Source organism: Manacus candei, unplaced genomic scaffold (genome assembly GCF_025592945.1).
Source record: "Manacus candei isolate 608988 ecotype Guabito, Panama unplaced genomic scaffold, ASM2559294v1 h1tg000182l, whole genome shotgun sequence".
NCBI classification, from domain to species: Eukaryota; Metazoa; Chordata; class Aves; order Passeriformes; family Pipridae; genus Manacus; species Manacus candei.
This window is the reverse complement of record NW_026138230.1, coordinates 30,399-142,816: the sequence shown is the minus strand read 5'-3', so window position 1 is coordinate 142,816 and position 112,418 is coordinate 30,399. Positions and strand designations below refer to the sequence as shown.

Sequence of the window (112,418 nt, the reverse complement as noted above, 5' to 3'; positions counted from 1 at the left end):
AGAGCTTTTTGGGTTTCTTTGTAGATTCAGGAAATGGAATGTTAAATACCTAAATACAGAATATTTTTCCAGTGGTCAGATCATGCTCTATGTATTTTAAAAATTTTCTTCCCAATATCCCATCTAACCCTGACATTATTACACCCTGACATTAGTAAAACCCCCCAATCCTCTAGATGTTAGAAAAATATGAAAATTAATAGTATCACCTGAGGATTGGGACTGTGATATTTGGGAAAGCCCAGATGAAAATGCTGGTGAGGCAGAATGGGACTCGGATGAAACAACTGAACCCCCACCTCCTAGAGAGGAAGAGGTTCCAGACTTAAAAACAAGACCCATAATTAAGACCAAAGTGCCCGAAGGACCCCAAGGAGGTCAGAAGAGGAACATGGTCAGAACCCCTCCCTGGGACTCCCCTGCAACTGGCAAATCTACAGGAAAAGTATGGACAAACCCAGGGCAGTCAGGGGAAATGAGAAGAACAAAAAGCCTCCACAGGAATGACACCCCCCAGCCCTTGGAAACACGAAAGGGGAAAACCCACCAAGCGCTGGGCGACCCTTGGGCCTTCTCACCAGGCACATCATGACTTATCAGTGGGCAGGCCCTGTGATGGTTTCAGTCTAGGCCTTCCTGGAAACCAGCTTGTAACCAGGAAGGAACTGGGAAGGTGACCAAGGAAGTATTCCATGCTATTCCTTTACGTAACCTAGGGTATAAATAAGGCTTTGATAAGAGAGTTCGCTCTCTTCTCTTCCGGCGAGGTTGGAGAACGGTGGTCCCTGTCTGGGCCTGGCTTATCTGGAGCTGAGGCCTACAGTAACTGCTGTTATCGGCCACGCGTGAGGGGGGAGTGCTGGGCCGTGTCCAGACGTACTGCTTTCTTTCAAGGGAAGTGGTGAGCTCTTGCCAATCCTTCAGCTTTGCTGGGTTTTTAGATTGTGTAGATCTGTTTTATTATTTGTCCCTTTTCACCCTATTTTATCCTTTTCCCTTCTCCCTTCCCCCCTCTTCCCTTCGACTTCGGGAAGCTATTTGGGGTCATAGATTCATATATATAATTCTCATTGTATATCTCTGTTTTATACATAATATATATATATATATTGGCTAGAACTTTGGCTGCCTGGTTTTTCGGGTTTTTTTCCTTCCCTCTCTGGGAAGGAGACCCTGTTGTCGAGTTTCGGAGATTTGGCAGGAAGCCAACTCCAAACTTGCACAGGCCCCTTAACTATTTACCAGTAGGACCTAGAAACAACCTGTCCTAGTTAGGACAGCTGAGATCAGTTCATCATGGTGGGTGTAACCCAAAACTGTATTCTATAGCCTTCCATGTCATTTCCCAGAAACTAGACTATTGTTGTCAATAGACTATTCGCACCTTCTGCCCATAGAGCATGGTGGGTGTAACCCAAAACTGTATTCTATAGCCTTCCATGTCATTTCCCAGAAACTAGACTATTGTTGTCAATAGACTATTCGCACCCTCTGCCCATAGAGCCTGACTCCTCAGGCTATAAACTAGGTGTTAAGAGGCCTGTGAGATAGGAGGATGTTTCTGTCCTCACACCCTTTGTGGAACTCCCTGCCCTGAGGGGAGCACTGAACATTCCTGCCTGAACTGGAGGATATATAATCTTGGAGTTTTGGAACATTTTTCAACCCACTCGTGGGATCCAGAGGACGGCTGCATCTCATCGCTCTTAACCAGACTTAGACCACCACTGGACTGCGATCACCAGTTCTGGCCAGACTGCAGCAGCTCTCCCACCAGCAGGTTCTTCCCCTCTCCCTTTACTTTGGACTCAAACGGGGCCCAAGGAACACCACTTTGTTCAGGCCCCAGGGCACTGGGTTATACATTTGGGTTTTTGTGGGTTGAGACCAATTGTTTGTTTGTATTATTGTACTTACTGTATTATTTTAATAAATTGTTATTCTGACTTATAATCTCTCCTTTGAGTTGAGTTCATTCCCCCTGCTGGTTAACTTTTAAACCAGCACACAACCTTTGAATTTTCTGATTTATACAGGAGCTCAAATACCTCTGATCATCTAGAAAATTAAACTTAATTTTTCAAAGAACAAGGATGTGTTTAATGGGATTCAACAGGTAGAGTATTAAATGTTATACTGCCAGGGTCTGTTTATGGTTACCTGGGGGGAAATGGATGTCCTCACACACATTTGCAATCACAGATCATTTTTGGACATGATATCCTTAAAGGAAAATTTTGGCAATTGCCCAACGGGAATGTTTGTCATTCGGGTCCACAAAAAAACCTCCATATAGTAGATTTTCTGGAAAAAATAGAAAAATTAATCTATTAAAAATGGCTCCAGTTTTACCTGCTTTGGCTGTGACTAATATCAAACAGTGCCCTATTCATCCTGCAGTCAAACAAGGGATAAATAAAGTAATTAAAAATTTAGAACGAAGGGATATTATATTTAGGATGCACTCCTCATACAACTCTCCTGTTTGGCCAGTGAGGAAACTGGGTGGGAGTGGTGTTTGACAACTGACTGTCAGGGGCTGACACAGGACCACCCAGTGCAGTGTCCCAAGCACTGGCAGTCTCACAGCAGCTGAACATGCAGGGTGGCAGTTCTGGGTGTAAAAGGTCTGTTCTTCATGGGGCCACTTCGGGAGGGAGATAAACCCGAATTTGCATTTCCCTGGGAGGGAACCCAGTACACCTTTAATCATCTGCCCCGAGGGTGTAAACACTCACCTGCAGCTGCTCACAGTGCTTCAGCTGAACTCTTCAACAAACAGAAATCCTGAAAGGAGTACAAATCCATCACTAAAATGATGGTGTGTTGACAGGAGGTGAAGAGGAAAGTGCAGTAAGAACAACAGCACAAGATATATAGAATAAATTAAATGAGGAGGTGACAGAAGTGCCCTCTGCCAAATGCCAAGACCCCTCTGAAGAGGTGACATTCCTGGGAACCTGGTGGATTGCAGGTCAGGCTGTAATCCTGCATGAAACCATTACAAAATTGGATGCCATAGGCACTCCTACTACTAGAAAGGAACTTCAAGAAATCTTGGGTACCTTAGGATACTGCAGAAATCATGTTCCTGGGTTTTCTATGACCCTTGTATGCATTAATGAGGCAAAAAACAGACCTGGAAGTGGCTTGATAGTAACAAACAGGCTTTGCAAACACTGATAGAAGAGCTAAATACATATCAGTCACTTGGGCCAGTTCACTCCAGTTATCCTATAACAGCTGAATTGGGTTTTGCTGAAGAGGGGACTTGCTGTAATATGTTCCAGAAAGGCACAAATGGACACAAATGGCCCTTAGGGTTCTGTTCCATAGCATTAAAATACACTGAAAAAAGATACTGGGAAAGGGGATTATTATCTCTGACCCGAGCTCTTAAATAGAAAAAATTAACCAGCATCAGCCTTGCAAGTCCAAGGACCTTTCAGCCTGTCAGCCAGTGTTAGGAAGGGTGGTGCTCCACCAGGTGGGACTGCACAGAGACCAGCAGCACACAGATGGTGTGCCTGTGTCTCATGAGTCACAGATCAAGTGGATATAACTGAAGGGCTGACAGAACCTTCCAAATTACAATGCCTGTGCCCCCAGACATGCTGGCTCTGCACCAGCCACATAAAGAGTCCTGTACTTGGTGCTCCTGCACTTACATCAGACTCTGAAGTTAAAGGTGTCTGGTCTACTGAGGCCTCAGCCAAGCACACTGGTGGGAAATGGAAGTACAGAGCAGCTGCTCTTGATGTTCAGACAGGAAGGGAAGCAGCAGCAGGAATGGGAAGTGCACAGGTGGGAGAGCTGAAAGCTGCACTGCTGGCAGTGAAAGAGAAGGCAAGGACAGTGTGTGTTGACTCCTGTGCAGTCTGGGCCAGTGCCACACAGTGGTTGTGTCAGTGGGAAGCTTTAGCCTGGTGAGTGAATGGAAAAGAGGTTTGGAAGAAGGAAGGTTGGAAGTGGTGGTTGTTACAGGCTCAATGCCCACCAGTCCACAGAGATGGGTAAAAGCTCGTGCCAGGGATCAAACCTTACAGACTTACTGGAACAACCAGCTGGATCAGATGACAAAAATTAAAGAGATAAGAACTGATCTGTTGGAAGATCCTCAGCACTGGTACCAGCTGGGCAAGCAGCTACACTGTAAATTGGGGCAAACTGGCCAGGGAGCTTTAGTTTTTGCAGCACAAAGTAGAGGGTGGCCATCCAGAATGATTTGTAAAGACATTCTCACACAATGTCCCCAGTGCCAGTTGAGACTTGGACAAAATCACCCAGCCCAGGCACTGCCTTTACATATCAAAAGCAACGAAACACTCTGCTCCACTTGGCGAATTGATTATATTGGCCCTCTGGGGACATCCAGTGGCTGCGGGGACACACCGACAGCTGTGGGAGGGGTCTCTGCGCTGTCACTGCCACTTAAAGCAGACGTGCTGATGCCAAAGCTACTATTTTGGGACTCAGTAGCTGGTTTTCCAGTCTCCCTGTCCCAGACTGTACAAAGTGACAATGGATCACAATTCAGCAGTGTGATGGGACAAGACTGGGCCATAAGGGAAGGTATCAAACAAGTTTTCCACACACCTTGTTATCCCCAAGCAAATGGGATTGTGGAGCTGGAAATGGTTTGCTGAAAGGCTCCCTTAGGCCACGTGAATCTGAATGGGATAAAAGATTACCAGATAAATATATATATAAATATATATATATCAGATAAATAACTAATATGGACCAATGGGTAGAAAAAATACACTGTATCCTCGAGCAAGTGAAAAGGGGTGGAGAACATCACCAGTGGGATGACTTGTTTGGATGGTCCCCAAGCACAGCAGACTTTCTGAATTTAATGTTGCTGTAATATTGTTATTAATCAGAATGTCTTTTTATTAGTAGTCATTGTATATATGTGTCATACCTATTCCAACAAATGAGGATACTGACCATTCCAGAAGTGCATAAAATTGAAAAAACAGAATCAATAGCTAGTTCTATATTATACTCAGTTCAATAGTGCCAACTCCAACTGATTTTTCTAAGAATTTTGTATGTAAAAGTGTAATGTGTGATGATAATATAGCTAACACTCTTTTAAACTTACATGAGTTAAGATAAAATAGTAAAACTCAGGAGCTTGATGTGTCTCAACATGGTTGACAATAATGTACACATATGCAGTGGGTGCTTTTATAGGACAAGGCAGGAGGTACCTGCATTCCAGGCACCAGCCTGGCTCATCACCCCGAATCAACGTCCTGGTAGTGAGGCAGAGATTTGGCAGATAAGCTGCTAAACTGACCTGGAGACACGGGACTGACAGTCAGTCACTTTATACTATAAAAGGCCAGTCCACTTTCATGTGATCAGATTCTTCTAACATACTCTTCTTGCAGTATGTGTGGAGTCTTCTCCCTTGTAATGGGGACAACCCTTCAAGGATTCTCCTCAAGGTTGAGAGAAAGAGATCTGCCCACAAGCACTGGTGTGGTGAGTTACACTGATCTCTAATGACTGTTTCTTTTTGCTAGCTTTAATATAATTGCCTTGACATAGTGCACTATACTACGCACTACCAGTAGTTTTAGTTTTTATATTGTGTAGTAAATAATTGTTATTAATATCTTTTGTATATCTGTCATAATAAATAATTCCTTTTATATAAATATACCCAGTTTGCCATCTTTAGTCCTGTGGGACAAAGTTGTACTTACATTGCTGACAAAGTCTGGGGCTAAGATGGGATCCAGCCACCCCCAGGCTCCTCTCTGAGGAGTTTAGAAAGCCAGGGGGTCCTTTCTTCAACTCAAGAGGAGGGCTTCTCCAACAAACTTTGTCTAAAGCCCCACTCCTACCTGTGACAGTCACTCCACCACCTCCCTGGGCAGCCCATTCCAATACCTAACCCTCCTTTCTGTGCAGAAATTACTCCTCATGTCCAGCACCCCCAGGTCCTTCTCTGCCAGGCCACTTTCCAGCCCCTCTGCCCCAGCCTGGAGCTGCAGGGGGTTGTTGTGGCCAAAGTGCAGGACCCAGCACTTGTTCTTGTTGACCTTCAGCCCGCTGGTCTCAGCCCGTGGATCCAGCCTGTCCAGGTGTCTCTGCAGAGCCCTCCTGCCCTCCAGCAGATCCACATCCCCCCAGCTCGGTGTTGTGCAGTTTGCTAATGGTGGACTGCATATCCTCATCCAGACCACCAGTAAAGAAATTAAACAGGGCTGGGCCCAGCGCTGATCCCTGGGGGACACCACTAATGCCCGGATGCCAAGTGGATGCAGCACCACTCCCCCATCCCTGGGCCCTTAACCCAGCACAGTGTCCCTGTCCAAGCCGTGGCTGCAGCTTTTCCAGGAGTGTGCCATGGGAGACAGTGCCCAAGGCTCTGCTGAAGTCCAGGCAGACACATCCACAGCCTTCCCTCACCCACTGGGTGGGTCAGCTGGTCCCAGAAGATCAGGTTGGTCAGGCAGGACCTGCCCTTCCTGAGCCCGTGCTGGCCGGGTGTGCTGGCAGGGGTTAATTTTGCAGCAGGCAGGAGGGGCACAGCCAGGGCCCCTGTGCTGGCAGGGGTTAATTTTGCAGCAGGTAGGAGGGGCACAGCCAGGGCCCCGGGGTCGTTCTGTACCACTCAGGGGGGTCTTGTCTGGTCTTTAACAGCTGGCACAGGGTGTGGCTGGGTGGGACCAGTTTGACCAGAACAACGACCTGTGAATTGCTTCCTGTCTTGTACACTGTTATTGGATTGTTGTTACTGTTCCTTTTCTTATCTCATCGCTGCTTCCAGTCACCTGTGTGTGACACCTGTATGTGACACGTGTGTGTGACACGTGTGTGTGACACCTGTGTGACACCTGTGTGTGTGACACGTGTGTGTGTGACACCTGTGTGTGTGACACGTGTGTGTGTGACACCTGTGTGACACCTGTGTGTGACACCTGTGTGTGACCCCTGTGTGTGACACCTGTGTGTGACCCCTGTGTGTGTGACACGTGTGTGTGACACCTGTGTGTGTGACACCTGTGTGTGTGACACATGTGTGTGACACCTGTGTGTGTGACACATGTGTGTGACACCCGTGTGTGACCCCTGTGTGTGACACCTGTGTGTGACACCCGTGTGTGACACCCGTGTGTGACCCCTGTGTGTGACCCCTGTGTGTGTGACACCCGTGTGTGACACCTGTGTGTGTGACACCTGTGTGTGACACCCGTGTGTGTGACACCTGTGTGTGTGACACATGTGTGTGTGACACCTGTGTGTGTGACACCCGTGTGTGACACCTGTGTGTGTGACACATGTGTGTGACACCTGTGTGTGTGACACCCGTGTGTGTGACACCTGTGTGTGTGACACCTGTGTGTGACACCTGTGTGTGTGACACATGTGTGTGACACCCGTGTGTGACCCCTGTGTGTGACCCCTGTGTGTGTGACCCCTGTGTGTGTGACACCTGTGTGTGTGACACCTGTGTGTGTGACACGTGTGTGTGACACCTGTGTGTGTGACACCTGTGTGTGTGACCCCTGTGTGTGTGACACCTGTGTGTGACACCTGTGTGTGACACCTGTGTGTGACACCTGTGTGTGTGACACCTGTGTGTGTGACACGTGTGTGTGACCCCTGTGTGTGTGACACCTGTGTGTGACACCTGTGTGTGTGACACCTGTGTGTGTGACACGTGTGTGTGACACCTGTGTGTGTGACACCTGTGTGTGACACCCGTGTGTGACACCTGTGTGTGACACCCGTGTGTGTGACCCGTGTGTGTGTGACACATGTGTGTGACACCTGTGTGTGTGACACCTGTGTGTGACACCTGTGTGTGACACCCGTGTGTGACACCCGTGTGTGACACCTGTGTGTGTGACCCCTGTGTGTGACACCCGTGTGTGTGACACCTGTGTGTGTGACACGTGTGTGTGACACCTGTGTGTGTGACACCTGTGTGTGACACCTGTGTGTGTGACCCGTGTGTGTGTGACACCTGTGTGTGTGACACCTGTGTGTGTGACCCCTGTGTGTGACACCTGTGTGTGTGACACATGTGTGTGACACCTGTGTGTGACACCTGTGTGTGTGACACCTGTGTGTGACCCCTCTGTGTGTGACACCTGTGTGTGTGACCCCTGTGTGTGTGACACATGTGTGTGTGACCCCTGTGTGTGTGACACATGTGTGTGACACCTGTGTGTGACACCTGTGTGTGTGACCCCTGTGTGTGTGACACATGTGTGTGACACCTGTGTGTGTGTGACACCTGTGTGTGACCCCTCTGTGTGTGACACCTGTGTGTGTGACACCTGTGTGTGACACCTGTGTGTGTGACCCCTGTGTGTGTGACACCTGTGTGTGTGACCCCTGTGTGTGTGACACCTGTGTGTGTGACACCTGTGTGTGACACCTGTGTGTGTGACCCCTGTGTGTGTGACACCTGTGTGTGTGACACATGTGTGTGTGACCCCTGTGTGTGTGACACCCGTGTGTGACACCTGTGTGTGTGACATGTGTGTGTGACACCTGTGTGTGTGACCCGTGTGTGTGTGACACCTGTGTGTGACACCTGTGTGTGTGACCCCTGTGTGTGTGACATGTGTGTGTGACACCTGTGTGTGTGACCCGTGTGTGTGTGACACCTGTGTGTGACACCTGTGTGTGTGACCCCTGTGTGTGTGACACATGTGTGTGACACCTGTGTGTGACCCCTGTGTGTGTGACACCTGTGTGTGTGTGACACCTGTGTGTGACCCCTCTGTGTGTGACACCTGTGTGTGTGACCCCTCTGTGTGTGACACCTGTGTGTGTGACCCCTGTGTGTGTGACACCTGTGTGTGACACCTGTGTGTGTGACCCCTCTGTGTGTGACACCTGTGTGTGTGACCCCTGTGTGTGTGACACCTGTGTGTGACACCTGTGTGTGACACCCGTGTGTGACACCTGTGTGTGTGACACCTGTGTGTGTGACACGTGTGTGTGACACCTGTGTGTGTGACACCCGTGTGTGTGACCCCTGTGTGTGTGACACCTGTGTGTGACACCTGTGTGTGACACCCGTGTGTGACACCCGTGTGTGACACCTGTGTGTGACCCCTCTGTGTGTGACACCTGTGTGTGTGACATGTGTGTGTGACACCTGTGTGTGTGACACCTGTGTGTGACACCCGTGTGTGTGACCCGTGTGTGTGTGACACATGTGTGTGACACCTGTGTGTGTGACACCTGTGTGTGACACCCGTGTGTGACACCTGTGTGTGTGACACATGTGTGTGTGACACCTGTGTGTGACACCTGTGTGTGTGACCCGTGTGTGTGTGACACCTGTGTGTGACACCTGTGTGTGTGACACCTGTGTGTGACACCCGTGTGTGACACCCGTGTGTGACACCTGTGTGTGACACCTGTGTGTGTGACACGTGTGTGTGACACCTGTGTGTGTGACACCTGTGTGTGACACCCGTGTGTGTGACCCGTGTGTGTGTGACACCTGTGTGTGACACATGTGTGTGTGACCCCTGTGTGTGTGACACATGTGTGTGACACCTGTGTGTGTGTGACACCTGTGTGTGACCCCTCTGTGTGTGACACCTGTGTGTGTGACACCTGTGTGTGACACCTGTGTGTGTGACCCCTGTGTGTGTGACACCTGTGTGTGTGACCCCTGTGTGTGTGACACCTGTGTGTGACACCTGTGTGTGACACCTGTGTGTGTGACCCCTGTGTGTGTGACACCTGTGTGTGACACCTGTGTGTGTGACCCCTGTGTGTGTGACACATGTGTGTGACCCCTGTGTGTGTGACCCCTGTGTGTGTGACACATGTGTGTGACCCCTGTGTGTGTGACACATGTGTGTGTGACACCTGTGTGTGACCCCTGTGTGTGTGACACATGTGTGTGACACCTGTGTGTGTGACACCTGTGTGTGACCCCTCTGTGTGTGACACCTGTGTGTGACCCCTCTGTGTGTGACACCTGTGTGTGTGACACGTGTGTGTGACACCTGTGTGTGACACCTGTGTGTGTGACCCCTGTGTGTGTGACACCTGTGTGTGTGACCCCTGTGTGTGTGATACCCGTGTCCGTGCCCACCCAGCTGTGTGTCCCCCAGCACTGCCCCCTCAGGCCTCCCTGTGATCTGGGTCACCCCCCAGGTGCCACTCCCATCCCAGGGGCACAGGCTGTGGGGGCAGGCAGGAAGGTGGGGGCCGGGGGTCTCCATGGGGCACAGGGGTTCGTCCCTGCTGTTCCCCCCGGGTTAGGGGTCTTGGGGGGAGTCAGGGTGCCCCTGTGCCCGTGGGTCTGGGACCCCCAGATGTGGTGTCCCTGTTCCTTCCCCGTGGCCCACAGCATGTCCCTCCTCCATCCCTGTCCCTGTGCCACATACCCATGCCCCTCCTGCTCCTGTCCCCCCCGTGCCCCACTGTGTGTCCCTGTGCCCCACAGCGTGTCCCTACCGTGTCACTGTCACCCCCTGTGCCCCACTGTGTGTCCCTGTGCCCCACAGTGTGTCCCTACAGTGTCACTGTCACCCCCCGTGCCCCACAGCGTGTCACTGTCCCACCCGTGCTCCAGAGCATGCCCTTGTACCACACCCCCGTGCATCCCCCCGCCCCTTCCTGTCCCCCTCCATGCCTCACAGTGTGTGTCCCCCCCCCGGTCCCTGTCCCCTGTGTGTCCCCCCCACGTCCCCCAGTGCCCCACAGAGCAGAGCCGATGACAAGTGGTGTCAGTACATGTTGGGGGCGCGGGGAGGACACACAAGGGGGGATACAAATGTCACTGGGAGGGCAATAAATACCAGACCCCCCCGCGGGGCTCTGCCAGGGCACAGGGGGCTGAGGAAGGGCTGGTGACAAGGGATTGTGACAAGGTCACGGTGACAACTCCCGGTGTCCTTGGGGTGTCCCTGCCCCCCCTCCCCGCTCTCCCTCCCTGCCCGCGGGCGGGATCCAGCAGGATCCGGTGGTGGCACTTCCCCATCACGGGACACGGCTGAGACACCGTCACAGGGCACCCACGGGGCCCCCCGGCCCCCTCAGAGACACACTAGGGTCCCTCTTGTCGCCCCCAGACCCGTGGGACACCCTCAGGGACCCTCTGTCACCCCCAAGGAGCCCCCAAGCAGCAGCCTGGGGTGGGCTGGGGACCCCGTGGGGTGGGGACCAGCAGACATGGGGCACAGGCCCCCAGGAACCCCCAGGTGGGTTTCCCTGTCGTGGAGACCCCGTGGGATGCCAGGGGCTGTTTTGGGGCACCAGGTGGGGTCTGTTGCAGCTCATCGGGAGTGAAGAGGTCAGGGGGGGCTGGGGAGGTGCCAGGGGCTGTGTGGGGGTGCTGAAGGGGTCCTGGGGGTGCCCATCACAGGTGGTCGGGCACGAGGAGGCCACAAGCGCAGCACAGAGGGGCAGTTTGGGGGGCTGAGGGGGTTTGAGGATACTGGGGGGGTACCAGGGGTACTGTTTGTGGTTTGGCGGTCCAGAGGATGTTCAGGAGGGGTCCTGTGGCATTTGGAGGTACCAGGGAGGGGTTTGGGGGTCCCGGGGAGGCTGGAGGTACCGAGGGGGGCCGGGGGGCTTTGGAGGTATGGGGGGGCTGGGGGGTCCTGGGGCTCTATCGCAGCTCGTCAGGAGCAAAGAGCCCGCGGGCGCGGCGCAGCACCGAGTCCCGGGCCGGGTCGTACGGGTGGTCCTTGGAGGGGATCTCGAGCACCGCGGGCAGCGCCCGGGCGTGGGCTGCGACCGCCGGCCGGATCTGCTCCGCCAGCGCCTGCGAGATCAGGATCATCCCCACGTCCTCCCGCGCCAGGAAACCCCTGGAACAGGGAAACGGAGGGTCGGGGGGGCACAGAGAACCTCACCCACGGATGGGGACCCCAGCGCGGTGGTGGGACAGGGGATTCCGGGATTCCTTGTATCCCCTGATCCCCCCAAGCACCCCTGGGACCCCCCCCCGACACTCCTGATATCCCTCTGACACCCCCCGAGGGGCTCCTGGGACCTTCCAGACCCCAAATCCCTCCCATACCCTCCTGAGACCCCCAACCCCTCACCCGAGACTCCTGGGTCCCCTCTCCAACTGCTCCAGACCCCCCCGAACTTCTGGGATCCCCTAGACTCCAAAATCCGCCCAGACCCTCCTCAAGGACCACTGAGACCCCCTCCAGGAACCACCCCAGGGACCCCTCGGACCCCCCAGCCCCTCCTGAGCCCACTCAGAGCCCACCCAGAGCCCCCCGGGACGCCCTCGTGCCCCCCACCGAAAGGTCTCCTCGATCTCGGCCAGGCTCGTCTCCTTCTCCACCACCAGGAAGTTGGGCCGCCGGTGCTTGTCCAGCTCGCCGATGCCGCCCAGCAGGAACCCGGTCACGGTGTCCTCATCGCCCATCACGGCGATCAGCTTCCCGCGGCCCGCCATGCCCGGGCCGCGCCACGACCGGGGCCCGCCGGGGTCGGGACCCTCCGAGAGCCGCCGCCGGGACCCGCCGGGATCGGGACCCTCCGGCAGCCGCCGCCGGGACCGAGATCGGGATCGGGACCGACCGGGAGCGACCGGAACCCGCCGGGAGCCGCCGCCGCCGCTTCCGGGTCCCGCCGCCGCCGTGCTGGACACGCCCCCCAGCTCGCCCCGCCCACCACCGCCCCGGGAACTCGACACTCCGCCCCCCCGCCGGTGAGCTCCGCCCCCCCTCCGCCGGTGAGTTCCGCCCCCTCCGCCGGTGAGCTCCGCCCCCTCCGCCGGTGAGCTCCGCCCCTGCCGCTCCGGCCCTGCCCCTCCGGTAACGCCCCCGGTAACGCCCCCCGGCCCTGCCGGCCCCGCCCCGCCCGCGCTGGCCCCGCCCCTCGCGGCCGAGGCCGCGCGCACGCGCAGTGCGCCGTGCCCTTGAGGGGACGCGGGGACTCCGCGGGCACAGCGCCCCCTGCCGGACAGCACGGGCACCGCGGGGCGCCCCCGACACCTGTCCCGGATCCCCCGGGACCCCCCAGGACCCCCCGGCTCCCGCCGTCCTGCCAGGGCCCCCGCCGGGACCCCCTCGGGACCCGGTCATTCTGCCCCAGACCCCCCGCACCTCAGTGTCCTGCTCCGGACCACCCCGTCCCGTCCCCCCCACATCATGGCCCCGCCATCACTCAGACCGCTCTTTCTCTCCCAGTGCTTTATTGACGGGCCCGGGCCCCCCGGCGGCTCGGGGGCCGTGGGGGGTCTCAGGCGGCGGTGACGCGGAAGGGGCTCCCCGGCACGTCGCGGTCGCCCCAGCGCAGCAGCAGCACGTACTCGCCCCGCTCGCGCACGCTGTAGGTCACCGTGTACACCCGGTTCCCCTCGTGCTTCACGTGCACCTCCTCGCACGGGGCCTTGGGGCCGTGCACCCCCACCAGCAGCATGTTTGTGCCTGGGGGGACAACAGGGGGTGACATCCCGGCCTGAGACCCCCCCACTGCATCCCATACCTTCCATTGCATCCCACAGCCCCCATTGCATCCCACACCTTCCACTGCATCCCACAGCCCCCATTGCATCCCATACCTCCCACTGCATCCCACAGCCCCCATTGCATCCCATACCTCCCACTGCATCCCACAGCCCCCATTGCATCCCACAGCCCCATTGCATCCCAGACCCCCCACTGCATCCCACAGCCCCCACTGCATCCCACACCTTCCACTGCATCCCACAGCCCCCATTGCATCCCAGACCCCCCACTGCATCCCACACCTTCCACTGCATCCCACAGCCCCCATTGCATCCCAGACCCCCCACTGCATCCCATACCCCCCACTGCATCCCACAGCCCCCATTGCATCCCATACCTCCCACTGCATCCCACAGCCCCCATTGCATCCCAGACCCCCCATTGCATCCCACAGCCCCCATTGCATCCCAGACCCCCCACTGCATCCCAGACCCCCCACTGCATCCCACAGCCCCCACTGCATCCCACAGCCCCCATTGCATCCCAGACCTTCCACTGCATCCCACAGCCCCCATTGCATCCCAGACCTCCCACTGCATCCCACAGCCCCCATTGCATCCCAGACCCCCCACTGCACCCCACACCTCCCACTGCATCCCACAGCCCCCATTGCATCCCAGACCCCCCCACTGCATCCCACAGCCCCCATTGCATCCCAGACCCCCCACTGCATTCCACAGCCCCCATTGCATCCCAGACCCCCCACTGCATCCCACAGCCCCCATTGCATCCCAGACCCCCCCACTGCATCCCACAGCCCCCATTGCATCCCAGACCCCCCTCTGCATCCCACAGCCCCCATTGCATCCCATACCTCCCACTGCATCCCAGACCCCCCACTGCATCCCATACCTCCCACTGCATCCCACAGCCCCCATTGCATCCCAGACCCCCCCACTGCATCCCATACCTCCCACTGCATCCCACAGCCCCCATTGCATCCCAGACCCCCCCACTGCATCCCATACCTCCCACTGCATCCCACACCCCCCACTGCACCCCAAACCCTGCCACTGCACCCCAATCCCCCCCCACACCCCCACCAGCAGCATGTTTGTGCCTGGGGGGGCACAGGAGGGGTCACCCTGAGCTTGAGACCCAAGAGCCCCCCACTGCACCCCAAACCCCAACACTGCACCCAAGTTCCCCCCCTAGGAGCCCCCGGACCCCCCTACTGACCCCCATCTCCCCCCCAGGCCCCCCGCCCCCTCACCGGCCTTGCTGCAGTCCACTGTGAAGTGGTTCTTGTGGCCCAGGCGGGCGGTCGCCAGCCCCGGCCCTCGGGCCACCACTTGCCCTGCGTCCGACGGGGCCTTGGTGACCCCCCCAAAGGCGGGGGGGCCCCGCGAGCCCGCCCGTGCCACCGGCTCCACCAGCACCGTCGAGGTCTCATGCAGGCTGTGCCCCCCCGACAGCCGTGGGCCTGGGGAGCACAGGGGGGACACCGTCAGCCCCCGCCATGGGGACACCCCCCCGCCACACCGTGCTGGGGGGTCACAGCGACACCTTCCAGGGACAACCCATCATGTCACCCTGGGGCTCTTTCACCATGTCACCCAACCCCAGGACCCCCTACACCACCGCCCTGGGGACCCCCCATCGTGTCCTGCGGGGACTGCCTGTCACACCACCCTGGGAACACCCTCGTTCATGTCACTCTGGGGATCCTGCCACCTCCCTGCCACCCCCGTCATGCCCATCATTGACCCTTGTCACTCCACACTGGGGACCCCCGAATTCCCCCCCAGATCCCCTTCATCCATCCCCCATCCCCATGTCCCCCCTGGCCGTACCGGTGACCTTGGCCTTGAAGGGGCTGCCCACGATGTGGTGGGGGCCCCCATACTTGATGGAGATGAGGTAGTTGCCAGGGGCCATGGGGGTGTAGGTGACGCGGTGGCCCTCGGGGACCTCAGTGCAGTCCAGCTCCACCTTGGAGGGGCCGTCGATGGTGACAGCCAGTGCCCCTGCCCCTGCATTGGCCGTCTGCACCAGGAACTCCGAGGGCACCCCTGGGACACAGGAGACACGAGGATGGCACCATGGGGGGGACACCGTGACCCCATTGTGGCCACCACCCATGGCCACATCCCCATCATGGCAATTCCTGTGGCCACATTTCCACTACCGCCGACATGGCCACATCTCCAGCATGGCCATCATCACAGCCACGGTGTTGACCATGGCCTGTCTCCATCACCACTCCATGGCCATGTCCCCATCCCCAGCCCCCTCCCACGGCCGTGTCCCTGTCCCCACAGCAGTGTCACCTGTGCGGCCGCCCTCGAGGCCAGGCCCGAAGGCAGTGACGAGCCCGGGGTCCCCGGCCTGGCTCTGCTCGCCCACGCGGATGTTGAAGGGGCTGCCGGGCACGTGGCGCCCGTTGAAGCGCAGGTCGATGGAGTGCACCCCGTTCTCACGCGGCAGGAACCCCAGCGCGTACCGGTCTGGGGGACACACACATGGCACCGTGACCTCGAGTCCCCATGTTCTGTATCCCCACACCCCGTGCCCCCACACCCAGTTTTCGCACAGCAGGAACCCCAGTGTGTGCTGGTCTGGGGGAACATCGTGTCACAGCAGCGTCCCCATGTCCCATATCCCTATGTCCTATGTCCCCGTGTCCCCATGTCCCTGTGTGTCCCCGTGCCCACACCCCCAGCATGTACCAGTCTGGGGGGACAGACTGGTGTGTCCTGTGTCCCCATGTCCCTCTGTCCCCATATACCTCATGTCCCCAAGCCCCACGTACCCACATCCCATGTCCCCTGTGTCCATCCCCCCCATCCCCAAGCCCAGTGTCCCCGCAGTGTCCCCGCAGTGTCCCCGCAGTGTCCCCTCACCGCTGTCCAGCTCAGACACGTAACACTCCTCCACCACCCCCGCGGGCGTGTGCACTTTGGCGTCGATGACACCGCGCGCCCCGTTCAGCTGCACCGCGAACGACGCCGGCTGGTTCACGGCCACCGTCTCCTGCGGGGACACCACGGTGCCATCAGAGACACAGGCAGGATGGGGGGCACCAGGGCAGAGGGGACACCGTGGGGCCCAGGGGTGACACAGGGGTGCCAGGTGGCCAGGAGTGACAGCAGGGAGGGTTCCAAGGGTGACGCGGGGGAGAGAGAGGTGGCCCCAGAGGGTCCCAAGGGTGCCACAGGAGACCCAAAGGAATGGGAGTCCCAAGGGTGCCACAGGGGCTCAGAGTGGCCCAGGGGTGACCTGGGGACCCAGGGAGTGTCTAGGAGCCCAGGGTGCCCCAGGGTGACACAGTGGGTGTCCCCAGTACCTGCAGGCTGGTGACAGTGAGGCGCCGGGCGTCGTCGGAGTGGGAGGCGACGGGGACGACAAAGGGGCTGTCGGGGATGTGCTCCTCGTTGAACTTGATGGACACTTCATAGTCACCTGGGGGACACGGGGACAGTCAGGCGGGGACCCCACACACCAGGGCCTCACACAAGGGGACCCCACACATAGGGACTGTGTCCCCTGCACCCTCCCTTGGGGACACCTGTGCACAGAGACATCTTTATGTGGGGACACCCTCACCTGGGGACACCTTCATACTTGGGGATACCTTTGCATGGGGGTCCCCCCTTGTACGAGGGTCCCACAGTCCTGGCCCCAGGCTGAGCACCCTTGGGGGGGGGCAGGTGCTTGGTGTGTTGGGGGTGTTGGGAGGCAGCCCCCTCTCACCTGGCTCCTGCACCAGGTAGGAGACACCACAGGAGCCGTCCTTGCGGTCCTCGAAGGAGATCTCTGCCTTGCTGGGCCCCTCGACGGCGATGGAGAGACCCCCCGCGCCCGCCTCGCGTGTCCAGATGCTGAACTCGGCTGAGGGGGGGGCACCAGGTCACCCCGGCCCCCAGTGGCACTCCAGGACAGTGACACCCGTCACAGACCTGCACCCACCCCCCCTGGCACCCAGATCCCCCATAGCACCCCCACATTGCCCCCACACCCAACTGTACCCAAATCCCCAAACACAGCACCCAGAGCCCCCCAATTTCACCAACATCCCCTCTACCCATAGTACACACCCCCCATCACCCAACAGCACCCAGACCCCCCACTGTCCCCACAACCCCAGCCCCACAATAGCACCAACCTCCCCATTGGCCTCCACACCTCCCTCATTGCCCCCCATCCCCATCACACCCAGACCCTCCCTATCTCCCCAGTTGCCCCAATGCCCCCCATGCCCCCATGCCTTCCCCATACCTGGCTGACCCCCCCGTACCTGGCAGACCCCCCATGCCAGGCAGAGCCCCCCCGTTCCTGGCAGACCCCCGTACCTGGCGTGCCAGCCACGGCGCGCTGAAGGCCGGTGCCCCCCGCGCGCACCTTGTGGGCACCGCCCTCTCCCAGGGGCCCCACGGTGAACTGGAAGGGGCTCCCGGGCACGTGCTGGCCCCGGAACTTGACGCTGACGGTGTGGGCGCCCGTCTCCTGGGGCACGAAGCGCACGCTGTAGACCCCCGCGGCCCCCGGCACCACCTCGGCCTCGCGCCGCTGCCCCGACGGGCTCAGCACCTGCGCCGTCAGCTCCTGCACCGACGCCTCGCCTGCGGGCACACATCTCATCACCCCGGGCACCTGGGCACCCCGGCACTACCTCAACATCACCCCATTACTGTGCCAATATGGCACCCCATCACTGGGGCATGTTGTCACCTGTCACCAGGGCACCTTGTCACCACATCACTCTATCCTTCTGTAAATCTGGCACCCGAACACTAGGGCACCCCAGCACCTCAGCACCATTGTCACCCTGTCACCGCATCACCCCACCACCCCATCACCAGGGCACCCTGGCACCCCAGCACTCAGTCACACTGTCACTGTCACCTCACCATCCTGGCCCCAGGGTGCCCTGACATCCAGACACCCACTAGAGCCCATGGGCACCCCCTGTGCCCTTTACACACAGGACACACATGCGCTTGCCAGCGTGCACATGCTCACACAAGCACATTCACATGTGAGTTTGCACACTCATGCCAAGGGCACACACAACCCTCTCAGCACGTGGGGACCTGCCATAAGCACACACACCTCGTGTGAGCACACACCCCGTGAGTACACACACCCTGTGAGTACACACACCCCGTGAGCAGCTGTGCACCCCCTGTGAGCACACACACATCCTTGTGAGCACACAAACCCCCTGTGAGCACACACACATCCCTGTGAGCACACACACATCCCTGTGAGCACACACACCCCCTGTGAGCACACACACATCCTTTTGAGCACACAAACCCCAAGAGCACACGCACTCCATGAGCACACACCACCCCAAGAGCAGCTGTGCACCCCCTGTGAGCACACACACATCCCTGTGAGCACACACACAGCCCCTGTGAGCACACACACAGCCCCTGTGAGCACACACACACCCCCTGTGAGCACACACACATCCCTGTGAGCACACACACAGCCCCTGTGAGCACACACACATCCCTGTGAGCACACACACACACCCTGTGAGCACACACACATCCCTGTGAGCGCACACACATCCCTGTGAGCACACACACATCCCTGTGAGCACACACACCGCTGTGCAAGGGCACTCCCACATGCAAGTGAGCTCAGCCCTCATGCAAGCCCACTGCCGTGCACAGCCAGCCCTCGTGCAAACCCAGTCCTGTGCAAACCCAGCCCTATGCAAACATACTGGTGCTCCCCTACACCCAGTCCTTGTGCAAACACTCTCCTGCACTCACACGCCCCTCTCACACACCCAGCCCTCGTGCAAGCCCAGTGTCCTGCCCCAGAGCACGTGGTCCTCGTGCAAACGCACCCGCGTGTGCCAGTGCAGCTGCCCCCCGTGCAGGCAGTGCACCCTGCTTACCCAGCCCCGTGCAGGCAGTGCCCTGCTCACCCAGTGCCCTGCTCACCCAGTGCCCTGCTCACCCAGTGCCCTGCTCACCCAGCCCCATGCAGGCAGTGCCCTGCTCACCCAGTGCCCTGCTCACCCAGTGCCCTGCTCACCCCCCCCCGTGCACCCCCAGCCCTGCAGCCACCCCGCTGCCCTCACAGCCCCCGTAGGACGCACCCTCGTGTGTGCGCGCAGGGGCCCCGAAGGCGCCGATGCCCTCGCGGGGCCCGAAGGCCCCGAAGGTGCCGAAGGGCTCCGGGGGGGCCCGGGGGAAGGCGCCGCCCACGCGGGTCGACTCCTCCACGTGCACCTCGCGCGTGGTCTCCCCGCCGCGCGTCTTGCTGATCTCGGTGCGCTCCGTGCGCGTGTACGTGTGGCTGCTGCGCGTGAACGTGCGCGTCAGCCGCTCCTGCGCCGACACCATCTGGAACCAGTTCCCTGGGGAACGCCCCGCGGGGACACGGGCGGACAGCGGGGACACACAGGGACAGCGGGGGCACGGGGGGACCACGTGGACACGGAGGGGACCACAGGACGTGGGCACAGGGAGGGAGGACAGAAAGGTGCCCAGAGGAGTGGTGGGGACATGGGGATGTGGATGGACACAGGGTTGGATGAACGCGGGGATGGATGTAGGGATGGGTGGAGACATGAACAGGTGGAGATAGGGATGGTCACAGGGATGGAGACAAGGATGGACACAGGGATGATGGAATCATGGTGGGTGCAGACACGGGTGGCACAGGGATGGAAGTAGGGGTTGGTGCAGGGAGGGATGGACACGGGGATGGATGTAGGGATGGTTGCAGTGATGTACGGAGCCATGGGTGGATGAAGCCAGGGATGGACAAAGGATGTGGATGGAGGTACCGGTGAGTGGTGGCACACCCGGAGGGACGCACGGACACAGGCGCAGGCGCACGGAAGGACACGGACACAGACACACAGCGGGAAGAGAAGGAAGAAAGAGGGAGAAGTCAGAGCTGGAATGGCTGAGAGGCATCTCAGCCCACGGAGGAGGAGGAGGATGGAGGATGAAGGAGAAGAGGAGGAGGAGGAGGAGGAGGAGGAGGAAGGCCAAGCCTACCTGGGATTTTGAGGTTGAGGTCACAGGTGCTGCCCACGGTGGCGATGGAAGGTGCCTGCCGCCGGCGCGTGATGCTCTCCTTCATCCGGCCCTCACCCGTCACCTTCACTGTGAAGGGGCTCCCTGCAGGAGAAGGTCACCTCAGGAAGCTGTCACCCCTCCGGGGGTCCCAGTGCCCTGCACTGCACCCCTGTGCCCCCCCTCGTCCCCCTGGCCCCACCTGGAACATGTTTGTCGGCAAACTTAATGTTGATGATGTAGTTGCCGGGCTCAGTGGGGCAGTAGGTGACCTTGCAGGTGCCATCCTCCACATCCTCACAGTTGATGTCCACCTTGCTGGGGCCCTCGATGGACAGGCCCAGCCCGCCATAGCCTGGGCGACCACAGGGACACACTCAGAGGTGTCCCATGGTGGCTCTCCCTGTCCTGGAAATGGCCACGCCATGGACACCACCCCAACCCAGCCATCAAAGCCACCACCCCATCCTTGGGTGGCTAAAACCAACACGTGGTCATGGCCACCATTTCACCCTGGTCATAACCACAGCCACCACCCCATCCCGGCCCTGGCCATGGCCAACTCCCCCCGTGGCCTCACCAGCGCTGCGCGTGTCCACGATGAACTCAGCCACCTCGAAGGTGTGGCCCTCCAGCAGCCCTTGGCCCCACACCTTGACCCGGCCTGCGTCGCCAATCTCCGACTGCCCCACCAGGATCTTGAAGGGGCTGTTGGTGACGTGCTGCCCACTCTTCCGCACGCTCACCACGTGCTCGCCCACCTCCTTGGGCGTGAATGAGATGCCTGGGGGGACACCATGGTCACATCCCACCCTCAACCCACGGCCACCACCACCAGCCCTGCCCATCACCAACCCACGGCCACCACCACCAGCCCTGCCCATCACCAACCCATGGCCACCACCACCAGCCCTGCCCATCACCAACCCACGGCCACCACCACCAGCCCTGCCCATCACCAACCCACGGCCACCACCACCAGCCCCTGGCCAGACACCCAGCCCTGGCCATCTCCTCCAGCCCTTGGCCACCACAACCAACCTCTGGGCAGTTCTACCAACCCATGGCCACCATAACCAGCCGCTGACCATCTCCATCAGTCCCTCATCACCACCCACATCCCCTGATTATGGCCACCAATCCCTGGCGACCCAACGCCACGGGGCCACCCATTCCTGCGACTTCTCAACCCTTCTGTCCCCTGTCCCGCTAAGTGCCCAAGTCCCACATCCCCCTTTCATGGGCCCACGTCCCAGTTCTACTGCACCCATGTCCCTGTGCCTGCACAGTGTCCCCACGGTGTCCCCGTGTCCCCACAGTGTCCCCACGGTGTCCCCGTGTCCCCACAGTGTCCCCACAGTGTCCCCGTGTCCCCACAGTGTCCCCACGGTGTCCCCGTGTCCCCACACACCGATGTGGCGGTTGGGCAGCCTCTTGAGCAGGCAGGGCTCCTCGTTGCCCGAGGGTGCGCGGATGGTGGCCGCCAGCAGGCTCAGGTCTGTCTCTGCGATCTTCAGCGACACGTCGGTCGAGGTGCCCACGTTGAGCTGGGACGTGCGCATGGAATCATCCCCTGCAGAGACATCATCGGAGGGGACATCAGCTCAGGGTGGGGGCCGGGATGGATGGGGTCCCAAAGGCCATGGGATGGTGTGCCCAAGGCCCCACAAGGTCCCCATGATCACACAGAGAGGACCCTCAGGGCCGGAGGTTGCCCAAAGACATGTGAATAGGGTCCTCAAGTTCATGGATAGGGACCCCACAAGGTCCACATGTGATATGGTCCCCAAAGCTATGTGAGGTCCCCGTGGCCATGAATTGGGGTCTCCAAAGCTCCATGAGGTCCCCAAGGCCATGGGATGGGGAGCCCTGGTGGCCAGGGTTGGACAAGGGACATCACAGTTGTTTGATGGGGTCCCAGTGGCCATGAGGAAGGTGTCCCCGTGACCCCACGGGTGTCCCCATGACCACGCCATAGGCCCTATGACCACACAGGTGCCCCCATGGCCACGTGGAGACTCCAAGGACCCCCAGGACCCCCAGCCCCTGCTGTCCCTCCCCATCTCACCAGTGATCTTGGCAGTGAAGGGGCTGCCCGGGATGTGTTTGTCGTCGAAGCGCACAATGATGCTGTAGTCACCGGGGGCTGTGGGCAGATAGGACACGGTGCACGTCCCGTCCTTGTTGTCCTGGCAGGTGATCTCTGCCTTGGAGGGACCTTCCACTGCCAGCGACAGCCCACCTGGGGGTACAGGAGGTGTCAGGATGTGTCAGGAGGCACCAGGGATTTCCAGCCCCTCCTGGTAGCACTGAGGGGTCCCCATGACCGTCCCAGCTCCTCTTGGCCACCACTGACCCTCGCCGGCGTCCTTGGTGACGATGGTGAAGGTGCAGGGCTTGTTGACCATCCCGTGGCTCAGGCCCGGCCCGTAGGCACTGACATGGCGTGGGTTGATGGCATCCACGTAGAACTGGAGGGGACTCCCTGGGGACATGGACAACGACAGTCAGGGGCCCCACAGGGACACCCTAAACCAAGGGGTGACCAACCGGGGACCCAACAGGGACACCCCAACACCAACCAGGGCATGGTGGTATCGACCTTCCTCAGCCACCTCCCCGTGCCCGGGTGGCTCACCAGGGATGTGGTTGCCATCGTAGCGGATGTCCATCTCGTGCAGCCCCTTCTCGGAGGGGGCGTAGTGCACCGTCACCGTCCCGTCCTTGTTGTCGGTGATGTTGGGCCGCGCTGTCTTCCCCGAGGGCATCCGCACCTCGCCTGGGGGCACCGTGTCAGCAGGGGCACCAAGGGGGACTGGTGCCTCACAGGGTGCTCCCTGTCCCCCTGACCCCGCCCTGTACCTGTGATCTCACCCTTCTGCACCGTGAAGGGGATGACGAGGTTGAAGGGCCGGAGGTTCTCAGCGGTGGCCGGGGGCTCATCCGTGGCCTGATTGTATGGCAGAGAGGAGGGTGAGAACCCCGTGGTGGGCTCCCAGCCCTGGGGTGGCTGTAGTGGGGGGTGAGAACCCCAGGTTCCCAGCCCCAGAGTGACCCTCGCAGCCTCCAAACCCCACAGTGCCCACCTTGACCCTGGCCCCACGGCGCTCACCATGGTCACCCAACCCCATGGCACTCACCATGGTCTAACCCTAACCCTAACCCACCATGGTCTCCCAACTCTCTTAGCTCCATGGTGGCCACCATGGTCCTGACACTGTCCCAGGGTGCCCACCAGGGTCTTGCAATTCCATGACTCCCATCATGGTCACCCAACCCCATGGAGCCCATTGTGCTCTCATTACTTCTCACTGACCAGCTCTCTGTCCCTTGGTGCCCACCATGATGTTCAACCCCACCACAGTCTCCCTGCTCCATGGTGTCACCCTGGTCTCCAAAATCTCTGCCCCGTGGTGCCCACCACAACCCCCCAGACTCACAGAGCCCCCGGTCCCCCACCCACCAGGACGTGGAAGGGGCTGTTGGGGACGTGCTCCCCGCCGAAGCGGATGGTGATGACGTATTTGCCGGGCTCGGGCGCGGTGTAGAAGATGTCGAAGGTGCCGTCGTGGTTCTCCACCACGTCCACATCCAGCTCGGCGCCGTCGGGAGTCGACACCTTGCAGGTGACCTTTCCCTGTCCCGCTGCCTTCGCGTCCACCGTGATCACCGTCTCCTCCCCGATCTGGATCGTGGGGCCCAGGCAGGCGCCTGCAGGGGAGGGCGGGGTCAGGGCCATGGGGGGACCCCAAAACTACCCCCCAACTGCCCCCCCCAGCCCCCCAACTGCCCCCCCGGCGCCACTTACCCAGTCCATGGCCCCCAATGGATACTGCAAGAGAGACCAGGGAGAGCGGTGAGAAGGGGTTGGGGGCTGGCTGGGGGGCCGGGGGGGCCGAGGGGGCCGGGGGCTTCCGGGGGGGGCCGGCACATCCTGTCCTGGGGGCACCCTCTCATCCCCACTGCGCCATGGGGCAGGGCTGGGGGGTGCTGGGGGGTGCTGGGGACAGCAGTGGGGCAGGTAGGGGTGCTGGGGGGCAGTGAGAGGTGCTGGGGGCAGCAGTGGGGCAGGTGGGGGTGCTGGGGGGCAGTGAGGGGTGCTGGGGGCAGCAGTGGGGCAGGTGGGGGTGCTGGGGGGCAGTGGGGGTGCTGGGGGGCAGTGGGGGTGCTGTGAGGCAGCAGTGGGGCAGGTGGGGGTGCTGGGGGCAGCAGTGGGGTGCCAGGGGGCAAGGCAGGGGTGTCTGGGGTGGGCTGGGTGCTGTGGGGCAGCAAGGGGACACTGTCGGTCAGCATGTGGATGCCGTGAGGTAGGAGGGGATGCCATGGGGCAGCACGGGGACATGGTGGGTCAGCGAGGGATGCGGTGGGCCAGCAAAAGGACACCACAGGGCAGTGAGGGGATGCCACGGGGCAGCGAGGGGACACCACGGGTCAGTGAGGGGACGTTGTGGGTCAGTGAGGGAACGCTGTGGATCAGCGAGGGGATGCTGTGGATCAGCGAGGGAACGCCATGGGGCAGCAAGGGATAGCATGGATCAGCATGAGGACACTGTGGGGCAGCCCCACCTGTGACGAGGCACTTGCTGGCATCGCCGGCGGGCACGGCGAGGACGCGGAAGGGCGACGCGGGGATCTCGTCCCCCCCGTACTTGACGGTGCTGGTGTAGCGCCCCGGCACGTCGGGCACGTAGGATACCGTGTAGGTGCCATCCCCGTTGTCCCGGATCGACGCCTTCTTGGGCTGCCCCTCGGGGTCCTGCAGGCAACCCCCATCGGTGCCCCGTGCTCAGCACCCCGGTATGTGAGGGAAGGGGCACCCCGTGTCTCCCCCTGGCACTGACCAGGATCTGCACCATGAGCAGCCCCTCGCCCACTCCCCAGGTCCCCACATGTTCCCCCCTACGCTGACCAGGATCTGCACAGTGAGAAGCCCCTCACCCACCCCCCATCTGTCCCCTCACACCTCCCATGCCCCCCACGTTCCCCCCCTACACTGACCAGGATCTGCACGGTGAGGAGCCCCTCGCCTGCGTCGCGGGCGTCGATGGTGAACTCGACGGGGAGGCTGGCGGGGATGCCCCCCGCGCTCAGCCCGGGGCCGCTCGCCCGCACCTTGCTGGCATCGTGGGCTGGCAGCGCCATCACCTTGAAGGGGCTGTGGAGGTAGGGGATAAGGGGAGTGCCGGGACCCTCAGGCTGTGGGGGGTCCTGTGTCCCCACCCATCCACCCCAGGTGGGGTCTCACCTGCGCGGCACCTCCTGCCCTCCGTACTTGACGGCCACGGTGTAGGGTCCGTCGGTGGCCGGGGTGTAGGTGACCTTATGGGTGCCGTCACCGTTGTCTCGGACCTCCAGCGGCTCCGGCAGCCCTGTGGGGCAGCAGGACATGTGGGGTGGTGATATGTGAGGCAGGGGGACATATGGAGCAGGGGAACATGGAGGGTATAGAGTAGCATGTGGGGCAGGACATCCCTGAGCAGGGAACTCCATGGGGCAGGACGTCCTAGGGAGAAGGGCATCCATGGGGCTGGACATTCTGTGGAGCAGGATATCCATGGGTAGGACACCCTATAGAGCAGGGCATGTCACAGGGCAGGACACCCTATGGAACATGGCATCCATGGGTTGGACAAGCCATGATGCAGGACATCTATGGGTCAGGACATCCCAAGGAGCAGGACACCCTGTGGACCATGGGATCCACTGGGCAGGGTTAGGACACCCCACAAGACAGGGCCTCCACCCCCCACGTCCCCACGTACCGGCGGGCCCCAGCAGCGTCACCTCGAGGGCCGCGCGCCCCGCGGCGCTGACGTCCACGGTGAAGGTCTGGGGCAGCCGCGCACGGACAGTGGGGCCCAGCCCCGGCCCCGAGCACGTCACCTTCGAGGGGTCCACGGCATCCCGCACCCGCACCCGGAACGGGCTCCCTGCAGGGGGAAGGGGTCAGTGCATGGAGTGGGCACTGCGGGGGCAGGGTAGGGTGGGGATGGGGGTGGCATGGCCATTGGGTCAATGTGGGCATGGGGTCAGCATGGGCATGGGGTCAGCATGAGGGTGAGGTCGGCGTGGCCCTGAGGCCAACATATCCTTAGGATCATAATGGGCACGGGGACAGTATGGCTGTAGGGTCAGTGTGTCCACAGTGGGCATGGGCACAGTGTGGGGCCAACGTGTTCATGAGGTTGACATGCCCATGGGGTCAACACAGCTGTAGGGTCCACATGGCCATGGGTTCAAAATGGGCATGGGGACAGTGTGACCAGAGGGTCAACGTGGCCATGGGGTCAATGGGAGCCATGAGTTCAACATGCCCGTGAGGTCAGTTTGGCCACGGGGACAACCTAACCATGGGGTCAATGTGGGCACAATGACTGCATGGCCATGGGATCAGCATGGGGAAGGGCTCAGCATGGGCATGGGCACAGTGTGGCTGTAGGGTCACTGTGGCCATGGGGATATCAAAGCCATGGCCACGGGGATAGCAGAGGCAGAGGACGGCTTGGGCATGGGGCCACCATGGTATCACCACAGCGTGGCCCTGTGGCCAACAGACGCCCACCGGGACACCTCCCCCCCGCCCATCCCCGTGTCCCCCCGCACCGGGAATGGGGTGGCCGCCGAAGGTGATGTTGACGTCGTAGTCACCGGGCGTGAAGGGCACGTACTCCACCGCGCAGCTCCCGTCCTTGTTGTCCTTGCAGGACATCTTGGCCTCTGAGGGACCCTCGATGGCCAGACCCAGCCCCCCGGTGCCCGCGCCCCTGGAGAAACACCACTGGTCAGGGGGGGATGTGGGCACGGTGGGACCGTGCGGGAGAATGGCCGTGGTGGGGAGATGGAGGTGACACGGTGGCAGTGGGATGGAGGTGCCACCTCTGTGGCAAGGGGGGGAGGTGCCACCACCAAGGCAGTGAGGTGGGGGTGCCGTGCTAGTGGCAGGGAGATGGAGTGGCATGTTGGGGGCCATGCCATGTAGGTGCCACACCGGTGGCAGGGGTTGGAGGTGGCACACTGATGGCAGAGGGTGGAGATGGCCGGCTGGTGACAAGAGATGAAGGTGGCACCTCCATGGCAAAGGGGATGGAGATGCAGGTTTGGTGACCTGGGATGGAGGTGGCACATCCAAGGGAGGGGACACAGGCGGTACATCCAATGCAAGAGGATGGACATGGCTCCTCCATGGCAGGGGATGGAGATGGTGGGTTGGTGGCCTGGGACAGAGGTGACACCTCTGGGGGGAGGTCTGCGGGTATGGGGTGGGAGTTGAGGGTGGGAGTTGAGGGGCTCGGGGTCAGTGCCCACCTGGTCTCCACGGTGAAGTGGTTGGCTGTGCCCACCAAGCCGCCCTCCAGGCCGGGGCCATGCGCCCGCACGCGTGTGGGGTCACAGCCCTCGGCCACCCCCACGCGGAAGGGGCTCTTGGGGACCGCCACGTCGTCATATGTCACCTCCACCCGGTGCAGCCCTGTGACAGGGACAGTCACACACTGCCCATGGCAGGGAGGGGTCTCAGGGAGGGGCTGGGGGCTCTCGAGGTATTTGGGGGTCCCTGGGTGGGGTTTGGGTGGAGGTTGGGGATCCTTTGGTGGGGTGGGATGTGGTTCTTTGGCGGTTTTGTGGGGGTTTCAGGGGATTTGGGGTCCCTGGGTGGGGTTTGGAGGGTCTCAGGGACTTTGGGAATCCCTTGGGGGGGGGTTTAAGGGGGTTTGGGGGTTCTTGAATGAGGTTTTGGGGAGTGGCTGGGGGTCCCTGAGTGGAGTTTGGGGCTGTCTCAGGGGGTTTGGGGGTCTGTGGTTCTGGGGGGACAGGGGGAATTGAGAGGGTTGCCCACTTGGATGTGGTTTGGGAAGGTCCCTCTCTGGGGGTACCCCATGGGGAACGGAGGATGCCTGGCCAGGACTTGGGGTCCCATGGGAGTGTTGGGGTCCTGGGGAGGTGCAGAGAGAGTCCCTGTTGGGGCTCAGGGTCCCTGGGGGTCCTCAGGGGGTGTTGGGGTTCCCGGGGGGCTGTGGGGGTCCCTCACCCTCCTCGAAGGGCGTGTACTCCACGCGGTAGGTGCCGTCGCCGAGGTCGGTGACGAAGGTGTCGATGGGGGTCCCCGAGGGGTTCAGCACCCGTGCCCGGACGTGGGGCCCCCCCGCAGGGGCCAGAGCCCGCGCGTCCACCGTGAACTCAGTGCCCACCTCCCGCAGCACCCCTGCGGGGCACAGGAGGGTCAGGGGGGGCCTGGAGCTCACCTGGGGGTCTCTCCCTGCGCCCCCTGAGCACCCATGGCCCTCTCAGCACACACAGGGGGCTCAGGGGTGTCCTGGCACACCCCCACGGCCCCATCCCACACTCTGAAACTCCAGAGTCCACCCTCCCCCCATGAGAGAGGCGAGTGGGGGGGAAGCCACAGAGACCCCTGAGTAGTGGTGGGATTAGGGTTAGGGGGACAGGGGAGGAGGTGCCTGTGGGGAGAAGGTGCCTATGGGGTGCCCAGGAGACCCTCTGTGAGAGGGGGTGCCCATGGGGAGGGGGTGTCCATGGGGTGCCCAATGGGGAGGACATGTCAGTGCCCATGGGGGTGTTCGTGGCCACGGGGGTGTCTGTGAAAGGAAGAGGTGTCCACGCAGAGGACATGTCCATGGGGTGCAGATGACCACCCCCAAGAGGGGATACCCATGGAGTGCCCATGGGGACGAGGTGACTGTGGGGTTGGGATGCCCATGAGTGGAGGTGTCCACAGTGAAGGGGTACCCACAGGGATGGGGTGTCCATGGAGATGCCCATGGAGGGGAGATGCCCATGGTGGTATCCAAGGGGAAGACATGCCCACGGGGATGGAACGCCCTCGGGGAGAAGGTCCTCATGGGGAAGAAGTGGCTGTGGGGGATGTCCATGGGGAGGAGGTGCCCACATGGATGGGACGCCCGTGGGGAGGAGATGCCCGTGGGAAGGAGATCCCCACGGGGAGGACGTGCCCGTGGTGAGCAGCCCCTGCGTGGCCGCCCCCTCACCTCTCGGCTCCACGCCTTTGCCGTAGACCTTGACGCTGCTGGTGTCGATGGCCGGGTCGACGGTGACGCGCACGGGGCAGTTGGGGACCGGGAGGCCGCCGTAGTTGATGGTGATGGTGTAGGCGCCGGCGCAGGCCGGGGTGTAGGTGATGGCGTAGGTGCCGTCGCGGTTGTTCTGCACCAGCACCTCGGCCTTGACGCCGGCCTCGGAGCGGATCTCGATGGTGAGCTCGGCCTCGCCGGCCTGCGAGCAGTCCACGGAGAAGGCGGCCGCCTCGCCTGCCCGGCCGCGCTCCAGCCCCGGCCCCGACGCCGTCACCTTGGCCGGGTCGAAGGGCGCCGTGACCGCGGCCGTGAAGGGGCTGCCCGGGATGTGGCGCCCGGCAAAGAGGATGTTGATGTGGTACTCGCCGGGCACCGTGGGCAGGTAGGACACGGCACAGGAGCCGTCCCCGTTGTCCTGGCACTCGATCTTGGCCTCGCAGGGCCCCTCCACCGTCAGCCCCAGCCCCCCGCTGCCAGCGCCCTGCGTGGCGATGGAGAAGGGCGCCGGGACCCCCACACGGCCGCCCTGCAGCCCCGGCCCTGAGGCCACCACCTGTGGGCACAAGGACACAGGGGGTCAGGGGAGAGACAGGGGAGAGACAGGGGAGAGACAGGGGAGAGACAGGGGAGAGACAGAGACAGGTCAGGGGGGACAGAGTCACGTGGGGGTCAGGGGGGCCAGAGACATGTGGGCGTCAGGGGGGACACAGGTACACGTGGTGGCCAGAGACATGTGGGGGACCCCCATGCTGCAGCTATGGCCCTGAAGCCACCACCCAGAGGCAGAGAGACACGTGGGATTCAGGGAGGACATGCAGGGGTCATGGGGGGCACACGCACCCCCCCGTTGCACACACGTGTGCCAGCTCACCTTGGAGGGGTCGGGGGGCAGCAGTGCCTCCACGGGGAAGGGGCTGCCCGGCACCGGGTGTCCATCGTAGGTGATCTCGACGCGGTGGGGCCCCTCCTCGGAGGGGGTGAAGCTCACGGGATGGGGGCCCCCGAGGGGCGCAGGTCCCACCGTGCAGGGCACGGGGCGGCGTGAGGGGCCCGTCACCTTCACCTCCAGGTGCCCCTGGCCCCCCGCGCCCTGAGCCTCCACGTGGAACTCCTGCACCTGCCCCACCTCCGCCTCTGTGGGGGAATGGGGGTCAGGGGGGTACCCTGCGCTCAGGGGAGGCACACACATGCCCCTGGAGTGCCCCCAGACCCATGGAGAACCCCACACCCAGATATGTCCCCCAGACCCAGGGGTGTGTCCACATGTGCGTCCCAGGGGACGCACCCCTACCCAAAGGTGTTTCCCATCACGTTCGGGGTGTTGTGTCACCCACAGGGTGTGTCAACCCCCTGCCATACCCCCACCCATGAGTGTCCCCCACATCCAGGGTGCCCCCCACATCCAGGGGGTCCTCCCCTCAGGCTGCCCCCCATACCCAATGTCCCTGCCATCGCGTGCCCCAACTCCATGATGAATCCCACAGCCAAGGGTGCCCCCCACCAGAGTGCTCCTCATATCCAAGGTGCCCTCCCAGGCTGACCCCCTCACTCAGGTTCCCCTTCCACCAGAACGTGTCCCCTTAGGGTGCCCCCATGCCCAAGTGTTCCCACCAGGGTCCCTTTCCATGCCGTACCCCAGATTCAGAGGGCTCCCCCCCCCAGTGCCCTCCCCAGTGCCCCCCCAGTGCCCCCACTCACTGCTGTTGAGCCCCTGCACCTTGACCTTGCCCAGCTGCAGGGGGGGGGCCACAGTGACGGGGAAGGGGCTCTTGGGAATGGGGTCTCCTCCGTAGGTGACCACCACGGACAGGGGGCCCTGTGGGGACACCACCAACTCAGGGTGCTGCTGGGGGACACCAGCACCCAGCGGGGGGCAGGGGATGGGCACCCACAGAGGGGTGCTGGGGGTCACCCATGAGTGCTGGGGGGGTGAAGTTCCAGGGATGGGGGCCATTCATTGGTCTGGGGGTGCCCTGGGGTGATTGGTGCCTATGTGGGGGTGTAGCTGCCCCATGGGAGTACCCACAGGGGTGGGGTATCCATGTGAGGGGGGGTGTTCATGGGGGTAGGGTGCCAAGGGGATGGGATGCTCATAGGGGTGCCCAGAGGTGTCATATACCCCCCCTATACACTGGGTTGTCTGGGGGGCTGTCCTTGGGGGTGCCCAGGGGATGGGCTGTCAATGAGCAGGCCCCAGTGGGTGACACTATGGGTTGGGGAGCACAGATGGGTTGGGGTGCCTCCATGGGGTGACCTCGTGGGTCAGGGTGCCCCCCCAGGCTCACGGTGACCCCCACACCCAACTGCTGCAGCGGGGTGCACTTGGCAGTGGGTGCCCGGAGGGTTACGGTGTCCCCCACGGGTCAAGGTCCCTCCCCCAGGTCAGGGTGCCCCCTCCCGTGTGTCGGGGTGCCCCAGCACCCACCTGCTGTAGCGGGGTGTACTTGACGGTGTAGGAGTAGTCGTGGTTGTCGATGACCTCGAAGTCGGCGACAGCCGGGCCGGGCCCGGTCCCCGCGAACCGAACGTCCAGGGGGGCCTTCCCCGCCCCCCGCGTCTGCACGCGGAAGTGGGTGGGGGTCCCCACCTCCACCCCTGCACACATCATCAGTCACTGCGGGACCCACAGGACTCACAGCACCCAGAACTGGGTGGGGGTCCCCACCTCCACCCCTGCACACATCATCAGGGACCCACAGCATCACGGTCCCTGCCCCACAGCACCCCCTGCCCCACACCCCCCATCCCCACCCCTGCCCCACATCTCCCTCACCCGTGCGGCTGAGCCCGGGTCCCTCAGCCTTGACCTTGCTGGCGTCGTGGGACGGGTCCACCTTGATGCGGAAGGGGCTGGAGGGGATCTCCTGGGGACAGACACCAGGGCACAGTGACACGGGGGCACCACAGGGACAGAGCTCCAGCCCCACCGGCCCCCAGGGGCGGGGGGCACCCCCGGCACCCTAACCTGGTTGGCAAAGAGCACCATGATGGTGTAGAGCCCCGCGCCCGGCGCCGTGTACTTGACCGTGAAGGTATCGTTGTCGTTCTTGATGATGTCAAAGTCGATGTCGGCCTCGAGCGGCCCCACCACCCCCGGGGCACACTTGATCCCAATGCTGACGTCACCTGTGGGGGCAGGGTCAGTGGCACCCGCTGTCCCGGGGGGCACTGAGGGGTGGAACCGGGTACACGAGGTGGGGAGCTGGACCAGGACTGGGGATGATGGACCAGGGATGCAGGTGCAGGAGCAGGGATGCAGGCCCTGGAATCCTGGACCAGGACCAGGGACAATGGACCGGGAACAGAGATGCAGAATCAGGGATGCAGGACCAGGACTGGGGCAGATGGACCCAGGACGAAGGAGCCCAGGACCAGGGATGCACATGCAGGACCAGGGAAGCAGGACCAGGAATGCAGAATGAGGACCAGGAGTGCAGGACCAGGGACACAGGACACGAGTCTCATGCCCACAGAGGGATCCCCAGGGTGCCCCCCATCACCCACCCTGCCCAGCCTCGCTGCAGTCCACGGTGAAGTAGGTGGGCTCGTTGGCCTTCAGCCCCGTCTTCTCCACGCCTGGCCCGTGCACCTTCACCCTGCTGGGGTGGCTGCCCTCGCCCACGCTCACCTGTGGGCCCACAGTGTCACCTGCAGGGCAGGGGCACAGACCCCTCCCTGCCAGGCACCCCATAGGGCTGAGACTCCCAACTCCACCATTGTCCCATGGGACCCCCATCCCCATTCTGGCACCCTCCTCCATCCCCACCACACCATCCACACCACTCCAGGAGACCCCCAACCCCACCCCAGCACCCTTAATGGTCTGGGACCCCCATCCCCACATCCAGCACTCCATGGGACCCCCATCCCCATCCACATCACCCCATGGGCCCCCAGCCCTACCCTGGCCCCCCATTCCTATGGGACATCCATGCCCAGTGCCCCATGGGACCCCCACACCCCACATCTGACACCTCAACACCCTCCATGACTGGCACCCCCTCTCTGCACCCCCTTGGACCCCCACAGTCATGCCAGCACCCCACAGGCCCCCCGTGACACCCACGCGGAAGGGGCTGTTGGGAGTGTTGACACCCCCCCAGGCGACGATGACGGTGTGCTTGATGGCCTTGGTGGGGATGTAGACGCAGTGGAAGGTGCCGTCACCGTTGTCCTTCACCTTGATGTCGATGGGGAAGCCCTCGGCGTCCTGTGGGCACCGGGGTGGAGATGAGGGGACGCAGCGGTGCCCAACGGCACTGAAGGTGCACGGGGCGCCCACTGGCACCCAACAGCACCCAGCAGTGCTCAAGGGCACCCAACAACGTCCAGCGTCATTCAACGGAACCCAGCAGTGCCCAGCTGGACTCAAAGGTGCTCAGCATCACCCAGTGTCACCCAGTGGTGCCCACTGGCACCCACCTGTGCGTAGAGCTTGAGGGGCCCCTTGCCGGCACCGCGGGCGTCGATGGTGAACTCGGCCGGGCGGTCCACGATGCAGCCCGTGGGCTCCAGCCCCGGCCCGAAGGCCTTCACCTGCACGGGGGGATTCAGGTGAGGTCAGGGGGGCACCGGCACCCCCAGCACCCACGGTGAGGTGCAGTGGGGTGCGATGGGGCCCAGCAGGGCACTCTGGGGCCTGGCGGGGAGCTGTGGGTCGCAGCACCTTGTCGGGCCAGGAGTCGGGGGGCGCGGGGCGGATGTCGGCCATGAAGGGGCTGTCCCGGATGTCCTCGTCGTCGCACACCACGTGCACGGCGTAGGGCCCCGGCTCCGTGGGCCAGTACCGCACGTCGCACGAGCCGTCGCCCTTGTCGTCGCACTCGATGCGCGCCTGCGACGGGCCCTCGATGGAGAACCCTGGGGGCACCGCGGCCACCGTCACCCTGTGCCCCCACCGGGACCCCCGCACCTCGTCCTTGTCCCCACTCCATGCCCGAGTCCCCAGCAGGGTGACACCCAACATGTCTTCACGTCCTCACAGCGGGAAGCCCCAGGTTGCTGTCCCCCGTTCTGTGCCCATGTCCTTAGGGGGGTATTACCCATGTCCCCACATCCCTGCTGTGGCCACCCCCGGCCTGCCCCATGTCCCCGCCTTCATGGGCCCCACCCTGTGCCCATGTCACCACAGCAGTGGGGACCCCACCATGGTGCCTGTCCTCCAGCCTGTCCCCATGTCCCCAGCAGGGTATCACCCATTCCATGCCCGTGTCCCCTCCACAGCAACACCCTCCACAGTGCCACGTCCCTGCAGGGTGCCCCCCACCCTGTCCCCACATCCCCACCGCGGTGCCCCCACCCTGTCCCCCTGTGCCCCTTTCTGGGCTCACCGAGGGTCCCCACTTCGGTGCCGATGGCCTCAACCACGAAGTCTGCAGGGCGTCCCACGACCCCTCCCTCGAGCCCCGGCCCCCAGGCCCGCACCTTCTGTGTCCCCGGCTGGGGGGACACCTGCACCTCGAACGGGCTGGGGGGACAGGTCGGTGTGAGGGGGGCTGTGCCACCCCTGCACGCCCCTCGCCCCTCACACACCTGCACCTCGAAGGGGTTGGGGGGACAGGTCGGTGTGAGGGGGGCTGTGCCACCCCTGCACGCCCCCCGCCCCTCACACACCTGCACCTCGAACAGGCTGAGGAGGATGGGGAGGAACTGTGACACCCCCACCTCCCACATCCCCCCAGGCCCCCCCACCCCCAGGGGGACACCTGCACCTCGAAGGGGTTTCAGAGTGAAGGGGCAGTGAGGGGTGCCCCCTCACTTTCCTTCCCCCTGCCGGGGTGCCCCCTGTGTGTGGCACTGACCTGCGGGGGATGGCGTAGCCCCCCCAGGTGATGGACACCTGGTAGGTGCCGGGGACCCGGGGCAGGTACTCGCACTCGTAGACGCCGTCGCCCACGTCCCGCACTGTCACCGGCTCCTCCGTGCCCCCTGCGGGAGGGGCGTCACATGGGGTCACAGGGGGCACCCACAATCCCCCCAGAAGCACCCCCCAACCACGGGTATGTCCCCCAGGGCACCCCCCAACCATGCACCTCCCCATCGTGCCCCCCCACCCGTGGCCAACCCTGGGATGCCCCCCAACCATCCAACTCCCACGGGCACCCTCATGGGACCCCTACCCATGCACCCACCCACCCCCAGCCACCCCATGGTGGCCCCCAACCCTAGAGCCCACGTAGGACCTGCAACCATGTCCATCCCTCCATGGAGACCCCCCACTGATGCACCCACCCCATGGGTACCCCAATGGGACCCCCCACACGTGGACTCCCTTTGGCACACCCTGTGGTGCCCCCAACCACCCGGCCCCCCGTGCCCCCGCAGTGACACGTACCTGGCCCCCGCAGTGTCACCCGCAGGTCCCCGCTGCCCGCGCCCCGTGTCATGACCTTGAAGTCGGCCACCTCCTGCACCCGGATCCCCCGTGGCTGCAGCCCCCGGCCCGCCGCCCGGACCGCTGAGGGCGTGCAGGCTGGAGACCCCCGTTAGCACCCACAAAACCCACCGGGGGGACCCTGGGGACAACCCCAGGGACAAGGAGGGGTAGGGGGTCCCCAGGGCTGGAAGATGCCCATGGGAACACCCTGGAGATACTCCAGGGAGGGGAGGGGGTCCCCGAATTGTAAGAAGCCCATGGGAACACAGTGGGGATACTCTGGGGACAGTGGGGTTCCATGGGGTCCCCAGGGCTGGAAGGTGCCTGTGGGGACACCCTGGAGACACTCCATGGACAGGGGGGTGCCATGGGATCTCCAGGGACACAAGGAACCCCTGAGGACACCCTGGGATTGATGGGTGCCACAGGGACACCCTGGGGACACCCTGGGGACAGGGGTACCAGAGGGCCCTCCTGGGGGGTTGAGGGGGCCACAGGGTCACCCCTGGGGCCATGGAAAACCACAGGGGTGTTGTGGGGCCACTGTGGTCACTGACAGGTATTGTGGGCCACCACAGTCCCCACTGGGTGCCATGGGGCCCCTGTGGTCACCAATAGCTGCCTTGGAGACATGACTGTCACCAGTGGGTGCTGTGGGGCCACTGATGGGTGACATGGGGCCACTCTGGTCACCACTGGGTGCCATGGGGCCCCTGTGGTCACCAATAGCTGCCTTGGAGACATGACTGTCACCAGTGGGTGCTGTGGGGCCACTGATGGGTGACATGGGGCCACTCTGGTCACCAGTGGGTGCCATGGGGCCACGTGGGGACCGGTGGGGGCGTCTCACCTTCAGCCACGTTGACGGTGAAGGGGCTCTTGGGGATCTGGGTGCCAGCGTAGGTGACACAGATGGTGTGTGGCCCCTCGAGGACAGGCCGGTAGGTGCAGCGGAACACGTTGTCCCCTTTGTCCTCCAGCATCACCTCCACTGTGTCCCGCCGGCCCTGGGGGTCCGTGATCACCACCCCCACATCTCCCGAGCCGGCCCCTGCCACCAGGACACAGGCTCAGTGCCACGGCCAGGCCACCATGGGAGCCACCAGGCCACCAGGACATGTCCCCAGAGCCACCCAGCCATGCCATGACCCTGTCACCATGAGGACACATCCCCAGAGCCACGAGACACCCCATGGCCATTGTCACCATGAGAACGTGGCCTCAGTGTCACCAAGTCATGCCATGGCCAGGTCACCATGAGAACACGTCCCCAGAGCCACCTGGCCATGCCGTGGCCCAGGCATGAGAGGGATGTGTCCCTGAGCCACGAGATCATGCCACGTCCTGTCACCATGAGGACACACAGCCACCAGGCCACCCCATGCACATGTCATCACGAGGACATGACCTCAGTGCCACCAACTCATGCCACAGCCACACCACCCCGAGGACATGTCCCCAGAGTCTCTGGGTCATGCCACAGCCACACCACCCCGAGGACATGTCCCCAGAGTCTCTGGGTCATGCCACAGCCATGCCACCGAGAAGACACGTCCCCAGAGCCACCTGGTCCCATCATAGCCACACCACCATGAGGACGTGTCCCCAGAGCCCCCCGGCCGCCCCATTCCCCCACCTGCAGTGTAGATGTCAAAGTAGGTGGCCTTGTTGGCCACGTTGCCCACGGGCTCCAGGCCGGGGCCACGCGCCGTCACCTTGGTGGCATCACCCAGGGCCATGGCCACGCCCACCCCAAAGGGGCTCCCGTCGATGTTCTGCCCCGCGAACAGCACCGTCACCTGGGGGCACGGAGGGCAGGGGGTCACAGGGGGGTCACGGGGGGGTCACGGGGGGGTCACGGGGGGGTCACGGGGGGGTCACGGGGGGGGATGCAGGGCGGGTAGCGAGGGGCTGTCACAGGGGGGTCACCACAGGCCTCACCTTGTGCAGCCCCGCGACCTTGGGGACGTAGGTGACGCTGTACGTTCGCTTCTTGTCATTGTTGGGGACCACCTTGGCCTGTGGGGGGGAGAGACCCCAAAACCGGGGAAAGGGGGTGACACAGAGCCAGGGCACTGGAGGGCTCCCCCAGAGAGGGCTGCTGGGGGGATCCCCCAGAGGGGGTGCTGGGGCCCCCTGTACCTCCTCAGTGTGTCCCTCGGGGTCCTCGACATAGACCAGGACCTCGCCCACGCCTGCCTCCAGGGTCTCCACCGTGAACTGGGCCGGGCGCAGCACCACGTTTCCCTGTGGCTCGATGCCTGCAGGGGGAGAGGGTCAGGGGGGTTCCAGCACCCCAGAACCCCCCAGGGACCCCCAGCACCCCAGAACCTCCCAGCATGCCCCCAACCCCCAGCATCCCACAGCACACACGACTTGGGACCAACAGGTGGTCCTTGGTGGTGGCAGGGGGAACCTGGGGATCCATGGGGGTCTCTTGGGTATGGGGGAGAGCCTGGGGGGATTTTGCGGGGTCTCTGGGCATGGGGGGCCCCTTGGAGAACCCTGGGATCTTCCTGGGTTGGTGGTGGAGGCCCCGGGGTGTCCCCGGGGTGTCCTTGGGCACAGGTGACACCCCAGGGTCAGAGAGGGGTCCCTGGGCTTGGGGTGGGGTCTCATGTGCTGACAGCCCATGGCCCCCCAAGACCCCTCTGGTGCTGGGTTCCTGAGCCCCCCTACATCCCCCCCCAGTAACCCCTCCATGTCCCTCCTGTGCCGGGTCCCTGTGTGTCCCTGAGCTCCCCCACGTCTCCCTGTGTGGGGTCCTTGAGCCCCCCATGAGCCCCACAGCCCACCTGTGCCAGGTCTGCAGCCTCCTGGGGACTCCCAAACCCCCACACCCCCTTTGCCCCCTCCATCCTGGCACCACAGCCCCCCCAGCTCCCAGAGCCCCCAGCCCCCCGTACCGGGCCCGTAGGCGCGCGCGCGGCCGGGCTGGGGGGGCCGAGGGCGCAGGGGGGCCCCCGGCCGGAGCTTGGCCTTGGGGAACTGGGACAGGTACGTCATCACCGAGTGCTCGTCCACGTCGGGGTCCACGATCTCCTCGGGGGCAATCACCTGCAGGGGGGACCCCCACACCTGTCAGACCTCCCAGTACCCCCCACCCGGGGGGACCCTGCTGGGGGAGCCCTCCCACCGTGAACCCCAATGCCAGGGGGCACCCTGACACTCGTCAGACCCTCCTGGGACCCCTGACATCAACCACGCCCTCCCAGCCCCGCTGGGAACCCCCTCACACACACCTACCATCCCCACAGGTGCCCAGGGGTATCCCATATACCCAGGGACCCTGTGGATCCCCAAGGGCCACCCCTTGAAATGCCCCTGCACCCCCAGTGCCCCTTGTGCCCCCCTCCCACGCCCCACACCTGGGGGACCCCCAGTGCCCCCCGTGCCCCGTACCTGGGGGACCCCCAGCCAGTCGTCCGCCTGCTGCATGGCCTCCCGGGCGTTCTGCACCGGCTCGTTGGGGTCCCACTTCTCCCAGTCCGGGCACAGGCCTGAGGGGGAGGAGGGTCAGCGAGGCACCCCTGTCCCGCCCCCCGTCCCACACCCCCTCCCTTTTGCATCCAGTGCCTCCCATCGTCTCCACCAGTGCCCCCTGAGCCAGCACGGACTGGGGGGCTCTTACCCCCCCGTGCCCCCCGTACCCCACACCAGCTGCTGGAGGGGCAGTTGCCCCCTCTCCCTTCCCCTGCCCCCATCCCCTCCTACCCCCATTCCCCCGTCCCCGAGGGCACAGTTGTCCCCCCCCCACTCCCACCGTGCCCCCCCGGCCCCAGCTCCCCCAGCCCCCCCCTCCTCACCCGGGGCGCAGTTGTCCACCAGTGCTCCCAGCGCTTTCCCGTCGCGCCAGTCGCGGTTGAAGTTGGTGATGGGCAGCTGCGGCACCTTGTTCTGGATCCAGCCCAGCAGCCGCTGCTTGGGGGTCTGGCGGCGGCCTTCGTCCCCCTCGTCCTCCTCCTCCCACATGGGCATCGAGATGGAATAGTGCAGGATGAGGGTCCAGATCAGCCCCAGGATCAGCTTCAGGTTCCCGTCCACGATCGCTTTGCTGTCTGCGGGGGGGAAATGCGGGGGCTGCACCCGAGGTCCCGCGGGACTCCCCCCGGGGCACCCCGACACCCCACAGCACCCCCCGGAACACCCCAACATCCTGCGGGGCACCCCCGGGGGGGTCCCTGCACCCCGACAGCCCCGAGCCCCCGGGGTCAGCTTCGGGGTCCCGCCCACCATGGCCTGGCTGCCTGCGGGGGGGAACGGGGGGGCTGCACCCCAACACCCCTGAGACTGTTCCCCCTCGGGGCACCCCGGGACCCGCCTGGGCGCACCCCAAAACCCTACAGCACTGCCACAGGGACCCCTGACAACCTGACAACCCATGGCACTGCCGGGGGGGCCCTGCACCCCAACACCTGCCTGGGGACACCCCAGGACACAGGAAGGGTCCCAATTATGGGCCTGGGGACACCCCAACTCCTCACGGCACTGCCCCCCGCCCACCCCAAGCACCTCACAACCTGCAGGGGGGACCCCAATAGCCCACGAGGCAGTGCCTGGTGGGGGCACAACCCTGGCAGCACCCGGGAGGGTCCCCGAGTGAGCACCCCGGGAGGGGTCCTGAGCCATGGAATGCCGGGATAGGGAAACTGAGGCTGGGGGCGTTTGGGGGAGAAGGGGGGCCCCAGACATCCCGGCGCCTCCCCCACCGCCCTGCAGAGCGGACCCTCCCCCGCCCTCTTCCCTCCCCCCCCACGAGCGATCGCCTTTTGGGGAGGAAATGGGCTGCAGATGTGAGGGCGGGGCGGGACAACCCCCCCCCACACCGCCGGCGGCTTCCGGGGGGCAACACCTGGGGGACCCCAAACCCTGGTGTCACATGTGGGGGGGTGGGGGTTCACGGGAGGGGGCAAAGACACGCGTGGGGAGGGGGAGGTGACAGAACGGGGGGTCCCTCACCCCCCGTGTCCGGCTGTGCAAAGGTGGGGTGCACCAGTGCATGTGCGGGGGGGCTGCAAACCCCCCGTGCCCGCGGGGGGGGGCGGTCACCCTGCAGCTGTCGGGTGGAGGTGGGCGCTGGGGCCCCACCAGGGGGGAGCGAGTGTGCGGGGGTCGGTGCGGCCCCTCCGTGTGAGCTCAGCGTGCACGGCCCGAGCCAAGCGTGAGCTCAGCACCCACCCCCCGCACAGCCCCTCGCACGAGGGCCCGACCCCCCCGGCCCTGCACGGCCCCTCACACGGGCTCAGGCCCACGGACTGCACGGCCCTTGCACACTCAGCCCTTGCACACTCATCCCCAGCCCCACCTGTCCACTGTCCCCCGCCTTGCACACTCAGCCCCACTCCACCCCCACTGCCCTTGCACACTCGTCCAGTCCCTGCTCCTCTGTCACCCCCCCCGCACACTCAGCCCCCATTCTCATCTGCCTGTCGGCCCCACTCTGCAAATCCATCTTCCATTCCCACTCCTCTGTCACCCTTGCACACTCACCCCCATTTCCATTCATCCGTCACCCTCACTCTTGCACAGTCCCCCAAAGGCCCATCCTCACTTGTCCATCTCTTCCCTTGCACACTCATCCCTCACTCCCACTTCTCCACCCCCCAATCCTTGCACTCTCATCTTACTCACACTCATCCATCACCTCCCCTCACACACTCATCCCCCCTCCAATCTTGCACACTCAGCCCCATCCTCACTTGTGGCTCACGCTGCCTTTGCACGCTCACCCTCCATTCCCATCCCTCCACCTCCCTTGCACGCTCATTCCTCATTCTCATCTGTCCATTGGCCTTGCTCTCTGCACACTCATCCCCAGCCCCATCCTCACTCCTCTGGCACCGCCCTCACAGTCACCCTGTGCCCCTCCTCTGCCACTGCTCCTGCCCTTGCACACTCACCCTCCATTCCAGCTCCTCCACCACGCCCGCCCTTGCACACTCAGCCCCATCCTCACTTGCCCATCACGGCCACCCTCGCACAGCCGTCCCCAGCCCCATCCTCAGTCCCCAGCCCCATCCTCACCACTCCATCTCCCCTGCCCTGGCACACCCACCCCCGTTCCCACTCCTCCCCCACCCCCAGCACACCCTCCTCTCGCCCCTCGCACACCCACCGATGGACACCAGTTTGATGTGCTCCCGCTCCAGGAACTCGAGGGCCACCGAGACATTCTCCAGCTTCATCTGGCGGAAGTTGGGGCGCGGGTGGTGCTTGCGCCCCATCTTCTTCTGGCTGAGCACCTCGAGCAGGGCGATGAGGCGCAGCCCGTCGCTCAGGTCGCGCTGCAGGTCCACGATGCGCTTCTGCACACACTTGAGGTGCTCGTTGCACCAGCGTGTGAACGTGTTCTGCTGGATCTTCTTCCAGGGCGCGTCCTCCGCGAGGTCCTTCTCGGTGGCCGGGAGCTCCTCGGGGTCCTCGCCCGGCGCCGCGTCGAACGAGTTCATCCTGGTGGGGCTGGGGGGGTCCTCAGTGGGTGAGGGGTTTCCTGGGTGGTGGTGGGGAGGTTCCCGAATGGGCGTGTTGGGGAGTCCCGGATCACTCCTCGTGGCTGGGTTGGGGTCCTTGGGTGGGTGTGGGGTCCCGGGTGGGGTCCCAGGTCACTGCTGATGCCTGGGCAGGGGTCCCAAGTCAATCCCCGTGCCCAGGTGGGGGTTCTGGGTCAGTCCCAGTACCCTGAAGAGGTCCTGATATCGTGGGTGGGGGTCCCAAATCAGTGTTGGTGTCCTGGGACAACGTGGGTGCCCGGGGTGGGGGTCCTGGGTCCCGGTGGCAAAGCTGGTGCTGGAGGATGGTGTCCTGGCTCAGAGCCGGTGTCCCTGGTGGGGGCCCCGGGGGGGTGCCAGTGCCTGCAATGGGGTCCCGGTGCTGGGGGACGGTGTCCTGGGTCAGTCCCGGTGTCCTGGATCACGGGTGGGTGTCAGTGTCCTGGGTGGGGTCCCAGTTCCCGACGCCGGGGGACCGTGTCCTCAGTCAGTCCCGGTGCCCAGGGGGTGCTCCCGGATCCCGGGATCAGTGCGGGTGCCTGGGCACGGCGTCGGCTCAGTCCCGGTGTCCCGGGGGGGGTCGCGGCTCGATGCCGGTGTCCCCAGTGGGGGTCCCGACTCCCAGAGTCAGGGACCCGGTGCCAGGGGCTGCTGTCCTGAGTCTGTCCCGGTGCAAGTTCCCGGTGGTGGGGTCGGTTCTCGGCTCCCAGAGGGGAGCAGCGGATCCCTAAGGGGTTGGGGGGGGTGGTCCGGTGGGTTCCCGGTGGGTTCCTCGAGGTAGCGGCGGGTCCCGGGGGGTGGAGGGTCCACCTGATTCCCGAGGTCGGTTCCCGATGAGTTCCCGGAGCGGAGCAGCGGATCCCGGCGGGGTCCGGTGGGTTCCTGGGGCCAGTTCCCGGTGGGTTCCCGGTGGGTTCCCGGAGTGTTCCCGAGGCAGAGCAGCGGTTCCCGGTGAGTTCCCGGTGCCGATCGCGGCGGGGTCCGATGCGTTCCCGGAGGGTTCTCGGGCCGGGGGCGGCGGCGGAGAGTGGCGGGGCCGGGGGCGGCGGCGGCTTTAAGCGCTGCCCTGGCCCGTCCCGCCCCGTCCCGGGGAGGGACCGACCGACCGGGAGGGACCGACCGACCGACCGGCCGGGGGGTGGGGGGGCCTCGGGCGCCGCTATTTATAGCTCTGGCCTCACACCCCGACCCCCAGACACGGGCACCCCCAAAACCCCCGGACTTCGGCTCCCCCAAAACCATGGACCCCCGCACTCCGACACCCCCCAAACCCCCGGACCCCAGCGCCTCCCAAACCTCGGACCCCCGGACTTGGGCACTCCCGGGGCCCGGCACCCACAAACCCCGGCACCCCCGAGACCCCCAAATCCCGGCACTTTTGAAACATCGACAAACCCCTAAACCCCCGACACACCCAAAATCTCAATACCCCGAAACACAGGCAACCAGAAACCCTGACAGCCTCAAGCACCGGCACCTCGGAAACGCCTGCACCCACAAACCCTCAGACACCGACACCCTGAAACCCCAAAGCCTCAGTAATCCCAAACACCAGCATCCCAAATAGTGTCACCCCAAATACTGACACCCACAAACGCCAGCACCCACAAACCCCCAGACCATGACAGTCCCAAACACTGACCTCAAACACTGACACCCACAAACACAGGCACCTCCAAAATCCTCCAAACCCCAAAAGCCCCAAACCCTGGCACCCCCAAAGCCCCAAACACAGGCACCCACAAAACACTGGCTCCCACAACCCCCCAGACACCAGTAAATGACACACCAAAACTCCCAAAAGCCCCAAAAGCCCAGTGCCACAAACTCCCAAAATCTGACACCTCAAACCCCCTGTCCCCCACTCAGATATTGGCACCCTCAAACTTTGCAAGCTGAAACACTGGCACCCCAAACTTCAGCACCCCCAAACCTCAGCACTCCCAAACCTCGGCCCCCAAGCACTCCAACCCCCCTACACTGAAATACCAGTACCCCAAATCCTGGCATCCAGAGACCACTGAAACTCTGCCACCCCAAAATCCCTGCACCCACAACCCCCTGAACTGGTGTGACCCCAAACCCTGGCACCCTAAAATCCCAGCACCCCCAAAGTGCAAAATCCGAGCACCCCCCAAAATCCCAAACCCTGAAACCCCAACACCACAAAACTGCCACAATTCATAGGCCAGGAACCCCAACAGCCCATCATCCAGGCACACCTGTACCTTGACAGCCCAACAGCCCAGCACCCCAAAATCCCAGCCCCCCGGGGACCCTGACAGGCAGCACTCTGTGCACCCCAATACCCCGAGCACCCACTACCCTGGCACCTCAATACCTTGCCAGCTGGCCATCCCAATACCCCCCCACCCTGATACCCCTGCACCCCAATACCCTGCACCCCAATACTCCAACACCTAGCACCCCAATACCCCTGCACCTCGATACCCTGACACCCCAGGCACCCGAACACCCCAATACCCAGCACCCCGACACCCCAGGCACCCCAAACCACAGCCCCTGTCAGCACAATGCACCCCAAACCCTCCCCCAAAGATGCCCCTAAAACTCACCCGCTTGGGTCCCCCCCAGAAGGCCCATCCAGGACCCCCCCCTCGGGACCCCCTAAGTCAGCACCCCCCTCTTGGGACCCCCCAAACCACATAAAAACCCTCCCCCCAGCCCCAGGAGCACAACTGAGACACCACAACCCCCCCAGGATCCCCCTCCGGGGAAACCCGCCAGGAGCCCCCCCAGAACTCCCCCTTGGGCCCCCTGCCCAGACCCCCCTCCCTGGTTGCCCCCCCGGTGGCTCCAGCCGTGGCCCCCCCGGCCGTGCCTCAGTTTCCCATCACGGTGCCACATGTCTGGGGAGAGGGCTCGGTCAGTTTTGGGGTGACCCCCGAACCCCCGTGCCCCCCGAATTTCTCGTGTGTGTGTGTGTGTCCCCAGACGCCTCGGCACCCTGGGGGGGGACAGGGGGGACACTCGGGTGACCCGGATCTGGGTCTTTTTGGGGGGGTAATTTGGGGGGTATCGTGTTCCCCCCAGTTCCGGTGCCTGCCCTGGAAGCTCCCAGCGGGGGGAGTGTGGGGGGTGCGGGTGCACCCCGAGGTGACAGCGGGTGACAGGGGGTGACGTGGGGGGGTGACGTGGGGGGGGTGACGCGGTGGCGCCTGCGCCAGCACCTAAAAATAACCCGCCGAGTCAGAGCCACGCACCGGCACCCAAAATACCCCGGGGGGGCACGCGGCGGGGGGGCACCCCCAACACACCCACACCAAAAATACCCCGGGGTGTCTGGGTGGGCACGTGATGGGGGGGGAAACACAAAGGGATGACACCCCGGGACCCCCGAACCCACGGCAGGTGTAGGATGGTTGGGGGTGGGGTGGTCAGGGTGGTCCAGGAAGTGGGGTCAGGATGCCTGGGGAGGTCCAGGGTGTCGATGTGCTCCTGGAGGATCGGGGTGGTCCAGGCTGGGGGTTCAGAATGGTTCTGGGGCGGGTCAGGGGTTCTGGGGGGGCAGAGAGTGCTTTGCGGGGGCTTCTGGTGCCCGCCGGGGTCTGGGCTCCGCTGCAGCCGGGGCAGAGGAAGATGATGGTGAAGGCCGTGATGAAGGGTCTGACCCCACCAGTGTCTCCTGGGGAGGGGACAGGGAGCAGGCCCATCCCCCTGGTGCTGGCACCCTGAATCCCACGTCCCCCACCCCGTCCCTGGCTCCGGGTCCCCTCCGGGCACTGGGGCTTGGGGCACTCGGGGTCCTCGGGATGGGGGGACACGGGGAGGGGACTGTGGGCAGCATGGGGGCACAGATGGGGTGGCAGCGGGACAGTAGGGACATGGCCACGGGGACAAGGGGGACAGGGCTGGGGGCAAAGGGCCAGGGGAACACGGAGTTCATGGATGGGGGACACAGGGGACATGGCCACGGGGACAGTGGGGACACGTGTGGGGCCACATCCAGGAGGGCACAAGGGCAGGGATATGGAGGCCCTGGGGGGGTTCTTTGGGTGCCACGGGGCTATGGACAGGGGTGTGGGGTACAGGGGCCATACTGGTCCAGGTGGGTGCCGTGGGGTCCGTGGGGTGGTACCGGTGGGTGCTGGGGGGTCTCGGCTGGGCTGGTGGTGCCGCAGCCCCCAGAGCTCTGTGCTCAGCACGTCCTGCCGTGCCCACAGCACCCACCCACGGCACCCTGAGAGCCTTCCCCGCTCCATGGCCACCACCCTGACACTCCATGGCCACCACACCAGACTCATGGAATCCCAGAATCCCTGAGGCTGGCAAAGCCCTCCCAGCCCATGGATCCACCCTGGGCCCCATCCCCACCTTGTCCCCCAGCCCAGAGCACTGAGTGCCACGGCCAGGCCTTCCTGGGACACCTCCAGGGATGGGCACTCCAAACCTCCCTGGGCAGCCCCTGCCAAGGCCTCCCCACCCTTTCCAGCAACAAATCCCCCCTCAGCCCCAACCTGACCCTCCCCTGGCCCAGCCTGAGGCCGTTTCCCCTTGGCCTGGCCCTTGTTCCCTGGCAGCAGAGCCCGACCCCCCCCGGCTCCCCCCTCCTGGCAGGGACTTGCAGAGCCAGAAGGTCCCCCCTGAGCCTCCTTTGCTCCAGGATGAGCCCCCCCAGCTCCCTCAGCCGCTCCTCACAGGACTTACCTGGCCCCAGCCCCCCCATCAGAGCCCCCCCAGTCAGTCCAGGTCCCCCAGAGTTGTGCCAGGCGTGGGGTGACCCCAGGGTGCTGTTGGTCCCTGCTGTGGACACTGGTGTGTCCCCCCCGTGCCCTGGCTGTGCCCATAGCCCCCAACCCCCCCATGGCCCTGCAGCCCCCCCGCAGCCCCCCCACCCCCACCGTGTGTCCCCCCAGCCCCTCAGCTCCGTGTCCCCAACGCCCGTGGCTCTGTGGGGGCACCTCGGGCACACACTGGAGGACACATGTGGGGCCCTCTGTGGGGTGCCCGTCCCCGTGGGCCACCAGCCCTGGGGTGCCCGTCTGGGGGTGCCCGTCCCCGTGGGATTCCAGTACAGCACCAGCAGAGCTGACCTGATCCAGCACAGCCCAGTACAGCCCACCACGACCCAGTTCTGCCCAGTACAGCCCAGTACACCCTGGTACAGTATGACCAGACCCAGTACAGCCCAGTACAAACCAGTACAATCCTATGTGACACAACCCAGTTCAGTACAGCCCAGTACAACCCAGTAGGAGGATACAGTACAGTCCAGTATGATCCAATACAATACAGCCCAGTATGATCTAGTATGGCCCAGTACAGCCTAGTACAGCCCAGTATGACCCAGTACAGCCCAGTACAACACAGGCTGGAGGTACAGTCCAAACGGCCCCTCTGTACCACCCCCCTGTCCCTATCCCTGTCCCCTTCCTGTGTCCCCCCCGTCCCCATCCCAGTCCCAGAGCTGGACACAACCCCAGGGGTGCCCCAGGCTACCCCCCGGGTGTGCACCCCCAATTCCCCACACCCCCCCAAGGCACAGCCCCCTCGGAGGTGCCCCCTGCCCGACCTCCCCTCCCTCTCTGGGGGTCCCAGGGTGCCACAGCCCCATCCCTGCACTGGCCTTTATAGGCACCCCCAGCCCGGGGGGGCCCCACCGCCCATAATCCCCCCCCTAAGCAGCTTCTGCTCATCCTTCCTGCCCCCCGAGGGTCCCACGGGTGGAGGGGGCGGGGGGACAGGAAGAAGCTGGGGGTCATCTGGGATTTGAGTCCCTAGCAGCACACCCCCAAAGTGACCCCCCCACCCAGGTACCCTCAAAGCAACCCCCCACCCAGGCACCCCCCAGTTTTTCACCCTCCAAGGTGAACATCCCCCTCAGTCAACTCCCCAAGCAGTGCCCCCACCCCTTAACCCCTCCCAGCTCTCCCACCTCACATGGGGACAATCACTGGGGGGTGACACCGGTGGGGGGGACATCCTGGGGTGCTGGGGAAGGCAGGGGGTGACCTCATGGGGAGGACCCCAAGTTCTTCCTAGGGCAATCAGGGCCAGGCCATCCCAGGGGAGCAGGATCAAGGGGGACCCCCAAGGACACCTGAGGACACCTGGACATCCTGGTGGGACTAGGACCAAGCCTGGGGGCACCTGGGGACACCTGGGCAAGCTGGGGGGAGCAGGATTGAGCTTGGGCATCCCTGGGGACCCTCCCCACACCCAGGTGTGTGGGGGGAGCTCTTCCGCCCCCCCAAATCCCCCCCGAGCCCCGGCAATCGGCTCGGCCTGGCTCAGGGGGCCGATTAGGCGCTGAGCCCGGCTTAGCCCCCCCTAATCCCCAAGTTTGGCCGAGCTGAGCCCTGATCCCCCCTAAGCGGCTTTAGGGGCGCAGGGTATATCAGGGGGGCGGTCGCTGCGCCCCCCCCACCGCCGCCATGGACGAGGAAGATTTCTACCTGTTCAAGAACCAGTCAGGGGTGGGGCCCTGGGATGGGCCCCAGTACCACCTGGCGCCCAAGTGGGCCTTCTACCTGCAGACCATCTTCATGGGGGTGGTGTTCCTGGTGGGCACCCCCCTGAACGCCATCGTCCTCATCGTCACCATCAAGTACAAGAAGCTGCGGCAGCCGCTCAACTACATCCTGGTGAACATCTCCGTCAGCGGCTTCATGTGCTGCATCTTCAGCGTCTTCACCGTCTTTGTCTCCAGCTCCCAGGGATACTTCATCTTCGGGAAGCACGTGTGTGCCTTCGAGGGCTTTTCGGGGGCCACCGGAGGTACGGGAGGACCACGGGGGCACCGGGGGCTGGAGGTGATGGAGTGACCACCAGGGCTGCTGGGGCCGGAGGTGATGGAGTGACCACCGGGGCTGCTGGGGCCAGAGATGACCACTATGATCTCCTGTGCTGTGGGAGTTGGGTTGATCACCACGGGCTGCTGGGGTGCAAGACCTGGGGTGACCATCTGGACCTGTAGGAGTTGACCGCTATAGTCTGGTGGGGCCGTAGGAGTTGTGGTGACCAGTGGGGTCCGGTGGAGCTGCAGGGAGGGGTGACCCTGCATTCTACTGGGTCTGTAGGAGTTGGGGTGACCAGTGGGGTCCAGTGGAGTCTGGTGGAGCTGTAGGGAGGGGTGACCCCGCATTCTACTGGGCCCGTAGGAGTTGGGGTGACCAGTGGGGTCTGGTGGAGCTGTAGGGAGGGGTGACCCCGCATTCTACTGGGCCCGTAGGAGTTGGGGTGACCCCGTGACCTGGGGGTGCTGTGGGACATGGGGTGACCCGTGGCCCCAGTGGCCACGGGCGGGGTGCAAGGCAGTGGCCGTGTCCCCCCAGGGCTGGTGACAGGGTGGTCCTTGGCCTTCCTGGCCTTCGAGCGCTACATCGTCATCTGCAAACCCTTCGGCAACTTCCGCTTCAACTCCCGCCACGCGCTGCTGGTCGTGGCGGCCACCTGGGCCATCGGCATCGGCGTCGCCATCCCCCCCTTCTTCGGCTGGAGCAGGTGGGGCTGCGGGGCACAGGGGGTTTGGGGGGCAAGGGGGGGCCTACAGAGTGCCAGGAGGGAGGTGAGACACCCGGCAGTGCCCTGGGGTGCCATGGGGGTGCCAGGAGGGAGGTGAGACACCCGGCAGTGCCCTGGGGTGCCATGGGGGTGCCAGGAGGGAGGTGAGACACCCGGCAGTGCCCTGGGGTGCCAGGAGGGTGGTGAGACACCCAGCAGTTCCGCAGGGGTGCCACGGGGGTACCATGGGGTGCCAGGGGGTACCAGGAGAGTGGTGAGACACCCAGCAGTGCCCTGGGGTGCCAGGAGGGTGGTGAGACACCCGGCAGTTCCGCAGGGGTGCCACGGGGGTACCATGGGGTGCCAGGGGGTGCCACTTGGTGCGAAGCAGAGGCTGAGTGCAGGTGCTGCAGGTACCTGCCTGAGGGGCTGCAGTGCTCCTGCGGCCCTGACTGGTACACGGTGGGCACCAAGTACAAGAGCGAGTACTACACCTGGTTCCTCTTCATCTTCTGCTTCATCGTCCCCCTCTCCCTCATCATCTTCTCCTACTCCCAGCTGCTCAGCGCCCTGCGGACCGTGAGTCCCAGGGGCACGGGGGGCATGGGGGACACTGGAGCTGGGTGTGCCCGGGAGAAGGGCAGGGGGATGGAGGGTGGAGAGAGGCTGGGAGGGGTGAGAGGGAGGAAGAGATGGAGCGGAGGGAGGGATGCAGAACTGCCTGGAAGGAGGGCGGGAGGGGAGGAGGAGGGGGAAGAAAGAGAGGGAAGGGAGGGAGGGAGGAAGGACAGGCTGCTTGATCAGAAGGGTGGGCAGGAGCACAGGCAGGTGCCCAGGCAGGGGGTCGGGGGGTCGGGCAGGGGATCAGGGGGTTGGGCAGGCCCCAGGTGTCCCTGTCCCCGTCCCCATCCCAGGTGGCAGCACAGCAGCAGGAGTCGGCCACGACGCAGAAGGCGGAGCGGGAGGTGTCGCGCATGGTCGTGGTCATGGTGGGGTCCTTCTGCCTGTGCTACGTCCCCTACGCGGCGCTGGCCATGTACATGGTGAACAACCGCGACCACGGCCTCGACCTGCGCCTCGTCACCGTCCCTGCCTTCTTCTCCAAGAGCGCCTGCATCTACAACCCCATCATCTACTGCTTCATGAACAAACAGGTGACACCACGGACAGGGGGCACGCGGGGCACCCACGAACACACGGGGTGTAAGGGACATCCAGGGACACCTGGGGACACATGGGGACACCTGGGGACACATGGTCATGTCCAGGGCCACCAACAGGGCTGGCACGGACCGAGGGACGGGAGATGGGGCCAACGTGGCATCAGGGGTGTGAGGACAGTGCCAGGGCCGGACATGGGGCCAGTGGGACCCTCGGGCTGAGCTGTCCCCTGCCCCGTGTCCCCACAGTTCCGCGCCTGCATCCTGGAGACAGTGTGTGGGCGGCCCATGAGCGACGACTCCGAGATGTCCAGCTCGGCCCAGCGCACCGAGGTCTCCTCCGTGTCCTCGAGCCAGGTCAGCCCCAGCTGAGGGGCTGCGGCACCGCCCTGGACCCCACGACCCCCGGCTGCCCCCCGGACCCCCGGCTGCCCCCCCGGACCCCTGGCTGCCCCAGCTGTGGGGCTGGCGCTGCCCCGGGGGTCCGGGGTCCCCGGCCAGCCTAGGATGTAGCGCGGGTGGGACAATAAACCACGGCCGCGGTCTGAGCGCAACGGGGACCCTCTGCAGGATGGGGGACACGCTGTGGGAACCCCTGTGGGACCCTCGGGATGGGGGACACGCTGTGGGAACCCCTGTGGGACCCTCTGCAGGATGGGGGACACGCTGTGGGAACCCCTGTGGGACCCTCGGGATGGGGGGCACACTGTGGGAACCCCTGTGGGACCCTCGGGATGGGGGACACACTGTGGGAACCCCTGTGGGACCCTTGGGATGGGGTACACGCTGTGGGAACCCCTGTGGGACCCTTGGGATGGGGTACACGCTGTGGGAACCCCTGTGGGACCCTCGGGATGGGGGGCACACTGCACACCCCACGGCAGGGCAGGATGGGGGTCCCGGGGTGACTGTACCCCACAGTTGGGTGGGATGGGGGTCTCAGGGGTGGCTGTGCTCCACGGCAATGCCATGGTGGGACTCTGCTCCCTTGTCCCCTGCAGGCCCCACAGGCAGTGGGGGGGCAGGAAATGGGATGCTGCCCCTCCACCTCCATCCACGGGGCTGGGCTGGGGCTGAAGCCCCCATTTATAGGGCTGGGCTGGGGCTCGATCCCCCCCATGGGGCTGGGGTGGGGCTGAGCCCCCCATTCATGAGGCTGGGGTGGGGCTGGATGCCCTACATGCGGCTGAGGTGGGGCTGGCTCCCCCCATCTGTGGGGCTGGTATGGGGCTGGATCCTCTCCATGGGGCTGAGCCCCCCCAGTCTCCAAGGCTGAGGGCCAGGACTCCCCTCAGGCCCCACATCACTCCCCCCCTGAACCCCAAATCCATCCCCCAGGCCCCCCTCCCCTTCCCTGGGCTCCCCCTGCCCACACTCTCCCGGCTCACTCTGGGGGGTTCCCCGAGATCCCGGTTTGGGGGGACACAGGAACTGGGGTCTGGCCCCCCGGCCCAGGGGGTTGAACAGTTTATTGAGCCCCGGCCGAGCCGGATCCCTTCAGTCAGCCAGAGCAGAGAACCGAATAAACCCGGAGCAGGCGGAAAACCCGTGTCCGGAGCGGTCAGTGGGACACAAATCCTCATGGATGGGGGAAGCAGGAGAGGGGCCGCAGGGGTGCACTGGGAGTGATGCCAGGGGAGCTTTCCTGGTGTTCCCAAAATCATGGCTGCTGTCCCAAACCATCCCTGGTGTCCCAAACCACCCCCCGCATTCCCAGATCCTGAGCCCAGCGCGGGGACAAGTTCCCAAACCGCTCGCCCCTGGATTTAGGGATGGGGAGGTGGGAGAGGAGGAGGAGGAGGAAGAAGAGGAAGAGGAGGGAGGATCCAGTCGGCACTTGGAAACCCTTGGAAAACAATTTAAGGGAAAACCCAGGAATCTGGGGGTGGCCAGACCAACTTCACACAGCTCGGGGAGCTGCGGGCAGGGACAAACGACACAGAAGAGGGAAAACACTGGGAATTATCCCAGAGCGGGGTGGGATGGCTGGATGAGCCCCCCCCCAGCCCGGGTTTGGGGGATTCAAGGCACTTGGAGTGGGGCCGGGGGGGCCTGGCCAGATCCTGGGGGGCAACGATGGGGGAGGGGGGTTCCCACACCCCGGGGTCACCTCCCCTGGGGTCCCCTCGGGTGCCCCCCGGAACCTCCCGGGGTCCTGCTGCTGCTCTGATGGGTTTGGGGTTTTTTGGGGGCTTTGAATTCTCATTCCAATTTCACGTCAATGTTTCCATTTAATTTGATTTCACTTCCCAAGTTCAAATTCCATTTCGATTTCCAATTTTCATTTTAATGTCTAATTCTAATTTTAGTTTCAATTCCAACTTTAATTCCAATTGTAATTTTAATTCCAATTTTACTTTCAATTCAAATTCCAATTTTAATTCCATTTCCAACTTTAGTTCCAATTTCAATTCCAATTTGCCAACTTTCACTCCAATTCCAACTTTTATTCCACCTCCAGTCCCAATCCCCCTGTGAATTCCCCGCTGCCCCGGGCGGCCCCGTCGCTGCCCCCGTGCCGGGGGAGCCGTTTCCACACGTGGTAAAACCAAAACATACAAAAATAACCCAAAAGTCGTTAAAATCCCAGGAAAACCCACGAGAGGAGCCCCGAGTGCCGGGGAGGGTGTGGCTTTCCTGAGCCCCATCCCCGGGCGCCGGGATGGGGTTTCCCGTGGCGGGAGCGGCCTGGGCGCGGGCGCAGCCCTGAGCAGTGCCGGCGAGGCCTAGAACTCGTCGTGCCGCACCAGCGCCTCCCCGAAGTCCGTGGCCTGGCTGCCCACGAACAGGTCCGACTTGTCCACGATCTCCTCCCGCGTCAGCTTCCCGTCCTGCAGGGAACGCCACATCCCGCTATTCCCCCCGCTCCTCCCACCCCGCTCCCGAAATCCCACCGGAGCGCGGGCCCACCTTGTCCTGGTCGGACTCGTAGACGAGGTGCCGGGCCTCGGCCTCGGCGTGGTCGTAGTCCGAGGGCAGGATCCAATCCTTGGTCTCCTCCTTGTCCATCTTCCCATCCCGGTTCTTGTCTCGGAATTCCACAAACTGTTCCCGCTCCGTCTTCACCCACTCGGGCTCGTCAGCGTCGCCATCCTGGCTGTACATGTCACCTGTGGGGAGAGAGGGATCGGGATCCTCCCGACCACCACAGCCCCGTCCCCATCCCAAGGACTGACCCAAAGCCTTGAGCTCCCCGAGTCCATCCCCAAAATCCCAAAGCACCCTTTGGATCAGGATTTCACCCCCAAATCCTCAACACTGGCACAAGGTGGGGGGCAGAAGTTGAGAAGTTGGAAGAGAGAACATTCCCAGAGGGGGAGGGATGGGAAGGATGTGCCGGCAGCAGCTGACACTGCATGGGGAAATGGAAGGGACATGGAGGGCACATGGAGCACCGTGGCTCCGGCGTCTCACCGATGTACTCCTCCAGGTCGATGAAGCCGTCACCGTTCTTGTCAATGTCCTCCATGGTTTCCTGCACAGAGACACCGGCGTGAGCCAGGCCCGGAGTGATTCCCACCCCCCAGCACTCCCCTCACCAGAGCTTCCTGGGAACATCCATTCCCAACGTCTCCGTGCCAGCCCCACCTGCACGACGATGTCCTTCATGTAGTCGTACTCCTCGGGGTGCAGGAAGGCCGTGAACTCCTCCTTGGTGGCCGCCAGGTCCCCGTCCTTGTCGGCCATCTTGAAGCGCCGCTCGTCCCGCACCATCATCTGTTTGTAGTTGAAGCCGTCGTCGGGGTCCGGGTCGTCTGGGAAGGAGCAGAGGGAGCGCCCGGATCAGCTCAGGCAGGGGAGAGACCATGGTCACCACCAACCCAAGCCAACCCCAAGCCAACCCAAGCATAACCCAACTCAACCACAGCCTCAACATCCTCACCCTCAAACTCAACCCCAGCTCTGCCTCCTCAGCGGGCACTTCTCACCCTCAACTTCCTCAGCACAACCTCAACCTCCTCCACCCAACCTCAACCCCCCACCTCAGCTCAACCTCCCAGTGCTTCGCCACCGCAGCCTCAAGGGCAGCTCCCGGCAGCCGCCGCGTCTCTCCTGCGCCCGTTCCCAGGAGGAGGAGGAGCTGCAGCAGCCCCGGGATCGCGGCATTCCCAGGGGGAGGCCGGCACGGTTGGAGGCTCAGCCGGAGCTATTTCGGGAGGGGAATGTGTAAGGGGATCTCGCTCGCTGCCGGGGTGGCAGCAGAGCCGGGAGGCATCGGCCGGGTGGGACGGTGGGGCCACTCGGCACAGCCCCGCCGGCAGCGGGAGAGGAGCTCCGGGACACGGGGCCAGCAGCCTACGGAGAACATGGATCCAGGAGGACGTGGCTGTGGCCACGCTCTGGTTAAGTTAAACCAGAGCCAGGCCTGGTCTAAACAACAGGCTCCAAAAGGCTCCGTCCCTTTGTCCCTGCTCCGCTGCCTGGGACAAAAGGCAGGGATTACAGAGCTCTGGATCAAGGGACTCCGGATTAAGAAGCTCTGGAGCAGCCCCAGAGCCATTAAATATCTAAAGATTTTGATTTTAAGGCACGTCTAGGGTAGAATGAAGCCAAAATTCCCTATTCTATTCCCAAGGTTTCGCCTCGGGAAGCGGCACAGCCCCAGGCAAGGAAACCCTCGGGATTGGGTCCATTCCTTATTTGCTGTCGGGCCAATCGATGAGTCTGATGGAGGGCAGGTGGGTTAAAAATGGTCACACACATTTCCCCCCAAGGCCACTTTGTGTCTCGGTCCCTGGGCAGGGGGAGGTTTGGGGGAGCAGACGGAGAAGCTTCTCCTGGGATGAGTGTTCCTGGTTTCAGATCCCAGCCTAGGACTCAGGAGTTAAAAAATAGGATGATGATGATGATGATGATGATGATTCAGATCCCACCCCAGGATTGAGGAGTTAACAAAAATGGGATGATGATGATATGATGATTATCTTCTATTTTGATTTTGAAGGGTGTTTCAAAGAGATTTTCGCTCTCAGATGAAGCTCTTGGACATTCAGCACTTGGTATTCCCTGTTTCCCGGAATTCCCCCAGAAGAGCCCCACATGGCTCTGTGACACCTCTGGGGGCCACCTGGTGACTCATCCCCATGTTTAATTAATTAATTAATAAAACCATCCCCCCCCCCAGCACCTGGTTTTGCTGACAAAACGCTGTGTTCCCAACCCCCTGGAGCAGTCAAGGGCGGTGCCCGGCCCCACACAACCCTCGGCTGCACGCCAGCGCTCCAGAGGCACTTCCAGAGGCATTCCAGCCCTGCTCCGGCCAGGGAGGGGACTGAGGGGAAGGGAGGGAATCTTCCAGCAGCAAGGAGCTGGGGAAAAGTGATTCCTGCCGAGAGGAGCCGGAGCCAGGGCGTGAGGCGGGATCCTCCCGGCACTCCGTAAGGACACAGCTATGTGGGAGCAGCACGAGCCGAGGCTCCAAGGGGCCTGCCAAGGACACTCAGCCTCCGGCACCGCTCCGGGCTCGGGATCGGCCCTGCTGGGGCTGGGCACTGCCCAAATAACTGCTCTGCCTGTGGGAAGGGGCTTTTCCTTAAGCTCATTAAGAGGGTTTCACTAATTCAGGGTTTTCTCATTAAGGTTTTTTCCTTATTAAGTTTTCCCTCATTAAGGTTTTCCTCAGTAAGGTTTATATTTTTCCCTGTCCCACACCTGCAGGTCTTAAATCCCACCCCAGACCCCCTCAGAAAAAAAGGGTGTTCAACCCTTCCCAGGATCTCTCCTCCCCCTTCCAGGCTGCACTTACATGGGCAGATAAGCCCAGATCCCAGAAATCCATGGCAAAGGGAGGTTTGGGAAGCGCTGCCCCAGCCCAGGAAGGAGTGGGGGGCTTTCCCCGGCCACCAGCACGGAAAACCCAGATCCTCCCAGAGCCCGAGGGACATGGATGAGCCCGAGGGAGATGGATGAGCCTCCCGTGTGGCAGCTCCCCCTCCGCACATCCCACGGAGCAGTTTGACTATTTTTGGCAATATTTAGGAAATTCGAGCGGGTTTCCCGCTCTGGAGCCGCGGCTCCTCCGTCTGCAGTGCTGGAGGCAGGAGCTGCACAGGGACTGGGGGTTCAAGGGTTTAACCCCAAAACAGCTGCTCCTTCCCGTGCTCCCGGGGGTGTCCGAGGCTGCGGCTCATGTCCCCAAACCCCCAAGTTCCAGGGTCTCACACTGCTCCCAGGACAAGGGAAAGGGATTGATGGCTCTGCTGATGGTTTTTGTGGATTAGGGATGGGATGGGATGGGATGGACACACCTAGGTGGTTTCACAACCACCAGTCAGTCAGTTCCACCTGCAGGTTCCAAATGCCCCCCCGAGCCAGGAATTCCAAAGGACCGAAACCCCCCATTCCCACATGCTGTTAATCCCTAAATCCATGGGATTCAGCCCAGAGCTGTGTTTGTCCCCAAACATCCCCATCCATTATGAGGGGGGTTCTACATATTTTGGGTTCTTTTCCTGGGATTTTCCTTCAGTAATGCCATCAGAAGGTCAATTTGGGGAGTTCTGGGGGTTTTTAAGTGAGACTTTGGGGACATCTGCCCAGGTTGGCACATCCCTGGGCTCATTCCAGGGGACAAATCCAGCTTGGGCCAAGTCAAATTCCTGCCACTGCTGCTTCACACTCCCAACCATGGCCTTCTTCTGGGCCTCCTTAATCCAGGCCTCAAGCTCCCCCTCCATCACAACCCCATCCCGATCCATGTCCATCCCACTGACCATTGCACCACAACCCCACCCCGATCCATGTCCATCCCACTGACCATTGCACCACGACCCCATCCCGATCCATGTCCATCCCACTGACCATTGCAACCCCACCCCGATCCATGTCCATCCCACTGACCATTGCACCACGACCCCACCCCGATCCATGTCCACCCCACTGACCCTCATGAACAGCTCGTCTGGCTGGCTCCAGGAAAGGCTCATCCCCAGCACCAGGACCTACCCAGGATGTATCCATAGGTGGCATTTTTATACTCCTCCCAGGAAACGAGCCCGTCCTCGTTGAGGTCGTGGCCCTTCCACTGCCGCTCCACATCCTCATAAATCCAACGCTTCTGGGCAAACTTGATCCAGGCCTTGAGCTCCTCCACCGTCACAAACCCGTCTCCATCCTCATCTATTTTCCCTACAATCTTCCTGTTGGAAACATGGAGAAATCCAGCTAAAGTTAAGGAAAACAAGAGGCTGTAGGGGAGGGAATGGGAAGGGGAAGAGGGAGCAAGCAGAGGTGGTCACGGAATTTGGGAATTCAACCGTTTGGAGAGTTTATCCCTAAAACCAATGTATAGTTCAGCTGCCAAAATCCCAGCTCAGCCACTCTTGGGCCACTCAGGTTTTGGTTTCTTCAGAAATTAAAGGTTTTCAGGGAAAAACTTCCTTCTTAGACCTTTGGGAAAGACCCGTCCGTGTGTCCTCCCACCAAGATGGCACCAGGCGAGGAGCACGGACTCGGTTTTGTACTAAAAACGGGAATCTTGGCTCTGCCTCTCCTGGTGGCACGAGGAGTAAGGCGAGGTGGTTATGGAATTTGGGAATTCAACCATTTGGAAAGTTTGTCCTTAAAACCAGTGTTTGGTTTAGCTGCCAAAACACCGGCTCCGACACGGAAATCTTTGGCTTGGCCACTCAGGTTTTGGTTTCTTCAGGAACTATGAATTTTGGCGGAAAAGCTTCCTTGTTAAAGCCCGGGAAAGCCCCACCCGATGGTGCCAGGCGAGGAGCACGGACACAGGTTTCCCTGGAGCTGGGAAGCAGAACTCAGCACAGGAACCGGGGCCGGGGCCGGTCCCACCCGCTGCCCGGGGCAGCAACCGGAGCCGCGCTGGGGCCGCAGCAGCCGCGTGCCTCCGTTATTTTTAGCAGCAGCTGTAGGAAAAGCCACGGCAGGAATGCGGGATCCAGGGGCAGATGGAGCTGGGGGGTGGGGGCCGTTGGAGCCGCGGGGTTCGCTCCCGGGAGCGGCCGCAGCTCCGTGCTGGGAAGGCTTTGAGCTTCCTCGGATGAAAATCAGGGATCACAGCCCCGAAATCCTTTGTCTGGAGAAGCAGGATCCTGTTTTTTCCTTTGACAGGGAGGTTTAATGGAAAGCCATTCAGGAATCCTCAGCTCCAACCCAGGTATTTGAGGAATTTTAAAAGACAGGTGGCATTTTTAAATCACCACCGGGACAACTCATTCCCAAAATACTGAGGCAAAGGGAAACCTGGACACCAGAGCCACCTGCACCAGCTCCCAGGCTTTTGTGTTCCAGAATTGCCTCGATCAAGGAAAACTAGGAATTATTCCATGGCACAAATGATGTTCCTGGCAATGGGAAGCCGGAGAGAGAACTGGGAGAAAACTGGGAGAAACACGGGATTTAACTCTGGCAGGGTCTCAGCACGGGGGCAGCGTGGGGGGCCCTGCCTGGGAGACCTGAGGGATTTTACAGAGAAACATGTAAAATAAATATGTAAATGTGCAAAACCTCTCCTCAACAGAGCCTAAACTTACAGGGAAATAGGTAAAATACTACAGAAATATTTCAGAATTTTCCATCTCCATGGGCAAAGTGTCTCCTCCAATATTCCTGATCAAACTTCACAGGAAATTATGAAAAATGCCACAGAAATAGTCAGAGTTTTCCACATAAATATATAAAAAAATAGATCAATAATATCACATGAATATTAAACACTGGTCCATATGAATATATAACAATTCCATGTTTCCCTTTCCCAGGTGGGTAACGCTACCAGCAAAGGGATTTATTGCAGAAAACCCCTGGAATGGAGAACTTGACCTGGTGGGGGTCGGTGGCCAAAGCAGCTTTTCCAGGGCAGTTTCCAGGGGGTTAATTAGGGAACAGTTTCCCAGGAAAGTCAAACCCTCTCCAGCCTGGAGCTGGGCACTCGGGAAGCTCCCAGACCTCCTCCCCCAGCCGGTCCCGCGCCCGGGCCGGCACCAGCTGCTCCCGGCTGCTTTCCCAGGGCAGGAGCCACCAAATCCGGACACTTTCCCAAACCCCCCACTTTGTCCCCCCGCAGGAGGGGGGACAGCAGATGTTTGGGAAGGGCTGGCAGCTGCTGTCGTTCCCACTCCCTGCTCCAAGGGGATCCGGGTGCCCAGTGCTGCTGCCAGGGAACGTCGCTGGGACAAAACAAGGCAGAGCTCAGGGCGCTCTTCCCAAATCCCTGACTGACAGAGCACAGGACACTGTTCCCAAATCCCTGACTGACAGAGCACAGGACACTGTTCCCAAATCCCTGACTGACAGAGCACGGGACCTCGTTCCCAAATCCCTGACTGACAGAGCACAGGACACTGTTCCCAAATCCCTGACTGACAGAGCACGGGACCTCGTTCCCAAATCCCTGACTGACAGAGCACAGGACACTGTTCCCAAATCCCTGACTGACAGAGCATGGGACACTGTTCCCAAATCCCTGACTGACAGAGCACAGGACACTGTTCCCAAATCCCTGACTGACAGAGCATGGGACCTCGTTCCCAAATCCCTGACTGACAGAGCATGGGACCTCATTCCCAAATCCCTGACAGAGCACAGGACACTGTTCCCAACTCCCTGACTGCCCAAAAAGCAGGGAGGTGAGCAGAGCTGCATGCAAAGAGCTGGGCAAGCCAGAGGCGGAGCTCTCCCAGGAAAATGGGCCCTTCCCACAGCACAACTCCCCGCTAAAGCACAGAATTTATGGAACCAGACCTTGGTAACAAGTTTATCAAGGCAATTCCAGCTGGGGAAAGTGGGAATTGGCCTCTGTGGCTAGAAGTGAGGCTGGTTTGTGTGGAGGGCGTTGAATCTCCGATGGAAAGGCCCGGGCGGCACTGCCGGCGTTCCGGCGGATAACTCGGCAGAACAATGGGATTGAGCCGTGACGGAGCCCTTGGACCAGGAACGTGGCGGGGGAGGGAGGCCAGGGGGGCCCTGCCTGCTGCAGCCGGAGCTGCACTTCCCTTGGAATCTGCCACTGCTCCGGGGGGATCGAGCATTCGCTCTGATCTCCCAGGCAAAAAGCCTCCTGGATCCTGTATTTTGGAGGTTGCAGAACAACCAGGGCCTGGCTCCAAGGGATCCAGGGGTTTTCCAGATTAAACAGTCCCTAGGGGGGGGAAATTCCCTCTGGCCTCCAAGAGTGAAGTGCTGGGGGTGAGGCCAGTAGCTCCTTCCCACCACGAGCCTGGATGATCCATAGGGATGGATGGAGAGTCCATGGGAAAGCCTGGCAGCCCCTGCCCTGCACATCCCACTGTATCCATGGGGTTTGGCTCTGGGGTTCGCTCAGAACCAACACGTGGCTGAGCTTTTCCTTCCCATCAGGGAGCCCCATTCCCAAAAAACCTCCCAGAATTCACCATGGGCTGCAGCGGGTGCTGCTCCAGCAGCAGCACGGTCGGGATGCTTGGCTGCCAAAAGGGGAGATTTAGGTGGGATTCTGGGAAGGAATTCCTGGCTCTGATGGTGGGCAGGCCCTGGCACACGTTGCCCAGAGAAGCTGTGGCTGCCCCTGGATCCCTGGAAGTGTCCAAGGCCAGGTTGGACAGGGCTTGGAGCAACCTGGGCTCATGGAAGATGTCCCTGCCCATGGCAGGGGTGGGGCTGGATGGGCTTTAATGCCCCTTCCTGCCCAAACCATTCCATGATTCCATGAAAACCTAGCCAAAGCCACAGAGTTCTGGGAATGGAGCCCAACATCCCAACGAGTGTCCCGAGCTCCCCAGGGAGCCTCCAGCCCACCCTGCTCCCTCCTCAGGGCTGCAGCTCCTGGTTGGAGCTGCCCAGAGCCTCTGGAACAACTGCGGGGCAGCTGCTGCAGGGACACAATGGCCCTGCTCTTCTCCTGGGAATGATCCCAGAGCCGGACCAGTGGGGCTGGGAATGCCCAGCCAGCGCCCAGGGGAAGCACAGCCATCCTGGATCCCAGGGGAGGCCTGGCTGGATCCCAGGGGAGGCCCATTCCATCCCAGGGGAGGCCCATTCCATCCCAGGGGAGGCCCATTCCATCCCAGGGGAGGCACAGGCCCGCACCAGAGAGGGAATCTCCATGCAGGCTGTGTTTTCCCAGCTCCCGACCAGCTGCCTCCCAACTGGGAAGCTCCAGTGATCCCAGGGGCTCCCACAGTACCTGGAGAACACGGACCGAGCACAGCACAGACCCCACTGTCACCTCCACTCTGGAGTTCTGGGGAGCACCCAGTGCTGGGAATGGCTCCAGGTGACGTTTTAGGGAGCACCTGGTGCTGGGCACGGCTGGTTCCCGCTCCAGGTGAGTTTTTAGGGAGCACCTGGTGCTGGGCACGGCTGGTTCCCACTCCAGGTGAGTTTTTAGGGAGCACCTGGTGCTGGGCACGGCTGGCTCCCGCTCCAGGTGAGTTTTTAGGGAGCACCTGGTGCTGGGCACGGCTGGTTCCCGCTCCAGGTGAGTTTTTAGGGAGCACCTGGTGCTGGGCACGGCTGGTTCCCGCTCCAGGTGAGTTTTTAGGGAGCACCTGGTGCTGGGCACGGCTGGCTCCCGCTCCAGGTGAGTTTTTAGGGAGCACCTGGTGCTGGGCACGGCTGGTTCCCGCTCCAGGTGAGTTTTTAGGGAGCACCTGGTGCTGGGCACGGCTGGCTCCCGCTCCAGGCGGCTCCGGAGGCCGGAGTGGGGTCTCCCCCCGGCGTGCCCGCCGCTCCCCGCGGGCAGGCGGGCGGGCTGTCCTTACCCCAGGCGCTCCTTGCTCTCCTCGGGGGTGAGCTGGTCGAAGCTCTTGGCCTCCTCGGCTCCCAGGAAGGCGTCGTGGTCGTAGTCGAAGCTCTGGGCGTCGTCGTGCTCGCGGGCGCTGAGCGGAGCCTCCCGCACCACCCGCTCCTTGCGCTCCGTCGGCTTCCCCCCGCACAGCGCCCACGCCACCAGGCACAGCAGGAGCCGCGGGAACAGCATCCTTCCTGCGCCTGCGGGACACCGACCGCACCAGTGGGCACGGGAAGGGGGGCCGGGCCACCGCGACAGGCACGGAGCGGAGCTGGAGCGGGCAGGACGGGAGTAGGGTGGGTTGTTGGGGAAAAACGGGGAGTAGGGCAGGGTATCAGGGCAAAAACGGGGAGTAGGGACAGCTGCCTGGGAAAAATGGGGATTAGGGCAGGTTATCAGGGCAAAAACGGGGATTAGGGCAGGTTATCAGGGCAAAAACGGGGATTAGGGACAGCTGCCTGGGAAAAATGGGGTTAGAGCAGGCTGTCTGGGAAAAACGGGGATTAGCACTGGTTGCCTGGGAAAATGGGGAATTAGTGCAGGTAATCTGGGAAAATGGGGAATTAGTGCACATTATCTGGGCACAAATGATTGATTAATGCAGATTGTCTGGGAAAATGGTTTAATTCCTGCAGATTCTCAGGGCAAATTGATTATTTGATCCAGATTATCAGGGCACAGTAATGAACTGATACGGGTTATCCAGGCAAAAGTGATTCCCTGGCATGGAATATCAGGGCACAGCAGTTAATTAACGTAGATTATCAAGGCACAGGGACTAATTAATGTGGATTATAAGGGCACAGGGATTCATTAACGTGGATTATCAGGACACAGGGATTAATTAATGTGGATTATCAGGACACAGTGACCTTTGAGCCCCTGGCACGTGCGGACACTCTGGAGCCACTCCCACTGCCAACCCCATCCCAGAGCCCCCTGGAGCAGCAGCTGGGGCTGGGGGGGATCCAGGGGTGGAGAAGGGGATCTAGGGTGGAGAAGGGGATCTAGGGTGGAGAAGGGGATCTAGGGTGGAGAAGGGGATCCCAGTGGGAGGGAAGGGGATCCCAGTGGGAGGGAAGGGGATCCCAGTGGGAGGGAAGAGGATCTAGGGTGGAGAAGAGGATCCCAGCGGGAGGAATGGGAACACACCCAGCACATGCCACCTCTGCTCTCCCTTCTCCCGACGTTCCCTCCCCAGTCCCTCCCCAGTCCCTCCCCAGTCCCTCCTGCCGCCTCCTCCCGATGCCTCCAGAGGCTCCTCTGACCCGAGGCCAATGGAATCCTCCCCCAGCCCAACCCCCTCGGATCAAACACCCAAATGTGCCCGGGATCGACAGCAGCTCCAGAAAGGATTCCCCAGGCTGATCCCTTTAAATCCCAGCAGAAATCCGAGTATTCCCCATTCTTATCACTGAGTTCCCAACTGAGATCCCAGCTTAGATCCCAACTGAAATCCAGGTGTTCCCCATCCTTGTCACTGAAAGCCCAGCTTAGCTCCCATCTTAGATCCAAGTGTTCCCCACCCTGACCTCTTTAAATTCCAATCTGAGTATTCCCCACTCTAATCTATTTAACCCTAAATTTATATCAAGATATTCCCTTTCTCTAAATCCTTCAATCTAAGTTTAATCAGGATATTCCCCATCCAGAGCTCTTCAATCCCAGTTTAATTCAGGATATTCCACACCCTTACTGCTTTAATCGAAATTTAAGCCAAACATATTCCCCATCCTTATTCCTTTAAACTTACATCCAGGTGTTCCTCACCCTTAGCTCTTTAAATCTGTGTTTAAAATCCAGGTATTCCCCATCCTTATGCCTTTAACCTGAACTCAGAGCAAGGAATTCTGCCCTGGGAGTGACCCAGAGTGATCCAGGAATGACCCGGGTCCGGGACTGGTCCCACATCCAACCACGACAGTGGCATCAGAACACAGGGACAAGGACACAGAAAAGCCCTTTCCTGCCCCTTTTCTTGGAGGAGGATTTATTGGGCCATTCAGAAAATCCACAAATTTCAATTCTCTGCAAGTTTGGGGGAGGAGGGGGGGAAAGGGGATTTGGGTTATAAAGAGCAAAAGTCACTGTTTTGGTGTTTCCAGGAAGGAAAAACATTCCAGGAGGAGGGAAAAAGAGGAAAAAGCCAATTCCAGGTGTTATCTAAACAGAGCTCTGGATATCCCTGCCCCAGGGATCTGACTCTTGCTCATTCCAGGCACATCCCAGCACCCAGGGCTGATCCCAGGATTAGCCCAGCCTGTGGCACAGAGTGACCCAGAATGGGTCAAACACCCTGATTTTATCTCCAGTGTCCACACAGAGCCTCTGGAAGCCACTGCAAAGGGACACTCTGACCTGCAGCCGGATCCAGGCACGGATCCCAGGATCTGCCCCGGGGAAGGTGCTCGGGGAGTCCAAACCCACACACCAACTGTTAGCCACAGACAATTATCCATAAAAACCTGGCAGCACCTTTCCAGCCAATGGGATGGACCCCAAGGTTTCCCTTGGGAAAAACCAGTCTTTGGGCCCCTCTCCTCCTGGGAAGGGCTGTTGGCAGCGGGTCCCTGTTCTCCTGAATAAAGAGGAGAACCATGGGGAAGGTGGGAACAGGGGCAGTGGTGGGAAGGTGGGGGGTGTCCCCTCAGAATGGGGGTCTGGAACCTCAGCTAGGACAGGAACTTGTCATTCCAGGGGGGCTGGATGGGTTATTGATGGAGAAACTCGGGATTCCAGGTGGGTTTGCTACAACATTGATGGAGGAACCCAGAATTCCCATTGGGTTCACTGGGATACCAAGAAACCTGGAATTCCACGCTGGGCTTGGAACTGTGGTGGTATTTACAGTGCACTGATGGGCAGAAGCCCCTCTGGAAGCACATTTCCCACGTGGGAGGCTGATAAGATCCCATAAAATCCCCCACAGGCAACCCAATTTGTTCTGCCTTTTTATGGGATTGATCCCATTGGAGCAGCCAGGCACCAATTACCCGGGACCCCCAGTGCCACACGAGGGCACACAGGGGGTGAGGGGGCAGGGTCGGGGGTGATCCTCCAGCCCTGGGGGGAATTCCTGGCCCTGGGGAGGATTTATGGATCATGGGGAGTCACTGCGAGCCCAAACCAATCCCAGGGGACAAACGGGCGGGTCCTGCCCCAAACGGGCCCCAGGGCCTGGGGGTCACCAACGGCTCCGGGAGGGGAAAACGGATTTGGGGTGACACCTCCTCGCCCCGGGGTCCCCGTGCAGGGCGGCACCAGGGGTCCCACAGCCCCTTATCCCGTTATCCCGCGGGTCCCACAGCCCCTTATCCCGTTATCCCGCGGGTCCCACAGCCCCTTATCCCGTTATCCCGCGGGTCCCACAGCCCCTTATCCCGTTATCCCGCGGGTCCCACAGCCCCTTATCCCGTTATCCCGCGGGTCCCACAGCCCCTTATCCCGTTATCCCGCGGGTCCCACAGCCCCTTATTCCGTTATCCCGCGGGTCCCACAGCCCCTTATCCCGCGGGTCCCACAGCCTCTTATTGCGTTATCCCGGGGGTCCCACAGCCCCTTATCCCGTTATCCCGGGGACACCACAGTCCCTTATCCCGTTATTCCGGGGGTCCCACAGCCCCTTATCCCGTTATCCCGGGGGTCCCGCAGCCCCTTATCCCGTTATCCCGGGGACCCCACAGTCCCTTATCGCGTGGTCCCACAGCCTGTTATCCCGGCGGAGGACTCCGCGGGGTTGCCCGCGGGCCGGTCCCGGCTGGGTGGCGGGGACCGGACGGGGCTCCATCCCCGGGACGGGGCAGCCCCGGGGTGGTCCCGCCCGCCCCTGCCCGCCCCGGGCCCGGCACTCGGGTGGCCCCGGGGCCGCCCAGCACCGCACGGGCCCCGACGGGAGGGCCCGGTCGCGGGACTCACGGACACGGCGGCGACGCCGCTCCCGCCCGTTCCCATGGCGACCGGGCCCGGCGCCGCGGCCGCCGCGTTACCGCCGCCCCACAGCGGCCCGGCAGAGCCACCGCCCCCGCCTCCCCGGGCCCGAAGCCCATGTCCGGATCGGATCGGATCCGACCCCATCCCACCCCATCCCATTCCATCTCGTCCCGTCCCTCACCGTCCCCGCCGCCGCCGCTCCGCGCACCGGAAGTCGTTGCCGCGCCACGCCGCACGGCCCCCCGCGCGCCCGCGCCAACAGCCAATCACAGCCCTGCCGCGCCTCCCCTGCCGCGCCACTCCGCACGCTGATTTGCTCTCTTCGCCGTCAATCCGCATCTGTGCCCGCCCCCTCGCCGCACCCCGCCCACCCCTCCCGCCCCTGCGTGCCCACCCCCTCTGTCCCCGCCCCCCGACTTGGGGGACGCGGGCGCTGATTGGCTGGAAAGCGCCACGTCCTCAGGCGCGCGCCGACTGCCGGCCCCGCCCCCGGGTCGCCCGTCTCTCACTGCGCACGCGCCGGGGAGGGAGGGGATGGAAAAGGCGGGAAAGTCGAGGCGGCGGTGGCGCCATGTTGGGGGGGGCGAGAGGGCCCTTCCAGGGCCATTCCCAGCCTTTCCCAGGCCTTTTCCAGCCGGCTGGTGCGGCCCAGCCAAGCAGTGGGGCTGCCACGGAGCCTCACGGGTGGAATTATGGCCGTAAAGCCATGGAATCAGTTACATTCACACAGTCACAGACTTCCCTGAGCTGGAGGGCCCACAGGGATCATTGATCCAACCCCTGGCCCTGCACAGACACCCCAACAATCCCACCCTGTCCCTGAGAGAGTTGTCCAAACACTCCCTGAGCTCTGGTGCTGTGACCTCTTCCCTGGTCAGTGCCTGACCCCTCTCTGGGGGAAGAACCTTTCCCTGAGATCCAGCCTAACCCTTCCCTGGCACAGCTCCAGCCATTCCCTCATCTTTATCCAGCTGGGCTGGGCAGTTTGTCCAGAAGGATCTGGGGAGAGACAGAATTGAATCGTCTCAAACTGCAAGAGAGACCTGGAGGGGCTGGAGCGTGTGCAGGGAAGGGAAGGGAGCTGGGAAGGGTCTGGAGCAGCAGGAGGGGCTGAGGGAGCTGGGGGGGCTCATCCTGGAGCAAAGGAGGCTCAGGGGGGACCTTCTGGCTCTGCAAGTCCCTGCCAGGAGGGGGGAGCCGGGGGGGGTCGGGCTCTGCTGCCAGGGAACAAGGGACAGGCCAAGGGGAAACGGCCTCAGGCTGGGCCAGGGGAGGGTCAGGTTGGGGCTGAGGAGGAATTTGTTGCTGGAAAGGGTGGGGAGGCCTTGGCAGGGGCTGCCCAGGGAGGTTTGGAGTGCCCAGCCCTGGAGGTGTCCCAGGAAGGCCTGGCCGTGGCACTCAGTGCTCTGGGCTGGGGGACAAGGTGGGGATGGGGCCCAGGGGGGATCCATGGGCTGGGAGGGCTTTTCCAACCTCAGGGATTCTGGGATTCTGTGAAAGCCTTACTGAAATCCAAAAGGATTTTGTCTGGCTTCCCTGGATCAGCTCAGGGGAGACCTTGTGGTACAAGGGAAGGAGGTTTGGCAGTCAGGACATTCCCTGGTGGCCCTGTGGCTGTGGCCAATGGCTGTGATGTCCTTCTCAATAACTCCCAGAGTGACCTTCTCCATGGTTGGACCAGGCACCAAAGGGAGACAACAGGCCTGGAACTTCCAGGTCATCCTTCTGGCCCTTCTGAAAAATTGTGACGTTTGCCAGCTGCCAGTGGATTTCAGTTGGAAAAGCCCTCAGAGACCAACTGTCCCCAACACTGCCAAGGCCACCACTGACCCATGTCCCCAAGTGCCACATCCACAGGGCTTGGAAATCCTTCCAGGGATGGGGACTCCACCCCTGCCCTGGGCAGCTGTTCCAGGGCTGGACAGCCCTTTCCATGAGGAAATTCCTCCTGGTGTCCCACCTGACCCTCCCCTGGCCCAGCCTGAGGCCGTTTCCCCTTGGCCTGTCCCTTGTTCCCTGGCAGCAGAGCCCGACCCCCCCCCCGGCTCCCCCCTCCTGGCAGGGACTTGCAGAGCCAGAAGGTCCCCCCTGAGCCTCCTTTGCTCCAGGATGAGCCCCCCCAGCTCCCTCAGCCCCTCCTGCTGCTCCAGACCCTTCCCAGCTCCCTTCCCTTCCCTGCACACGCTCCAGCCCCTCTCTCCATGTGGGTCCCAGCCACACTCCAGACGTGTCCCGAGCCATGAGCACATGGATCCCGAAATAGCCGCAGGGCTCCTCTCTTGGAGTGACAGCCCGGCTATAAATAAATGCACTCGCTCCGGTGGCCGAGGCTGCGCTGCTCTGAGGGCTCCTTGGACAAGGTGTGATGCCATCGGCAGGGAATGTCTCCCAGTCCCGCTTTACGAGCTCCCAGCAGCGTCAGGTTCTATTTAACCCGCGCTGGCTCCTCGTGGTGACACATCGGGCTGAGGTCAGCGCCGATCCCGAGGGATGAGCCCTGGGAGCCGCGTGCGGCCACGTCTGCCCCGCTCCCCACGGAGCCCCCGGAGAGAACCCGGCGCTTCCAGGGCCGTGATTCATCCCATCCCGCAGAAATGCCTAAATTAGGGCAGCGGGAGCGTCGGGGCCGCGGCTCCCCCGCTCCGAGGGAGCTGTGCCGGGGCAGAGGCTCCCGGCGGATATTTACAGTCCATGAGATAATTCCCACCCTCGGCCTCGCCGGGAGCGGGGCCAGGACTGACACTCGGACACGGCCCCGCAGTGAAGTCACAGCCTGAAAAAACTCACCGAAAGTTCCTTGGAAAACCTCCCGCTGCCTCTCTCCCCTCGTTAATCCCCCCTCGGAGCTGGCAGGGTCTCGAGGGGAAAACGATCCCAGAGATCAGGAGCGGGCACTGGCAGCAGGAGATCTGTTTGGTTTTGTTACAGAGGTGGCTCGGCAGGGTTGAGAGGGTTTTTCGGTCAAAAGGTGACTCAGCAAGGCTGAAATGTTTTGCTTCTTGAAATGTGGCTTGAAGGGGGTTGAGTTGGTCTTTTAAATAAAAAATGGCTTGGGGGGTTGGGATCTATTTTTTAATAAAAAAACAGAGGGGTGTTTAGAGTTTTTTTAACAGAGGGGTGTTTAGAGTTTTTTTAATAAAAAATGCCTTGAGGTGCTGAAGTGTTTGGTTATTTTAATAAAAGGTAGTTGGGGGGCATCTCTGTGGTTTTTAGACTTTAATGTTTGTGGTTTCAAGCTTTTCTTTACACCCCAGAGGACTCCAGACTTTTCTCTTTCCAAGGAATCCCAGACAACCTCCAGCTGGAAGGATGCCCTGAGGCTCCTCAAGCGCACACTTGTATGAAATAGGATTTAAGGGCTCCCAGGAAAATGGGGAGCAGCCCAGCTTTCCCCAGGTCTGGCCCACGCCAGCAGGAGCAGGTGATCCACCTCTTACCCCACAGTCCAGTCTGACCATCCCTAATGGGAATCAAATCCCATTTGATCCATCCACAGCTGCCGTTCCTTATGTCGACTGAGCCCGGCCATTTTCCCTGCTCTGGGAGTGATTTATTGCATTTCCTTCCAGGTCATTGCATTTCCTCACGAAAGTGCTCATGGAAATCCTTTTTCCTCTTCTTTTGGAGGAGCCAAAGGACCCCCGAGCTCCAAGTCCCTCATGAACCCCCTTTTCTCTGCTTCTCAGACCATTCCCATTGTTCCTGGTTCCAGTTCTCCCAGTTTCTCAGTCTTTTAAAGCCATTGATACACTGCAGCTGGATCCTCTTTGTTCCCAATATTTAGCACAAGGCAAAACCAACTCCCAATCCCTGCTTTCCTGTCTCAAGCTCCCCAATCCCAGGATCCCACTGGTTTTGCCCAAACTGTGGACATTTAATGGTTTCTCAGCACTGACAGATGACATTTCCCTTCCCCTTGGCCTTGTCCCACTCCTGGCCTGTGCTGAGAGCAGCTCCACCCCCAAACTGGGGGTGAAAACCCAATTTTCATACACTTCCCAGCTGGAAATTTATTAATGGGACCTTCAGATGCTTCCAAATCCCAGAATTTAGGAAAACATGTTATTTATTAACCAGCTTTTGGGCTGTAGCCCTGTTGTCACACACCCTGGTCAGCAGAGATCCAGGGAGGATGGCCTCAGGATTTGGGCAACAGGGGAGGGAATTTGATGTGTCTGCGGGTGTTATCAATCCCCCCCTGCAGCCACCACCAGGCCCTGGACATGGACTCTGAATTCCCTGGGAAACCCCTGGAGGAAAAGCCAGAATGGTCTGGGAACAGACAAACCATGAGGGAGCTGGGAACAGCCCCTGGAGGTCCTGGTCCACAGTCTGGGAGGAGGGCATGGAAAACCTATGCAGTACCCTTGGGAAAAAGAGGAAATACAGGGATGTTTATCTGTCTGGACATGTCTGGGCTGCAGATACAGGTGTGGATGCTCCAGATCCAGCACAGGGACTCACAGCAGAGATCTGGATGGGAGGGATGAAAAACCTAAATGGAGAACCAGGAACAGAGAAACAGGATGGAGAACCTGGGTGGAGAACCAGGAATGGAGAACCTCCATCAGGATGCTGCTTGGGAGGTGTATCCCGGCAGGAAAGGCTGACTCATGCCCTGCCTCAGTTTACCTCAGGCAATGGGAAGATGGCTTTGGGAAGTCAAACCACCAAACCTTTCCCAGCTTCCTCCAACAACTCATTCCCGATTTATCCCAATGCTCCCGTGCCTTGTCCTGACCCTTCCCGGGATGCTCTGGCAGTCCAGTGTTGGTCCCACAGCTGCGCTCCCGAGCAGAGCCGGGCCGAGCCCGATCCCAAAAACCCCGAAGCCCCCGGGGCCGTGACACCCTCTGGGATTGGCACCACGTGGCTGCGACCCCTCGGGATCGGGCAGCGGCTCCGAGTGGCCTCGTGCTGTGCTGGGAAAAGCATGAACCCCCCGCCCCCCAAACAAAAATCCGGGCGGGACAACCCGCGGATCCCCCCGCGGTGGTTTGGGAGCGGGGGAGGAGGAGGAATCCCGGGGCCGGGAGCACGGGAGTGGGGCGGCTGAAGGAGGCTCGGACACAGCGGTGGGAGCGAGGAATGCCCCGGCTAATCCTCCCGCCCGCTGCCGCCTATTTAGGGAAGAACCGAGGAGGCCGCGTTGGGCTCCTGGCATCCCTCCCGGCCCCGCTGGCCGAGCCCCGGCCCCGCGCCCCCTCCTCCCGCTGCCCGGGGTCAGCCCTCGGCAAAGCCCCCTCGGCGGAGCCGCCCCCGCCTCGGCCGGAGCGGAGCTCCGGGGCCCGGAGAGGCGAATTGCCGCTCCTCCGGCCGCCCCAGCGTGTGCCGAGGGCGCCGGCAGCCAGGGATGAGGCGCCGGGAGCCAGGGATGAGGCGCTGGGAGCCGTGATCTCAGGGAGCAGCAATGCGAGGGCGCTGCCAGCGCGGCCGCCGGCCCAGAAATGTCCTTGTCCCGGCACGGCGCTGTCCCTGGCACTGCCCGGGGCACACACCATTGTCCCCGGCACTGCCCGGGGCACACACCACTGTCCCTGGCACTGCCCGGGGCACACACCATTGTCCCTGGCACTGCCCCGGGCACACACCATTGTCCCTGGCACTGCCCGGGGCACACACCACTGTCCCCGGCACTGCCCGGGGCACACACCACTGTCCCTGGCACTGCCCGGGGCACACACCACTGTCCCTGGCACTGCCCGGGGGCACCACCGCGGGGACACGGGACAGCGCCGAGCCCGGGGCGGCTGCGGGGGCGGACCCGCTCCCGGGGGGCTCGGGCGCGTTTTGAGGAAGAAAAGAGGGGTCTGCCCCAGCTGAGCCGGCGGCCCAGAGCTCCCACTCCCCCCTCGGCACCCCGAACTCCCCAAATTCCGTGGGTTTCTGCAGCTCCGAGCTGTCACTGCCAGGACACGCTCACGTCGGATCTGCAGCACGAATTCCAGGCGGCTCTTACGCCGCCACTTGGAACTCCCGGGATCCCGCAGCGGAATGGGGCTGCGGGGGCAGCGCCCAGCTCCGGGGGGGCTTCTCCGCCTGCTCTCCCGCTGCGGGATGACGGATGCTGTGGAGGATGACACCATCAGCCTCCCCCCATCCCGGGCGCTGAACTCTCCCAACTCTCTCCACGTCCCGGACCTTTTATTGGGAGCACTTGAGCCAAGGAGAGACTGAACTGGGGAACTCCTGGTTACGGAGCAGATGGATTTAATTAAACCCACTTAAGTCATTAAAGTGATTTGCCAACTAAATCAGCACAGCGAGAAACCTCCCACCAATTCCACCACCACCCCCCCCTCGGGTTTGTCCTTTTAACCCTTTCCTTGGGGAAGAGTCACGGGAGCAGTGGCCGGGTTCCGGTGAGGGTGGAAGAACCCAGGGACAACCGTGTGTCCCCAGTGCCTCGGGGGGCTCCGGGACCCCGCGTGCGGCCGTCCTGGCACGGCGGCTTTGCTGCGGGACATCCTGGATTCCATCCCTGACTGGGTCCTGCTCCCGCCTGCGGCTCTGCCTTTCCCGGGACATGAGCTCGCTGCCCGGCGGGTCCCGGCGCTCAGTCCAGCGCTGCCCTTGGTCACCCGACCCCGGAGAGCTCCTCTTTGCTGGCTCCCGGCTCCCGGCCCCTCGCAGCGCCCGAGGGAACATCCCGTCACGGCTCCGTGAACTCAGCACCCCCCAAATAGCCCGGCCCCCGGCGGGAGCGCTGCGGCCCCGGCTCCGGCCCGAGGATGATCTTACAGCCCGGGAAGCTCCAAACCGCCGCTCCTGCCCATAAAAAGCAAAGGGCTTTGGGCATGGAATCATCGGGGCTGCACGGATTACACCAGCGGGGGGGAAACGCTCCCAGGAGGCCACGCCATAGGAGAGGGGAGAGAGGAAAGGGGAGAAGAGAAAGGGGAGAGGGCAGAGGGAGCAAGACAGGGAGTGGTCAGAGCCCCAAAATGTGGCTCAGTCCTGGCACCAGCCCCAAGGGTCTGTAAAACACACCCAGAGCTTTGTTCCCATCATTCCACTCCTCAGCCACCTCATCCCGATGGGAAAACACGACTCAAACTGTGCCCCAGAATGAGTTATCGGGAACACAGACAGGGTGGCAATCCCTTATTTTTCCGATTGCCCCCAAATCCCGGGCTATCCCATGCCACTGGCTCTGGAGACCACCCTGGGGTGCCAGGGAGCCAGGAAAAGCTGAGGAACAGACTGGGCACCTCCACGGCAGCAGAACCCACCCGGCTGCAAGAGGCCACGTGGGGAAGTCCTTCCCATTGGGAAACCAAGCTTTCCAGGCAGGAAGAGGAACATCACCTCAAGGTCCAATGGATAAAATTGGAATTTAATTAAATTAAGGAGACATTTGCAAAGCTAGAACAGCCAAACCTGCTCCCAGTGACACGACATGCTGCTCCCCATCCGGACACACGGAGATACCGGTCCCTCCAGCACCTCCCAGGCCACAGCCAGGCCCACTTATCCACAATTCCCAGGAACGAGGGTTTTCCTCTCTCTCTCCTCCTCCTTCTCTGCCGGGGCCCCCTCAGCCGGCCGTGGGGCCGGTCCGTGTGTCCGGGTGCAGGCGGATCTCCACCAGCCGGACAGCGCGGAGCAGCACGGCCAGCTGGGAGCACACCCGGGCCACCACGTCCAGCACGGGATCCGCCAGGTCCCGGATGCCCCCCAGCACCTTCAGCAGGAAGAGCAGGAGCGGCTGCAGGAGGCTGTGGAACGCCGCTGCCAGGAGGGGCTTCAGGATGTGGTCGCCAATGGCTGTCAGGACACCGACCACCAGCGCCTGGATTTGGGATGAAATCCTGGGTTTGAGGGATATTTGCCAGTGGGAGTCACCAAAAATGGGCTGAGACACAAAAATTCCGCTATAGGAGGGGAAATTTGGGATAGCAGGAACCGGAAGTTTCTTCTCCTGACACTGAAGGATTTTGGTGTCCTCAGCCGCTGCTCCGGCCACATCTCCACGGGAATGGGGCGGCTCACCTGGACCACGGCCTCGCCGAGGAAGCGGATCAGCTCCACGAGGAAGAGGCTGACCACGCTGACCAGGCACCGTGGGACGGAGAAGAATTCCCGCAGCTTCCGCTGAACCGTCCACTCGGAGCTGCCGTGGAGAGAATGGGATGTCAGAGCCGGAGCACCGACCCGCTGAGGGAATGAATCCCAAAGAGGATCCAGCACCACATCCCAGCTCCACAGCCCAGCCACAAAATTTGGGATGAGAAAGCGCTGGAGCCATGTTTCCACAGGCTCTCCCTGTATGGCCAAACCCAGCTGAAGTAGCCCCAAAACCAAATGCATCGGGATGGCACCCAGAGCACAGCTGGCCGGGAGCCCGGGAAGTGCCAGGCCAGCTCCAGGGAATCCCGTCCAACACCACCCCGGGAGCGGCTCCGGCGTGGGCAGGGCTGAGCCCGGGGCTCCCTCTCACGGCCACGAGGCGATCCGGGAGACACATCCCAGTTTCTGTTTCCAGAAAAACACGAGGTGCAGAGGGCGGACTGTGCCAGGCTGGCAGGAAACCCCGTCCCGCCGGTGCCCCGTCCATCCTGCCCGCGGGAACGCGGCAGCGGAGCCGGTTCGGGGCGGAAGGAGCGACTGGGGGAACCGCGGGGCAACCCAAACCCTGAGGTTTTCCCCCGTTTTGTTCCCGTGACAGGATTCCCGGAGTTCCGGCCCAGACGTTCAAGGCCCTTCCCACCCGGGGTCCCGCTCCACAGAAACTCCCTCCTTGCAAGACCCAAGCAGACACCGGCGTGGGATCCTTGGGGAAATATCCCCTCAGCATCCCACAATCGGCGTCTTTTGTGCCTTTCCCCGTCTGGGATCAAGCCCCGTCCTGCGGCCGGATTCACCCGGGCTGCAGCTGCCCCTCGGGATCAGCCGGGATCCCAGGAAAAGGAGGGGACAGGGCAAGGGCAGCCGGAGTGGTGTGACGAGCCGCAGAGCAGCGATCCGGCTGGGAATCCACCGGGACTCCTGCTTCTGTCCCCTGGGAATCCACCGGGATGCGACCCCCGCCCCCCAGGAATCCCTCGGGATCTACTCCCCCCCGCCCGAATCCGCCGGGACTCCCCCCGGGGACACCCGCCCAGCCCCTCGCGGCAGCGATGAACGGGCCCGTTCCCCCCCAGGGGAGGGGGTCCCGGTACCTCCTCCGGTTCCTCCTGCCGGGGCGGGGCGGGGGCACCGGGGGGGCCCGGGGGGCACCGGGGGGCCCCGGGGTGCGGCGGGGGCCGCCCGGCGCCATGGACAGGCCACGCCCCCCGAGAGCCCCGCCCCGTCACCACGCCCACCATCGCGGCCCCGCCCCGCGTTACCGGGCAACGCCCCCGGACGGGCGCGTTGCCCGGCAACGAGGGGCGGGGCCGAGCGGGGGCGTGGGCGGGCCCGGGGATGAGTGACAGCGAGCGCGGCCAATCACAGCCCGCAGAAAAGGTTCCCGCCCGCAGCGGGGATCCCCGCGCATCACGTGGAGCGGGATATGCAAATGTATGTAAATTGTATGTTAATGAGGGTCTGCCCGTGCGGCGGTGGGGGGGTGACGACCAGGGAGAAGAGGAGGCGGGACCCAGTAGGGGAATGGGGGGTTGGGGGGGGGACATGGGGGGACCCAGGGGGACAGGGGGGACAAGGGGGTGGGGGCTCACGGAGGTCACAGGGGGACACGGGGGGACAGGGGGCTGAGGGGGACACGTGGGGACACGTGGGGACACACAGGGTGACACGGGGATGGGGGGACACGGGGGCAAACGGGGACACGGGTGTGGGGGGGACACAGGGGGGCATGGTGGGGGACACACAGGGGGCCAGGGGTTGGGTGACCCGGGGTGGGGGGTCCCGGGGGGACGCGGGAGGGGTTCGCGATGCCCCCGGGCGTGGCGGTGCCGGGGCGGTGCCGGGGCGGTCCCAGCCGGTCTCGCCCCACACCCACGCCCGGCCCCGCGTGCGGAAGCTCCGGGCGGCGGCCCCGGGACCGGCCCCGAGCGCAGGTGAGACCGGGGGGCGTCCGCCGGGGGGTCCCCGTGGGGAGGGGGCCGTGGGGTGGGTCCCCGTGGGTGGGGCGATACTGGGGGGTCCGGGAGCAGCCCCGGGGACACGCGGGGACAGCGGCCCGTCCCTGAGCGGGGCAGCAGCCCCGGGGCACCCCCGGACCCGTCGCGCCCGGTGCTGGTCCGTGCGACACTGGCGCGGGCGCTGCCCCGTGGGGGGGACACGCGGGGGCACCGGGATCGGGTGGGGGGTCACGGGGGGATCTCCCCTCGTGCGGCTGCTGGAGGGACCCCACAGGGACTACGGTCTGGACTTCGCGTGTCCTCCATGTCCCTGTCCCCGTGTAACCCCCGCGTCCCCCCGGTCTCTGTGTCCCCTGTCCCCCCTCATCCCATAAATGCCAGCCTCACGTCCTCCCTATCCCCCAGTGCCCCGTGTCACCCCCGTGTCCCTCCTCCCGTCTCCATATCCCTCGTCTCCCGTGTCCCCATTCCCCCGTGAGTTCCCCACGTCCCTCCCCGTCCTCCTGTCCCCTGTCCCCCTGTGTCCTCACTGTGTCCCCCCTGTGTCCTCACTGTGTCCCCCCCATGTCGCTAAATGTGTTCCCCATCTCTCGTGTCCCCCTGTCCCCGTGTCCCCTGTCCCCAGTGTCCTCCCCCTGTCCCCGTGTCCCCTGTTCCCCATGTCCCCCGTCCCTCGTGTCCCCTCCCCTTCTCGGCTTCACTTTTCTTTCCCCGAAGCCGCCACAGCTTCTGCTTTCGGGGCACAGGTGACGCCCCCCAACCCCCCCGGAGGGGCCACAACCTCGGGGGGGCCTCACCCCCCCTCCCGGCCCTGAAACAGGAACTGGGGCCCCGCACGGCCCCTCTGGGTAGGCTCCGGTTCCCCTTTCGGGGCCGGGAGTGGCACCGGGGCTGTGTCACGAGGTGCCCGTGGTGTCCCCAGACCATGGACCCCCCCCGGCGCGTTCGCCTCAAGCCCTGGCTGGTGGCCCAGGTGAGCAGCCGCCGCTTCCCGGGGCTGCGCTGGCTCGACCCCGAGCAGCGGCGCTTCGTCATCCCCTGGGGACACGCCACCAGGAACCCCCCGGGGCCGCAGGACCACGACACCATCTTCAAGGTGACACCGGGGGACACGGGGTGGGGGTGGTCGGGGTGACGGGGTGACGATGGGGACACGGGAGGGGTGACAATGGGGACATGGGAGGGGGACAATGGGGACATAGAATGGGTGACAATGGGGGTATGGGATGGAAGTGACGGGGTGATGGGGTGACAATGGGGACGTGGGAAGGGGGCGGTGAGGGGGACACAGGATGGGGGTGACAAGGACGGTGGGACACGGGATGGGGGTGTGACAGTGGGATAGGGTGCCAAGGGGGACCTGGGTCCTGGGACGATGGGCTGGCAGGGGCACGCCGGGTGGGAGTGCCCAGTTCCAGGTGCTGACCCCGCCATCCCCCAGGCGTGGGCGCAGGAGACGGGCCGGTTCCGGGCCGGGGACCCCCCGGACCCGCCCCGCTGGAAGGCCACCCTGCGCTGTGCCCTCAACAAGAGCCGCGAGTTCCGGCTGCTCCTGGACGGGCCCCGCGCGTCCCCGGCCCAGCCCTTCCGCGTGTACGAGCTCTGCGAGGGGGCCCCCGGGGGCGCAGGTACTGCTGGGGGGGCTCCGGGAGGGGCCTGGGCACCCGCAAGGACCTGGCACCCCGCAAGGCTCCAGCACCCCACAAACCCCCTCTGAGACCTCGTGAGGTCCCAGAACCCGACAGGGACCTGACATCCCACCCAGACCCAGCGCCTCGCAAGCCCCCCACCCCATAAGGACACAGTAGTGCCTCCAGAGACTTGCCCCCCACCTGGGACCCATCACCCTGTGGAGTGTCAGCACCCCACGAGTCCCCAGCACCCCTCAATACCCCCCTGCACCCCCCAACTGCCCCTGCACCTCCCAACGGCCCCTCTCTCCATGCAGATGGGGGGGACGAGGATGACTATGGCTGCAGTGGGGAGGAAGACGTCAGCCAGGTACCTGGGGGGGGTCAGGCTTGGAGGAACCCCCCAGCTGGGGACTCCTGGGGGGGCCGGGGAGTCCGTGTAACACCCACTGTCCCCCACAGCTGCAGAAGATGACAGCCCTGAGCATCAGTGGTGAGTGGGGGGGTCAGGTGGCTGGGGGGTGTCAGGGGTGTTGGGGTGCACCCTCTGACCCCCCTCTCTGCCCCAGACACGCAGCACGGGGGGGACCTGCTGCCCCCCTACCCCTGGCCCAAGGAGGAGCCCCCCCACTTCGCCAGCTGCTGTCCCTCAGGGGGGCCCTTTGTGCCACCCCCCCCCGCCCTGCTCCAGGGGGAGCCGGGGGGCACCCACGGGGCCCCTGAGCTGCCCCCCCACACCCTCGCCGAGAGGGGGCCCCCCCTGGGCCCCCCGCCCGCCTGCCCGGTGGCACCGACACAGCACCTGATGCCAGACCTGCTCGTCAGCCCCCACATGCTGCCACGTGAGGAGGGGCCGGGGGCTCTGGGGGGCTGGAGGGGGTGGCCGTGGGTGGGGGGTGGCTGGCTGGGGTGTCCCTGGGGTGCTCCCTGGCCCCCCCTGACCCCGCTGCCCCCGCAGTGACTGACCTGGAGCTGAAGTTCCAGTACCGGGGCCGCCAGGTCTGTGCCCTCACGGTGAGCAACCCCCACGGCTGCCGGCTGTTCCACAGCAGCCTGGAGCCCACGCGGGAGCAGGAGGAGCTCTTCGGGCCGCTGACGCTGGAACAGGTGCCCTTCCCTGCTCCCGACGCCATTCCCAACGAGAAGCAGCGCTTCTACACCCACCAGCTGCTGGATGTGCTGGACCGTGGGCTCATCCTGGAGCTCCAGGGCCAGGACCTCTTCGCCCTCCGGCTCTGCCAGTGCAAGGTCTTCTGGACGGGGCCCTGCGCCAGCCCCCAGCCCGGCCCCAACCCCATCCAGAGGGAGAGGAGGACCAAGCTCTTCAGCCTCGAGGGCTTCCTAAACGGTCAGAAGGGAAGGGGGAGTGGCCCCGTGTCCTTTGAGGGCAAAGGATGGGATGGAGGGGTCAGCTGGGGTGGTGGTGGGACAGGCAGGTGTGAGGCCCCCTCCTGCCCCTCACCTCGGGCTTGGGCCCCTCAGGGCTCATCCAGTTCCAGAAGGGGCAGACCCCCACCCCGCCCCCCTTCGAGATCTTCCTGTGCTTTGGGGAGGAGTGGCCGGACCAGAAGCCCAAGGAGAAGAAGCTGATCACGGTGCAGGTGAGGGGCTGGGCCCCCCTGCTGTCCCCGGGGGGACACGGGGGGGGTCCCCGCACCGGTGACACCGGGGGCTCCCGCAGGTGGTGCCGGTGGCGGCCCGGCTGCTGCTGGAGATGTTCTCCGGGGAGTTGTCCTGGTCGGCCGACAGCATCCCGCTGCAGATCTCCCACCCCGACCTCAAGGACAGGATGGTGGAGCAGTTCAAGGAGCTGCACCAGCTCTGGCAGAGCCACCAGCGGCTGCCGCCGGCACAGCCCCCGCCCGGCCCCTCCGCCGCGCCCTGGGCGCTGCCACCCGGCCCCCTGCCCCACTGAGGGGACACGGGGGACACGGGGACACCACGGCACTGCCAGCCAGGCTCACCAGTACCCTGCGGCCGGCCGGGCTGGGGGAGCCAGGCCACCCATCCCTGTCCTTATCCCTGTCCCCCCAGAGCTGCTGGTGACCAGCACCCACGGGTGCTCTGAGGGGCCAGGGCTGTGACCACCCGCCCTGGCTGGAGCGGAGCAGCCGGACCCTTGTCCCTGGCCCCCCCAGGATGTGACACAGCGGGGGGGGGCTGCCCCCTCCCTCCTCCCTTCCAGGGTTTTGAGGGAAAACAGCAAGAAAACAGGGGCGGGCTGGGGCCACGCTGGATTGGAGCCCCCCAAAGCTGGGGTCACAAAGCAGCCCCAGCCCTGAGAGAAGCAGCAGAGGGGCCTCGGCAGGGTGTTAATTTATCTGTTCAGTTTTTGTCGTTTTTTATTGTTCTCGAGATGGCTACACACCCCCGGAGGGAACCGCATGCGCCCGCCCGCCCTCGAGCCGCTGCCTCCAACCCCAAAATCAAACCAAAGAAAACCCAAAAAAAGGGAAAAAAAAAAAAAAAGAAAAACCCAAACAAGAAAACAAACTAAAAAAAAAGCAGAACAAAATAAAATATAAATCTCTATTTGCAGAGTCCGTCCTGCCCGCGTCGTCTCCAGGAGTCGGCACCAGGCAGGGCCCGGTGGGCTCAGGGGGCAGTGCCCCAGGGCCCCCCCGACTGACCCCCATCTTCCTAAAAGAATTTGTATTGTTTGTTTTTTGTTTATTGGTTTTTTTGTCTTTTTCTTTTTCTCTTTTTTTTGTCTCCATTTCACAGAAAGTTTGTCTAGCTTCTCGTTTTGCTGCTGGGCGAATCCGTGTGGATCCGCCTGACCCCGGTGCCTGGAGGATCTGGAGTTGGGTGGTGGGGGTTTTCCCCTGTGGGCTGTTTCTCGTGGCGGTGCCGAGATCCGGGTGTGGATCCACCGGGCAGGCGGGACCCCCGGGCCGTCCTCCCGCGGCCCCGGACGCGCTGGAGCGGGCGAGAGCCCTCGGCTGATTGTGGGACACATTCTTGGGTTGCTCTTTCCTGTCTTCTCCTTAAAGACATTCCTGGCAGGGGGAAGGGAGGGTCAGCCCTTGGCCCCGCTGTGCCGGGGTGCCAGCCCGCAGGCAGCAGGGCCTTACCTGGGAGACAGGAGCGTGCGCAGCCGGAGCTATCGGAACAGGCGGGTGAAGTCCCTCAGGGCCCAGCACACTTGTTTACATTCCTCAGCACTGCGAGACAGGGGCTGGCATCAGCGGGTGGCACAGGGGTGACACTGAGGGGATGTTTGTGATGTGGGGAAGGTGTCCTGCCGGGGATGGGAGCTGGGAGCTTGGCTCCGAGATGTTGGGAGAGACGAAGGGACAATTGCTGGGACAGAACAGGCTCAGCAGCCCCGGAGGGGACCCCTGTGCCACCAGGGCGGTGGCCGGGAGGAAGGAACCAGCTCCCCCGGGCACTCGGCCTCCGGGATTTGTCCAGGACCGAGACAGAGCCGGGCAGAGGGAGTCGATGTTCCCACACTGGCCAGAGGCTCCAGGTGGATCCGGCTCTGGCCCCGGGAATGGACAGGCCTGGGCAGGGCCCGGCAGTCGGAGCCGGTGACTCACGGGGACCAGGAGGTGGCTCAGGAAGGGCCTCGGGAAGGGCCGCGGCTCCGCAGGGATCGGGCAGGTGGAAAAACCTGTCCGGCCACAGCACAGGGGACACGGGCCCTCCACAGCTCCTGCCAGGCCACGGGAGCAGGGATGGCACAGCACAGGGGACACGGGAGCAGGGATGGCACAGCACAGGGGACACGGGCCCTCCACAGCTCCTGCCAGGCCACGGGAGCAGGGATGGCACAGCAGAGGGGACACGGGAGCAGGGATGGCACAGCAGAGGGGACACGGGAGCAGGGATGGCACAGCCCGGCGGGAGGGACTCCACGGGCAGGGCTGGGGGCTCTGGGGCTGCTGGAAGCCATTCCCTGGGAAGCAGCAGGCTCCAGGCTGTCCCAGCTGGAGACCCGGCCCCGCTCACCTGGTGACTTGCTTGTGGAAGTCGGTGAGCTGTTTGTGTGTCACTTGGATGGCTCCGCCCGTGGTTTCCTTTGGCAACCCCTTCAGTGAGTTCTCCAGCCAGCGGCAGAACGTCTGTGCAGGGACACGGAGCAACTCGGGATGAGGAACCAAATGTGGCTCCTGTCCTGCCTCCAGACAGCTCTGGGGTCCCATGTGGCCACAGGGGCAGCTCAGGGCTGCAGCCCGACCCTTTGGGGGTTCATCCCACCCTTCTGGAGTCCAACCTGACTGTTTGGGGGTTCATCCCACCCCTCTGGAGTCCAGCCCGACCCTCTGGGGGTTCATCCCACCCTTCTGGAGTCCAACCTGACTGTTTGGGGGTTCATCCCACCCTTCTGGAGTCCAGCCCAGCCCTTTGGGGGTCCCTCCCACCCTCTGGGGTCCATCCCCTCCCAGGGGGCCGTGCCCTCACCGGGCGGTCGATCTGCATGATCTCCCAGAGCACCTCGGCGACGTCGGGCAGGGTGTAGGGCGGGAGGCAGAAGCAGCACGTGTGCAGGAGCTGGTTCACGAGCTGCTGCCCCAGCTGGGTCATCACCTGGTTGATGAGCTCCTTCCGCACTTCGAAGTCTTCCTCGTGCTGTGGGAGGAAGGAGGAGGGGTGAGCAGGGCCTGGGGACAGGGACACACTTCTTGCCCCGGAGGTGGCTCCCAGAGCTTCTCCACCAGCAGAGTGGCTGGGAGGACATGGGACAAGGATGATGGGGCTGCGGGCCTTGGAGTAACCAGGTCTGGTGGGAGGTGTCCCTGCCCATGGCGGGGGGGTGGAATGAGATGGGCTTTAAGGTCCCTTCCCACCCAAACTACTCTGCGATTCCATGATGACAACCCCATGGAGGAAGTGCCCCCTGAGCAATGTCCCCATGGAGGAAGTGCCCCCTAAGCAGTGTCCCCATAGAGGAAGTGCCCCCTGAGGAAGGTCCCCATGGAGGAAGTGCCCCCCGAGGAAGGTCCCCATGGAGGAAGTGCCCCCTGAGCAGTGTCCTCATGGGGGAAGTGCCCCCCGAGGAAGGTCCCCACAGAGGAAGTGCCCCCCGAGGAAGGTCCCCACAGAGGAAGTGCCCCCTGAGCAGTGTCCCCACAGAGGAAGTGCCCCCCGAGGAAGGTCCCCATGGAGGAAGTGCCCCCTGAGCAGTGTCCCCATGGAGGAAGTGCCCCCTGAGCAATGTCCCCATGGGGGAAGTGCCCCCCGAGGAAGGTCCCCACAGAGGAAGTGCCCCCCAAGGAAGGTCCCCACGGAGGAAGTGCCCCCTGAACACTGTCCCCATGGAGGAAGTGCCCCCTGAGCAGTGTCCCCATGGAGGAAGTGCCCCCTGAGGAAGGTCCCCACGGAGGAAGTGCCCCCCGAGGAAGGTCCCCATGGAGGAAGTGCCCCCTGAGCAGTGTCCCCATGGAGGAAGTGCCCCCCGAGGAAGGTCCCCATGGGGGAAGTGCCCCCTGAGCAGTGTCCCCACGGAGGAAGTGCCCCCCAAGGAAGGTCCCCACGGAGGAAGTGCCCCCCGAGGAAGGTCCCGCGGGTCACCCACGTCATTGGCCACGCCGGTGTGGATGAGATCCCGCAGGAATTTCATGACGCTGCAGTTGGCGTCCCGGTGGTCCAGGGTGGTGGCAGCGATGGCCCACTGCAGGATGGGGATCATCACCTGGCTGCGCAGGAGGGTGACGGGGCTGCGCTGGATAAACCTGCCCGTGAGCACAGACACACGTCAGGGGCAGCTCCTGCCCCTGCCCAGCCCCTCGGGGACCCTCCCGGGGCGGGGGGCCGGCGGGGCCGGGGGCAGCGGGGGTACCTGGCTGCCAGGCGGAACAGGTCATCCACAGTGTCCGGGTGGTTCTGGAGGCCGTTGGGCTGCTCGAGGAGCTGGAAGGTGGGGATGCAGAGAGCCTGGGAGGGACAGGGATCCATCAGCAAATACCTGGGATCGCTCCTCCAACTCCCCTTCCTTGCATGGGCTGGGGCTGCCCCATCCCTGGGAGTGTCCAAGGCCAGGTTGGATGGGGCTTGGAGTAACTTGGGCTAGTGGAAGGTGTCCCTGCCCATGGCAGGGGGTGGCACTGGGTGGGCTTTAGGGTCCCCTCCCAGCCAAACGAGTATGAGGTTCTACAGATTAGACATTAGAGAAAATTCCTTCCCAGAAAGGGCTGTCCAGCCCTGGTACAGCTGCCCAGGGCAGGGGTGGAGTCCCATCCCTGGAGGGATTTCAAAGCTGTGTGGATGTGGCACTTGGGGACATGGGTGAGTGGTGGCCTTGGCAGTGCTGGGGGAGGATTGGACTGGGTGGGCTCAGAGGCTTTTTCCAGCCTCTGTGATTCCATGACTTGGCTGGGTGGGCCCACCTGCAGCATGTCGAGCAGGCCCTGCCTGCAGCCCTCCTCCATGCCGTACTCATCCACCAGGATGCTGCCCAGGTAGAGGAAACAGGAGTGCTGGTGTTCCCGGTACACGTTCACCATCTGGGGACACAGGAGCCCTGGCACAGTCACCCCCTGATCCACCCCTTGATCCCACATTCCCCCGAGCCCAGCCTGAGCTGGTGTCCCAGCCTGTCCCAGCCTGTCCCAGAGCGGGCAGGGACATCCCAAAGGACATCCCAAAGGACTGGCTCAGGTCTAGCCTCACACCTGGGGCCATCTCCGTGCTGTGGCTCCCTGAGCCAGCACAGGAGCAGGAGCCTGGAGCGGAGCAGGGAACACCCAGCACCGACATTCCCGGATTCCGCCATCAGGCTCAGTTACCTCTCCAAGGAGCAGGTTTCACACGCCCCTCCCAAATCACAGACACACCCATGGGGCTCCCACAACCATCCCCTGGCTCTTCCCTGCATTCCAAAGCCTCCCTCAAAGGTTCATGCTGGAATTCCTGAGACTGCTGGGATTTACTACAGCACCTCCCAGAGCCATCACCACCCCTGTGACATGTCTGCAGGCCACACGACCTGCGTGACCCCCTGGGTTCCCCACAGACCTCCACTGTCAGCAGTGTCCCCAGTGCCCCCCATGTCAGCAGTGCCCCTGTCCCCCCTGTGCCAGCAGTGTCCCTGGTGTCCCCCCTGCCAGCAGTGTCCCTGTCCCCCGTGCCAGCAGTGTCCCTGTGCCCCCCTGTCAGCAGTGTCCCTGGTGCCCCCCCTGTGCCAGCAGTGCCCCCTGTCCCCCCGTGCCAGCAGTGCCCCGTGTCCCCCTGTCAGCAGTGTCCCTGTCCCCCATGTCAGCAGTGTCCCTGTCCCCCTGTGCCAGCAGTGTCCCTGTCCCCCCTGCCAGCAGTGTCCCTGTCCCCCATGTCAGCAGTGTCCCTGTCCCCCGTGCCAGCAGTGTCCCTGGTGTCCCCCCTGCCAGCAGTGTCCCTGTCCCCCCTGCCAGCAGTGTCCCTGTCCCCCCCTGTCAGCAGTGTCCCTGTCCCCCATGTCAGCAGTGTCCCTGTCCCCCATGTCAGCAGTGTCCCTGGTGCCCCCCATGTCAGGAGTGTCCCTGTCCCCCCATGTCAGCAGTGTCCCCGGTGTCCCCCATGTCAGCAGTGTCCCCGGTGCCCCCCATGTCAGCAGTGCCCCGTGTCCCCCTGTGCCAGCAGTGTCCCTGGTGTCCCCCGTGTCAGCAGTGCCCCTGTCCCCCATGTCAGCAGTGCCCCGTGTCCCCCCGTGTCAGCAGTGTCCCTGTCCCCCCCCTGTCAGCAGTGTCCCTGTCCCCCCGTGTCAGCAGTGTCCCTGGTGTCCCCCCTGTGCCAGCAGTGTCCCTGTCCCCCATGTCAGCAGTGTCCCTGTCCCCCATGTCAGCAGTGCCCCGTGTCCCCCCATGTCAGCAGTGTCCCTGGTGTCCCCCATGTCAGCAGTGTCCCCAGTGTCCCCCCTGGTGCCAGCAGTGTCTCCAGTGCCCCCCATGTCAGCAGTGTCCCTGTCCCCCTGTGCCAGCAGTGTCCCTGTCTCCCTGTCCCCCTGTGCCAGCAGTGCCCCGTGTCCCCCCCGTGCCAGCAGTGCCCCTGTCCCCCCTGTCAGCAGTGTCCCTGTCCCCCGTGCCAGCAGTGTCCCTGTCCCCCCCTGTCAGCAGTGTCCCTGTCCCCCGTGCCAGCAGTGTCCCTGTCCCCCCATGCCAGCAGTGCCCCTGTCCCCCGTGCCCCCGTGCCCGTGGTACCTGTGTGACGAGGGGCTGCAGCAGGGCAGCCGATCCCTTGCCGACGCAGCGCACGGCGAAGCGCAGGCAGCGGCAGCAGCGCTCCACGATGCGGTTGTCGGCACTGTGCTTGTTCAGGGTCTCCGACAGCACCGGCCAGATCTGGGCCCGGACAGGCGGGAAGGGTCACACCCGACCCCGGGACACACCCCCAACCCCCTCCCGATCCCCAGAACACCCCAATCCCAGCGCGGGCAGGAGGCTGTGGGAGAACAGGAGCTTTCGGGGAGCCTGGAGCGGTTTATCTGCTCTGGTGCAGCACAAACAGGATATGGGCAGGGAAATCAGAGACCCGAGACCCAGGGCCCCTTCCAGGGAGTCAAAGACCCAAATTTCCCCCCACGCTCCCCAGATTCCAGGAGGGATGGGACAACACTCCCCAGCTCCTCTCCCCTGGGCAGAGGCACCATCGGACACGTGGACCTGCCAACACCCAGGGACAGTGACCCTGTATGACACACCCAGAACCCCCCAAGCCCCCTCCCCAAATCCCAGCTGCTCCCACGCACCTCCTGAATGACTTTTTGGCACGGGTGGACCTGGCCGTTCTCGACAATGGGGTTGGTGTGTCTGTGGGAACAGCCAGGGATTAAAGGGGGGTTGGGATTAAAGCTGAGGAAACGGGTTGGAGCTGCAGGAAGGGGACCAGGAACAGGCTCGGGGGGCTGGAGAGCTGGAACTTGGGGAAGCAGCAGCTTCCAGCCCATTCCCCATGGGCTGGGGAGAAGGAGCAGGCACAGATTCAGGGTCAGGGCTCTGGGGAGCAGCTTTGCCCCAGTTGTGCCCCAGTTCCTCCTTCCTCACCTGAAGATGACGGCGAGTCGATCCAGGGGCACTGTAGGGTCTGAGGAGAGGCCATTGCTTGGCTCCTGGGAGAGCAGCTGGAAATCAAGGGAAAAGGATGGGATTTCAGGACCACAGGCAGCCCTGCTCCCAGGGAGCACAGCTGGCCCAGCAGCCCCGGTCTCGGCCACACACAGAGGGTGCTCTGACAGCTCAGAGGCTTCTCCCTGGGTCCCCTCCAGAGCCCATCCCCAGGGGTCTCAGAGGAGCAGGGTGGGAGGTGGAAGAGCCAGCCAAGGGGTGAGGGCAGCGGGAGGAGCTCCCCAGAACCACAGGCACATCCCCTTCCCGAGGCTTCCCTCCCTCCTCCTGCCATCCTGAGATTTCTGCTCTGTTCTCCTGGGTCTGCATGGAAAGGTCACTCAGGTCAATGGAGTTCTGGGATAGAACATGACCTTTTTGGGGCCCTGTGTCCCACATGGAAGTTGATTTCCATCCTGGAGAGATGGGTGGAAGCTGCCCACAACAGTGGGGTCAGGATGGCTCCTGGCACAGAAATTGATTTCCAGGGATCCTTCTCTTTCCATGTAACACAGCACACACCACCAGCTTAGTGCTTCCCAACCAGGGGGGGCTTAGGGATGGGCTTGGTCCTGGACTCATCCTGTGTGAGGGCTGGGCTCTGCTCCCAGGGAACAAAGCACAGGGTGAGAGGAAACGGCCTCAAGCTGTGCCAGGGTAGGGTCAGGTTGCATATGGGAAAACTCCTTCAGGGAAAGGGCTGTCCACCCCTGGTGCAGCTGCCCAGAGAAGGAGTGGAGTCCCCATCCCTGGGGGGATTTCAAAGCCCTGTGGATGTGGCACCTGGGGACATGGGTTAGTGGTGGCCTTGGGGAAACACTGGACTTGACAGGCTCTAGGGGCTTTTCCAACCCAAACAATTTCGTGCCTCCAGGATACACCTCTGGCTCTGAGGACACAGTTGCTATGGCAGGGTCGGGGCCTGGGCAGCCACTGTCCACTCCCAGCTGCTGTCCCCACTGTCCCCTCCCAGCTGCCGTCCCCACTGTCCCCACTGTCCCCTCCCAGCTGCTGTCCCCACTGTGCCCTCCCAGCTGCCGTCCCCACTGTCCCCACTGTCCCCTCCCAGCTGCTGTCCCCACTGTCCCCTGCCTGGACGCACCTTCTTGAGTGCCAGCACCTGCACGGCGCAGAGCTCGCTCAGACACTCGGCGATCTTCTCCAGGGGCAGGCGGGCCAGCACCAGCGCCGTCCCTGCAAGGACAGGGGGCTCAGGAGCAAGGACCCAGCACGGGGAGCGGGGGGCGATGACAAGGACCCAGCACGGGGAGCAGGGGGCTCAGGAGCAAGGACCCAGCACGGGGAGCGGGGGGTGATGACAAGGATCCAGCATGGGGAGCGGGGGGTGATGACAAGGATCCAAGAGGGACATGGGCAGGTAGACGGACACCACGAGCACAGCTGGGCCCCCTGGAATGTCCCCAGTGCCCTGTGCCTGCCCAGCAGCACCACGAGGTCCCGGGAATTTCCAGTGCAGGTGTTTCAGGGCTCCCAGCCATGGAACATGAGGAACACTGAGCCATGGGCACTCTCCCATGGGCAGCCGTGGCACAGCCCGGCTCTGGCATTGCCGGGGCTGCTGCGGTGCCAACGGCGCCGGGGGAACATCTCCCTGGCTCGGGAATTCCTGGCATGGTTCTAAGGGAGGGGCAGCGAGCCCTCTGGGAAGGAGAGGAGGAGCTCTGCTGGTGCTGCTGCATGCAGACAGGACTGCACACAAGTGGAACAGGGGGAGTTGTGTCTCCAGGGGCAGCACAGCCCTGGGAAGGTTCCCTGGCACACGCTCCAGAGTGCTCTGGGTTAACGGCTCCAGTGGCACATGAATCCATCGGGAACCTTTAAGGCACATCCCCAAAACCAGCCGTGGCTGAAGAGGCACACAGTGCCCAATGCTCAGTGACATGCCAACGCTCCAAGTGCAAACTGGAGTTAAAACCTCCATTCTTGGGCCCCAATTCTCTAAAATCACCAACACTCCTGATTCTCCACCCTCTGTGTCCAGCAGCTGATTCCCCGTGTGTGGATGAAGCACTGACCCACTGTAAGCCTGTCTGGGAGCATTTCCCATGTGTTCTTCCCACATGTCCAGCCCAGAGATGCTCCACGGGATGGGGACAGTTACCAATCCCAAAGGATTTATTTCTGTCTCCTGCCCCAAGGGAGCTGCTGAGGAGACTGAACGTGGAATGTGGCTCAGGGCACACTGGGACAAACCCTGTGAGGACAGGGTTCAGCACTCTGGCAAGCAATCCCCATGGACACCCCAGCACAGCTCCATGGACATCCCAACAGTCCTCCATGGACACCTCAGCAGTTCCCCATGGATACCTCAGCAGAGCCCATGGATACCCTGGCAGTTCCCTGTGCACACCCGAGCAGATCCCATGGACACTGCAGCAGTTTCCCATGAATACCCCTGCAGATCCCACAAATATCCCAGCATTGATATCCTGGCAGTTCCCCACAGATCCCCTGGCAGTTCCTCATGGACACCCCAGCAGACCCCCATGGACACCCCAGCAGATCCCACGGATACCCCCCCGACCCCGCAGATCCCCCCCGATCCCGGGGGTCCCCGTCCCTGCCGTACCCACCCTTGAGCAGCCCCACGGCGGCCTCGGGGGACAGCGCGAAGGAGTCGAGGGCGCGGGCGATCTCCAGGAGGCCGGAGAAGTGCTGGGCCATGTGGTCCCGGCACACGGAGCAGATGTTGTGGATGGCCTTGGCAGCAGCTGACGCCAGGCGCCGGTCACACAGCCCCTTCATCAGGTACCCGAGCACGGGATCTGCGGGGACAGGGGGTCAGGGGGGCGGGCACAGAGCCCCTTCATCAGGTACCCGAGCACGGGATCTGCGGGGACAGGGGGTCAGGGGGGCGGGCACAGAGCCCCTTCATCAGGTACCCGAGCACGGGATCTGTGGGACAGGGGGTCAGGGGGGCGGGCACAGAGCCCCTTCATTGGGTACCCGAGCACGGGATCTGCGGGGACAGGGGGTCAGGGGGGCGGGCACAGAGCCCCTTCATCGGGTACCCCAGCACGGGATGTGCAGAGACACGGGTACCCGATGGGTACATGGGTACTCGATGGGTACACGGGGTCAGGGGGGAGGTCACAGAGCCCTTTTATCAGGTACCCCAGCACAGGATGTGCGGACACACGGGTACCCGATGGGTACACGGGTATCTGATGGGTACAGGGGGTCAGGGGGGCAGTCACAGAGCCCTTTTATCAGGTACCCGAGCATGGGATGTGCAGACACATGGGTATCCGATGGGCACACGGGTATCTGATGGGTACAGGGGGTCAGGGGGGCAGTCACAGAGCCCTTTTATCAGGTACCCGAGCATGGGATGTGCAGACACATGGGTACCCGATGGGCACACGGGGTCAGGGGGCGGCGGGCACGGCGGGTGTGAGGGCACTCACCCAGGAACTGCGGGTTCCTGTCCACCACCTCGCTCATCTCGCCCACCAGCTCGATGCTGGTGTAGCGCACGGCCGTGTGCACCGACTCGGGCAGCCGCACCACCCCCTCCAGCACCTCCACCAGCGTCGGGTTGTTCTCCCTGCGGGAAAGGCGCCGGATGAGCCCCCGGAGCCGCCACAGCCACGTGGGCTGGAGGGGCTGCTGGAGCCGGGAACAGGGAACACTGAACTCCTCCAGAAGAGCTGGGCACGAGGACAAGGGGCATTAACCCCCCTGGGAACTGCCTGTTCCAGTGTGGGAGGGGGTGACGGGGCCATCCCAGACCGGAGCCTTGTGGGACACGCTGGTGGGAGCAGAGTCCCCAGTGCTCCAAGGCAGCGCTCCCGGGAACAAGGAATGGGAGAGAATGAGCCCTCACACAGATAAGGGGAGCTGGTGATGTGTAGGGACAGAGGTGACTCCCCCAGCTCCCAGGGAAGGGAGGAATGGCAATGCCAGGGCCCAGGGAAGGGAAGGACAGCATTCCCAGCCTACCAGGGAAGGAAGGAACAGCATTTCCAGCCCAGTGAAGGCCAGCCAGGCTGTCACACTGCTGGCAGTGCCCAGGACTGCTGCACTCACTGCCCCGGGTGTCACCTGTCCAATAACAGGGGAGGAAAAACACTTCCAGTGATTTAACCTTCCATTAAGGTATCTAGGAAAAGTCTACCCAGAAGTGGAAGGATCTGCATGTGCAAGGATCCACAATGAATGGTTTGGGTCGGGAAGGACCTTAGAGCCCATCCAGTCTCACCCACTGCCATGGGCAGGGACACCTTCTACTAGTCCAGGTTGCTCCAAGCCCTGTCCAACCCGGCCTGGGACACTCCCAGGAAAGGGAATGTCCTTGGGATATCTGTGCTGTCTCTGTTCCACTGAGGCAGCCCCAGTCCCCTCCAGGCCCGGGTGGGCTGTCAGCACTCACTGGTCGACGCTCTTGGCTATGGAGGCCATGATGAAGAGCACGGCTTCCGTCACCTCCCAGGGCGGGTTCCCGTCCTTCAGGGTGGCATAGAGCTGTGGGGAGGAGCAGTCACCTGGGAGGCCACCAACCCGGGGGAGTCTGGCCACCAACCCCACCCTGCAAGGTGGCCTCACTCCACAGCCCCCCCCACCCACCCACCAAGCCCCCTGGTCCTCAACCCCCTCACCTCCAAACCCAAAATCCTCAGCCCCCTCCCACCCGCTCCTGCTGCTCCCACACCTCCTGCTTTCCCACACCCGCTCTCCCTGACAGGTTCCCCCCACACACTTCCCTGTGCACGAGGAGATGTCTGTGACCTCCTCCCAGCCCAAGGGCCACCAGGGCTCGGTGACCTCCCGTGGGACGTGCCTGCACCTCACGACACTCCCTCAAACCCACCTGAGCAAAACACTCCACGGAGCCCACCAGGAAGATCAGGTCTTTCACCAGGTCCGAGACGCGCATCCGGAACTCCCCAAAGTCGTCCGTCTCCTCCGGGACACCCTCCTGAGGGAGAGCAGGGAGAGCACAGGGGTGGGGGCAGCTCAGGGGAATTCAGACTCCCACTCAGCCACAGCCAGTTTTAAGGAGCTCCATCATTCCTGCCCTCCTGTCCCAGACCAGCCTGCCTGAGGGATTGGAGAGCTGTGCCCAGGGAAAACGTGACCAGCCTGAGCATATGCTGTGTATTCCTGCTCTGACAGGCACAGGAAGGGATGGGAAGCAAGGGGATGAGAGCTGAGGAGAGGGAAGGAGGCTAAAGCATCCCACACTCCACAGAGGAAGATGACAGCACTGTGTCTGGCCAGCCATGCAAGCTCTATCCCAACAAAACTGCCCCGAGCAGGGACAAGGCGGCCAAGCAAGAACCGACTGACAAAGAGGTTTAATGCAGCACATGTAATCCCTCTCACTCCTCCCTGGAATTGCTGCAAGCACAGGACGCTGTCCTGCAGAGCTCCAGGGCTCCAGAGAGCCCCCGGCATGCAGCAGTACAGCCAGACACATCCCACTGTCCTGGCTGTTCCACAGGGGACACACACATCCCAGGGACACATCCCACTGTCCTGGCTGTTCCAGGGGACACACACATACCAGGGACACATCCCCTGTCCTGGCTGTTCCAGGGGACACACACAAATCCCACTGTCCTGGTTGTTCCAGAGGGACACAAACATCCCACTGTCCTGGCTGTTCCACAGGGGACACACACATCCCACTGTCCTGGCTGTTCCAGGGGACACACACATCCCACTGTCCTGGCTGTTCCAGGGGACACACACATCCCACTGTCCTGGCTGTTCCAGAGGGACACACACATCCCACTGTCCTGGCTGTTCCACAGGGGACACACACATACCAGGGACACATCCCCTGTCCTGGCTGTTCCAGAGGGGACACACACATCCCACTGTCCTGGCTCTTCCAGAGGGACACACACATCCCACTGTCCTGGCTGTTCCACAGGGGACACACACATCCCACTGTCCTGGCTGTTCCACAGGGGACACACACACATCCCACTGTCCTGGCTGTTCCACAGGGGACACACACACATCCCACTGTCCTGGCTGTTCCAGGGGACACACACATCCCACTGTCCTGGCTGTTCCAGGGGACACACACATCCCACTGTCCTGGCTCTTCCAGAGGGACACACACATCCCAGGGACACATCCCCTGTCCTGGCTGTTCCACAAGGGACACACACATCCCACTGTCCTGGCTGTTCCAGAGGGACACACACATCCCAGGGACACATCCCACCACCCCAGCTGTTCCAGAGGGACACACACATCCCAGGGCCACATCCCACCACCCCAGCTGTTCCAGAGGGACCGTACGTGGTCGGAGTCGAGCTGGCAGTGCCGGGCCAGGGCGTGGAGCAGGCGCTGGATGTAGGCTTTGAAGATGCTGTGGATGACGGCATCGTCTGTCTTGTACAGGTGCTCCCCCAGTCGGTACCAGAAATTAAAGGAAATTTCTACCACCTGTTTGGAAAGAGAAATCCAGCGTTTTGTTACCAGCAGCACATTTTTCCCCACTCTGCCGGGGCTCCCAAGGGAGGAACCCTCCCTAAGGGCTGGCAGTGATGGTGCCACAGATCTCCATCAGTGCTGCTGCGTCACACGAGGGTGACAAGGGGACCAGCTCCCCCAGATCCACCCATTTCTCTGCCTGTCACTCAATAAAGGGTTTGGAACCCCCCAGGTCACATGGAACATCTGCCCCAGCCCTCGGAAGCCAAAGCCTCTCCTCTGAGCCGGGACCGCCCTGGAGCAGGGTCCAAGGCTCTGGGAGCAGCTCGAGCTGGAAGCGGACACTGCTCCACAGCCCCTTTGTTGTGGGTTCTTTTATTTACTGTGTGGTTATCGCAGAAAAACCACAAGTGCAGACTTGGTCAGGAGCAGCTGCAGAGCTCCATGGCCCCCTCAGCACCACTGGCACAGGATGAGGTTGTAGCCGAGGAAAACTGAGCTTAACAGAGCTGGGAAGGGAGGAAAAGGGTCCGAGGGACTGTAGTGAGCACTTGGGGCCTGCTGGGGCACAGCTCTGCACCTTCCACAGCAAATGAGCCACACACTGAACACAGGCAGGGATCAGCTACAGGGAGTGAACTAACAGTTTGAGAACAATAAAAGGATAAAGAATTAAATAAAGGATTAAAAGAGACCAAGCCTTAACAAATGGTCTGTACCTAAGGCAGGGTGGGAGCTTTGATGCTGATGAACCAACATTTCAGTCACTCACAGGGCGAAGTTCCCAGAAGCCACAAATCCCCAGCAAGCTTGACTTTAACACGTGGAAAAGCACTAACAGGGTTTTCAGGGCTGTGCTGGCAGTCCCAGACACCCAGGGTGCTGGGAAGGGGAAGCTAAGCCAGAGCCCTGCCCATGAGCACAGAGCGGGCGTTCCAGAGCCACAGCTCACAGGAACCAAACCATGGCCATGTGGCGACAGAAGAGCGAGATCTCCCCCTCTGACCCGGCTCTGGAGGGTGGGATTTGGGACGAGGTGAGCAGAGGGACGTGGCTGCACCCCGCTCACCTCATACTGTGGGTGCCCCGCGCAGATGAGCAGCAGCTCCAGCGTCCGCAGGTCGCCCAGGCCCTGCCCCGGGGTGCACACGATCTTATCCAGGAAGGTCTCGCACAGCTCGGTGAACACACGGCAGTAATTGAGCACCCTGGGGAGGGAGAGCACAGGGCTGGGGTCAGATCACCCCCAGGGGCTGGATCACCCCGGGGCCTGGATCGCTGGCAGGGGCCAGATGACCCTTAGGGCCTGGATCACCCTCAGGGGCCAGATGACCCCCAGGGCCTGGATCACCCTGAGGGGTCAGATCACCCTTAGGGCCTGGATCACCCTGAGGGGTCAGATCACCCCCAGGGCCTGGATCACCCCAGGGCCTGCATCACTGGCAAGGGCCAGATCACCCTGAGGGGTCAGATCACCCTCAGGGGTTAGATCACCCTCAGGGCCTGGATCACCCTCAGGGGCCAGATGACCCCCAGGGCCTGGATCACCCTCAGGGGCCAGATCACCCCCAGGGCCTGGATCACCCTCAGGGGCCAGATCACCCCCAGAGCCTGGATCACCCTCAGGGGCCAGATCACCCCCAGGGCCTGGATCATCCCCAGGGGCCAATACTCCAGCGCAGGGCAGGGCTGGGCCGGAACGCGCCCGGAGCCTTGGCCAGAGTGAGAACCCCCAACTTCTGCTTCATCAGCAGCTGGAAACACTGAATCAGGGGAAGTTGGTGCAAACACGGGGTTCCAATAAGCAAATTTGCTGCAATGTTGATCTCATACTTCTCCAAAGGCCCAGTGCCACGTGTCAGGGTTGAGGGTGTCACTGTGACACAGCTGAGTCCTGCCCAGCCCTCAGAGGGGCCACGGGGCAGAACACAGAGACATAAACCTATTTCCAACAACAAACCCAGGATGTCCCTGTGTGGAACAGCTGCCAGGCACAAACTCAGTCTGGGGGCTGAAGTTCCTGAAGATGAAATCCCTTTGCTCCAGGCTGAGCCCCCCCAGCTCCCTCACCCCCTCCTGCTGCTCCAGACCCTTCCCAGCTCTGCTCCCTTCCCTGCACACGCTCCAGCCCCTCCAGGTCTCTCCTGTTGGGAGGTGCCCAGAACTGCCCCCAGGATTCAGGGTGTGACCCCTCCAGTGCAGGGACAGGCCCTGGCCCAGCCCCACCGCTGCTGGTGCTCCTGGCACTGGTCTCTGGTTTGGAGCTGACACAGCCCCAGCCGGGTCAGTGCTGCCCTGCCCGTCCCCACAGGTCACCATCCCCATCCCTGTCCCTCACTTGTCCAGGTCCTCCCGGGCCACAGCCATGTGATAGGCACTCTCGAGGGTGAGGACGCCCTGGAAGAGCTGCAGGGCCAATGGCAGGTTGGTCTCCACGTTCTCGATGGCGTAGAGGGCTGAGCACACACAGTCCGACGCTGCCTCATGCAGGTTGGATGAGGTCTTGTCCTGTTGCTGCAAGACACAGGAGCCCAGTGATTATCAAGGAATCAGGGAATATCCTGAGCTGGAAGGGACCCACAGGGATCATTGATCCAACCCCTGGCTCTGCCCAGGACACCCCAACAATCCCACCCTGTCCCTCAGTGTTGTCCAAACCCTCCTGGAGCTCTGGCAGCCTTGGGGCTGTGCCCACTGCCCTGGGGAGCCTGGTCAGTGCCCAACCACCCTCTGGGGGAAGAACCTTTCCCTGAGATCCAACCTGACCCTGCCCTGGTACAGCTCCAGCCCTTCCCTGGGTGCTGTCCTGGTCACCAGAGCAGAGATCGGAGCTGCCCTTCACCTGCCCCAGTTATAACACGAAATCAGACAGCAACAAAACCCTCAGGTTTTTGTTCTTGTTGTTCCTCAAATGCTTGGATTTGACCTTGGAGGTCTGTTCCAACCCAAAGGATTCTATGGAAACATTTGGCAGGAGTCCTGCCCAGCCACAGCCCCCACAGCTGACCCCCACCAGCCCTGCAAGCTGCTTCCCTGGCCACTCCAGGTCAAACTGACCCTTTCCAAGAGACCCCAGCGACTTCCCTGGCAAGTACAGGAGTGAAAACGCCAGCTGGAATCCAGGGCAGCTCCAGAGCAAGGAAACCACCATGCTGTTCACCACCTGGCTGGGCACAGAGCCACCACTCCCATTCAGAGGGATGGGAACTGGGGAGCCCTCGGTGGGCACAGACACCGCTTGTCACAAGCACGTGTGGAATATTGAGCAGGGATGGTCTGGGGGGTCACCGAATTTTGGGAGTGGTGACTGTGTGAGGGGGATTTACAGGCACTTTCCCAGCTCCCTGGAGCCCCAGCCAGTTGGGGAGGAGACAGGACATACTGAGAAGGAGGAAGAAGAAAACAGGGAGAAAACAAAGGAGCAGAGACTCTTTCGAATGAGAAGTCCCTGGACTGGGGAAACAATTCCTGGTGCCACTGGAGGTGGGAGGGGAGGAAGGAAAAATGCCTGATTTAAAGTCTTGTTAACACACTAAACGAGCTGCTGAGCCCCACAGCCTGTCCTGGGAGTGGCTCCAAGCAGGATCCTGCATGGATACTGTCTATTCCTTGGGAGTCCTCATTGTCACTGATTGAATCATGCAAACGAGGGATCCTGTGGGAGAGGGGGAGGATGGACTATCTGTCCATCCCTGGCTGCAGCAGAAACCTCAGTTCCTCCATGGCTCCATTCCCTGCCTGCCCTGGCCCAGGGCACGGATTCTCCACACCTCCAGCTCTTCATACTCAGCTGGACAAAACACCCACACCCAAACACCTCTGAGAGGTGATTTTCCATGGAGAAAGTGTCAGAAAAGGAATATTGTTTTACTGACAATCTGGAAGGAAAACAACACAACCCCAACCCTCCTGATTTGAGCATCAAACGGACACAGTTTGCTCCCCAACAGACGCTTCTGATGCCCAAACCCAGTGCTACCCAAACACGAGGGTGGCAAACCCCACGTGCCACTTGGTGGGCAGGGACACCCCCCAGACTGCAACTTCCAGCCTGCCCTGCCCAGCAGAGAGGGACCACCCACTCCACAGGGCTGGTCCCGGCCCAGAGGGAATCAGAGGGCCCCTCCCTGACACAGGAGGGGAGAACCCCCCCAGTCCCGCTGGGATCCCCCAGTGGCCCCACCTGGCACCTCCCCAGTTCCCAGGAAACACTCACCAGCACCTCGAAGAGGAGGGACAGCAACTTGCTGTTGGCCATGAAGGTGCTGTCCAGGACACCAAGGTTGAACCAGCTCCCCAGGCACCGGAAGATTTTGATGAGCATCTTCTCCTCGTTTCCTGCCTTCTCCACACACGTCACCTGGGGGGGCAGGAGAACCCTTCAGGATCCCACTGCAGCGGGTGATCCACAGTAAAACAACAGTAACATCCTCCAGAGGCCACAGGAGGACACTCCCAAGCAGGCTGCTCTCAACATCCCCCTCTCCAGCAGCCCTGGACTGTCGAGAGGGAGGGACAGAGCCAAGACCCTCTGTCAGCTCCAGCTGCTGTCACAGGAGCAGAAGGAGCAGTTGGAGTGTTCTCCTCATTCCCAGCCCATCGGGTTCCTGCAGGATCCCCTCTCAGACCACCTCACAGCCATCAGGGATATTCACACGTGACAAGTCCCAATTTAATCCTTCTCCCCACAAACCACCTGCAGAGAGAAGCTGGTGCTGAGGGCCAGACCTGCCCTGAGGGACATCCTGAGGTCTGAGCCGGGATGTGGGATGGCAGCAGCTCATTCCCAGCGCTGGCCAACACCTCTGCTGAGCCACAGCACCACCAGCAGCCCTGCCCAAAATCCACACCAAGGGAACAGCCCCAGCCTTGCCAGGCACAGGGAAAAGAGGAAGAGGTGGACAGCCAGGGCCTGGAGAAGGATCCCAGATCCCCTGCATTGGCCCAGGAATCCTGCATGAGAGCTTCCAGAGATCCATTCTCCCCACTTGATGCCTCAATCCTGAAGGTGAAATGCTGGACCTCATCACAGCCCCTGGAACACTTTTAACCCCCCCATTTCGTAACTGAAAAAAGGGATTTTGACATTTAAATCCCACACAGAAAACGTCAGTTTGGCTCTTCAGGCAGGTGGCAGAAATGCCTGTGCTGGGATTGAGAGGGAAAGCTCAGGAAAGCTCCAGGGGGGTCAGGGGGAGCAGGAACAGGAAGTGTCTGGCCCTCGGCAATCCTGGAGAGAGGTGACACTGCCTGTGCCAGCAGTGTGACAGCCAGGATATCCCAGGGGCCCGGGAAAAGCTGGAGATGGCTGTGGGGACAACACAGTGGGGACTTGAGGAAGGTGAAAGGAGTTTCAGACTGAGTGAGGACTTGCTCAGACAACTTATCCTGGGAACAGGTGGAGCCAGGCTGCCCCAGTGGCTGTGGTGGCACTGGCAGGGATCTCCACTGGGATAAACACAGAATGGGGGAAGAGAATCTTCTCAAGCAACACCTGAGCTGCTGCTGAGCAGAGGACACAGCTCAGCTCTGTGTCCTGAAACACAGGACAAGAGGAAACAGCCTCAACCTGTGCCAGGGGAGATTTAGGTAGGATATTGGGAAAAAGTCCTTCCTGCAAAGGGCTGTCCAGCCCTGGCACAGCTGCCCAGGGCAGGGGTGGATTTCAAAGGGATCTCAGAGCTGTGTGGATGTGGCACTTGGGGACACGGGTGACCGGTGGCCTTGGCAGTGCTGGGGGAGGGTTGGACTCGATGGCCCAGCCCAGACAATTCCCTGGTTGCCTGGCCGTGGCTGTGCTGTGCAGCTCACCAGCAGGGACACCACGGTGCTGGAGTAGTAGGCCAGGTCCTCGATGATCTCGGTGCGGCGGTTGGCCCCGATGCGCAGGGAGCGGCTGTGAACCTCCTCCGGCAGCACCGTCAGGATCTCCAGCAGGAACGGCAGCGACGTCACGTCACTGCTGTACCTGCGGGGCGGGAGAGGCACGGGGCACCTCAGCTCTGGGGAACAGCAGAGTGACAGCCAGGGGGACATCCCGGCCCATGGACAGAGCGGGGCTGGGCGGGCTCCAAGGTCCCTTCCCACCCAAACCATCCCACGACTCCGTGATTCCAGAGGCTCGGCCCTGGCCACGGGGCACAGCCCTGCCCAGAGGAGTCTCTGGGATGGCTCAGCCCAAGGATTTCCAACAGAGAAGTGACAGGAGGTTTCCCAGCCCACGAGCCCAAGTGCCACCACCCAGACAAATCCCATCTCCCCCTGCTGCCCACGGACAGGGAGCCACCTCAGCATCGGTGTCACCATGCAGCAGCGTGTGGCACCCCGTGGGGACACCCCACAGCCACCAGCTCCAGCCTGGCTGCTCCACCCCACCATGCTAAAGCCAGGGGCCGAGGGATCATCCCTAACAAAGCAGGGATGAGGGAAAGCGCTGAGTCCCGGGGCTGGGAGCAGGGAAGCGTGAACAGAGCTGCTCCACAGCCACAGGCAGCCCCTCCTGCCACCACCCTGGGCACAGGTATCAGGGATCCAGGGAGGGAACTTCCTTCTCCGGGACCACACGGGACCACCCGCCCGCCACGTGCCCACGGAACAATTCTGAGTTCAGAGACACAACAGGCACTCACTTCTCCACCAGTGTCTGCACACAGCCCTTCCACGAAGCCATCTGCAGGGCGAGGTCGGCGATGGCCAGAGCCAGCTGGGGAGTGGGGAAAACATGGATCAGTGTGGGCACGGCTGGCATGTGCCAGGAGAAAGGGCCTGCAGGGCTGGCAGGGAACTCTGGAGTCCATCACAACATCCCTGTGGGCAGGGAACTCTGGAATCCACCCCCACCATCCCTGTGGGCAGGGAACTCTGGAATCCGCCTCCACCATCCCTGTGGGCAGGGAACTCTGGAATCCACCTCCACCATCCCTGTGGGCAGGGAACTCTGGAATCCACCCCCACCATCCCTGTGGGCAGGGAACTCCAGATCCACCCCCACCATCTCTGCCTGTGCTCAAACCCTGTGGTGACACCCGCCACCCTGAGGGGTGACATTCCCTCCTGGAGGACTCAGGAGTCAGACAGGCACCCTGGTCTCAGCCTGGAGGTGCCAGATCCCCCCGTGCCCCAGGAATGTATGGATAATGGGAAGGAAAGGAGTGAAGAGTGAGGGAAATCCCCCTGGACACCCAGGGTGCTGCTGGGTTGGGTCTTCACGGCAGAGCACAGGGAAAAGCCCAGGAAGAGCTGCTGCTCCTTCCCTAAGAGCAAACGAAGATTCAGTAATGGATGTGACAAAAGGAACCAAGGGATGAAGGAGGGAGAACAATCCCCTGGCAGGCTGGGAGCAGGGACAGCCATCCCTGTCTCCAGCAGAGCCCTGGAGCGAGCGCTGGGAGCAGGACACGGAGGGAGCAGCTCCCTCCCCCTGCCAGCACCCACCTGGGTGACAATGACCGGGGACAGGTCCTTCAAGTTCTGGATGTGGGACAGCAAAGAGTCCCGGAGCGAGGCGTGGGAATCCGTGGGGAGCTCGTAGAAGGAAGTCTGGATCTTCATCTTCATGGTCTGTGCTGCAAAGTAGCAGGACTCCACATCCTGGTGGATCTGCAGCAGCTGGTCCGAGATCTCCCAGGCATGGACCTGTGGGAAAACCAGGGCCTGGTCAGAGAGCAGGGCTGGAACAGCACCGAGGGCTCAGTGGGGTCAGGGGGCTGCAGACACAGCCCAGACCCCCATGGAAACACAGCCCTGTCCTGCTGCAGCGAGTCCAGAGGAGCCCATCCAGGACATGCTTCCAGGGCTGGAGCCCCTCTGCTCTGGAGCCAGGCTGGGAGAGCTGGGAAAGCTCAGAGAAGGCTCCAGGGAGACCTGAGAGCCTCTCCTGGTGCCTAAAGGGGCTCCAGGAGAGCTGGAGAGGGACTGGGGACAAGGCATGGAGGGACAGGACACAGGGAATGGCTTCCCAGTGCCAGAGGGCAGGGAGAGATGGGATATGGGGAAGGAATTGCTGGCTGGGAGGGTGGTGAGGCCCTGGCCCAGGTTGCCCAGAGAAGCTGTGGCTGCCCCTGGATCCCTGGAAGGTCCAAGGCCAGGTTGGATGGGGCTTGGAGCAACCTGGGCTGGTGGGAGGTGTCCCTGCCCATGGCACTGGATGGGCTTTAAGGTCCCTTCCCACCCAACCCATTCCATGATTCCCCCACACCACGCTGCCACCCCCAGCACTGTTATCACCAGGAAAATCACTTTATGGGATTCCAGAAGAGGCCTCCTGAGAGGAAATGAGGTCAGCAGGTCACAGGGCTGGAGGAGGGGGATATTCCCCCTTTTTTGCCCTTAGGGGAGGTAAAGCCAGTTCCAACCACGGTCACGGATGGACAAACACCACACCCCGAAAGGAGGAGCTCCCCAAACACTGCTCTTGGGTTCAGCGTGGCTAAAAATCCCAAATCCAGCTGATGTGGAAATCTGGGGGGACAGAACTTCAGCCAAGCCCATGAGCTTCACAGCCCTCATCTCTGAGAGCCTCTCTCAGGACTTCCCTGAGCTCGAGCAGTGGGAATGAAAGCTCTGCATCCCTAAAACCCATCTCTGGTCCTCATTCCAGCCCCTAACAAAGGTGATTCCATCACATCCCTTGGGCAGTTGTTCCAACAGCCCTTTGTTCCAAACTCCCAGCTCTCCAGCCTGGCTTCCAGCTGCATCCCAGCCTGGGACTGACAATACCCCCCTTTCCAAACACCTGCCCTGGCAGGACAGGGTGCCCAGGGCCAGCGGGGACGGGCTGCACCCCCACCAACGCTCCAGACCCAGGTCCTTCCTTCCCAGCTGCCTCCATGACATGAGCTGTTCCACGCTCAGAACTCCAACATCTCCAGCTATTCCTGCCACAACACTCACCTGTAACAACCTCTACAGGGAGTGAGAAAAACCTGGAGGCACTGCTGATGGAAACACCCCCTCTGGATTTATTTATGCTCACCAGGAAACTCCCAAGCTCGGGATAAACAAAAAGTTAAGAAGCTCAACACCTACAACAGCCACAACCCAAGCCCTCCTCTGAAACCCCTTCTCTGCTCTGTGAACAGGCAGATCATTCCCAGCTTGGATGGAACGGCAGCAGTGACTGCCACAGGACCCAAATCCTCCCAAACCAGCCCCAGAGCTCAGGGATAACCCCTGGGCAGCCACCGACTCAGCACAGCCAGCACAGTTATTCATGGGCCCTGGTCACCAGTGACCACAGGAAGCTGCTTCCATCTGCAGCACACCCAGGAATTCCACAGAGCTCTGGAGAGCTGAGCGCCCTCAGGCAGCTCCAACCACTGAGCTGGGATGATAGCCAGGGAAATGCCCCCTGAGGGAAGGTTCAGCAGGAATAGGTGTATGGGGCAGCAGCACAGGCAGGGAAGAGCCTGAAGGGTGCCAGCAGATAAGAAAATGCCCAGCCCTGCAAGGCTGGAGCCCCTCTGCCATGGAGAGGGGATGGGGGAGCCGGGGGGCTCCCTGGGGAAGGGAAGGCTCCAGGGAGGCCTTGGAGCCCTTCCAGTGCCTCAGGGGCTTCCTAACCACGGGCTGTGCCCCAGGAGACTCCCAGTGTCCCTCCTTGGCCCAGGGCCTGGACACAAACCCCCCAGACCGAGGCCAGCAGCCTCATCCTTGGGCATTGGGTGAGCAGCACCCTTGGGACCCGGGAATTTGTCATTTCCACTGGGGTCCTGGCAGCCCAAATCCCACACTTCGGGTCACACCAAAGCCCCAGGGCCCAGCTCACAGCCACGGATCCACATGGCACGTTCTCCCAAGGCTCCAGACACCAGGGATGCAGGGAACCCTCAGCCAGGAGGCTCAGAGAGCTGGGACAGGGCCAATCCCACGTGGAATATGGTTCCTCTGCATGAGGGAAACCCCAGCTAGGCTGGAACCTCCTCCATGGGGCTCCCAGCACAGGCTGGCTGAGGGATCCTCAAATCCTTGGATTTAGGTCAACGTGCACCTCCAGCCCAGCTCTTCAGTGCTGTGCTCACGCTGCTCCACCACTGCAGGCCCCCCTTCCCAGGAATAACCAGCAGCAAAGGCAAGGAATGAGGCTGCCAGGGGGGCTGATGGACAAACCTGAACCCCCTGTCCTGCCAGGGACCTCAGGGACACCCCAAACCCAAACCTGAACCCCCCGTCCTGCCAGGGACCTCAGGGACACCCCAAACCCAAACCTGAGCCCTCCTGTCCTGCCAGGGACCTCAGGGACACCCCAAACCCAAACCTGAGCCCTCCTGTCCTGCCAGGGACCTCAGGGACACCCCAAACCCAAACCTGAGCCCTCCTGTCCTGCCAGGGACCTCAGGGACACCCCAAACCCAAACCTGAACCCTCCTGTCCTGCCAGGGACCTCAGGGACACCCCAAACCCAAACCTGAACCCCCCGTCCTGCCAGGGACCTCAGGGACACCCCAAACCCAAACCTGAGCCCTCCTGTCCTGCCAGGGACCTCAGGGACACCCCAAACCCAAACTTGGGCCTGGGACACTTGGAAAATGATTGGGGTTCATCCTTAGACCCAGCAAATAAACCTGGGACATGGTGAGGCTACATAAGCACAATATAAAGGGAAAAGCAGGAACGTTGCTACCCTGGAGCTCAGCTAAGTTATTATTATTACTACTATTATTATTATTATTATTATTATTATTATTATTATTATTTAAAAAGCCAACCTGGATGACACAGGGGAGAGCCCAGAGAAACCAGAGCAGAGGAAAACCAAGCCCAGGACTTTTCTTGGCAGAGATCCTGGCCCTGGGGGGGTTGGGGGCACTCAGGAATATAAATCAGTCCCCAAAAATCCAAACCCCCCTTGGCAGGGAACTGCCCATCCTGAGGACACCCTTTATCCAACAGAACTCCTGGGGGTCTTCCCCAGCCAACCCCCAGCCCCTGTGTGAGCCTTGGGGGGCCCTGGGACAGGGACCATCCCAGAAATACAAATCTCCCTCTCCAGCTGCCCCAGGATCCCTCTCTGGGCACAGCCCCAAACCCTCCCCGGGCACTTCCCAAAGGCCAAAGCCCCTTCCCAGGAAAAACCGAGGGGAGCAGCTGCCTGAGCCCCCCAAGCCCAGCTGTGGGCGTTCCCTTGGGAACTCCAGTGGGAACTGGGATGTGGCTGTGGCACTGCAGGGCATTCAGGGAAAAAAGGGGGGGGAAACCATGAGTTCATGGGAGCAAAGGGTCTCAGGACTGGCCGGGGGTGGGAAGGGGCCGGAGCTGAGCCCACTGCGGAGGGAGCCGGGCAGGAACTGGGACACCCGGAACGGGGAGGGGGCAGGACACGGCCCCTTCCCAGCCCCGGCTCCCGGAAGGGTTTGGGAGGCACAGGGAGGAGGATGAGGAGCCCGGGGGGACAGGGAGGGACCCCGGCTCTGGGGAGGGGGGAACAAAGCAGCTCCAGCGGGACAAGGAGAGGCCACGAAAGACAATCCGACCCCCCGAACCGGGGGAAGTAGCCGCGCGTCCGTCCCTGAGGGCTCTGGGCACGAGGCCTCGGCCCCGCTGCCCTCCCTCCCCTCGGTTCCCTCCCCTCGGCCGGCGGGAGGAGCGGGGGGAGCCCGCATCTTCCCCGACACCTCCCGGAGCCGCTCCCTCCTCCCCAGCCGCCAGCAGGGCTGTGCCAACCGTGCCAGCCCGTCGTTCCTGGTGTTAATCACGGAGCCATGGAATGGGCTGGGTGGGAAGGGACCTCAAAGCCCACCCAGTGCCACCCCTGCCATGGGCAGGGACACCTTCCACCAGTCCAGGTTGCTCCAGGCCCCGGCCAATCTGCCCTTGGACACTCCCAGGGATCCAGGGGCAGCCACAGCTTCTCTGGGCAACCTGGGCCAGGGCCTCACCACCCTCCCAGCCAGCAATTCCTTCCCAGTATCCCATGTGACCCTGCCCTCTGGCACTGGGAAGCCATTCCCTGTGTCCCGTCCCTCCAGGCCCTTGTCCCCGGTCCCTCCCCCCGCGCTCCCGGGGCCGGGGCGGGCACAGCCCGGCGGGAGCGGCAGCGCCGGGGCCGGGGCTCCCCGGGGCTCCCCGGGGCCGCCGCTCCCGCCCCGCCCCGGATGGGGCCCGAGGCCTCGGCGCGGCCCCCGCGGCGGCTCTCACCGAGCGCTGCAGCTCCCCGAGCCAGCAGCTGGCGCGCTCCTTGCCGCTGGGGTCGGGGTCGTGGTAGAGCGCCTGCACGGCCTGGCGGACGAGCTGCAGGCTGGGCTGGCCCTCCCCGCGCTCCATGGCCGGTCCCTCAGCGCCGCCCGCCCGCCGCCATGGCCGCTCCGCCGCCGCGCGGCCCCCCCGGCCCCGCGCCCGCGAGCCTTCCGTTCCGCCGCCTTCCGTTCCGCCCGCCTCCCGTTCCGCCCGCCTCCCGCGCCGCCGCCGGCTCCGCCCGGCTCCGCTCCGCCTCTCCCGTCCTGTCGCATCCCATCCCAGCCCATCCTATTCCATCCCGTTCCGTCCCGTCCCTTCCCGGCCCGGCTCGGTTTGTCCCACTGCCCCCCCTAACCCCCGGCCCGGGCCGGAACGGGTTTCCGGTGGTGCGTCGGTCAAATGAGTCCGGGCGCACCTGGCGCGGCGGGAAGGAGCCGCGACCGCCTGAACTCCCCCAAAACCGGGCCCAGAGACCCCCCCAGACTCCCCCAAAACAGGACCCAGAGACTCCCCAAACTCCCCCAAAACCGGGCCCAGAGACCCCCCCAGACTCCCCCAAAACAGGACCCAGAGACTCCCCGGACTCCCCCAAAACCGGGCCCAGAGATCTCCCCAGACTCCCCCAAAACCGGGCCCAGAGACCCCCTCAGACTCCCCCAAAACCGGGCCCAGAGACCCCCCCAGACTCCCCCAAAACCGGGCCCAGAGACCCCCCGAACCCCCCCAAAACCGGGCTCGGAGACCCCCCCAGCCCCGATGAACGGGGTCCCAGAGCCCCCCGCCCCAATGAAGTAGGGGGATAGACCCCCGGCACACGGGGATAGACCCCCAGCACACGGGATTTGACCCCTGGCACATGGGGATAGACCCCTGGCACACGGGGATTGACCCCCGGCACACGGGGTTTGACCCCCGGCACACGGGGATTGACCCCTGGCACATGGGGTTTGACCCCTGGCACATGGGGTTTGACCCCCGGCACACGGGGATTGACCCCTGGCACATGGGGTTTGACCCCTGGCACATGGGGTTTGACCCCCGGCACACGGGGATTGACCCCTGGCACATGGGGTTTGACCCCTGGCACATGGGGTTTGACCCCCGGCACACGGGGATTGACCCCCGGCACCGTGCCTCCTCCGCTGCCCTTGGCGTCTCTGGCTGATGGGAAAAGGTCCCCCGTGAGCCGAGTCCCCGTTCCCAGGACGGAGCTGCTTCCAGTCTCACACTCGCGCTCCGAACAGGGCTGACCCAGAGCCAGATTTGGGCCAGATCTGATGCAAAGCCCCGCTCCGGTGGGAGCCCGGAGTGTCCCGGTTAAAGCCAAACATCCCCCGGTGGAGAGAGCGACGCCCAAACGGGGGCTGTCCTGAGAGGCTCCCGGAGGAGCAGGGATGGGCCCCTGCCAGGGATGGGCCCCTGCCCGGCAGTGCCGGCTGTTCTGGGGTGGAATTCACTGATCACGGACACGCTGGGACCCCAGCCCGGGGGTTTACTGGGGGCGAATCCGCAGGTTCCAAACCCCGCGGTCCCGATGGATAGAGCCCCGGCCGAGGGTCCCTTCCCACGAGGCCCCGCCGGCCCCGAGGCCATGCAGGGTGAAACTTCTCCGTCTGAGCTGGAGAACGACAGGGAATTACCAGGGAACTGCTTCCCTGCGTGCACAAAGCTCAGGAACGCCAGCGGAGCAGGGCAGGGATGGTGTGTCAGCGTCTGGGGAGCGTTTTAACGGGAGGAGGTGTGACCATTCCGTGGGATGGGCCCGGCTCTGCCGGAGCTGCCGAACACCTGCTGCCCAGGGGAAGAAGGGAATGAATTCCTGGGTTTGCTTTGCTTGTGTGCAGAGCTTTTCCTTTCCCTACTAAACTGTCTTTATCTCAGCCCACGGGTTTTCCAGCTTTTCCCTCCCCGACTCCCTCCGGGGCTGCCTGGGGTGAAACCAGGACAACCTGATGGAGAAGGATTTGGGGGGAAAGCTCCTTTAATTCTCTTTCCCTTGTGACTGTTGCTGTACAACGATGAGGTGGCACCTGGTGGTGACAGAGATGCTCCTTCCCTTCGCCCAGGGCTGGGACAGCCACCGTGTCACCTTCTGGTGGTGCCCGTGGAGGGGGGTGGGATGAGGTCATCTTGTGGTTTTTTCCAAGCCAGACCAGTCTGGAATTCCGTGATTCCATGATTCCATTTGTGACCGTTATGGTTGTTGGGTGATGGATCAGGTTGTTGGGCGGCTTCGCCACCGTCAGAGGCTGGATTTGGGTGGGCAGCAGAACGTGCCCTCAGAGCCTCCTGGTGTCACCCTCGTGTGGGGTAAGTGCTGCTCAGCACCCCAAATTATGGCCTGTAGCCTTGGGATGGTTCCCACGCCCCAGGGCACGGGTTCAGCCAGGGAAAGAGCCCAGGTAATTACCCTGGGCCTCGTAATCACACCCAGTTTACCCGGCACAAACAGCAGCAGCTCCTCCCCTGGGCCTCGAATAATGAACCCCCAAATTAGAAAGGACATTGTGGATGCCCCGGGGCTCTGGCACCTCATGCTGGGTGTTGATGGCAGGGGTTGCCAAAGGTACAACAATGGAAGTGGTCCTGGTTTTCCCCAGTTTAGGGGATGATGGTTGGCTGGGCACCCCCCATGGCCCAGAAGACACATCTGGCAGTGCAGATCAGCCCCTTTGGGCCAGTCCAGCTAAGCCATTGAGGAGGCTCTGGTGCTCTGCCAATCCCCAGCACTCGCTTGGCCAACACTGGGATGGCCCCAGGCAGAGCTGGTGGCCCAACATGTCCAGCCCCAGGTGACACTGCCTTGGTGGCACCAAGGGCTGCGAGATCCCACCCCCCCGGTGGGCAGGGGCCACGGCACAGCCTGGGCTGCCAGGTCTCAGTCTGAAAACTGAACAGTCCTACAGGGCATGGGTGTGGGGACTCTGCTGGCCTGGAGATGTCTGTGTCCTGATCAGTGTGTCCTGATCAGTGTGTCCTGATCAATGTGTTCTGATCAATGTGTCCTGATCTGTGTGTCCTGATCAGTGTGTTCCGATCTGTGTCCTGATCAATGTGTTCTGATCAGTGTCCTGATCAATGTGTCCTGATCTGTGTGTCCTGATCAGTGTGTTCCGATCTGTGTCCTGATCAATGTGTCCTGATCAATGTGTCCTGATCAGTGTGTTCCGATCTGTGTCCTGATCAATGTGTTCTGATCAGTGTCCTGATCAATGTGTCCTGATCTGTGTGTCCTGATCAGTGTGTTCTGATCTGTGTGTCCTGATCAGTGTGTTCTGACTGCTGTGTCCTGACTGGTGTGTCCTGATCAGTGTGTCCTGATCTGTCTGTCCTGATCAATGTGTCCTGATCAATGTGTTTTGATCAGTGTATCCTGATCAGTGTGTCCTGATCTGTGTGTTCTGATCAGTGTGTCCTGATTGGTGTGTTCTGATCAATGTTTCCTGATCGTGTCTCCTGATCAATGTGTCCCAGTCAGTGTGTCCTGGTCACTCTCCTCCTGCTCAACATCATAGAATCCCAGAATCCCAGAATCAGCTGGGTTGGAAAGGGCGTCCGAGATCATCCAGCCCAACCCTTGATCCAACCCCGCCGTGGTTCCCAGCCCATGGCACTGATGCCACATCCAGTCTGTCCTAAACACCTCCAGGGATGGAGAATCCACCCCTTCCCTGGGCAGCCCATTCCAATGGCTGAGCACCCTCTCTGCAAAGAAATTCTTCCTGATGTCCAACCTAAACCTCCCCTGGCAGAGCTTAAGAATATGTCCTGATCCATGTCTCCTGATCCATGTCTCCTGATCCATGTCTCCTGATGAGCGTGTCCTGATCCATATCTCCTGATCCATGTCTCCTGATCCATGTCTCCTGATCCATATCTCCTGATCCATGTGTCCTGATCCATGTGTCCTGATCCATGTGTCCTGATCAGTGTGTCCTGATTGGGTCCAACAGCAGGAGGACGTGGAGCTGCAGGAGAGAGTCCAGAGGAGGCCCCAGAGCTGCTGCCAGGGCTGGAGCCCCTCTGCTCTGGAGCCAGGCTGGGAGAGCTGGGGGGGTTCCCCTGGAGAAGAGAAGGCTCCAGGGAGAGCTGAGAGCCCCTGGCAGGGCCTAAAGGGGCTCCAGGAGAGCTGGAGAGGGACTGGGGACAAGGGCTGCCCTGTCCTCTCCCGCTCCTCCCCTGCGCCCACCCCGATGGAGAGGTTCTGTTGTTATCGAAATAAAGTTTTCGTGTTCCCCGCTAACCACGTTTTCAGCCCAGTTCAGTCTCCTGTGCCAGGCAGGGACGGGACAGTCTGGGAACCCCGGGAAACGAGCCGGGTCGGCCCCTGGTCTGGGAGGAGACGAGGGCGGAGACGGGCAGGAGCGGGAAAAGCGATTTAATAAAGGAGCGGGGCAGCAACAGGAGCAGCTGGAGCGGGGAGTCCTGGAGCCACGAGGGCCGTGGGGGTGCCACAGACACACACACACGGGTGTCACACACACACACAGGTGTCACACACACACACGGGTGTCACACACACACACACACGGGTGTCACACACACACACGGGTGTCACACACACACGGGTGTCACACACACACACACACACAGGTGTCACACACACACACAGGTGTCACACACACACACAGGTGTCACACACACACACGGGTGTCACACACACACACACACACAGGTGTCACACACACACACACAGGTGTCACACACACACACACAGGTGTCACACACACACACAGGTGTCACACACACACACAGGTGTCACACACACACACGGGTGTCACACACACACACACACACAGGTGTCACACACACACACACAGGTGTCACACACACACACACAGGTGTCACACACACACACACACACGGGTGTCACACACACACACACACACAGGTGTCACACACACACACAGGTGTCACACACACACACACGGGTGTCACACACACACACACACGGGTGTCACACACACACAGGTGTCACACACACACACACACGGGTGTCACACACACACAGGTGTCACACACACACACACACACGGGTGTCACACACACACACAGTTGTCACACACACACACACACACGGGTGTCACACACACACACGGGTGTCACACACACACACACACAGGTGTCACACACACACACACACACGGGTGTCACACACACACACGGGTGTCACACACACACACACAGGTGTCACACACACACACAGGTGTCACACACAGGTGTCACACACACACCGGTGTCACACACACACACACAGGTGTCACACACACACGTGTCACACACTCTCACCCCTGTTTTCCTGCCCGCACACACCTGTCCCCGCCCCCCCCGGGCCCCTCCCCGTGTCCCCTCCTCCCCCCACGGTTCATCCTCTTTGTCCCCAAAGCGGATTATGGCGGCGGCTCAGCGGGGACACACGAGTGTGCGCGGGGAGGGGTCACACCTCTGGCACAGGGGGGTCACACTCCCCACAGGTGTGCACAGGGGGGTCACAGAGCCCCACAGGGGTGCACAGGGGGGTCACACTCCCCAGAGATGTGCACAGGGGGGGTCACAGAGCCCCACAGGTGTGCACAGGGGGGTCTCACCTCTGGCACAGGGGGGTCACACTCCCCACAGGTGTGCACAGGGGGGTCACAGAGCCCCACAGGTGTGCACAGGGGGGTCACACTCCCCAGAGATGTGCACAGGGGGGGTCACAGAGCCCCACAGGTGTGCACAGGGGGGTCTCACCTCTGGCACAGGGGGGTCACACTCCCCACAGGTGTGCACAGGGGGGTCACAGAGCCCCACAGGTGTGCACAGGGGGGTCACACTCCCCAGAGATGTCCGGGGGGGTGTCACACCTCTGGCCGAGGGGGGGTCACATAACCCCACAGATGTGCGTGGGGGACTCACAGTCCTTCACTGGCGCCACGGGGGAACAGCTCACCTGTGCAGGTGGTGTGGGCAGGGAACAGCCCGGACACGGGACACCCCGGACAGGGAACATCCCAGACAGGGGACAGCCCGGACAGGGGATACCCCGGACAGGGGACATCCCAGACAGGGGACACTCCGGACAGGGAACACCCACAGGGAGCTGGGACAGCTCGGGTTGGGCGGGGCTGCAGGCACGGGGTGCCCCGGGCACGGGGTAGCACAGGAACAGGCACGGGATAGCACGGGAACAGACACGGGATAGCACAGGCACGGGATAGCACAGGAACAGGCACGGGATAGCACAGGCACGGGATAGCACAGGAACAGGCACGGGATAGCACAGGCACGGGATAGCACAGACACGGGATAGCACAGGAACAGGCACGGGATAGCACAGGCAGGGCTCCAGGGCAGGGAGGGCAGGTGATGCAGGCAGGGCAGGCAGGGGACAGGCAGGACACCCCCGGCAGCACAGGCAGGTGAGACCTCACAAAGCTCAGGTAGCGCAGGCAGGGACTGGTGCAGGCAGGTGATCCCCCGGGCAGGGCAGGCAGGGCAGGCAGGGCTCGGGGCAGGCAGGG

General features: G+C 62.5%; 6 protein-coding genes across 8 annotated transcripts; 2 read left to right on the top strand and 4 right to left on the bottom strand.

The window, feature by feature from the left end:
* Positions 1-10,717: 10,717 nt before the first annotated feature.
* ATP6V1F (ATPase H+ transporting V1 subunit F) lies at positions 10,718-12,620 on the bottom strand. The gene is made up of 2 exons (XM_051773959.1): positions 12,258-12,620; positions 10,718-11,813 (listed from the first exon to the last, which is right to left on the bottom strand). Exons 1-2 carry the CDS (start codon positions 12,413-12,415, stop codon positions 11,612-11,614), a joined length of 360 nt encoding a protein of 119 aa, XP_051629919.1. The 5' UTR covers positions 12,416-12,620; the 3' UTR covers positions 10,718-11,611.
* A 519-nt stretch (positions 12,621-13,139) lies between these two features.
* FLNC (filamin C) lies at positions 13,140-43,387 on the bottom strand. Of its 2 annotated transcripts, XM_051773973.1 has the most exons (47): positions 41,997-43,387; positions 39,688-39,939; positions 39,284-39,381; positions 38,788-38,938; positions 38,024-38,142; positions 37,823-37,900; positions 37,518-37,680; positions 36,732-36,932; positions 35,840-35,977; positions 35,307-35,433; positions 34,836-34,972; positions 34,172-34,365; positions 33,928-34,041; positions 33,572-33,715; positions 33,010-33,133; positions 32,471-32,631; positions 32,279-32,369; positions 31,931-32,100; positions 31,204-31,321; positions 30,377-30,639; positions 29,461-30,058; positions 28,485-28,658; positions 27,764-27,926; positions 27,062-27,222; positions 26,221-26,388; positions 25,704-25,827; positions 25,457-25,613; positions 25,025-25,214; positions 24,267-24,290; positions 23,922-24,169; positions 23,321-23,408; positions 23,097-23,237; positions 22,815-22,943; positions 22,527-22,700; positions 21,870-22,031; positions 21,039-21,242; positions 20,661-20,813; positions 20,441-20,563; positions 19,531-19,791; positions 17,765-18,034; positions 17,166-17,303; positions 16,759-16,874; positions 16,316-16,445; positions 15,743-15,919; positions 15,266-15,484; positions 14,686-14,895; positions 13,140-13,391 (listed from the first exon to the last, which is right to left on the bottom strand). In XM_051773973.1, exons 1-47 carry the CDS (start codon positions 42,328-42,330, stop codon positions 13,204-13,206), a joined length of 8,067 nt encoding a protein of 2,688 aa, XP_051629933.1. In that variant the 5' UTR covers positions 42,331-43,387; the 3' UTR covers positions 13,140-13,203. The 2 variants fall into 2 exon arrangements, with proteins under 2 accessions (XP_051629933.1, XP_051629934.1); XM_051773974.1 differs by lacking the exon at positions 24,267-24,290.
* Positions 43,388-48,763: 5,376 nt separating this feature from the next.
* Positions 48,764-51,396, top strand: OPN1SW (opsin 1, short wave sensitive). Its single transcript, XM_051773979.1, has 5 exons — positions 48,764-49,107; positions 49,665-49,833; positions 50,247-50,412; positions 50,748-50,987; positions 51,243-51,396. Exons 1-5 carry the CDS (start codon positions 48,765-48,767, stop codon positions 51,363-51,365), a joined length of 1,041 nt encoding a protein of 346 aa, XP_051629939.1. The 5' UTR covers position 48,764; the 3' UTR covers positions 51,366-51,396.
* A 1,029-nt stretch (positions 51,397-52,425) lies between these two features.
* On the bottom strand, positions 52,426-66,854 carry CALU (calumenin). Its single transcript, XM_051773980.1, has 7 exons — positions 66,836-66,854; positions 62,696-62,924; positions 57,939-58,132; positions 54,582-54,748; positions 54,408-54,468; positions 53,904-54,103; positions 52,426-53,824 (listed from the first exon to the last, which is right to left on the bottom strand). Exons 2-7 carry the CDS (start codon positions 62,911-62,913, stop codon positions 53,720-53,722), a joined length of 945 nt encoding a protein of 314 aa, XP_051629940.1. The 5' UTR covers positions 62,914-62,924; positions 66,836-66,854; the 3' UTR covers positions 52,426-53,719.
* Positions 66,855-76,510: 9,656 nt separating this feature from the next.
* Positions 76,511-80,740, top strand: IRF5 (interferon regulatory factor 5). Of its 2 annotated transcripts, XM_051773978.1 has the most exons (9): positions 76,511-76,655; positions 77,602-77,775; positions 78,121-78,307; positions 78,628-78,680; positions 78,773-78,803; positions 78,880-79,152; positions 79,269-79,658; positions 79,793-79,911; positions 79,992-80,740. In XM_051773978.1, the coding sequence occupies exons 1-9, from the start codon at positions 76,530-76,532 to the stop codon at positions 80,223-80,225; spliced, it is 1,587 nt and encodes a 528-aa protein (XP_051629938.1). In that variant the 5' UTR covers positions 76,511-76,529; the 3' UTR covers positions 80,226-80,740. The 2 variants fall into 2 exon arrangements, with proteins under 2 accessions (XP_051629938.1, XP_051629936.1); XM_051773976.1 differs by lacking the exon at positions 76,511-76,655 and having other exon boundaries at positions 76,965-77,775.
* An 85-nt stretch (positions 80,741-80,825) lies between these two features.
* TNPO3 (transportin 3) lies at positions 80,826-106,062 on the bottom strand. The gene is made up of 23 exons (XM_051773975.1): positions 105,877-106,062; positions 101,176-101,376; positions 100,371-100,444; positions 99,553-99,709; positions 97,958-98,101; positions 96,080-96,255; positions 94,811-94,949; positions 93,607-93,753; positions 92,162-92,269; positions 91,724-91,815; positions 90,759-90,898; positions 89,925-90,116; positions 88,433-88,524; positions 87,271-87,347; positions 86,976-87,036; positions 86,428-86,568; positions 84,643-84,759; positions 84,096-84,190; positions 83,832-83,988; positions 82,718-82,885; positions 82,265-82,377; positions 81,385-81,474; positions 80,826-81,309 (listed from the first exon to the last, which is right to left on the bottom strand). The coding sequence occupies exons 1-22, from the start codon at positions 106,000-106,002 to the stop codon at positions 81,414-81,416; spliced, it is 2,778 nt and encodes a 925-aa protein (XP_051629935.1). The 5' UTR covers positions 106,003-106,062; the 3' UTR covers positions 80,826-81,309; positions 81,385-81,413.
* Positions 106,063-112,418: the final 6,356 nt, after the last annotated feature.

What these genes read in the sequence shown, in the direction of transcription:
- ATP6V1F (XM_051773959.1), bottom strand. Translation starts at nt 12,415, where the DNA reads ATGGCGGGCCGCGGGAAGCTGATCGCCGTGATGGGCGATGAGGACACC. An exon ending in GAGATCGAGGAGACCTTTCG is followed by an intron (nt 11,814 to 12,257) that starts GTGGGGGGCACG and finishes TCCCTGTTCCAG; the next exon opens with GGGTTTCCTGGCGCGGGAGG.
- FLNC (XM_051773973.1), bottom strand. Translation starts at nt 42,330, where the DNA reads ATGAACTCGTTCGACGCGGCGCCGGGCGAGGACCCCGAGGAGCTCCCG. An exon ending in CACCGAAGTGGGGACCCTCG is followed by an intron (nt 34,366 to 34,835) that starts GTGAGCCCAGAA and finishes CGGTGCCCCCAG; the next exon opens with GGTTCTCCATCGAGGGCCCG. An exon ending in GCTGCCCAACCGCCACATCG is followed by an intron (nt 21,243 to 21,869) that starts GTGTGTGGGGAC and finishes GTGTCCCCCCAG; the next exon opens with GCATCTCATTCACGCCCAAG.
- OPN1SW (XM_051773979.1), top strand. Translation starts at nt 48,765, where the DNA reads ATGGACGAGGAAGATTTCTACCTGTTCAAGAACCAGTCAGGGGTGGGG. An exon ending in CTTTTCGGGGGCCACCGGAG is followed by an intron (nt 49,108 to 49,664) that starts GTACGGGAGGAC and finishes GTGTCCCCCCAG; the next exon opens with GGCTGGTGACAGGGTGGTCC. An exon ending in TGCTCAGCGCCCTGCGGACC is followed by an intron (nt 50,413 to 50,747) that starts GTGAGTCCCAGG and finishes TCCCCATCCCAG; the next exon opens with GTGGCAGCACAGCAGCAGGA.
- CALU (XM_051773980.1), bottom strand. Translation starts at nt 62,913, where the DNA reads ATGCTGTTCCCGCGGCTCCTGCTGTGCCTGGTGGCGTGGGCGCTGTGC. An exon ending in GAGAGCAAGGAGCGCCTGGG is followed by an intron (nt 58,133 to 62,695) that starts GTAAGGACAGCC and finishes TGTTTCCAACAG; the next exon opens with GAAGATTGTAGGGAAAATAG. An exon ending in CACCTATGGATACATCCTGG is followed by an intron (nt 54,749 to 57,938) that starts GTAGGTCCTGGT and finishes GCTCCTTCCCAG; the next exon opens with ACGACCCGGACCCCGACGAC.
- IRF5 (XM_051773976.1), top strand. Translation starts at nt 77,254, where the DNA reads ATGTGTTCCCCATCTCTCGTGTCCCCCTGTCCCCGTGTCCCCTGTCCC. An exon ending in GACAGCCCTGAGCATCAGTG is followed by an intron (nt 78,804 to 78,879) that starts GTGAGTGGGGGG and finishes TCTCTGCCCCAG; the next exon opens with ACACGCAGCACGGGGGGGAC. An exon ending in CAGCCCCCACATGCTGCCAC is followed by an intron (nt 79,153 to 79,268) that starts GTGAGGAGGGGC and finishes CTGCCCCCGCAG; the next exon opens with TGACTGACCTGGAGCTGAAG.
- TNPO3 (XM_051773975.1), bottom strand. Translation starts at nt 106,002, where the DNA reads ATGGAGCGCGGGGAGGGCCAGCCCAGCCTGCAGCTCGTCCGCCAGGCC. An exon ending in TCGGGGAGCTGCAGCGCTCG is followed by an intron (nt 101,377 to 105,876) that starts GTGAGAGCCGCC and finishes GTTTTCCCACAG; the next exon opens with GTCCATGCCTGGGAGATCTC. An exon ending in CGCCGTGGGGCTGCTCAAGG is followed by an intron (nt 88,525 to 89,924) that starts GTGGGTACGGCA and finishes CTGTCCTTGCAG; the next exon opens with GGACGGCGCTGGTGCTGGCC.